The sequence below is a fragment of the Gigantopelta aegis genome, chromosome 10, assembly GCF_016097555.1.
Source record: "Gigantopelta aegis isolate Gae_Host chromosome 10, Gae_host_genome, whole genome shotgun sequence".
In the NCBI taxonomy this organism is placed as follows: domain Eukaryota; kingdom Metazoa; phylum Mollusca; class Gastropoda; order Neomphalida; family Peltospiridae; genus Gigantopelta; species Gigantopelta aegis.
The window spans coordinates 73116698-73260876 of record NC_054708.1 but is presented as its reverse complement, the minus strand read 5'-3'; the positions used below and the strand labels follow the sequence as shown (position 1 = coordinate 73260876).

The 144179-nt window shown below is 37.3% G+C and overlaps 6 protein-coding genes across 7 annotated transcripts; all 6 read left to right on the top strand.

Annotated features, from left to right (window-relative positions):
* Positions 1-10108: 10108 nt before the first annotated feature.
* LOC121382703 (CUB and sushi domain-containing protein 2-like) lies at positions 10109-18445 on the top strand. The gene is made up of 6 exons (XM_041512244.1): positions 10109-10238; positions 12997-13170; positions 14729-14842; positions 15233-15433; positions 15715-15912; positions 18062-18445. Exons 1-6 carry the CDS (start codon positions 10124-10126, stop codon positions 18253-18255), a joined length of 996 nt encoding a protein of 331 aa, XP_041368178.1. The 5' UTR covers positions 10109-10123; the 3' UTR covers positions 18256-18445.
* Positions 18446-34393: 15948 nt separating this feature from the next.
* On the top strand, positions 34394-45060 carry LOC121383797 (fibropellin-3-like). Its single transcript, XM_041513895.1, has 5 exons — positions 34394-34444; positions 36732-36957; positions 40151-40264; positions 44146-44375; positions 45028-45060. The coding sequence occupies exons 1-5, from the start codon at positions 34394-34396 to the stop codon at positions 45058-45060; spliced, it is 654 nt and encodes a 217-aa protein (XP_041369829.1).
* A 4267-nt stretch (positions 45061-49327) lies between these two features.
* LOC121383796 lies at positions 49328-51898 on the top strand. Its single transcript, XM_041513894.1, has 2 exons — positions 49328-49475; positions 51697-51898. Exons 1-2 carry the CDS (start codon positions 49328-49330, stop codon positions 51888-51890), a joined length of 342 nt encoding a protein of 113 aa, XP_041369828.1. The 3' UTR covers positions 51891-51898.
* Positions 51899-56737: 4839 nt separating this feature from the next.
* LOC121383795 (sushi, von Willebrand factor type A, EGF and pentraxin domain-containing protein 1-like) lies at positions 56738-76637 on the top strand. Its single transcript, XM_041513893.1, has 7 exons — positions 56738-56935; positions 61692-62034; positions 62806-62979; positions 63485-63598; positions 68454-68699; positions 73428-73625; positions 76441-76637. The coding sequence occupies exons 1-7, from the start codon at positions 56933-56935 to the stop codon at positions 76635-76637; spliced, it is 1275 nt and encodes a 424-aa protein (XP_041369827.1). The 5' UTR covers positions 56738-56932.
* A 5944-nt stretch (positions 76638-82581) lies between these two features.
* On the top strand, positions 82582-88266 carry LOC121382836. 2 transcript variants are annotated; one of them, XM_041512461.1, is made up of 2 exons: positions 82582-82729; positions 86128-88266. In XM_041512461.1, the coding sequence occupies exon 2, from the start codon at positions 86179-86181 to the stop codon at positions 87166-87168; it is 990 nt and encodes a 329-aa protein (XP_041368395.1). In that variant the 5' UTR covers positions 82582-82729; positions 86128-86178; the 3' UTR covers positions 87169-88266. The 2 variants fall into 2 exon arrangements, with proteins under 2 accessions (XP_041368395.1, XP_041368396.1); XM_041512462.1 differs by lacking the exon at positions 82582-82729 and adding an exon at positions 83712-83817.
* A 16082-nt stretch (positions 88267-104348) lies between these two features.
* On the top strand, positions 104349-142832 carry LOC121384709. Its single transcript, XM_041515209.1, has 10 exons — positions 104349-104572; positions 108085-108336; positions 109334-109501; positions 111468-111706; positions 121548-121721; positions 122647-122762; positions 128956-129010; positions 136151-136378; positions 137002-137131; positions 140776-142832. The coding sequence occupies exons 2-10, from the start codon at positions 108095-108097 to the stop codon at positions 140885-140887; spliced, it is 1464 nt and encodes a 487-aa protein (XP_041371143.1). The 5' UTR covers positions 104349-104572; positions 108085-108094; the 3' UTR covers positions 140888-142832.
* The last annotated feature ends 1347 nt before the right edge of the window (positions 142833-144179 follow it).

The window sequence follows — 144179 nt, the reverse complement described above, 5'->3', positions numbered from 1 at the left end:
AACCCTATGGACTTCTCAAAATGAGACTTACACTCATGGGGGCAAAATAACGTTGTAAGAAATAAAGAAGTATGTGTATATTTATACTGCAACAAAAGACTATGGGCTGTAAAAAAATATTGACCAATCAACCATCGTTATAGTACGTATAATAGATGACGAGTACATTTGTTTGGTATAGACTTTTTGTCGTCACGTTTTGTATGATTTTAAAAGTAAGCCATATTATATCAAAGTGAAACTTTTACCATTAATCCACAGAACGACAAACTAGTTTTCTGCAAAATATCACTGTTCTCCGTTGCATGATTTTCTTCCCGCTATTCAACGTCAAACGTTTCTATTGAATGAATGAATGAATGTTTAACAACTCGCCAACAAAAACGACAATACACATCGGCTATTGGGTGTCAAATACATGAATATGATTATTTTCATTAAAAATAAAAATATATATTAAATAATTATGTAAAACCGCAGTGCAAAGAGCTGTGGGGAAAGTAGAATACAATACAAAATTGAGGTAAGTATATTTTAAAACTGTGTATAGAAATCTAAATGTTTTTAAAACTTTAAAGTTGATTCTGGGTGGACTTTAAAAATTCCAAAACATCTCTGTTGCAAAATATATCGTTTCTCTTCGACTTCAGATTCCACTGAAATGTGGCGCACAGTCAATGTGCACTTACAATGTTCAGACTGAGGATGAAGGTCCTTATTTAAAATAAACGAATTCGTCAAATATGTGTGACTGATGTGAGCACGATACATTCTGTCTGTGTCGCCTGTAGGAGGACTGCCATTCTCACGGGAAACGCTTGATCGAAAAAATCTATTGATAGGGTACATTGAAGCAAAAATGACCACTCACAATACCCAAGTGATAATTTTCCTTTCTTTGGGACTAAGTAATTGGTCAGTTTTGTGATTTTTTTATGGGAAAGTCTACTTAATCAGCAGTTTTACAGAATTATTTACAGTAATAAAGTATGACGGCTGAAAATGTCTATTTCCATTTTAGGGGTGGCAGGTTATCCCACAATACCCCTTGATCTTACTAAAACCGGCACGTATTTGTCTTCGTGTCTAGACAGACATAATTAGTTACCTTCACTTGGTAACTTCCAAATATACACCTGCCAATCAGGAATCACAGGTACAGGCCACGGACAGAACCCCCCCCCCCCCCCCCACTCCCCCATTAAACTAAGAAAACACTCCGATTAACATTCGAGTGCGTGGGTTAATGTATGGACAAAAGATGATACAGTTATTTCGGCACGTCAGTTCTAAGACTAATTGCAGACGTCACACGTTAAGTATTACGTACCCACTGGGATTGTAAAAATGGTTGCGCCCATTATATACAATAGCCGTCACATTTAACCATTTTATTAATTAAATACAAGATTATACGTGTTGATAGTAAGCAATAATGTGGTTTATATATCGTTGAATATGCATACCAGTCCAAAAGCCTTGCGTGAACATTCCTTTAACACGATTTCAATTGTACTGCCACCTCGCCTATTTCAGCCAGGTACGGCCCTGCTGTTCAGGTGGGTGAGCATGCATGTATGCTGGGGGGGGGGGGGGGGTCTAGACTAGGCCGAGATAAGATTATAGGGAAGTCGAGTTACGCTCCCTTGTAAAATATATTGAACAAAACAAAACGTAACATGACCAGGGTGGGGGGGGATGGGGGTTCGACATCTGAAACTCCCTCCTTCCACCCCGGCACAAACAAATTAATGAACACATTGGATCGCTTTTAATGTTTCTTTTGGCTGGTTGTCTTTTTATAACAGCTTGGGTTGTGACATCTCACAACATTGTTTACTTCATGTCACTTTGTAGTTCATTTCGAACCATACAAAGTATGTTATTTAAGGTTTCCCGAAGATACTTGCATTGTACAAACGTGGCTTTTATTTATCCTTTTTTTCTTTTCTTTTTAATTTGCAGTTTGCTTTTCGTGGATATAATATTTTATTAGTTTTATGTACATTATAATACAAACATCATATATAAAGCATATAAATAAAAATATGTAATACAGATAATAGATAATGTTTATCAAGCAGATTAATAAATATTTATAATGTTCATTCCAACAATGTGTATCACTTGTATTGCATTTTGTATATTCCCACAAATTATCAAACACAATTTTTTTATAAAACTGTGACAAAATCAATGACAAAATGACCTTACATATAAATACATTTATATCATGGAATGGTTTGCATCAACTTAATTGTAATATATCATTTAAAAAAAAATCTCAATTTCTTGGTTGTATAGAAAATTTTTAATAACCCCCTTCATTCGTTGAAATAAAAAAAAATTGTATTACAGCCTACGTCCGGGAATACTTTTTTCCCATTCTAGATAGATGGAGACTGCTTTGAAAAAATAAAACAAAACAAAAAATATTATTAGTTTTGTCCATTATGTTTTTTTGTGTTTTTTCCATTATTTCATTTACTTACGCTTTGACGCCCAATGGCAGAAATATATTTCGTGTCGTCAAACATAAATACATTTATTGTGACGAACATTTTGAAACATGTATTAATAGACCGTAATACATGGTACAATTTATTTATACTGTTCATGTAATTTGTAAATCAACTGATTTGATTTGATTTGATTTGATTTGATTTGATAGTGACTGCATTTCGTTCGAGTTTTCCCTTACGATTTGCCGTGGACGACAAAACAGCCCATTGTTAATGGCAGACGTTTTGCCCGCCTCGGTGGTGTGGTGGTTAAGCCATCGAACTTAAGGCTGGTAAGTCTTGAGTTCGCATCCCGGTACCAGCTCCCACTCAGATGGAGCTTTAACGACTCAATGGGTAGGTGTAAGGCCATTACATCGAATTCTCTATCACTAACCACTAACAACTAACCACTAACCCACTGTCCTGAACAGATATCCCAGATAGCTGAGGTGTGTGCTTGAACTTTAACTGGATAAATGAAAGAACATATCTATAAATAAATACTTGAAGTCGAAATTTAGCATTTCTTAGTAGCAATTTAAGCTTGTCCAGCCTATTTCTTCATCTATGTATTAAAAGTGATTTTTAATCTATACATTTTCATGGAAACCTGTTAAGAAACTTTAAAAGAAATTATTTTTAAGGGAGTTGGTGTGGGCTTAAAATTTAATGATAATTATGATTTTATATAAACAACAGTGAGAAGTGTGCGAAAGTTGCGGTTGGGAATCCCCCATCTGTTTAGCTGTTTAACCTAAACCAATCGATGACTCTTTCTAACAAAAGGTAATATGTCATATAATATTACTAAGCCGAAGCCACTTTCAACAAGGAAGTAGTTTTGTGGGCACAGCGACCGATAAGATACTGAACATTTATTCATGGAATTAAAATACCCGGCTATTCATTTAAGTTGGCATCGAGTCAAAAACTGATCGATATAAAGAACCCACCATTGACGACTCTGTTGCATTTATATCGATTACGACATTGTCACAATATTCGGTTTTGGACGTGGGGTACTGTTCTGTTGTTTTAAGAAGCACGATATATAGATTAAGCTGTCGACGTAGGAATACTTACTTGTGATAGACTAGCGACAAGCACTGTGCTATAGAGTCACATCGTACGGAACAGTCACCGACTCACTATGGTAATACACGTATGTATCAGAATATATATATATACTAATATATACAATTGTAAACTTAACATGTAATCTTTTTGTCCGACTTTCTCTACATGTCTGCCCCACCTAGACCCAACCCCGTCCTGTCTTCTTGTCTGTTTCATTTTTCACTATCTGTCTTCAGACGTGAATAAAATAGATAGTTGGACGGATATATTTTGGGGTGTGTGGTGGTGGGGTGGGGGTATATATTAGATATCGTTCTTAAGACACAAATAAAATATCTTTAAATTTCTTCTTGGAAAACTCATTGTAAGCGTTCATATTTGTATGTATTATATCCAAGTAGTCTATTGATTGCACACTATAATAACATACACGCGGATATATGTTTAGAATACTATTTATGTTTACAACGGGTTTTTCAAGACGAATACAAAAGCTATTTTAACCATGCTGGTAAGAACGATAACTGAATAATTTGTGTTATTTCCAAAACAGTTTTCCTTTTCTTTTTAAATCATGCCCAACTGAAATTAGAGAAAAAACCCTTCTTTTTGCTGAAGCAAGTTGTTAGTTTTAATATACAGTAATTGTGAATCTGGGTGCCCAAAGTGAAAATCGCATCGTTGCATAATATGTACTTACAGATTATCACTTACTCACATGCACGAGGTCATACATGGCCACTTTTGATGTACCACTCAACATAATATTAGTTGGGACGGAAAAAAATGGGTTCATGGAAGAACATCGACCCCACAACCTCTGTCATAGGAGTCTATGACCCCCATCCCCTATTACATCTCTTTTATCCCAAACCTTTTGTTATCAGGATTGGGGGGGGGTGGGGGGGGGGGGGGGGTTGCGGGGGGTGGGGGGTATGCCTTCTACCACACTTTAAAAAGTCAGTTTAATTTTTAAAAATAAATTCAAGCAATATCGTCGAGTAATCGTGAACCGACCTATTAACGGGAAATGGTTTCTGCGCATGCGCATTGTAAAGTACGATCGATTTGATGAAATAATGTTTTATCTTGTTCAATTTATAATCAAAATCGACCAACAAATGTTAATATCCATGCCAGTTTTTGTTGTAAGAATTTCACTGCATGTCTTAGTCTAATGCTGACATTCTTGAGATACACCCGTAAACCGGGCTATTGTTTTTCAACAGTGACACGTGTCACGCGACGTCACCAAAACATTTCTGCAATGAATCTGCGAAGCAGGAGAGACTTTGACAAAGTCAACGGTGTAAAACTGTTGTTTATTTAGGTTTGTTTAATATTATACGCCATTTAATATAATGACCACATTGCAAAATGGCGGACCTGTTTTAGAATGTGTACTTGTCTATTCCTCATTTATGCACTTTGTGTGGGGAAGTTTTTCTTAATTCAACAAAACTATTTCGATGTCAGGGTTCACACCTATGCAGATTCCTTAAAAACAAGTCATATGTAAATAGACCGATTCATGGGATAGCCCGGTTCACGTTTTGTTTTCAATATATATTTATGTAGGCACTAACAAAAAAAAATCTTACTTTTAGAACAGTCTTTAGCTGTATCACTACATAGTTCTTCCAATCTAAGTAAATTATCTTGTAACATAATAATATAATATTCGTTTTGTCGTTCAGATAAAAATAATAAATGTTATTCTGGAACACCTTTTTAAGCAGTAGACAAGGTGCCAGTAGACAAGGTCTCACATCCGTACAACTTCTAAAAGTCAGTGTTGGAGACACTCATAGTTCAGAGTTTTCTCTGCAAAACAAGTCTCGTTCGTGGATTAAAATGTCCACCACCTCTTCATGTTGTTTACACACCTTCCGTCCTTTGAGCTTATATCCTATTACAGTTCAAACATATTATCCTGGGTCTTTTGTTCAGGATAGGTACAGGCTATGGAGAGAAAAGAAATATGTATTTAAAGACAAATAAGCATACTTTAAAACCACGGCTATTTGGTGTCTAACACATTTCGATACTTCGTCGATAGAAAGATAGAGAGAAAATTCGCTGTCACCAAACATGCTACTTCTAACAACAGACGGGCATCGGTGGCGTCGTGGTTAGGCCATAGGCTGGTAGGTACTGAGTTCGGATCCCAGTGGAGGCGTGGGATTTTTAATCCAGATACTGACTCTAAACCCTGAGTGAGTGCTCCGCAAGGCTCAATGGGTAGGTGTAAACCACTTGCACCGACTAGTGATCACAAAGAGTTCGTCAAATTAAAATTAAAATCCCATCCTATACATTACTGGCCATAGACCACACTCCAACAGTTTCAAGGAACAGCCTACGACTGAAGTAATTTTCGGTGGATTACACAGTGTTAAGTGTTTTAGTGGTGTCAGCGCATAGGCATAATCATTTAGCACGGAACATCAATTACAGCTGTACTCTAGACTGTTTCGTCGTTCATAACCAAGAAGTTGGGACGCCATGGTAAGATTGGTGGTAATACATATATAGAGATGGATAAAGATACACACACACACACACACACACACACACACACACATACAAATCACAGACAAACATATATACTCTTCAAAAAAAGTAGGGGAACCTAAAATATTAATGTTAATATTAACTATTAGAGCGAACATACGTTTTGACCACAGACATCCTAGTAAAGAACGTTCACGTCTGTTTATCAACACAATCGGTATAATGCTTATCATGATTTGTGTCTTGAGTGAGTGCTACAGACCTCTACATTCCAAGGTAGCTCGCCGATGATTATGTGTATCGGTACTATACGTGTGAATTAAAGCTGAATTGGGTGAATATCTTTCATTTATTAATTTGCCAAAAAGCTAATTGGAAAACCACGTGCCCTTTGGCTATGTTGGCTGTTCGGCACATTGAAACGAAATTCGTCAACTTGCTAATAATATTTTCGGATCCAGCTTCAATCATAGTTGTATATTATTATAGTGAGCAAACAACCCACAGTATGGATCTATTTTAGGGAACTGTTTATGTTGATGTTGTTTTCTAAGTATAGATTTCTCGTTCCAGCCAGTGCACCACGATTGGTAAATCAAAGGCCGTGGTATGTGCTATCCTGTCTATGGGATGGTGCCTATAAAAGAACCCTTGCTGCTAATCGAAAAGAGTAGTCCATGAAGTAGCGACAGCGGGTTTCCTCCCTCTATATCTGTGTGTTCCTTAACCTTATGTCCGACGCCATATAACCGTAAATAAAATGTGTTGAGTGCGTCGATAAATAAACCATTCCCTTCCTTCCAAGTATTGTTATAGGAAAAATAGAAAAATGTGTCGAACTTCATTTGTCCGAGAAATTACAGTTTTTTGGAAAGAAGAGTCAGTGATTTGGCTACTGCATTATGATCATTGATGTAGCCAGCATTTGATTCTGGTTTTCACTGTCATCCGCTTTGTGTATAAAGTGGTCCATATTGTGACAGTGGTTCCACATCAGGTATATTCTTGCCATTGTTTTGTTGTTGTTATTTTTTGTTTGTTTTGGGGCTTGTTTTTTTTGTGCAATCTCAAAATGCGATCTAGTTCATCTGTGTTACATTAATCACAAATAATGCAGCAGTAATCAATTGGTGGTAATATATAGTCATTATAAAATATGCTTCTATGATCCTGATTAAAATAGATTTTAATCTTTGTTAAAATACGCCTGCGAAGTCACAGTATTGTCTCAACGCTCCATTATTTTTCAGTAATGGAGAGATGAAACCCTACTTAATTAACCCACCAAAATCATTGGTGTTAAAATCTATACTAAAATATATTCGCATAAAATTATTATTTAGTGGTGTATTTTAAGTAGAGGAATATCGTCGTAACTCTCCATTCCTGAAAAATAATGGGATTCTGCCCTAGCGTGCCCCGTCTCCATTATTTTTTTCAGGAATGGAGAGTTACTCGGACATTCCCCTATACTTTGTACGTATACTGAGTCAAATTAAAAACTTCACAACTGTTTCATCTTGGCTAATTAGCAAATATGACAAAAGAACGTGTTAAATAAGTTTTTGATTTTTTTATTGTATGACGTCCAAAGAAAGAATAGGAATAAATGTTGAGTCAAAAAACAGTTCGCGAGAAAAGTGAGGGAAATGTGTAGTTGATCCGATTTGTCCATCTAAGGCTGTTATTGACTTTTATTCCAAAGGGTTTTTATATTCAGAGGTTTGTAGTATTTGTGAATTTATTTTAAGGTAAAGTCCAGTTTTTTAAGAAGAATATTTTTCCCTACTGTTATCCATTTTGTCTTTTTGTGTTAATAAACATCTTATTTTGGTAGTACCATGCTTCAACATTAGTCAAGTCAATTCGATGTCTGTTCTGAATTTCAGAGATATATTTTCCACATGTGTAAGGGAAGGTAATTGATATAAAGGATAAAAAGGAGGGGTTCCAGAATAGACCCTTGGGATAGCATAGATAGTAGTTGTATGTGTGAAAAAACCCTGTTACCTACACTAACTTGTGTGGTATTTTGTCCGTTGAGTATCGCTTTTAAATGGTCAAAGAATATTCATTACACTCATATATTTTAGGTTTTTGTGTCATAATGGTGTGATTGACATCATTAAAACTCCTATTTAGATCTAGGAATACAACTGCATTAACATTTTCTTCAGTCATTTCCTGTAACCATTTATCAGTGATGTTAACTAGCGCTGTTTGACACGAGTGGTCTAAAACCACACTAAGAAGGACGAAGGAGGCTGATCTCTGATCTCATAAAGTTGTTTTGAAACATGTTTGGTCCTATATTATCATATATATCATTTAGTATGAAGAAACCATGTTTCTGTAATTAGTGTTGGTACCTAAGGGTTTTAACAAAAAAGTGAAACACTTGCTAACTGTGTTGGCAATCTCAGTTTTGTTTGTATGTATACTTCCATTTTAAAGTTTCAGTTTTTTGGGTCCTGATTTTCGCAGTTTATTATATTGGTCCCTTAGGTGCATAGTTTCTGTTATTTCATTGTTATAGCACTCAGTTTGATAGTCTTTTCAACTCATGTTATATGAAGTATAACGACTTGCTTTTTCTTATTTTCCAGCAAAACTTGCAAACGTTTAAATCAAATTCTTAAATTGTGTAAATTTTATAAAAGTAAAAACAATAATGATTAATTGTGACATTAAGCATAATTCATGATGTGATTTAAAAGAAGAGCTTATTCCGTAGAGTATGTTTAAAACAAAACATAAATATATTACAACATTAAAATTTTAAATTTCATCTTCAATTTTCAATAATTAGTTAATGGGTCAGATTCTTCATAGAAACAGAGATGTGATATATTTAAAGTTAACAGTTATTTGTAAGCTCTTGATCCATACAACTGTACAAACGTTTGAGGTATATTTTGAGTATCCATTGCCAGGTGCTCCTTGTCAGGTTAGAGCTTGGGTGTTTAGTTATTTTATTGCCAGAGCTAGTATTGGTGATTATTGTATACATACAGTTAAAGTTTGTTTTATGTAACGACACCACTAGAGCACAGTGATTTATTAATCACCGGCTTTTGGCTGGCGAACTTTTGGTAATTCTGACACACAGTCTTAGTGAGGAAACCCGCTAAGTTTTTTCATTAGTAGCAATTGATCTTTTTATACACCATTCCACAGACAGAATACCACACATCACGGTCTTTGGTATACCAGTCGGGGTAAACTGGCTGGAACGAGATGTATACATATTTCATTTATATATATTTTTTTTTACTGTTTGAACAAATTTACTTAAATAAAAAAAAAGTTATTTGTAATTTTCAGGGGACAGGTGCACAACGCGGCTATGTTATAAAATTGTAAACAGTAATACTTAATAACAAACAGTATGATATTTCATTTATAAAATACATTTAGCTCAGTCGGTTGAGTGCTTGTCTGAGGTGCTTGCGTCGCAGGATCGAACCACCTCGGTGGATCCATTCAACTGATTGTGTTCCGCTCGTTCCATCCAATGCACCACAACTGGTGAAAGGCCGTGGTATGTGCTTTTCTATCTGTGGGAAAGTGTATATAACCGATCCCTTGCTACCAATGGAAAATGTAGGGTGTTTCCTCCGATTACTACGAGTCAAAATTACCAAATGTTTGACATCCAATAACCGATGATTAATAAATCAATGTGTTCTAGTGGTTTCGTTAAACAAAACAAACTTTAACTGTAAAATGCATGAGAAGTACAATTCAGTTTAAACAATACATTACTGAGTTAACATGAAATATGTTAAATACTTCAGAACGTCTACGTTGAATTCCTGCTGACGACCTGTGCTGTGATCTTCCTGTTCCCTCAGCCGTCCACTGCTCCTTTAGCCCCCACGTGGGACTACTGTGAGTGTTATTTCATGTCGTGGGAGGGCTGGTCTGAATGCACTAGCAAGTGCTATGGTAGCCAACAGCGCAGCAGAAAGGTCCATTTAACATATCACGAAGGTTGTGATGAATTTACAGACTGTGCCTCGAACGGCATGGGCTGGGATAGGCAGACGTGTAACGAAGTGTGTTACAATGGTGGTGTCCATAACTCTTGGCCATATCCGTGCGCATGCTCCCCTGGATGGAAAGGGCGGTGTTGCGATGCAGGTAATAGATATATATATATCTGAATAATGATGTATCTAATCGAATAATTTTGTTCAATGAATATTGCTAGGGTCAGATTGTCAACTGTTACGACGAAGTTGGCCAACTCGACTGTTGCGTTGTACTTTCCCTAACTCCTGACTTACAACGCAACGCATATGCCCAGATTAACAACTAATCGGTATTATAAGTCGTATACTACAAAAATCGAGTTGTAAGAGCGCTCAGACTAGCAACTGGACAGTCGTAGAAGTCGTGACAACAGAAAGTTGGCCAACTTTGTGCTTGTTGTTGGTAGTCTGACCTAGCATAACAGTACGATAAAATGAAATAGATTCGTTACAGTCATGTTTGTAAGACATTTAAGCATTAATACTATTACAATAGGGCAAACAGTCACTAATTACACTACCTCTGATAAGGTAATAAATTATTTTCGTTTTATTCCGTAAGAAATCTATTCCAACCAATGACCGCGTTTCTTGAAGGGACATTCCCGAGTTTGCTGCATTGTAAGATGTTTCCCACTAATAAAATATTTCTACGATTAAACTTACATATTAAATATATTTTCTGGTTTAGAATATCAGTGTCTGTATATTCAATGTGTTTCTGGTCGTCTTAATATTTGTAAGTAGTCCAAACTGGATTTTGTCTTCAAATAATTTCGTACGTACGAAAATATATATATTAGGAAATAAAATGAAATTTAACCTAGTACAAATATTGGAACAATCAGAAACACGTTTAATATACAGCCATTAATATTTTATGCAGAAAAATGTATTTGATATGTAATTACAATCGTCAAAAAGTCTTTGTTAGTCGATAACATCTTACAATTTGCAGCAAACTCAGGAATGTCCCTTTAAGGTTGCATTGTACCAAAGAAGAAAATTCTAAGATTTACGGATTAAAAACAGCTGCGGCTCTGATTGGTAGTAATATGTGGCATTGAATATTTGTTCATATACTATTATCCATTGTCATTAAATAAATATACTTTTAATTGTTATAGGTTTTTTTAACTTTAAGTATATGCAAGAGGTTGAAACCTGTACAAAGTACGACACAAATGGAACTGCGATTTTCAGCGAAAATGAGGGTTGCTAGTAAAAACATTAATTAAATCTTTTAAATGGTATGTGAACCCCACCCCCATTTTTTGGAAGGTAGATTATATGTGAGGTGCCACATGTTTTATTGGTGTACTGTCTGGGTGTGTGGATACGCTACTTGTATCAGTTTTATTAGTACACGGAAATACACGAATGTTTCATGACCAAGACTATGAGTTCTAATTTCATGTTGTATTTAAGCCGTAGGCCTTAATTTAAAAAACAAGAATTTACAATAATATAATTTTAAACTGTTATTCGCGGTTTAGGTGCGACCTTCTAAGTATGAAATATTACTACTCTTTACATCGAGAGGTTATAAAGGGAAGCAGCTCTCATTAAACTTAGTATACGAATAAAAAAAGGAATTAATGTTTAATGACACAACCCCAGCACAAAAATACAGATCGGCTATTGGGTGTCGCAAAAGGTAAAAACTTAGTATAGTATACACACAGCTCGAATCCTATCCTACCTTTTCTCTTTACCTCTTTTTGGACATATGATGTAAGTCAGAACATGTGCACATTGAAACACGATGTATGGTGGTTTCCAGATTAAATTATCGAACATTTGTAAAACACTAAAATTGTAACGATAAATACCAGCAGTATTTGAAATGTTTTAACTTTGCCAACGTAAGGAACATTAAAATATTATAGTATCATACACAATATCTAAGAGATAACATTTTAAACACGCGATGCAACTAGCCACACAACCTTTTTAACATGCGACACTCATTATCTTCCAAAAACAAGGAATGAGTGAATGAATGAATGTTTAACGACACCCCAGCACGAAAACAATGCATCGGCTATTGTGTGTCAAACTACGGAAATGCAAAAATGAAGTGATCAACATCAGTATAAAAATTCAACAGTTAAATCCATAAGCGTACGAGACAAGGGGCTGGAGTTGGAGCAAAACATCAAATTCGGGTAAAAACGACATTCGGGCAAAATGAGTTGGCCTGAATAATTTTCATCATATATGTTCATCATTCTGTTCACAAATTCAATATCACAAAGAAATTGCAACAAAATACACAAACAAAATCATTTTCTTTTTCGTGGCATGAGCTGCCGAAGAAAAGTGCTAAACGTCATTTTGTTAGTAGTGTGTATGTGTGCGTGCGAGCGTGGGTGTGAATAAATTATAAATCCGAACGACAAAATCATATTCCGAAATCAAAAATGTATCTCTGCACAAGGCAGTGTAGAAAGGAAGTTAGGCAAAGTCGTGATTGATGCCATGATCCACTACCAGGCGCACGTCTGTTATGGAATTTAGGGAATTAAGATCAGGCCTTTACTTTCCCGCAAATCTATCATATACATTTAAACAACGGAATTGCATGCACGTATCTATCTTGTATAAAACAGTGGACAATTTCTACAAGCAACTTTTCGCCTGTGAGTATTCCATTGCATCTTCATATATATTAATTATAGATGTATTTGTAATAATGAGTCTGCTCTACATATATAATTTGATTGTAACTAGGATTAATAGTAATTAAATTAATTAACAAAGATTTTTAGTAAGGGTTATTTACGAAGTCCAATATAGGTTCTAAAGTTCGTAGTATCTAGCCGACGATTGTTCTGACTGCGTATTTTTGTTATCGTTCTGTAAAGTGGTGATATGTGGATCACCTGGAACCATAACTAATGGTCAGGTTCACGGCAGCAGCTACAACTACGGCAACATCGTAAGGTATTCTTGTAACCAGTACTACAACATGAGCGGCAACAGTCAACAGACGTGTCAGAATAGTGGAATATGGAGTGGAGCAAAGCCAAGATGTATATGTAAGTATACCTCACACAAATTCACATATACACATGTATTCACAGACATTCACAAACACGCATATTGTATTACACATACGCAAACATACATACATACATACACACACACACACATACCGGTACATACACACATATATACTCATTCACACACATACACACACCAACAAACATACATACAAACACAAACACATATACACACATACAAAACACATCCACGTACAAATGCACACACATACACATGGACACACACAACAGGAATATACATACTCGCATACACACACACACACACACACACACACACACACACACACACACACACACACACACACACACATAAACACACACATGCATACATGTACATATACACACATACTTACATATTCATACAAGCACAAAATACACACACACACATAGAGACACAAACAGAGACGCACATGCACACACGTGGATTGTATTGTTTGCTTTTATTCACCATTTGGTAGAGCAGTTAATATTGCTAGTCCTGCCAATGGTGATAAATGTGAACAAATTATGCAATTTTATTTAATTCAGCACCACTGTGTCAAATAGTCATGTATTCGAAACAAGTATGGGACACATGTAAAACCAAGTATTAACTCTTTTGTTTTGCAAATCCAGAGTAGTTGCCAAACGTTCATGTTGCATGTATATGGAAGATGATCCACTAAACGTTCTACTTTCTTCAGTTCGTACTTAGGGGGATGAGTTTAAGTATTCATATTTATGATTCATAGTTTTGTTCATATCTTGTATATACATATATTAGCTTTAGCCAGACATGTTAACTTTGTCGATTGTGGGATTATGTTGGTATACTGCAACCTAGAGGTCTAGTTAGGTTTCATAACAAAACTGTCGATCGGTATTTGGCATATACGTCGACACTTCTACTCGAGCATCCGAACAATGAAGTTGTGTTCTGCCGCAGTGGAGATTTTTCTCTAAAGATGGTATTGCAAGGCGACTACCTTGGAATCATAGACAAGCGCCACTTTAATTTTTTTCGCTGCAGTTCAACATTCTTTCTTTCTGTTTTTTTGTTGTTGTAAATAGTCCAACGCATTTCACATGCATATATCCAATTCAGCTTGAAGCACACACTCTCAGAAATCTGTCAGTAGCCAGTGTCAGAACTCTGGCACGTGTGTGGATGTTCTGAGATTTAGTATTTATGTTTGTAATACCTTGATGCTCAGTTTTACAGTGTGTGGATGTTCTGAGATTTAGTATTTATGTTTGTAATACCTTGATGCACTGTTTTACAGTTGTCAACACGTGTGACAGTAACCCGTGTCAGAACTCTGGCACGTGTGTGGATGTTCAGAGATTTAGTATTTATGTTTGTAATACCTTGATGTACTGTTTTACAGTTGTCAACACGTGTGCCAGTAACCCGTGTAAGAACTCTGGCACGTGTGTGGATGTTCAGAGATTTAGTATTTATGTTTGAAATACCTTGATGCACTGTTTTACACGTGTGTGGATGTTCAGAGATTTAGTAGTCATGTTTGTAATACCTTGATGCACTGTTTTACAGTTGTGAACACGTGTGCCAGTAACCCATGTAAGAACTCTGGCACGTGTGTGGATGGACTTGACGAGTACACCTGTAGATGTCCGCCAGGGTACAGCGGAATACACTGTGAAAACGGTGAGAGGCTTAGTGAACACGTTCTTGATTTAAACATGCTATGTACTGATAGTGAAAATGTAAATACAAGATTAACTATATATAGAGTTAGTACTTGTAATCAACAATAACTCTATGCTTAGATAGACACATAGATTCATACATACTTACATACATACATCAAAACATTCAGCACCCCGATAGTAACAGCATTGATAGCTGTTATTTGTTAATTAAACATACATATGTACTACATCATTTTGTCTTTGTCAAATCGTGATAAGTAATAATTAGTACTGACAATGTCATTGGTGCCAACTCGTCCACTAATACGGTAACAAACCTTGTTTCGACTACTTCATGCAGATATTCAACCGCCGGTGTTTACAAACTGCTCACAAAATTTCACAGCCTATGCTACTGGTTCCACCCTGAATGTGACCTGGGTAGTTCCTCGAGCATCAGACCCACTGGGTCACGAGGTCACCGTCACCACTAACTACCCGGATGGCTGTGCTCAGCTTCCGTGGGATGATTTCACCGTGCAGTACGTGGCCACGAAAGCGTTCAATGGACTCCAGTCAGAATGCACGTTTGTCATTTCAGTCAGACGTAAGTCGATTTATTATTTTTCTTATAGTAGTAGTGGTAGTAGTAGTAGTAGTAGTAGTACTTAACAGTAGTAGTAGCAGCAGCTGCAGCAGCAACAGCAACAGCAGTAGCAGCAGCAGCGGTAGAAATAGCAGTAGCAGTGAATGTATTGATGGTCATAGCAGAGCAGCACTACAAATAGTATATGTAGTAGTGGTAGTGGTGGTGGCTTCCTTCAGAGATAACATTAAAAGAACCTCACAAAAAAACACCCTATTAATTAATATTTTAAATTACGACAGCCACCCCGTGTCCGGAGCTGAATATTCCAGAAAACGGTGCTAAAGTGTGCAATGGCTGGAAGACGGACATGGCCAATCTGTGTCTGGTGTTCTGTTCTGGAGAGACTTCTCTGCCGTTTGGTTTGGATCATCGTCAGTGGTGGGTGTGCGGGGCTCATGGCGCCTGGATTCCTGCTGCTCCCCTGCCGAACTGTTCAGGTACGTCAGTGTCTAGTGTAGTAGTACAGGGTCCATACAAACAGCTGGTGTTTTATGTCTAAATCAATGGATTATTCCACTTGTTAAAGTACCGGATGTCGAATAGATGATATATGAATAATACTTATACATCGCTGTATATTTTATTTCCCGTTTTTTAAGGAATGTTAGATGGTATGTACTTTGATGTTCTTGGTGCATAAAGAATGTAAGAGAAATTAGCTATGTCGGTTACATTAATGTCTACTTAACAACAATAACTCCAGTTAATGGAAATTACTATTTGTTTAACACATCATCACAATTTAAGCTACAACTATTTCGCGTCTAACACAATATTAATATATATTTTGATACTAGTCTTGAGTGAGAGAGGAAACCTGCCGCCGCTACATACATGTCTTTTATACGTATTACACTGCAATGCAGAACATTATTAGTTCCTTCTACTTCCCGGGACATTGATAATTCGGCAAACTGCTACTACACAAAATAGGATTTTCTACGTCCCTGGCCGACACCGTCGTGGTTCACAGTTTGATCCCTCTTGTTAATTGCCTGATAATAGTGTCAAGCTCTATGGTGCCTTCGTTCACCTAAATGCGATGTTATCGGTGAACTATATTTTCTGAAAGACTGGTTAACTAAAGGCTGAACAGAATGTCTGATATGGTTGTTGCCAAAATATTATTGTTTTATGCTCATTACTTCCGCGTCTGTCTATCTCTTTGTCTCTCTGTCTCTACATAAATTAGTATCTATCTATCTATCTATCTATCTATCTATATGTCTGCCTGCTGCCTGCCTGCCTGCCTGCCTGCCTGTCTGTCTGTCTATCTATCTATCTATCTATATACGAGAATCTCATTGGCTCAAACGCAGGAGGGTCAAACATACTGTTACGCTTGAAGCAAGATCGAAGTCCCAAATTTTTGTTTAAGTAAACTGTTATTTTGCACTGAAGTGTCGGATAACACTTGGGAGAACGCTAGCCTTCTCTCGCACACTTATGTCAGCCCCGTGAAAGGAAAATCAGTGTCATTAACAATATTTCGCTCGAACCGGGGTCGGCCCCTACTTCTCTATTCTAGACTTTACTTTGTTTTAATACTGATACCATCTTGTATTCACCGGAGCCGGGCCGTCCGCACCACTATACTAACCATGCCGACTGGACTATACCCTAGTCTGATACTCTCTCGTTCAGACGGATCCGGCTTCTCAAGATCTGTAGTTTAGCACAGCACTACACCTTCAACATTTAATGACTGTCAATCTAGGGGTTTTCTTGACGGGACACAACCCATCTCGTTCCTACAAGCTGTGCACCTTAACGGCCTTAACGAGGCCACTCACGTGGACATATAGATCTGACTTTAAACTTTTAGACCTTCGTTCAAAATTTTACGTTGAAATTACTTCCTTTTTAATATTATTAAATAGTCCGATCCTCTCTTCTTTCTTTTATTTATTTTTTATCTTTTCTTTTAAAATGCGGGGAGAGACGTAGCCCAGCGGTACAGCGCTCGTTCGATGCGCGGTCGGTGTGGGATCGATCCCCGTCGATGGGCCTATTGAGTTATTTCTCTTGGAGACAGCGGGTTTCCTCTAAAATAAACAGTGTCAGAATGACCATATGTTTGACGTCCAATAGCCGATGATAAGATAAAAAAAATCAATGTGCTCTAGTGGCGTCGTTAAATAAAACAAACTTTACTTTACATTACGTTATATCTATATCTTTCTGTATACATTACAGCTCATGCTGCAGTGGATAATGGCGGAGTAGGGTTGGATGTTGGAGAATATTGCTACACGAGTCTATATCTATATCTATATCTATCTGTATATATTACAGCTCATGCTGCAGTGGATAATGGCTAAGAAGGGTTGGATGTTGGAGAATATCGCTACACGAGTCTATATCTATATCTATATCTATCTGTATATATTACAGCTCATGATGCAGTGGATACTGGCGGAGAAGTGTTGGATGTTGGAGAATATCGCTACACGAGTCTATATCTATATCTATCGCTATCTATTACAGCTCACCCTGCAGTGGATAATGGCGCAGATGGGTTGGATGTTGGAGAATATCGCTACACGAGTCTATATCTATATCTATATCTATCTGTATCTATTACAGCCCAGCCTGCAGTGGATACTGGCGGAGAAGGGTTGGATGTTGGAGAATATCGCTACATGAGTTGTGCTAGCGATGGAAGCAGGATGAGGAGCACGTACGTGGAGAAGTTGAAGCAGTCAGAGTTCAGCTACTTGTGTGAGAAGAACGAGGAGAATTGCGTCCCCGACAAAGTGGCTCTTCAGTGTGGAGAGTGACGTCTGACCTCCACAGAGGAATGTTCTCTAAATAATGCCATTTTGAATGTAACCAGTGATGCTTGACTACTAATAGGAATAAGTTTAGTGGCGTATGAACTAATTAACACAGTGTCTTCAATATATTATCTCACATAAACTATGACGTTAGACCATAAATTCTTATTAGATTATTAAAAATGTCTGGATACGGGTCTGTTCCATATAGTCTTTGGATTTAGTTGTTGAACTCTTGCTAGACTGTGGAAAGTCATTGGACAGATTGTTCTGGATTTAGACATTGATAAAAGACTCGCCAAATAGAGCCTGTAGTTAGGTAATTGACGTTTAATAGTTTATGAACAACATCTAGACAGACAGTGTTCTATATATTTGATTACGTATTAAGTTATTAACTTCTGAACACAAGGCTGTTCCACAAAGGACTTGGGATTCATATTATAAAAATTAACAGACTCTGAACTCATGTTATTATACTTAATAGAATATGAACGGGTATTATTACAAGGAACAGCTTGTGAACTCATCTTATTATAATGAACAGATTCTGCACATGACAGTATTTCAAAGTTGGGAGTCATGACTGCCACAACGTCCATTTTACAGTGTACTGTAATCTATTGTTACAGTGCACAGTGAGCATTGCTATAAACTGCTTGCATTAAGAACGATATTATATTTCCTGTGCCCCGTTTTCTAGATCATATAAGAAGGAAACGTTTTATTTAATGACACACTCAACACATTTTATTTACGGTGATATGGCGTCGGACATATGGTTAAGGACCACACAGATATTGAGAGAGGAAAGCCGCTGTCGCCACTCAATAGGCTACGCTTTTCGATTAGCAGCAAGGGATCTTTTATATGCACCATCCCACAGACAGGATAACACATACCACGGCCTTTGATATACGAGTCGAGGTGCACTGGCTGGAACGAAAAATAGCCCAATGGGTCCACAGACGGGGATCAATCCTAGACCGACCGCGCATCAAGCGAGCGCTTTACCACTGGGCTACGGTTACTGAAATAAGTACATGTAAATAAATAGTAAAATTCGCCTCCAATGTCATGCCTAGCTAGTTAAGTGTATCGTCGACCATTTTTATCCATTTATAACTATACCCATTAACAGAAGAGTCGTGTAACATTAATTCATGCAGTAAAAACGATGATTTTGTTTGTTGACCAGATACGATACGGGCCCAAAAACTTATAATTCTTTGTTGAATAATTATTTTAAAGGGTCTTCTTCATAGTTCTCCATATAACATGAATAGTTGTGTGCCTTTTTTAACTGTTAGGATGTGTCTTTAAAATTGTATATGAATAATTTCAGTGACATCGATGTTTTCGTAACCCCATATGTCGCATCCGTATAAGAGAATCGGGAGTACAATGATGTCAAATAGTTTTAATTTGCATTTAGACAGAACAAAGTACATTGCTTTTGTTGCTTTTTGAGTTAGCTGTTTTTTGCTTGTATTAAATTATTTAGTTTGGTAAAAGCAAGACCTAGGTATTTATATTCTTTTAAGTTTTCAGGCACATGATTTCCAAGTGTAAAAACATTCTTATAGTCTTTAGTGGTGCCATTGGAAATTATTATTTTAGTTTTACTCGCATTTGCTTTGAGTTTACATTTATTGCAATATTGTGAAAAGACATTTAGGGATTGTTGTAAGTCATATATATATGTATCGTCAGCATATAATAAACATAAAAAGTAAAGAGCTGTTTCATAGAACGTTTGATCTGTATTCAGGGAATGGGCATTTTGCAAAATAGTGATTGATTCCAAGAATCTATATCTAGTGCCTTATCTATAGAACAGAGTCACTCACATGGAGATCTTCTACTGGACAATACATCATTCCTGCACCGCTCAAAAGTGGGCTGCCGCTCTGAAACAACATTATTAAATCAAAACTAGCACAGAACAGAGCTCTTTTTTATTGATAAGAATCTTTTAAAATTGTATATTTGCATTATAACATTTTTATTTATTTATTTATATTATGATGATGATGATGATGATGATTATTATGATTATGATTATTATTATTATTATTATTATTATTATTACCTTTATGTATATAACTAAATAATATATTACCATCAAAATCCTGTTAATATGTGTGTGATGTGTTATGCTTATTGTCATGTTACATTTTAATAATCAAATATCAATTAAACAAATTAATAATAGTGCATAATTATATATTGAAACTGAAGCAATTACGTTTGTTTTCTTTCACTCTGTACATAGAATTTTCTTAAACTTAATTTGTAAAATCCAAATTCTTGATCTTTAGCGTTGCAATCTTCGTTTTCTTACTATTATCCTGTTCAATTATTTAGACCCAAAGTTTTTTGCAAATGTTACGTTTATTTCCTATTCGATATTTGTTTTCTTTGCATTTACATGAAAACAAACCCAAACCCCGACAGGTTTTATATACAAATCATCATATAAAATGCACGAAGTTGACTTAATTCCACTTTTTAAAAATCTCTGTGTGTTCGGAATGCACGTTATTTCTCCTATAAATAACTAAGGTCATTTGCATATCAAAAGCATCATTCTATAGTGCGTTTCAAACTAATGTTCGGTTCTATCGTCCTATCCGCACAAATCGTAGTATGACCTATATTTAAGAAAATATCTGTAAACATGAAGCAGGCGCGGATTCAGGTGGGGAGTTCAAGTGACAAAACCTCAGTTTGAAAAAAAAATATGTATCAAATATTATAATTATATTGTGGAATACACAAGCGCGCGCGCTGAAGGGAGAGACATACATACAGAGAGAGAGAGAGAGAGAGAGAGAGAGAGAGAGAGAGAGAGAGAGAGAGAGAGAGAGAGAGAGATACGTCATTTATGTAACGACGCACTCAACATATTTTAATCTATGGTTATATGGTTATAGGGAGAGAGAGAGAAGAATATGGTATGCATGCGATTGGTGGAGGTGTGACCCTCTGCACAACCCCAACCCCACTTAAGCCTTCTTTTGTATATGGAGCGGGACGTAGCTCAGAGGTAAAGCGTTCGCTCATGGTAGGTCGACTGATCGATCCCACAAGGTGGACCCATTGGGTTGTGTCTAGTTCCAGCCTGTGCACCACAACTGATGTATAAAGGCTGTGGTATGTGCTATCCTGTCTATGGGATGGTGCATATAAAACGTCCCTTATTGCTTATCAAAATTGCTTATCGGAAACAGTGGCCCATGTGGTGGTAGCGAGTTTCTTTCTCACTGTCATAATGCTCCTTAACCGTTTTGTCTCACGCCACATAAACGTATATCAAATGCGTTGAGTGTGTCGTTAAATAAACATTTCTCTCGTATGTATGTGTAGTCTATATGCATTTCTAGTCGATTAGTTTATACGTTGTTAGGTTGTTTGAAAGTGAATGATATGGAAATAAATTGTTTTTGGTGTTAAAGAGTTCATGCATACATTAAAGTAATACTCCTGATGGGTATGGAGAAATAACTTAATCAGTCGACAAACTCATTTCTTCATCACTATCTTCGTTAAGGGGGACTATCACAGGGGGTATTTTATTTCTTATAAAACTATTTTGTTTTCTAAAATCTTCTTCGATCTTTATTACATGTTTAACTGCGTCAGAGACGTGTGTAGGTGTGACAGAGTTCAATGCATGTGCAAGTTCTCTCCGCACCGTGGTCATTTTACCATCATTATGACGAGCTATGTGCCCTTTGACTTGACTCCAGATCAGTTCTATCGGATTGAGTTCAGAATGTCTTGGCGGCAGTCTTAGACACAAGTGCCCATGGCGTTCAGCAATATCATCTATTCACAGCCATCTATCAATCCATATTTATCACAGCCAGCATGACAAATAATAAGTCTTTTTCCCTTCCCAGTCACCGAACAGAGTTTAGGAACTCTATCAGCAGCATCTGATTTCGGCAAGTGATTGGCGGTACTTGTGCCCGGGTGGATATCTGTCCAGTAGTGGGATGTTGTGTGGTTGACATTCACCCAGGTCTCATCTATACACTATTAAATACCCCTGTTCTCGTAAACTGGATATTTCATGGAGATAAGACAGTCTCCTGTCTGATATATTGGCGTCCTCAAAAATCACTTTTCCGGTTGTAGACATATGTTGGTATTTAAAATCGAGGTCATGGAGTGTTCTTCGTAAAGTTGATATGGATATGTTGATTCCACATTCCTCCCTTAAAGCCACGTTAATCTTATGTAATGTAGGTAATTCGCCCTCTCTATAAAATCTGTATACTCGTCGTCTAATAACATCTTTATCAAATAAATCGATGAGTTTTCGGTCGCGTTTTTTAACAGTGATTTCTGTGCTCGGATTCGTAGAGCTTAGATTTTTCACAGTTCTTTTTGCTGTTGAAACCGAAACTTTAAGTGCAGCGGCAACTCGATCGACAATTCGATAAGAAGCATACCTAGGTCTACCGCGCTGATATTCATCTTCACAATAATCGAAAACGTTCTTAATACACGATTTTACATCAACTGAAGTATTTTTCGATTTACCCATATTTTTCCTCAAATAACAATGACAAGAATGTCGACTAATACATTTTCAATGAATTTATATACCCTACCTAACTTGTATTTTACGTGGTTTACACATTGCTACAATAGCACGTGCAGTCATAGATAGAAATAATGATGTTATTGACCAAGCAATGCTATCGTATTTTGGACATTCAGGGCTGTGTCTGCGGGATGAAAAAGTGGTTGAACCCATACGAGTCCGAACAATAGCCCTTTGATTTTTCGCATTACAAATGTAACACCCCACCGACCAAACCCCAGCCCCTAGCACCACCATAAATACTATATATATATATATATATATATATATATATATATATATATATATATATATATATATATATATATATATATATATATATATATATATACGTATGAGTTCCCAATTTAGAGGGAAATTAAATAACATTTTTATTATTATTTGATGTTGGTGGCCTTTGACATTTTATTCCCCCCCCCCCCCCCCCCCCCCCCCGGTCTTCTGGGTCCGGCCCTGCATTAAATTTATTTATAAATTTGGAAAGCACATTCCTGCGGTGTGTGAGGTGATTTGTGTTTATTACTGTGCTACACCTCAGTTGTGTTAGGTTAGGTATGGTATGCTAATATGTAATTGATATAATAAAATAAAAATACATAATACATTAGGTAAATTGATTAAATATAATGCACCTACAAGAAAGGGTTACATGTTCTGTTTGTTTATATCTATGTTTAACGGAAAGATTAGACAATGCTGTTACACACTGCAAAACAATAATAACCTTGATTTAGTGAAACAAGCTATAATGGCCTTCACGTAGCCTCAGATCCCAATCTTTTGATATGCAAATGACCTTAGTTATTTATAGGAGAAATAACGTGCATTCCCAACACACAGAGATTTTTAAAAAGTGGAATTAAGTCAACTTCGTGCATTTTATATGATTATTTGTATATAAAACCTGTCGGGGTTTGGGTTTGTGTTTCATGTAAATGCAAAGAAAACAAATATCGAATAGGAAATAAATGTAACATTTGCAAAAAACTTTGGGTCTAAATAATTGAACAGGATAATAGTACATGCATTAGTAACACTAATTTAAAAAACAAATTACATTTTTTGTACCCTTTTCTGGTTTCAACCTCTAGAGTCCCTTGCTAAACAACAGTACACTAAAAGTTTGTTTTCTTTAACGACAACACTAGAGCACATTGATTTATTAATCATTGGCTATTGGATGTCATACATTTGGTAATTTTGACATATAGTCTTAGAGAGGAAACACGCTACATTTTTTTCCATTAATAGCAAGGGCTCTTTTGTATGCAGCATCCCACAGACTGGATAGCACATACCACGGAATTTGATATACCAGTCGTGGTGCACTGGCTAGAACGAGAAATTGCCTAATGGGCTCACCGTCGGGGATCGATCCTAGAATGACCGCACATCAAGCGGGCATTTTACCACTGGGTTACATCCCGCCCAACAGTACACTAAGTCAAAGTATATTATTTTATTAAGAATAGAAAGTATATATATGCGCAAGTAAATAGTCGCATGCTACTGTTAATTAGAATCGTAGTTGCTTTTTATTTCAGTTGAACCAAATCAATTCCCTTTGCAAAGAATGTTAACATGTTCTAACAACACTTTTATAAAGAAACTATAAACGCTAGAGCATCTCACCGGGTCAAGTTAACATTGCACCTACGTTTTAATAACATAACAACCGGCCTCGGTGGTGTCGTGGTTAAATCATCGGACATAAGACTGGTAGGTACTGGGTTCGCAGCCCGGTACCGGCTCCCATCCAGAGCGAGTTTTAAATACTCAATGGGTAGGCGTAAGACCACTATACCCTCTTCTCTCTCACTAACCATTAACCAGCTGTCCCAGACATACAGCCCAGATAGCGATGAGTGTCCAGGACAGCGTGTTTGAACCTTAATTGGATATAAGCATGAAAATAAGTTGAAACGAAATGCAATACTACCAGTCCTGCCATTAGTGGTAAATTTCACAGTGTTTGTTGTCATAGCATGTCGTTTCATCTGGCCAGTACATTCCTGCACTTTAATTTGAACTAGAATCAATGTGCCAGCTTGAGGCATGTGCTGGGTCCCGACTAAAACAGGATTTTAATGTTTCTTCCGAACTAGCGTAGTCAAGAACGCTTCCCGTTATATCGCAAACTGGCAGCTGAACCCCATTTTTGTCTTATTTACTTTAAGTGTGAGTGGTAATACTATTTAAATCCATGGTGCATATGTTGATTGAAATGTTGCATGTAGCAGCTTTAGCCACATATATTACTATTATCGACTTTGGAATTTAATTTGGTGGTATACATCCATAAGCAGCGTATCAACACACGCGGATTTTGTACAAATATAAAGTGTGACATCTTACATATAAATTAACAAATGTCATTTAAGAAATCTAATGCATGTTTTTGTTACTAACCCCTAATAAATCGCAGTCTCTTTCTTCTTTATTTATTTTATGACATTACATAATATAATTTTCATGAATAATCAATGCCACATTTTGCGACCAACCGGAACCGCAGCTGTTTTTACATACTTCAAAAATATTTTACAGTGCACCTTGAACTTTAAGATGGAACTCTCTGATTTGATACATCCAATCTTTACGCCTTGAGTATCTGACGGTGCACCTCAAAATAGGGCACGAAGGTCACTGATTTAGTGCAGGGAATGACCCAGATAAAGAAAACTCTGATAAAAGGCGAATCGGTAGCCTGCTATGGAATAGTATACGGCATCATTTCTGCACGAGGGATTACATGTTAGAGGTTTATAATGTTTAATCATATGTTTATCTTTACGTTGTTGTATATTACTTCACTGACGTGGGGATAATTGTTCATCAAAGTCTATTGAATGCAATTTTTATACGAAAAGTTATACCATACATAATCAAGAAGCTGGATCACTATGGTGAGATGTGTATATATAATTTAACTAATTTAATATGCCTAATGCACATGTATACAACCGTGTGCAATTAAGAAGTATGGTAAGATGTGTATATATAACTTTAGTATATACACGTATGCCTAATATATAAATATATACACTTTATGTAACTAAGAAGTATGGTAGGATGTGCATATATCATTTTAGTAAATATGCCTAATATACAGGTATATACACCTCACATAACTAAGTAGTATTGTAAGATGTGTATATATCATTTTACTAAATATGTCTAATATGCAGGTATACACACCTCACATAACTAAGTAGTATGGTAAGACGTGTATATATCATTTTACTAAATATGTCTAATATGCAGGTATACACACCTCACATAACTAAGTAGTATTGTAAGACGTGTATATATCATTTTACTAAATATGTCTAATATGCAGGTATACACACCTCACATAACTAAGTAGTATGGTAAGACGTGTATATATCATTTTACTAAATATGTCTAATATGCAGGTATACACACCTCACATAACTAAGTAGTATTGTAAGACGTGTATACATCATTTTACTAAATATGTCTAATATGCAGGTATACACACCTCACATAACTAAGTAGTATTGTAAGACGTGTATACATCATTTTACTAAATATGTCTAATATGCAGGTATACACCCCACATAACTAAGTAGTATGGTAAGACGTGTATATATCATTTTACTAAATATGTCTAATATGCAGGTATACACACCTCACATAACAAAGTAGTATGGTAAGACGTGTATATATCATTTTACTAAATATGTCTAATATGCAGGTATACACACCTCACATAACTAAGTGGTATGGTAAGATGTGCATATATCAGTTTAGTAAATATGCTTAATATACACCTTACGTAATGAAAAGTTTGCTGAGATGTATATACATCAGTTTACTAAATATGCCTAATATACAGGTATATGATCGTTTGGCACGTTCAGGAGTCATACTGCCCGCGAATTATTCGACTGGAACCATCGTCTTCTACCGTATCACATTCATCTAATATTCTTGGCAAAAACCAGTCTAGCCAGTAACTGCGAGCACTTACCATCCTGAACATGCCTCCTATGCCACTAAGAAGTTTAGTCAGATGTGTATATAACTAAATATACCTAATATACGCGTATATACACTGTGACGGTGTAGGGGGTACGAGGGAGGTTAAAAGGATATCTACACGTAGCGTTGTGGGTTTCTCTTCCCGTCAAACCACCCACCAGCACAGTTTACCAATAAATCTGAGTGGATAGGACAACATATTCGCTGTTTCTAATTAATTTACATTTAATGGTTATAATGAGTATTATAGATGTGTATTATAGATATTATTGTTCAAATAGATAGTGATATTAATTTTGCTGTAGTGTCGTTCTCTAGTTTAATGTGACGTTGTGGGAATTCCATGTTAGTAAAACAGAGGGTTAAGTGGACGCAACCAAGGTGGTTCGATACGGAATGTGAACAACTCAAGTCGATAACATGTAAACAGCTGAATAGATTTAGAGCCTCAAGTGGCCATGAACATTTGTGTGAATACCTGAAGTCCAAGAGAGATTTCAAAATATTGTGTGATTACAAACAGAAAGAATACAAAGGTGAACTAAAGGATAAACTGTGATATTATTACGGATCCAATAGCATTCTGAAAAATAATCAAATCCATTCTGATGAGTGGCAACCTTAAAGAGCCTGAGGTAACTCCAGACAGTCGACTTGACTACTTCAAAGACTTGCTCAATCCATTACAAGAGGACACATATTTAGAATTCTCAAATATTGTGAAGAATTCTGTTGATAACCACAACACATACTGTATATAGTGTGCTAATGACGACAATATCTTATTAAATGGCGAAATAACCCGTATCGAAACAACAAGAGTTCAGGGGAAGATGGTATTCCAAATGAATTCTATAAGGCATCGGTGAACAATATACTGGAAGTATTATATAAACGTTTTAATAATATTTTCAATAGTGTTTACTCCCAGATACATGGTCAAAAAGTGTAATAATACCCCTGTTAAAAAAGGAGATAGAAACAATCCAAATAATAACTGAGGAATATCCCTGTTAGATGTAATCAGCAAAATATTTTTGTCAACCCTACACAATAGGCTAGTAATGTGGTCCGAATCAGTCATGGCTATCTCGGAGGAACAGGCTGGCTTCCAACGAGGTATCCGACGATAGACAATATATTTACTCTACAGTCTCTAGTGCAAACGTATTTAACAATACATAAAGGGAAAATATATTGTGCCTTTATAAATTTTGCCGCATTTTAATAGTGTTGACCGTTCTAAGTTATTCTATGTCCTGATTAAGACGGGTGTGGATGGGAAAATTATTAGGATTCTCCAGAGCATATACACAATAATAATAAATCATGTGTAAAGCTGAACTCCAAGGTGACTGATATATTTTCTTGGCCATCCGGGGTAAAACAGGGGTGTATCCTCAGTCCATGGCTGTTGTCCGTGTTCATTGATGAGCTGGTGTCTGAACTACACGAAGAACGTGGTAGATGTATTCACGTTTTAAATAACATCTCGGAAATACTGTCACTCCTGTTTGCAGATGACCTCACTACTGCAGAAGAAACTGAAAGTGCATGATCAGTTCTGTGATACTTGGGGTTTAAAGGTGAACATTGAAAAATCAAATATAATAGTATTCCAGCAAATGAAAGATGGATGTTAAATGGAGTCCCCATAAAAGTGGCACCATATTATACTATAAATACCTTGGAATTATATTCTCATGCCGTCTGAACGTGTCACAATGCTGTAAACCCTATTCCAACAAGCTCGCAAAGCCATGGATATGCTAATTGGCAGCCTATCTAAAATAAGTACAAGAGATCCAGACATCTATTTTAAACTTTTTGACAGTATGATTGTCCCTATTCTGACATATGGTGCGGAAATTTGGGGAACAACAATCCGAAGTGAAATTGAATCAGTACACCATGATTTTTGTAATTATTTAATAGGGACAAGCAAGAAAACACAAAATTCTATGGCAAGGGGCGAATGTGCTAGAAGTGCTTCACATCACCTATATGACCATACCCATTCGTTACTAGTTAAAATTGTTAAACATTGATAGCAATAGATTCCCTATTAACTGTTATTATATGTTACAAATTACGTAGTAATTGGGTAACCATGATCAAACAAAACATTCTGTGCCGCTATGGTTTTGGTCAAGTGTGGTTATTTCAGGGACCTGGTGACGATGCAAAATTCATCTCTGAATTTAAACAAAGACTGGTTGACTGTGACTTTCAGGTTTGGGATTCTGAAATCAAAAGTGTCTTCTACTCCTTACTAAAACTAAGCCTGAAATGTGAGGATTATCAAAAACATCTTAGACAACCCTTTCGTTACACACTTGCCTCATTCCGTTGTTCAGTACACCAGTTGAGTATAGAACAAGGTAGACACCAAGGTGTACATGTGTCCCAAAGAGTCTGCAATATATGTAATCTAGGTATATGAAAGCCCGCTACATTTTTCCTAATGCAGCAAGGAATCTTTTATATGCACTTTCTCACAGACAGGAAAGCACATATCACGGTCTTTGACCAGTTGTGGTGCACTGGTTGGAACGAGAAAAACCACAATCAGTTGAATGGATCCACTGAGGTGGATTTATCATGCGACGCCAGCACCCCAGGCGAGCGCTCAACCGACTGAGCTAAATCCCGCCCCTACAGATAAGAAAGTCATAGCATGTTTAGCTCAGTGCATAAGAAAAGCTTTTGAACATAGAAAAGAAATCCTGTCTTTCTGAACAATCATATATTCTGAATATACATGTAGCTGTATTACATCGTTACACGGTATGTATACTTGAGAAAGTGCAATATATGTTATGTATACTTGAAAGAGCTAGATATGACAACAAAATGCTTAAAATATAATGTATGAGATTAGTGACCAAGCAAACCAGTACATTGTAAATGTTAATATTCTGGTCAGATATGGAGTTCACACATGCAGAACAAACAATATATAAGTATGTGTATGAGTTCATATATACGTACAAGTATATGCATGTATACATGCATGTATATATGGGTATGTTAAAGTTATGAAACTACCAATTGATTAAAGTATTAATGTTGAAAAGCTATATCGTAAGAATTACAAGAATAGATGTAGATAGGTACAATTATGAACTGTCACTCGAATGTTGCAGCTTATCACAAATTACACAAACAAATCTGAAACAATATAATACTCGTGTAAACGGAAACTAATTAATATTGATCAATATTATAGCCGACAGCACAATATATCTTGTTTACATTACAATGAGCTAGATGTAGAATTATATTCGTCTAAGTATACATACATGTCACGATGATGTCGTACATGCTTTTGGTACTATCCTGATCAACATTGAGTATCCATGTTAATAACTAAATAAAAGTATATCTATGTATATATTATATATGCACAACTATTTGTATGTTTAAATATTATTTGTTACCATCTGTGACATAAACATGTATTTTAAAAAAAGTAAAGTTTGTTTTATTTAACGACGCCACTTAAACATGTATAATGATATAAATAAACATATTGCAAAATGTACAGCGGGAAATGGCCAACTGAAGAACAGAATAAATATCTTATCTCTACAGCAGAATTATACAGTAACTCGTAGACTAGCATAAAAACGTAGTCTACGGAGAAGTAAAAATAAACTACTGTAGGCCTAAATTGTCAATATATTAATTTCCTCAGGTCTCGCCTGGACAATGTTTCGTTTTCTTAATAAATACAATGCTTACATTTATCTCAATTAATCTCCGCCGGTATGATCAGCTTTTATTGTTTACTTTTTAACCGTCAACCCAAGCTGACGTCATAACAAATATTCCCCGCCGTAAATAACATAGTTTGCCTGTACATTGCATACACCTTATGTAACTAAGAAAGAAAGAAAGAAATGTTTTATTTAACGACGCACTCAACACATTGTATTTACGGTTATATGGCGTCAGACATATCGTTACGGACCACAGATATTGAGAGAGGAAACCCGCTGTCGCCACTTCATGGGCTACTCTTTTCGATAAGCAGCAAGGGATCTTTTATATGCACCATCCCACAGACAGGGTAGTACAGACCACGGCCTTTGATATACCAGTCGTGGTGTACTGGCTGGAACGAGAATATGTAACTAAGAAGTATGATAGGATGAGTATATATCATTTTACTAAATATGCCTAATATATATACTTATATAAATATATATCTTTTACAACAAAGAAGTTAGTTTAACAGTTATTAGGAAGCTCTCACCAAACAACACTATTTAATAATAAACAATATAATACTCCAGTTACTAAGTACACTCTATGATATAGGGGAAGTAAAATACAATTTAAATGATTAATTTACATTACGTACTCAGCTAATATGGAAATAATATGTTTAATACTTCAGAACGTTCTCGTTGAATTCCTGCTGGCGGTCTGTGCTGTGATCTTCCTGTCCCCTCAACCGTCCACTGCCACTTTAGCCCCTACGTGGGACTACTGTAATTGTAGATTTCTGTCGTGGGAGGGCTGGTCTGAATGCACATCCAGGTGTTATGGTACTCGGGATCGCAGCAGAAAGGTCAATATAACATTGAACGAAGGTTGTGCAAAATTTACAGACTGTGCCTCGAACGACATGGGCTCGGATGAGCAGACGTGTTTTTTCCGTGCAATTGCGGAGGCTTCTGGTTGGAAAGGGACCTTGGTGTGTGCGATACAGGACTATATATATCCTATATATACTATCAATATAAATATATATATGGGTGGTTTGCGTGATTTTTGATATTTGGTATGTGTGTGTGTGTGTGTGTGTGTGTGTGTGTGTGTGTGTGTGTGTGTGTGTGTGTGTGTGTGTGTGTGTGTGTGTGATTTTTAAGCAGTAACATTTCAATAAATTATTGCAGATGCACATCTGACAGTTTGTTTTGTTTAATGACACCACTGGAGCACATTGATTAATTAATCATCGGCTATTGGATGTCAAACAGTTGGTAATTCTGACACGTCACAACTAACAGATGCATTTCTCTATGGCATTTTTATTATTTGACCTAATCCTATGTTTCGCGGGTTAAGATTGCTTTTATCTTGGTTCTATGGCATATTACATAAACGTAATTGTTACACAGCTGTTATAGAAATGGACCCGATGACCATAACCCTAACCAATAGATGCGACAAAATCACGGTATCAAAACGCAATGTAATAGACATCGGAGTCAGCAGAAGGTTTTAAAATATCGTCATTGTGTAGACATTTGCCTATATGCATAAAAAGGTAAATGCTTTTTACTTGAAAATAGAAGCATTTACTTCCATCTGTATGCATAAACTCCTAGTAAGTGCTTCTGCTAAAAAGTATTTGCTATTAGCAAAAGCAATAAGTAATTACTTGTTGAGCTTTTAGCAAATACTTCAATTCATATGCATAAAACCGAGCAATTGCTCCATCAGTGCAATCATTTGCTTTATAATTTCAAGGTAGCTCCAGACCTACCTTGACTGTTGACAAGATCCTAAACCAGGACTCCATAGGGATGAGTATATGTGCCTCAAGGGTGTGCCCACTTTGAATGTGCAGGCAGCATGTGATGATGACGAAAGATTTACCAGTGTGTCATCGGAATGGCCAGGACCCGTCCACGAGAGTCTGCTATAGAAAACTTCACCTGTTGGCATTTTCATGGCGAACTCTAGAACTGATGCTTTGTTGTTAGAAGATGAGGGTTATGGCATTGACCCCTTGTTGATGACCCCATATAAGAATCCTGCGTTACCAGAGGAAAGGTCTTTCAACAGGATTCATAAGAAGGAACGCTAAAGAGAAGATTTCCCATCATGCAACTGATTTTCTTTGTTTAATGCTCGGAATCTGAGATTTTCTCAAAAAGACAGGCACATCCTTCAGCAAATTAACAAACGTTTTCTGCTTGTTGCAGCTTGTGGTTTCCTGGTCCGACATTTTTTTTTTAGTGAAAGATCTGTGTAATATGCCAGGCATTTATAGTACATCACCACCTCAGACGAAATAGACAAGCAGGTCAATTACACATGAAATTGAACCATTCGCACAAAGAAGCGGACATTTGGTAACCAAGCAAATGCTTGTCAAGTACGAGCATTTGCTTTCAAGTAAAAGTAAAACGTTATGCATATGAAATCAACCTTATGCTTTTACTTTTTGCTTGGAGCAATAGCTTTAACTTTTTGCTTTTGCTAGAAGCATTTACTTTTCTTTTATGCATATGGACCATTGTCTCATAAATTGTACCTGAAGATCAGGTGATAAATGTATGTTTCTTGATATTCTAGTCACTGCTATAATCTTTAACGGGCAGTAAGCTACGACATCCCAGAAAATATCCCTCCTACAAAGAAACAGAAATTACCGCCTCCACCACCACGAAAGAAATCTTCCAAATTACCTGAAACTGATGAAACAAGAGACCTAATATACAAGAACTCCAACGGCTTGTGCTCCTCGAACAACTAACACTGATCAGGATGCAACAAAGTAAAATTAATGAAAACCACAGATATAAAATATAACATAAATGCTTCTTTGCACATGGTGAGAAATAAAGCATAGTTAAGACAGTCACATTGATTCCGTTTTTGAGTCTTTTTGTCCCTTCAATATTGTTCAGTTATCTTGCAATCCATGGAGAACATCTGCAATCTGCCGTCTTCTATCCTGTCCCCTTCGGCGAATCCTCTCATCATTATAAATCTGAGTATCGTCGTAGTCATCATTGGGGGGTATCTATGAAAGCTGGGAACTCATGTGTGTCCTTAAGGTATTTGGAAACGTGCATGATGAAGCAGACTATGATGACACTTGGAATTTTATGAAGATGAATCCGAACACGTCTCTGCATGATGGGAAATCTTCTCTTAAGCTGCCCAAAACAACGTTCTTATGAACCCTGTTGAAAGACCATTCCTCTGGTAACGCAGGATTCTTATATGGGGTCATCAACAAGGGGTCAATGCCATAACCCTCATCTCTTAACAACAAAGCATCAGTTCTAGAGTTCGCCATGAAAATGCCAACAGGAGAAGTTTTCCATATCCGACTGTCGTGGACGGATCCTGGCTATTCCGATGACACGCTGGTAGATCTTTTGTCAGCATCACATGTTCCCTGCACAATCAAAGTGGGCACACCCTTGCGGCAAATATACTCATCCCCATGGAGTCCTGGTTTTAGGATCTGGATATCCAGGGCACCAGGGCAATCCAGGGCACCAACTGCACATAGAAACTCGTATTTTTCTTGCCAAGAATCCTTTGCCCTTTGAAGGTCATCAGGTTTCGTTGGAAACTGTATCCAGATGCTGGCTTTCTCAACAATCTGCTCCACAACACTGGTAAATGTCCTCGAAACAGTACACTGATGTATACCTATGTCCTTTCCAACTCCAAGCTGAAAGCCTGGATCACCAATGTACCTTAGGAAAACTCCATTGTGTGCTTGTTGGAGAGTGCACCTCCCCATGTCTCATGGTTTTCGTTAAAGAAATGTTCAGCCATCCAGGTGCCAATTTCCTCATCAAATCTGAATTCATCATGGTATGTCGATGATGCCTCGTTCTGTCGATGCCTGTAGACTTTCCTCCTCCGACCCAACTGCACAAAAGCTGCCATTTTCCTTTAAGTGAAATACCACGTCTATTCTAGTCAACAGTCAAGGTAGGTCTGGAGCTATCTTGAAATTATAAAGCAAATGCTTGGAGTGTTGGGACAATTGCTCGGTTTTATGCATATGAATTGAAGTATTTGCTAAAAGCACAACAAGTAATTACTTGTTAGCAGAAGCACTTACTAGGTGTTTATGCATACAGATGGAAGTAAATGCTTCTATTTTCAAGTAAAAAGCATTGACTTTTCTATGCATTTGGCTCAATGGCACTGGATACAGTTAGTGCTTTAATATCCGTTGTAAGTCAAAACATTTAACAACACACTACAGAATTATTGTATCCATCTTCATGTGTGTATACTTTTTGGTAATCCTTAAATAGCCCATGGAGGTGATACTTGTTGTGAAATGTTTCCATAACATGTGGCATCAATTTTTGGAAATTATATTTTGTCATATCCGGTAGATTGTGAATATCACTCTGAGCGATGGACATTCATCTTAAAACAGCACAAAACTTTTAGTGGCAGTTTGTGTATATGCATCCCTTAAGCATTGACTGCCACTCAACACTTTGAAAATAGTGACCCAACCCGTATACTATTAATCATTGCATTATGCATCAATTTGTCCCAAGATCTCAATGTATTTCTCATGTTTGCATGTGTGTTAATTGTTAGGTAAATATATCAGTTAGAAATATTACCGAAGTTGTAAATATCATTTTCTTCATATACAAGACATAGCAATAGCCGCCACTAATATGAACGTGTCCCAATTAGAAGCTGACGTATTTCATGTTCTCTTTCAGTAGATTTATCGTGGCCATCTTGAATTTCTTTTATAATATTCTACAGAATAAAGGTAGCATTAGGCACAAGTATTTATTGAAAGTTTATAATGAGATGGCCTAAAACCCTTTTCACAAGATGTTTCCATGACTGAACTCCAGTATTAGCTGTAAATTAAAAATGCGTAGTGGTTCGTTTAGACCCTACTTAGCTGTTTAATAGTAATACAAATTTTAATAAACCTTGTTATCCATATTCGAGCATTTTCGTTTAATTTGGCGGAAATCATTCTGACAATATGCCTTTGATGTTTGAACTGGAATGAATAACACTCTCTTTGCAGCAAGAATCCTATTATATCCTACCATTACTCTTTTTTGTACCCCTTTTTGGACATATTGACTGATGAATGTCAGAACATGTGGCCACGACGATCTTGCTTCATAACAGCCTTCTCTGATTAGCAGACTAGCAGAGAGACAGACAGACAGACATACAGACAGACATGTATTTTATTAAAGTCTCACCCAATATTTATATATCATAAAATACATGAGAAGCATTCTTAATAAATTACATAAAGGCCACTTCTTGTGTGTGTGTGTGTGTGTGTGTGTGTGTGTGTGTGTGTGTGTGTGTGTGTAATAACAAAGGACCTATAAATACATTTCACGATCAATCTCTATCTTATTTTACCTTCATTGATTCACGGTGTATTGTCGATTGGAGATTAAGTTTTGTAAATCATGGCAGCTGTAACCGTAACCATAAATGTGTAATTCTCAATATCTACTTGATATCATTTCAAACATGTCATGTAAATAGCTACTAAAAAGTGTGAACTTTTTTTGCCTAGAACAATGTTTCCAGGCGCGCACTGCAAAAAAAATAGGAAGGTTAGGTCAGACGCACTGTAAAATTTTTTTTATGAAGGTTAGGTCAGACTTTTATTTTACTACATTCACCACTATTTTATGTGCGTACTCGTTTCACCAACATATTATTACAAAATATTTTTTCTAAGTATGGTCGGGTTCCCGGAATCACGCACTTTTTGTAGGCCAAGAAACATGAAAAATGTTTTTCGTCTAAATACTACTTTACAAACATAAACTCATTTTCTCCCTAATTAGTATTTCTTTTTAAATAAGTATTAACTTTCTCTGCCAAAGAAAATTCTTAAAAGTGTTTTTAGTGCTATGTGTGTGTATGTATGTGTGCGTGCGGGCACGTGTGCATGGATTATATAGGTAGAGGATTTAATTCATACGTTTACTTTCACCCATAATGTATTAAATATAATTTAATGCGTCTGCTCTATATATTTTCATTTGGTTTAGCTGTGATTATTAGTCATTAAAATACATAATAGATAGTTTTGATAAAGTTTATTTATGAAGTCAAAAATACGTTCTTATGTTTAAAGTATCTAACCGACAATTGTTCTGATTTGCCTTTATTCCTTATAAATCTGAAAGTGTTGACATGTGGATCACCTGGAACCATAGCTAATGGTCAGGTTCATGGCAACAGCTACAACTACGGCAACACCGTGAGGTATTCTTGTAACACGTACTACAACATGACAGGCTATTACAGACAGACGTGTCAGGATAACGGAAGTTGGAGTGGAGTAAAACCAAGATGTATATGTAAGTACATATCAACTACTGAGATAATTTGCATGTGTACATAATTTTATTATATAATAGGTAGCGTATTCAATGTAATAAATGTATTTGATATTTTTCAGATCACATACCATCAGAATTTGAAAATTAGATGTAATGTAATACGGTCACGGCATTAAATTTATTGACGAGTAACCGGCGACATAAATTTCAAATTCGCATGCACGTCAGCCACTGTAAATTGACCTTAGTCATATTGTATCTGAAATTGTCGACCGAATGAATGAATAAATGAACGAATAAATAAATAAACGAATGTTTAGCGACACTCCAGCACAACAAAATACATCGTCTATTAGGTGTCATGCAATGGTAAGTATATGAATTAATTTATTATCAAAACAAATAAAAAATTCAAAAGTTAAATTAAAACACAATGTACACAGCTGTGAAAACATTAAATATCATATGTAAATATGTTAAAATTTCTAATGAAACTAAGCATAACAGGAAAATACAGATATTTTCAAATCAGTTCAGAACTTTATTTTAAAACTTAATAGCTTCTCTGTCAATCTGTTTTCTTTCTCTATTACTTTAATTATTATTATTATTATTATTATTATTATTATTATTATTATTATTATCAGTTGTGTATATTATTAATGTTCGACATCGTGCTTTACATGAAAATACTAGTATATGTTTCAATTCGTGGGGAAAGGTCCTAATATAGGCTTACGTCTGTCGATCAATCCCACCGCCATAAAAAAGACGGGAAAATATTGTTTACAACAACAATGCATACCAATTCCAAAATGAATTCAGGGTGGAATCGACACAAGACCACTTCGTTCTTCCTGCACCGCCCAGCAAGAAAGGTTTGCCAGAAAGAAGCTTGTTTACAACCGTACCGTTCCAGTCATCTTGTCATGTTATCTTTATGATCAGTATGTGTCACACCAAGCCTGACACGAGCCAATACAAAGCAGATTGGCAGTTATATCTACATTTTCATTACCCCTGATTCCAGTATGGCTGGGCATCCCCAAAAATTCTTATTGGAAATGGATTAAACACAGACACACTTTCGTATCAACATCCTAGTTAAGGAATGTTCCAGCTTTATATTTTGTAAAGTTTGGAGACACGAAATTGAGTTCGTAAAAATAGTATATTTGGATGTTATAGAATCCTCAGTTTCTTCTAGGGATTTATTGATTGTCCAGGTTTCGGCAGAAAACAAAACTAGATGCTGAATCCGGCAAATTCATGGACATTATTGTGTGATAAAAAAAACAACTGTAACACAAGCAACAACATTCCCATCCCGTGATCATCTGCATAAACGGGAATGTAGTCACGGTATCTGATTTGAATTAACCATAACGTGTTATCGATAAATAACTGGATCTGTGCGATCTTATTTTTCAGGTCTCACTACACAGATGCCATCTGCCATTGAAATCCATTCTTAATTGCCCAACTTGAAATGAAGATTGCTAATATAATGGATTTCCATTGGCACCAACAACATATACCATTGCAAACATCTATTATATATGCTAAATGTTCTCACCAAAATGAAGAACATTTACGTCTCAGATGTTTTTCAATATAACCTCATCCGGTCGTAGTACTGGTCCGAAGAGGTGGTCAAAGAACCGATTCACACCAGCCGCCTGTTCCTATGTACATCCGTGTCTCACAACGTCAATGTACACTATTACAAAATAACATGGGCAAAATCCAACCAAAGTGCTTACCATTGCAAAATACAAATCGTTTCAATTCTTCCCCAATTACTAGAAGTAAATATTTGAAGCACAACATATGTCACAATCAGGTACTTTAGAGGACCGTGATGAATGAACTCTGACCGGGAAGTTAACTGTGTAGAGAGACCTCAGATGCTCTAGATCAAATGCAATTTGGGTGCTTGAATACACCAAGGTGGCAAAACAAAATACCAATTAATTTCCATTACATCGGTTGAAACTGATAAAACAGTCTTAATACGAAGATCAAATGTGAAAATGGCATTTGGCTTCGGACCAAACAACTTCATATATTTATTATCAAGCACTGCGTTATGTGCTGGATATTTTGGCAACGACCTGATCTTGATGGCACATACTGCAGATAAGCTTTGTGTGTCTAGTACCCAAACTAGGATCGTGTGTATCAACATACAAGCTCTCTACAGGTGGTGTTCTAAAGTCTATGTTTCTGGCTGTGTGTAGGATCTAGCATCTGCAAATGATACTTCCATGCTAACACATACACAGTGCACCTACACTCAAGTTTAGATCCAGACGGGAGCATAGCCTTTAGGTCTGCTCCCTGTTTTGTGTCAACAATAACCTTTAAAATGTAAAGGTATTTTAAACATATTTAAACATATTTTAGAAGGGGCACAAAGGATAACTTCCTATCAAATACTAGTACAGTCAAACTCCCCATAACCGGACACCCTCGGGACCAAGTAAAAAGTCCTGTTTTAAGAGGTATTCAGTTTAGAGAGGTTCCCTTCTATACTGATATTTAAAAAGGGGCGTGAAACAATGTCCAGTTTTGAGAGAATTCCGGTTTACAGAGGTTCCGGTTTTGAAATGTTTCACTCTATATAATTCCTAGAAATGTAGTCTCCTCCACCACTAGAATCGGATTAATGTTCAGATATTTAGTGTTTATGTTTATAATTATAGTACTTTGATGCAGTTTTATAGTTGTGAATGCGTGTGTCAGTAACCTGTGTCAGAACTCCGGCACGTGTATGGATGTTTATATATTTAGTATTTATGTTTGTAATACATTGATGTACTGCAATTATGAATACATAGAACTCTTACACGTATGTGGATGTTCATAGATTTAGTATTTATGTTTGTAATGCATTGATGCACTGTTTTATAGTTGTGAACACGCGTGCCAGTAACCCGTGTCAGAACTCTTACACGTGTGTGGATGTTCAGAGATTTAATATTTATGTTTGTATTACCCTGATGCACTGTTTTACACGTGTGTGCATGTTTAGAGATTGTTTAGTATTTATATTTGTAATACCTTGATGCACTGTTTTACACGTGTGTGCATGTTCAGAGATTTCTTAGTATTTATGTTTCTAATACCTTGATGCACTGTTTTACACGTGTATGCATGTTCAGAGATTTAGTATTTTATGTTTGTAATTCCTTGATGCACTGTTTTTCAGTTGTGAACACGTGTGCCAGTAACCCGTGTAAGAACTCTGGCACGTGTGTGGATGGACTTGACGAGTACATCTGTAGATGTCGAACAGGGTACAGCGGAGTACACTGTGAAAATGGTGAGATATACATTAACTACATATATTTTTACAAATACATTTTTATGTATATAGATATACATATACATATACATACATACATACATACATACATACATACATACATACATACATATACATATACATACATGTATATATATATATTCGTATACACACACACACACACACAGAGAGAGAGAGAGAGAGAGAGAGAGAGAGAGAGAGAGAGAGAGAGAGAGAGAGAGAGAGAGAGAGAGAGAGAGACGGGGGGCAAAATACAAAGTATTATGTTAGTTCATATGTTGCATCCCCATTCAATGGCGAATTCAGCTCAACAGAACCTCGCTGCATTCACTATTCTAACCTTCGCAAGATACGTTGTGTATCGATGGTAAACAAAATACTTTTGATGCTTGATGAACTTTTAAAATGGTACGTGATACAAAACCTAATCTATATTTGCTGTACTTACTAAACACGTTGGTCGATTGGCCCACAATGTTCTGTTCCTAAAGTCCACATTCTTTTTCTCTAGGATAAAATATACTTCTTTATTTCTTCAAGTGTTATTTTTGCCTCCAACATTTCGATAGTTTCCTTATACGTTCTTCTAGCGATTAAATTGTACGCCAGAGAGACAGTCCCATTTTGAATACTGGTAGATCATGTGGTTGTAGTCCCATATTGAATAGGTCATACGGTTACAGTCGGGGAACAAAAGAAAATCTCGAAAAGAGCACAATTCTCATTTGAAGAAATAATTACTATGGTCTGTAGGAATAAAAATGAGTGAGGCACTCGACCGTTGTTTTTATTTAGTACGTACAGCAAATATTGAGTACGTTCTTAATGGAAAAGCGTATTCTGACATTACATTTAGTACCATGAGTCTTTTTAAAAATGTCGTGTATCAAAATGAGAATTTTACACCTAGACAACATTATAATCTGGTTTTGTTCAAACATATCAATGTACCGTTTTTATTATTCAACCTCAAAAAGTATGATATTTTTAATCACACCTCGTCATAAATATCGCACCACACATTTTAAAGTAAAATTAGAAAATATAAGTTTCGGTTTTTTAAACTACAAGTATATATTTAATATACTACAACATCTGTGAACATAATATCACAAACACACCCTGTTCCGAGCTGCACGTGCATGCTCAGTCGAGCATGATTGATCCGGGGGTCGGTTTGCTAACAATGCAGTATGCACATAGCCTCTTTTGGTGTATGTTATGTTGGCAGACACAGCTAAAATTTGATTTTAGGCATAAATTAAGCTTTATTTTGACCAACCAGTGAAATGCCCAAGCGTCCAGTGCCTCTGAACCAAAGATGGCGAATTATTGGTATGCACCAGACTGGTATGTCATGTCGTGCTATTGGAACACAATTGAACATTAATCACACTGTCATCAGCAGGCTAATACGTAAACATACTGCTTCCGGTGAAGTGAAGGATGCACCGAGGTCTGGACGTCCCAGAAAAACCAATGACAGGGAAGACCGTGCTCTCGTACGACAAGCCAGATGAAGCCCAAAGTCTACTTGTACACAGCTGCGACATGGATGGCATCCATACAACAGAGTGTCCATCAGCACCATCAGACGACGCCTAAATTCTGCAGGATTGAGAGCAAGACGACCAATCAGACGTCCACTCCTCACAAATCAGCACCGCCATGCCCGTTTAGCCTGGTGCCAAGCACGTAATCGCTGGAACCTGAGGACATGGAGAAGGATCCACTGGTCTGATGAAAGCAGATTTTTGCTGCATCATACAGACGGGAGGGCACGAGTTTGGAGGCAGAGAGGCACAGCATATGATCAGAGGAACATTCAAGCTGAGGTTCCATTTGGGGGTGGATCCGTCATGGTGTGGGGGTGTTGTTCCTATGATTGTAAACTTGACCTCATCACAGTTCCCGGAACACTGAATGGACAGATGTACCAGAACTTGATCCTGGACGGTGCTGTTGTGCCTCATTTCGATAACCATGCTCTCGCCACACGTCCAGTCTTCATGGACGATAATGCCAGACCACATCGTGCTCGAGCTGTTGTTCAGCATCTCCAACACAACGCCATTGAGACACTACCATGGCCTGCCAGAAGTCCAGACCTAAATCCTATTGAGCATTTGTGGGACATTTTGGGACGTAGGGTGAGAGCAAGGGATCCTCCAGTTCAGAACCTTCAGGAATTGACCCATGCATTGCATGATGAGTGGCAGCAGATCCCTCAACAGAGCATCAGACGTCTGGTGACAAGCATGAGAAGGCGTGTAGAACATGTTATCCAAGTGCGAGGCGGTTACACCAGATACTGAGTTAGCCAGTCATTGTGGACCTTACTAGTGTGTTTGACATTAATCAAATGTGAACTGTGTTGTGTGTCTGTTGTAACGACCCCGGCAGCCATACTTATTTCACCGTATTTTACGGTGATTTTAGTGAACTTTACTTTGCTACAATTAAACCCTCATTTAGTGCTCAAATTCGGTCTTGTGTTGTAAATTTTCTGACTGAACGCTCACATGAGGCCATATAAACAGTTTAATGTGCTTTTCTAAGCACCATTTTTATGAGGCTGAAGATCCAGTTTTACTTAGTGAACAAAATTGGGTGGTGCGATATTTATGACGAGGTGTATATATATATATATGTGTGTGTGTGTGTGTGTGTGTGTGTGTGTGTGTGTGTGTGTGTGTGTGTGTGTGTGTGTGTGTGTTTATACCCCACTTCCGGTCTCGTTGTTATGGTTTCTTTTGTTAAAAGTGTAGGTGTATATTCCTCAAACGGTGTATGTGTATTATGATACACCTACACGTTTTATTTAACTATACACCTATAATTGATAATAAAAAAACACACATGAATAATGCAATTAAAATTTATTGTCATAAAATTAAAATCCGGAATGTGTGCATCCATTATTTCTCTTATATTTGATGATCACGTGTTGATTGAGAGAAGTGCACGACTGCACGACTGTCACTAACACTTTCTGTTTCGTTTAAACTTGCCATGTTCGGTTGCAACGCATTGTCTTTCGTATCCTTCAACAGTTTAGATATTCATATTGGGGAGCGGAAGAGACGACTTTTTCCCTTGTGACACACATGGTTACACATGTCCAGCTGTCATATACCAGTTTATCCGTTATTTATTATTGTGATGTGTATTGCTGTGCCTAACGGACGTCCACTAGATGTCATAAAAACAAAAACAAACGGACCGTAAATGTTTATCTTGACGATCTAGTCATATACCTGTATATTACACAACGTATTCGCAGGACGTATTCGCAGGAATCGGTAACCTAATGCTGGTCTTATACTACCAACTGAAACGACAAAGTTGGACAACTGTCTGCTCTCACGACTTTACGACAGTCCAGTTTCTAGTCTCAACGCTTTTAAGACACGATTTTCGTTGTACACGACTTCTGCATCCAATTAGTTGTAAATCTGAGCGCACTAGTAAGTCGGCAGTTGGGGAAATTGCAACGCAAATGTTTCAAAATGTGAACTGTGTTATATATGCAAATGATGTGTTACGAAGCAAACCATGTTTTGTAACGACAAACAAGTTTTGTAACTACGAACTGTGATAACTGTGTTAAACGTACTACTTTTTCTGAGCATTTTAAATTCGACGACTAAGAAGATTTTAAACCTAACAGCAGCCGAAAAAAGGTTTTGTAGAGACAGGAATACTAGGATCAGTATGTCAGCTGTCATGACGGAGTTGGTAAGATATTATCAACAAAAGGCTCGTCATTTTGTGTATTTGCGTGATGACTTGTAATTATACTGACAACGTCATTGGTTTATATGTGTCAACTATTTCATTAATATAGTAATAAATGTTCTTTCCACTAATTTATGCAGATATTCAGCCGCCGGTGTTTACAAACTGCCCACGAAGTTTCACTGCGCATGCTACTGGCCATAGCCTGAACATGACCTGGATAGTTCCTCGAGCATCAGACCCACTGGGTCACGAGGTCACCGTTATCACTAACTACCCGGATGGCTGTGCCCAACTTCCGTGGGATAATTTCACCGTGCAGTACGTGGCCACGAAAGCGTTTAATGGACTCCAGTCATTTCAGTCAGACGTAAGTCGATTTATTATTACATTATTATATTATCTGTAGTAGTAGTAGTAGTAGTAGTAGTAGTAGTAGTAGTAGTAGAAGCAGCAGCAGCAGCAACAGTAGTAGTAGTAGTAGTAGTAGTAGTAGTAGTAGTAGTAGTAGTAGTAGTAGTAGTAGTAGTAGTAGTAGTAGTAGTCGTAGTCGTAGTAGTAGTGAATGAATGAATGAATGTTTAACGACACCCAAGCACGAAAAATACATCGGCTATTGTGTGTCAAAATTTCAATTATATATGCTGTATTGGCCATTCTCAAAGAGAATGTTACACCCCTGCACCACGGTGAGGTTACAGCACGCGCAGGGGCTAGTAGTAGTGAGTCGATTTCTTGCTTGTTAGTATCCCACCGGTCCAAACGGAGGGAACTATAGATTTCATCTCCGTCCTTATGTCTATCTGTCTATTCGTTTGTCCGTCTGTCTGTCCGTCCGTCTGACCCACATATATTTTTGCGGATGGATCTTTTCGTATCGACATATTGACAGAGTTATGGCCCTTGAAATTAGGAGACATGAAAATATGTTTTCCGAACTTTTCCCCCTCAATGCTTCAATGGGACATATATTGCTTTAGAAATACTATCAGAATGCTTGTTACTACATGTTGTTGTTGTAGCAACTGGTGCGTATATGGACGATGGACAATTAAATACGTATAATGTATTTCAAACGGACATTCCTGAGTTTGTTGCAATTTTTAAGATGTTATCGACTAACAGAGACTTTTTAACGGTTGTAATTAATTATCAAATATATTTTTCTGCATAAAATGTTTGTGGCTATATATTAAGCGTGTTTCTGATCGTTCTAATATTTGTACTAGGTTAAATTTCATTTTATTTTCTAAAATATGTTTTTTTTCGTACGTACGAAATTATTTGAAGACAAAATCCAGTTTGGGCATCTTACGACGACCAGAAACAAATTGAATATGTAGACACTGATATTCCAAACCAGAAAATATATTTAATATGTAAGTTTTAATCGTAGAAATATTTTATTAGTCGGAAACATCTTACAATGCAGCAAACTCAGGAATGTCCCTTTAAAGATATAGTGTTCATGAACCTGTGCTTAAATACTTAATCTTGTTAAAATTATTCCATATTTCTCAACAGACACCCCATCTGAATATTTTTATAAAGAAACAGACCTGGTAAATATTTGTATATTAATGCTACTGTGGAGTTATCTAATCGAGCTCGTCATACATATCTTATAATCATTGTTTGATGCATAATAATACATGCCTTCTCATTCCCTAAACCTGGATTAAAAAGGGAGTGTCATTTACGAAATGGCGTGCATCAACAGTCCAGATTCGTTTATCAGGATACAAAAGGCCATCTCTCATCATATCATCTTATCATCAAATATTTTGTTTATAAATTTCGTATTACGTTTTATAATTTTAAACTAAAATTAAGATTTCCACATTATCTTTTTGTAAATAATTAACCTGAATGACAACACCGTATTCAGTTTTACACAGTCATGATTTCTTCCATGATCCTCTATTTGGTGCCCGTCTTTAGAAAGACTGCTACTCCCCTAGGTGATCCGTAACAGGATGTTTCATCCCTCCTGCACCGCCTGTAGGACTGCCACTCCCTAGGAGATCCGTAACAGGATGTTTCATCCCTCCTGCACCGCCTGTAGCAGGACTGCCACTCCTATAGGAGATCCTTAACAGGATGTTTCATCCCTCCTGCACCGCCTGTAGCAGGACTGCCACTCCCATAGGAGATCCGTAACAGGATGTTTCATCCCTCCTGCACCGCCTGTAGCAGGACTGCCACTCCCATAGGAGATCCGTAACAGGATGTTTCATCCCTCCTGCACCGCCTGTAGCAGGACTGCCACTCCCTAGGTGATCCGTAACAGGATGTTTCATCCCTCCTGCACCGCCTGTAGCAGGACTGCCACTCCCATAGGAGATCCGTAACAGGATGTTTCATCCCTCCTGCACCGCCTGTAGCAGGACTGCCACTCCCTAGGAGATCCGTAACAGGATGTTTCATCCCTCCTGCACCGCCTGTAGCAGGACTGCCACTCCCTAGGAGATCCGTAACAGGATGTTTCATCCCTCCTGCACCAGGACTGCCACTCCCTAGGTGATCCGTAACAGGATGTTTTATCCCTCCTGCACCGCTTGTAGCAGGACTGCCACTCCCACGGGTGGTGCAGGGGTAATTATATAGAATTCATCATATACGAAATAATTTTGAGAAGACTGATTTACTCTGACATATTTTTTTTTCAAAGCCAAATGCATCCTTTTAGTAATGGTACTTTAATAAAAACCCAAACTTGACAGGCATAATTCAAAATAAGAGATATAACAATTATATATACATTAGTAGTAGTAGTAGTACCGATAGTAGTAGTAGTGGTACTGATAGTTGTAGTAGCAGTAGTAGTGGTGGTGGTGGTAATAGTAGTAGTAGTAGTAGTAGTAGTAGTAGTAGTACTGATAGTTGTAGTAGTAGTATTGATAGTAGTAGTAGTAGTAGTAGTAGTAGTAGTAGTAGTAGTAGTAGTAGTAGTAGTAGTAGTAGTAGTAGTAGTAGTGGTGGTGGTGGTGGTGGTGGTGGTGGTGGTGGTGGTGGTGGTGGTGGTAGTAGTAGTACTGATAGTTGTAGTAGTAGTATCGATAGTAGTAGTAGTAGTAGTGGTGGTGGTGGTGGTAATAGTAGTAGTAGTAGTAGTAGTAGTAGTACTGATCGTTGTAGTAGTAGTATCGATAGTAGTAGTAGTAGTAGTAGTAGTAGTAGTAGTAGTAGTAGTAGTAGTAGTAGTAGTAGTAGTAGTAGTAGTAGTGGTGGTGGTGGTGGTGGTGGTGGTGGTAATAGTAGTAGTAGTACTGATAGTTGTAGTAGTAGTATCGATAGTAGTAGTAGTAGTAGTAGTAGTAGTAGTAGTAGTAGTGGTGGTGGTGGTGGTGGTGGTGGTGGTGGTGGTAGTAGTAGTACTGATAGTTGTAGTAGTAGTATCGATATAGTAGTAGTAGTAGTGGTGGTGGTGGTGGTGGTAATAGTAGTAGTAGTAGTAGTAGTAGTAGTACTGATCGTTGTAGTAGTAGTATATTGATAGTAGTAGTAGTAGTAGTAGTAGTAGTAGTAGTAGTAGTAGTAGTAGTAGTAGTAGTAGTAGTAGTAGTAGTAGTAGTAGTAGTAGTGGTGGTGGTGGTGGTGGTGGTGGTGGTAATAGTAGTAGTAGTACTGATAGTTGTAGTAGTAGTATCGATAGTAGTAGTAGTAGTAGTAGTAGTAGTAGTAGTAGTAGTGGTGGTGGTGGTGGTGGTGGTGGTGGTGGTGGTGGTGGTGGTAGTAGTAGTACTGATAGTTGTAGTAGTAGTATCGATAGTAGTAGTAGTAGTAGTGGTGGTGGTGGTGGTGGTAATAGTAGTAGTAGTAGTAGTAGTAGTAGTACTGATCGTTGTAGTAGTAATATTGATAGTAGTAGTAGTAGTAGTAGTAGTAGTAGTAGTAGTAGTAGTAGTAGTAGTAGTAGTAGTAGTAGTGGTGGTGGTGGTGGTGGTGGTGGTGGTGGTGGTGGTGGTGGTAATAGTAGTAGTAGTACTGATAGTTGTAGTAGTAGTATCGTAGTAGTAGTAGTAGTAGTGGTGGTGGTGGTGGTAATAGTAGTAGTAGTAGTAGTAGTAGTACTGATAGTTGTAGTAGTAGTATCGATAGTAGTAGTAGTAGTAGTAGTAGTAGTAGTAGTAGTAGTAGTAGTAGTAGTAGTAGTAGTAGTGGTGGTGGTGGTGGTGGTGGTGGTGGTGGTGGTGGTGGTAATAGTAGTAGTAGTACTGATAGTTGTAGTAGTAGTATCGATAGTAGTAGTAGTAGTAGTAGTAGTAGTAGTAGTGGTAGTAGTAGTAGTGGTGGTAGTAGTAGTAGTAGTGATAGTTGTAGTAGTAGTATCGATAGTAGTAGTAGTAGTTGTGGTAGTAGTAGTAGTAGTGATAGTTGTAGTAGTAGTATCGATAGTAGTAGTGGTGGTGGTGGTGGTGGTGGTGGTGGTGGTGGTAATAGTAGTAGTAGTAGTAGTAGTAGTAGTAGTAGTAGTAGTACTGATAGTGGTGTAGTGTAGTAGTAATATTGATAGTAGTAGTAGTAGTAGTGGTAGTAGTTGTAGTGGTAGTGGTAGTGGTGGTAGTGGTAGTATTAGTAGTAGTAGTAGTATTGATAGTAGTAGTAATAGTATTGATAGTAGTAGTAATAGTATTGATAGTAGTAGTAATAGTAGTAGTGGTGGTGGTGGTGGTGGTGGTAATAGTAGCAGCAGCAGCCATAGCCGTGGCAGTAGCAGTAGTATTAGTAGTAGCAGTAGTAATAATAATAGTAGTAGTAGTAGTAGCAGCAGCAGCAGCCATAGCCGTAGCAGTAGTAGTAGCAGCAGCAGCAGCAGTAGTAGTAGCAGTAGCAGCAGCAGTGGCAATAATAATAGTAGTAGTAGTAGTAGTAGTAGTAGTAGTAGTAGTAGTAGTAGTAGTAGTAGTAGTAGTAGATCGGATTTAAATAATGTGACTGATTTCCATTTCGCTATATGAAGCACAACCATATTTAATGAGGCCTGATTATTTTCTATGTTTCTTATATGAATTATTTTATTAGTATTTTAAAACACATTAAAATAACAAATGTGTTAAGTTTACTCTGGAGTTAAACATACACTTGTTATAAATTGTTTAATTCACGAATGATCTGGTTAAGTGTCAAATATGTAGTTATGGCAACCGCAAAACGTGGTCTAAGGTGTATGTCTATTAAAGACTTCTGATTCGACAATGGGTTTCTTCGAGAGATAAAACTAGGCAAACTACACACAGAACTATTTCTTGATATTTGTAATTACCACAGCCACCCCATGTCCGGAGCTGAATGTTCCAGTAAACGGCGCCAAAGTGTGCAATGGCTGGGAAGACGGACATGGCCAATCTGTGTCTGGTGTACTGTTCTGGAGAGACCTCTCTGCCGTTTGGTTTTGATCATCGTCAGTGGTGGGTGTGCGGGGCTCATGGTGCCTGGATTCCTGCTGCTCCCCTGCCGAACTGTTCAGGTACGTCAATATCTAGTATATTAGTAGTAGTAGAAAGTCCACACAGAAAGCTGATGTGTGATGTCTAAATTAGTGAACTATTCCACTTGTTATGGATGTTGAATATATAGAGATTATTATACCAGCTTGTGTGTCGTACTGATTTTACGAAACGAGTGTCAGGATTTTTGGATTGCCGGAGCGAGAGCGAGGGTAGTACATGAATCCTGACACGAGTTTCGCAAAATCAGTACGACTCTCACGTGAGTGTAATAAAAAAAAAATATTATCCATATTGTTATTGTTGTTTTCTTTATGAATATCAAGACCCAACTCAAAATGTTTTAGCCACGACTAGAAGGAGACGACGAAATGACGTCATATTTCAAATGCACAGTCTGAAGCTGGAGAATCAACGTCATGTTATTGTTATTACACGTGTGCTTCGTATGATTATTATTAACTCGGTTATGTTGAACCATATGGATAATAAAGACGATTATCACACTCTCTTCCTGCTTGGCATTTGGCTGCCTGTCCATCTGAGGGCAATGACTCAAAACGATTGCATCCTTTTGACTCTGTCTTGTACAGATATATGATTATGAAACTGCTAATGGATTCCTTCTGTTTTCCTGCATGGCTGACCAGGTACTTGAGTGCTAAGTGTCTCATTAACTGGATTACTTCTCAAGTTATAGTGCTGGGAGTTCACTACATAGATACATACTCCTTCAATAGTCATAGTTTGATACCAAATAGCCGATGTATTTTTCGTGCTGGGGTGTCGTCAAACATTCATTCATTCATTCATTCTTTCAATAGTGTTTAGAAATTGTTCCCTCAACACTGGGCCCTGACGTTTCTTAAAGTCAAGTTACGTTATCCAGTAATGTATTGTAAAGAGCAAACTTGAATGCACGTCCTGTTCTTTGTCAGCTTGCCTATTTAGGGTAATAAATCACATTGAAGGGCAAAGGAATTCGCACCATGAACCTGCAAAGCTCAATGTGATATTGTACAGTGGTTATGATATTATCTGCCGTGTGCCTAAAATGGATATGAAATAAGGAAGGAGGGATATATTAATATATAATTGTTATTTCAGTTTTAATTTGTATTGTACATCTCAGTTTTCTTGATAATATCTGCCTTATGTTTATAATACCGTATATCCAAATATATAATATTTCATTTCTCTTAAAAGACAAAATTAAATCTGGAGGGATACGTGAATAATACGTATACATGAATCCAAGGGATATCAAAAGATATACGCTTTTCTCTGCTCTACAGTGTTCTTAAGACATAAAGAATGTCAGGAAAAATAGCAGTGATGGTTACATTAATTACTAATTAACAACAACTCTAATGAAAAGTACTCTTTGTTTAACACGTCAGCACATTCTAAACCACGACTATTTGGTGTCACTGAGGTTTGAGTGAGAGAGACACCTGTTACTACCACATGAAGATGTTTTATAAACATAATACATTATACTATTATTATATAAACATGAGAGAGAGAGAGAGAGAGAGAGAGAGAGAGAGAGAGAGAGAGAGAGAGAGAGAGAGAGAGAGAGAGAGAGAGAGAGAGAGAGAGAGAGAGAGACGGCAGTGGAGAATGGCGGAGAAGGGTTGGATGTTGGAGAATATCGCTACACGAGTCTACATCTATATCCATCTGTATCTGTATCTACATCTATCTTTATCTATTACAGCCTACCCTGCAGTGGATAATGGCGGAGATGGGCTCGATGTTGGAGAATATCGCTACACGACTCTATATCTATATCTATCTGTATCTATTACAGCCCGTCCTGCAGTGGAGAATGGCGGAAAAGGGTTGGATGTTGGAGAATATCGCTACACGAGTCTATATCTATATCTATCTGTATCTATTACAGCCTATCCTGCATTGGAGAATGGCGGAAAAGGGTTGGATGTTGGAGAATATCGCTACACAAGTCTATATCTATCTGTATCTGTATCTGTATCTATATCTACATCTATCTGTCTCTATTACAGCCTACCCTGCAGTGGATAATGGCGGAGATGGGCTGGATGTTGGAGAATATCGCTACACGAGTCTATATTTATATCTATCTGTATCTATTACAGCCTACCAAGCAGTGGATAATGGCGGAGATGGGCTGGATGTTGGAGAATATCGCTACACGAGTCTATATCTATATCTATCTGTATCTGTATCTATAGCTACATATATCTGTATCTATTACAGCCTACCCTGCAGTGGATAATGGTGGAGAAGAGCTGGATGTTGGAGAATATCGCTACACGAGTTGTGCCAGCGATGGGAGCAGGATGAGGAGCACGTACCTGGAGAAGCTGAAGCAGTCGGAGTTCAGCTTCTTGTGTGAGAAGTACAAGGACGATTGTGTCCCCGACAATGTCGCTCTTCAGTGTGCACAGTGACGTGTGTCCTCCACAGAGGAAAGTCCTCTAAATGACACCTGGACGTATATTATTACAATGACCATCATCTGGATTCAGACTCTGTAGTTAAATAGTGGATTAATATTTAACGTATGTTGTCTGTTCAGGTTTACAATTGTCTTAGGAGTGGCAGTCATGCTGCATGCGAATTAGGAAGGAGCTATGGTCTGGGGAGTGGCAGTCGCCCTATAGACAAAGTACATGACAGTATTCCATGGCAGGAGTCACGACCTTTTCCAAACGTCCCTTTTCCTTTGTCTTGCTCAATGATTTAACGTCTGGTCTCGGCCACATCTCCAGAGTATTGATATAAACTGGTGGCATTAAGCACGATATTATATTTCCTTGTCTCAAAGTCAATATTTCATATACCTTTCGCTGTCCAGAAAAAAAGGTTATGGCTGTCGTGTTGTAGTTAAATGTAATAACGAAACTTCATAAAATTGAAGTCCTGCAGTTTGTAGGTTCTCGCTTATTGATTTGTCTTGCCCATGTCACTTAATTACAACCAATATTCTATTTTCAGCAGAACTTTACTAAAATTTTATACAGCATGTGTTGACGATGGAATGCCTTTCATTGTTTTTCTATTTATATGATTTTTTTATATATAATATTTATCGTTTCTTCGTATGAACCTTTTCATTGTCAAACATCTTTTACAGTACAACAAAATTTAATAACAAACAATAGTGTATACTTAAAACTAGTATGACAGTATTTTACGTTCACATTTATGATTTCTTTTTTTAATAGAATCTTTTAAATTTGCATATTTGCAAAATAACTAATAAAAGTTAATAATAATTATTATTATTAATAATTATTATTAGTATTATTATTAATGTAATGCCTGTATGTGCTAAAGCAAATTATTTATGTGCCGCGTAATAATGCATTTGCTTGTGTAAAATAGTCTGATCTGTTATGATTATTGTCATGTTATATTCTAATATACAAATATCAGTTAACGTAGTGAAGAATTATATATTGTCACGACCTGATAACTGAAAAGACCACCAACACGCAAACCGTTTTAAACCGTTTTATTACACTAAACACAGAACATAACCCCCTACATATATACCACAAACACACAAGCATACAGTTAGTCCATTCATTCGCGTTCATTCACACCTCTCAAAATACATATATACACCAATATTATATACAATAATACAAACAGTACATATATACATATAACAGTATATCATCTCAACCCAGAGTTCACAGTCTTATATTAACACAGTGTTAACTAAAACATCCACAACATCCAACACGATGTCAAGTTGTCATCCGCCACGACGACGTTAGGTTGTCATCCACCACGACGACGATAAAGTTGCCATCGACCGTCTATCACAATGTGGGCAGACTTCCTCCACACACACCATAGTTCGACACCCAATAGCCGATGTATTTTTCGTGCTGGGGTGTCGTCAAACCTTCATTCATGCATTCATTATTCCTCCACACACCTCTAAACATCCATTCGACGGTACCATTGATGGTCACTGCAATAATATATTCCTTATAATTTCATACAATCTCTATAAAGATATATGCTAACATTTCATTATATAAACTTTATCAACTGTACAAATAATTCCACCACCTAAATAACTTGCAATAACACTTTATATTAAAACCGTGTACACACACACAAATATATGTACTCACAGTTACGTATAACCCAGATAACTTTTTATGTAAGTCTCATTCTCCTGACTTCTGTACTGTCCTCTCAGGTCAGGTAAGATCATAGGGTTTTACGTGCACATTCAGAACAAGCTGTTGTAGCGCACACCTGTCATGGGCACATCCGTCCATGACAGGAAAGGTGTGGGGGGGGGGGGGAGAGGAGGGACCGCCTCCACTGGCAGGTGTAAAGGAGCACCAGCAGCCCGACCAAGTCGGTAGCAGGCCGGGGGGGGGGGGGGGGGGGGGTGCTATGGAATTTTGAATGGAGCAATTATATGCCAAAGAGAAAAGGTGCGCAATTTTGAACGGTCGGTGAAAAAGTAAATGACAGAGCTAGTATAGGTTTTGACATTAGTGAATCGAGAGTAGCTCGTTAATTAGACCTCTAAGATGTTGTGGTGTCTCCCTAGGTTGCCCATAGGGCCCTTAGAAAGGGCCTGACCTCTTCATGACAACCCATGGGAGACTCGTGCAAACTGTCCTGTCCTCTATTCTACATTTTTATACCTCATACTAAACCAACTCGTTTTTCTATGGCTAACTAATATCTGCAATGCAACAAGACTGCCTCAAACGATACGCACGTGCAACATACCCTTCCGGATCAGTACTCCCTTACTTTAGTGAAATGTACATACTACACACAGAATAAAATAAAGACAGACTTGCCTCTTGTCTAAACAAATACTTAACCACAAATTAAACTAAATATTATATAATTACCAACCTTGACTGGTGACATATATTAAAACTGAAAGAACTGATCTCGTTGTGTTCTCTGTACAAGACATTTTGTTTATTTCAGGTGTAACCTCAAATTCTTATGCTTTCTGTTCTTATAATCCAAATTCCCGACCTAAGGGCGGGACGTAGCCCAGTGGTAAAGCGCTCGCTCGATGCGCGGCCGGTCTGGGATCGATCCCCGTCGGTTGACCCATTGTTCTATTTCTCGTTCCAGCCAGTGCACCACAACTGGTATATCAAAGGCCGTGGTATGTTCTACCCTGTCTGTGGCATGGTACATATAAAAGATCCCTTGCTGCTAATCGAAAAGAATAGCCCATGAAGTGGCGACAGCGGGTTTCCTCTCTCAATATATGTGTGGTCCTTAACCATATGTCTGACGCCATATAACCGTAAATAAAATGTGTTGAGTGCGTCGTTAAATAAAACATTTCTTTCTTTCTTTTTTAAATCCCTGACCTTGAAAGTTTTGTTGGGTTTTTGTCTTACTTGTGCATGTATTAGCAACCCTAATATTGAAAACAAATCCGTTTCATTTTTATTTTACCCTGTTCTTGTTTCAATCTCTAGAGTGTCTTTCATAACAGCTGTACATTCACTTATTACGAAGAGAAACTAATTGCACAAGTAAACAGTCACACATAACGGTCAGTCAGGATTGCAGTTGCTTTTGGGTTCTTATAGACCAAATCAATTCCCATTGTCGATAATGTTAACATGTTCTAATAACATTGGAGCGAGACGTAGCTCAGTGGCACAGTGCTCGCTTGATGCGCGATCGATCTGGGATCGATTTCCGTCGGTGGGCCCATTGAGCTATTTCTCGTTCCAGCCAGTGCTCCACAACTGGTATAACAAAGGCCGTGGTATGTACTATCCTGTATGTGGGATGGTGCATATAAAAGATCCATTGCTGCTAATCGAAAAGAGTAGCCCATGAAGTGGCGACAGCGGGTTTCTTCTTTCATTATCTGTGTGGTCCTTAAACATATGTCTGACGCCATATAACCGTAAATAAAATGTGTTGAGTGCGTCGTTAAATAAAACATTTCCTTCCTTCTTGTTCTAATAACACAGATATCAACAGCGTATCAATATGCACAGTCAGTACACTAGCCCGAGTACTCTAACGGTAAGAGAGTTAGACAGACATTTACCCAGTTATCAACACTCTCCCACCGTCAGAGACCAATCTATATAAATCAGCGCAATCGTTACATACATATTTGCTGACGTGTTTTTTTTCCTGTAGAGTGTGTATTAGTGATTTATATGTGAATTTTGTGTGTATCACGGAGCTCGAAACTCATCGATGTAAAGATATTTAATATCTAGGATTGCTGTTGTAATAGAACGGAAATATTTGACTACCGTTTCGTAGGCACGTTTGCGCATAATTTATATACAGTGTTGATAACTGTCCAAATGTTCATCTAGCTCTCTTACCGTCGGAGTATTCGGGTTATCAGTACACCAATAAAAAAAAGTATGACACATTACATTTAATCTACTTGCAAGATAATAGAGGGCCACACATCATTTAAGAGATTTTATGAACGTTATTATTAGTAACACCCTTTTGACTCTGCATTGTGCAGTGATATGATTTTGACCATGCATGACGGTTTTGTCGTTCAGATTGCTAAAACAAATCGCAATTCCATTGTTTTAAAACATATTCGGGGGTGGGGTGTACCGTACAATAATATACAATATTACAACTGTATACTGAATAAAAGTATATTAATTGGCATTAAACCGGGCTCGGTGGTGTCGTGGTTAAGCCATCGGATATAAGGCTGGTACGTACTGGGTTCGCAGCTCGGTACCGGCTCCCACCCAGAGCAGGTTTTAACGACTCAATGCGTAGGTGTAAGACCACAAAAACCTCATTTCTCTCAGTAACCACTAACAACTAACCCAATGTCTTGGACAGACAGCCCAGATAGCTGAGGTGTGTGCCCAGGACAGCGTGCTTGAACTTTAATTGGATATAAGCCCGAAATTAAGTTGAAATGAAAATATTGGCATTAAATAATAGTATTTTCACAAATAATCAATGCCACATATTGCCACCAATCAGAACCGTAGCTGCTATTAATGTTTTGTTTTGGTATTTTTCGTTTTGTTCTGTTTTGGGGTTTTTGTTTGTTTTATTTTTTGTCTTTTTAATATATATATTTGACGGTGCACTTTGAACTTTTACACGGAAATCTCTATTGCAACTATTACGCCATGAATATCTGACGGTGCACTTTGAACTAGGATTCGCAGGTCCCTCAGTTAGTGCAAGGCAATAACAAGCTGGCCTCCATTCAAAGCATGACCTAGATAGATAAAGCTCTGATAAAAGACGAACCCGTAGCGTGCTATGGAATACAGCATCATTCGTTCACGAGGGATTATATGTTAGAGGTTTATAACAGTGTTTAAGAACATGCGTATCTTTACTTTGGTGTTTGGTAATTTATTGACGCCGCCATAATTATTCATCACATAATATCGAATACCACTTTTCTGGAAACAGTTGCATCGTGACAGTAGGTCAACGTACGTAACCAAGAAGCTGGGTCACTATGGTAAGATGTATATATTAGTTTACCAAAGATGACAAATATATACATGTATATTATACACCTTTTGTAATTATTGTGTGCGTGCGTGCGTGTGTGTGTGTGTGATTTTCTGGGGCGTAGCCAGAGAGGAAAAAACACCGAGGAAAACCCAGATCTGTAAAATAAATATCAGTGTTATGGGAAAAATAAAATAAATCTGGGGAAATTCCAGACGAGGCCAGCGCCTCGTCTGCCTCATGCTGGCTACACCATTGATTTTACTAAAAATGCCTAAAATATAGGTATATACACCTCGTGTAACTAACAAGAAATGTAAGAAGTGAATACTTTATTTTTCTAAATATGCCTAATATAGAGGTGTATTATGAGCCTTGTGTAACTAAGAAGTATGGTAAGATCTGTACAGGTATTTAAAATGTTACTAAATATGTCTAATATGCAGGTATACACACCTCACGTAACTAAGTAGTATGGAAAGACGTATATATAATTTTACTAAATTTGCCAAATATACAGGTATACACTCAGCGTTTCTTAGTTGTATTCAGACCCGTGATAACGCTGTATATACATTCAGAGGAACGCAAGTGTTTTATTATAAAAACAAATATATATATATATATATATATATATATATATATATATATATATATATATATATATATATATATAAACTAAATATGATAGTAAAATGTCAAACAGCGATTTTGACGATTGTACGTAGTATCGCGTTGACATCGTTAAAGCATTGTAGACGTCAAGGATTAATGACGTTTATATAGTAACGTTTTCGGCTGTTCTTAAAAAAAACCAAAAAAAAAACCCATTGGAATGTTTGTAGGTATCCTGGCATGTATCCTGGCAGGTATACTTGAAGTAATAGTTGGGTCTCTCTCTCTCTCTCTCTCTCTCTCTCTCTCTCTCTCTCTCTCTCTCTCTCTCTCTCTCTCTCTCTCTCTCTCTCTCTCTCTCTCTCTGTGTGTGTGTGTGTGTGTGTGTGTGTGTGTGTGTGTGTGTTTACAGTTTCTGGCTAGTACAATATGTCATCCATGCTACAAATATTGCTGGCATATCATACAATATAGTGGACGTCACTTATGTAATTTTGTAATTACGTTTCAATAATTTTAAAGAACATTTTAATCAAGTACTTAATTAATATTTTATCATTTTGAGATATTTTTCTTTTTAGAAACCAGTTCTTCATTAAATAATTTAATACAATATTTGTAATGAAATTTAAGCATATGATAACAATAATAACAACAAACTGAAAAGTGACCTTTACTAGCTTTACTTTCTATAAGAATGACCAACTTTTATAAATAAAAAAGATAATTATCCGTGAAACATAGTCATTTACATACAAATTTACACTGTTATTGTGGGAATGGGCGGGTTTCAGCCCAGTAGTAAAGCGCTCGCCTTGTTCTTCAGAAGAAAAAAAAAAGAAAAACTTGCGTACTGACTTTCAGTGGAATGGACATGAACTGCGCAGAGAAAGGGATGTAACCCGTTGCCGAAAACAAAGCAATGGATCTTTTATATGTAATTTCTCACAACGTTTAGTTTGTGTAACGAGACCACTAAAGCACATGGATTTTATAATCATCAGCTATTGGATGTCAAACATTGGTAATTTTGAAATATAGTCTTAGAGAGGAAACCCGTTACATTTGTTCATTAGCAGCGAGGAATCTTTTATATGCACTTCCCCACAGACAGGACTCCACATACCTTTCATATCCCAGTCGTTGGGACGGGATAAAACCCAGTCAGAGAATGGGTTCAATAAGGAGGTTCGATCCTACGACGCAGCGACTTCAGGCGAGCGCTCTACCGACTCAGCTGGATACCTTTTCTCATAAACATAACAGTGTGGTACGGGTTTTGAGTCATCGCTTAATGTTACATTGCATTGCTTTGTATTGTATAAATAAGGAAACATAAGCAGTACATGTACAATACGGTTGAGGTAAAGAATGTATACATGTACAATACTTTTGAGGTAAATAATTTATCAGAAGCATTATGATAGAGATCAAACACTTTTCTATGCCACGCTGTTTCTCAATGTGTACGATAACGACAGATCCACTGATGGCGCAGCGCGATCGATTGATAGCACATATCAGTCGATGGCGCGTGACATATATCCAGGTATAGGTGGATTTCCTTCTTTTTTCATTGTTTTGTATTGGTTACCTATACAATGTCATAGCAGGCCCATAGGAACGATATATTTCTGGAGCAGGGAGGGGCACAATCTCTAGTGGGTGGGGGATACAGTCTGTAATGGAAAGGCACCAGCCTTATTTTTATCTTTATTTATATGAAAGTACATTTTCGACCAAAACAATTACCACCACCACTACCACCACCACCATCCCCACCACGGTTCCTATGGGCTCGATAGCATAGTGAGTCCGCCTGGATATACGTTCTAAAGTATGTAATATCCAAGTAAATATCTAAATAAGGTAAGTTTGGAATGTTTTGTCTAGGCCTAATAACTAACACTAACCAAAATGTTTGAACCATTATTTCTGCTGCAATGACATTTTATCGCAGCCAAAATACTTTATGTCTAAAATATAATCATTGTTTTTATACAACACCAGTTGTTGTAGTGTCTTGACAACCTATGACATGAGTTTCGTAAAATCAGTACAATTAAGACGCGAGTGTATTATTTTCTTTATTATGATTAAGATTATTCTTATTAATATTATTATTATTATTGTTATTATTATTATTTATTTATTTATTTATTTATTTACATACATATATACATATATATATATATATATATATATATATATATATATATATATATATACATATATATATACATACATATATACATACATATATACATACATATATACATACATACATACATACATACATATATATATATATTGGGATAAAAAATGTTGACGTAATTGATAAAAAGTAGTTCTGGTAATAACATTCTGTTTTTATTTGTTTACCGAAAAAGTGCAGTTTTCACGTTCATGGAAGAATGAACGTTGTTTTCTTTTTAGATCACGTGATAGCATTTTAACCAATCCAGACTCCTATTTTATTACAAAACAGTATATATATATATATATATATATATAGAGAGAGAGAGAGAGAGAGAGAGAGAGAGAGAGAGAGAGAGAGAGAGAGAGAGGATTCGTCACGAGTATTTTTTAATATGGAAAATATCAACCGAGTCTATGTTAATCGGTATTTGTCGAGGCTCTGCCGAGACAAATACAGATTAACTAGACGAGGTTGATATTTTACATATTAAAAAAAACGAGTAGCGAATTCTATTTATCCTATAACACTTCTAAAATAATATTCGAATTAATTTTTTTACTAAATCACAGCATCGATAATATGACGTCATCACGATTAGCACAGATTAGTTTGACGTTACGCATTTTAAACAAATCTTTGAAAACGTTACGCTCAGGTACACGGGTCTTGTTGGCTTGTAAGCAAATGACCCATCCACAGCAACACCTTATCTAGAGACCTTGTAAATTTGCATACCATTATCAACCGGGTTAATAAAGTAAATTATCACATGGGTTTATGACATGGATATCATGGGTAAGTTATAGGATAAATATACATATATATATATATTGTATATAAAATTCGTTTCAAAACGAAAAAAAAACCGTGATGGTATAGCCACAAAATCTGTTTATACTACTATACAATCCAGAGTTTATTACTGCACTTTCCCCCGTTTTTTAATGTTGAAATAGACCAACAAGTTCGCCTATTGCATAAATAGTCTCGCCCGATATTTTTAGAATTTGTATGCTCCCGAATATATATATATATATATATATATATATATATATATATATATATATATATATACATATACATACATACACATACATATATATACATGTGTATATACGTGTGTGTGTGTGTATGTGCGTGTGTGTGTGTGTATATGTATATATATATATAATTAGTATTATAAATTATGAATAACAAGGACTGTATCAAAACATTTCAAACCTAAAATCTAGAAGGAGACGACTATATGGCGTCATTTTCAGAAATGGTGTCATTTCGGTCATATTATGACATTGCTTCCACAAATTATGTCATTGACTGGTCACATGATTACTGTCATTGCACGTGTGCTTCGTATGATTACTATTTGAACCATATGACCTTTCTCTGGATTATCACTTGGAAATGACTGTAAAAGCTGTAAATTTTAGTAATGAGCCTATGTTGTTATTTAACATAATATTTCGTAAAAAGAAATAAACTTGCAATGTTATAGTTTATAAAACCATATTAGAATACACAGCTATAAAATGTTACTGCACTGACACTGGCAAAGTTAGTTCCCACGTTGTTCTCATCTCAGATCTGATGCGAGCCTATTACAACCTCTTAAACAAGCATAATATACACGTACAACCCCGTTACGAACAAACGTAAATGAAATAACTGATGGCCAGAGACTATAATCATCACGTTATCCATTCCTCAAAAGAAACAGGACTTGGGGCCAGCTTGGGCCTGCTGAATAAATTTATTTATTTTTCAATTGAATAACTTATATTATTTACGTATGTGCATATCTAATATAAATGTTGCAGTAAATGGATGGAAATGTATGACTTTAACAAGTCATTTTCTACAGGTCCTATGGGTGGCTTTGATAAATAGCTTTAATTGTATTAAGATGCATATATTATGCTAATTCAAATACTCGTTTTTGGATCCTCAGCATTTCAACGTTGGGATTCTGCTGGCAAATGTTGTACTGGTCCTGTTGTGTTCAGAGCGTATTTGTGCCACTATTGCTTCAACGTGGGACTCCTGTGGTTGTTACTGGGGAGAATGGGATCCGTGGTCTAAATGCACAGCCAGGTGCTACGGTAGACAGTACAGAAAGAGAAGTGTCTGGCACCATAATACAGATGAATGCGACACATATCAAACCTGTGCCACCTTTGAGGCGGGTACGGAGCGGCGGACGTGCAATAAAGTGTGCTACAATGACGGTGTGTATTCCCCCGGTGTTCCATGTGGCTGCCGCCCAGGATGGAGAGGACGGTGCTGTGATAGAGGTTAGCTTTACACACACGAAATCACATTTCCTAATACCGACCGGAGTGAAGTATTTGGGCTTAAGGCTTGTTGGACATGTACTAGTATCAGTTCCCACCCATAGGGAAGATGTAGCATCACTGAACCGATTTTATTTTATCAATAATCACCGACTTTACTGACCGTGGCTTTGCCCAGGACACCTTCCTTGAATTATAACTGAAAGTAAGTACAGAAAGTGTAGTGTAGATATATTATGCTGATTAATTATATTTTAGCTTATCTTTGTATTTTAATTGCTTCGTTGCTGTAACTATTAGGCATATCCATTTAAAAAACAGAAAACATTTAATTAGCAAGCAAACATTGAGGACATCTGACGTGACATCATTTGTTTAGAGTTTTTGTTGTTGTTGTGTTTTATATTGTTACTTTGCCACTTGTTTTACTGCTATCGAATAGGCATCAAAATATTTTTATATGCACCTTACCATCTATAGATTTACAGGGCAGTACATATCACGGCCTTTGATATACCAGCCGTAGGCACTGGTTGGGACTTAATACTAAAATAGTCTAAGCCCTTAAACATCGATGAAAAACATGTCACAGCTGAATATGTACATTTATTTCTTTGCTTGGCTTGTTGGTTTCACTTCCTCTTTCTGAAATCCCCAGAAATATCACCTTTTCCAAACTATGCGTAATTGAGAATGCCTGGTTTAGTTCATTAAAAGTGTCAGCAAGAAGACTGCACAAGACTTAAAACATTTCGTTTTGTCTTTTCATAGTTGTGACCTGCGGATTTCCAGCGTCTATCACTCATGGCCAGGTTCACGGCAGCAGCTACAACTACGGCAACACCGTGACGTATTCTTGTAACACGTACTACAACATGACAGGCTATTACAAACAGATGTGTCAGGATAACGGAATTTGGAGTGGAACAAAACCAAGATGCATATGTTAATAGATAAGCATGCGTTTGCTGGTGTGTGGGTCAGCGTGCGTGCGTGTCACTGTAGGTGGGTGTGAGATTTGCATTTTGAAAACCACTAAAACGGTTCCTAAATGTGTGTGGATGTTCAGAGATTTAGTATTTATGTTTGTGATATCTTGATGCACTGTTTTTCAGTTGTGTGGATGTCCATAGATTTAGTATTTATGTCTGTAAAACCTTGATGCACTGTTTTTAAGTTGTGTGGATGTTCACATATTTAGTATTTTATGTTTGTCATACCTTGATGCACTGTTTTACAGTTGTGAACACGTGTGCCAGTAACCCCAGTCAGAACTCAGGCACATGTGTGGATGTTCACATATTTAGTATTTTATGTTTGTCATACCTTGATGCACTGTTTTACAGTTGTGAACACGTGTGCCAGTAACCCCAGTCAGAACTCAGGCACATGTGTGGATGTTCAGAGATTTAGTATTTATGTTTATAATACCTTGTGCACTGTTTTACAGTTGTGAACACGTGTGACAGTAACCCGTGTCAGAACTCTGGCACGTGTGTGGATGGACTTGACGAGTACACCTGTAGATGTCGACCAGGTTACAGCGGAGTACACTGTGAACATGGTGAGTCGCATCAAAGCATGTGTTAAAACATTAAAATTAAGTAGATATACGCCACACTGTTGCTCCAAGCTGTACTGAGTGCAAACTTCAGTAAACTGACTTATCTAATACTATATATCAATTGTGTTTGAACCGAATGCCTCGTAGGGCCGTGGTATGTGATGTCCTGCCTGATAAAGTGCGTAATCTGATTGTTTTTCCCCGTCCCAACCAGTGTTCCACAACTGATATATCAAAGGCTATCAGTGGGAAAGTGCAAATAAAAGATGACTTGTTGCTAATGGAAAAATGTAGCGGGATCCCTCTGAAGAATATTTCCATATACTTACCTTTTATGACGCCCAATAGCCGATGTTTACTTTTGTGCTGGGGTGTCGTTAAACATTCATTTTTTCATTCCTTCTGAAGACGATACGTTCCATCAAAGGGAAAATGTCCAACCATGCAGGTTGCCGTTTGTTCAATGGATTGGCAGACAATGTCTCTCATAACCTCTCTTCTGCTTTCAGTTCAGATGGGTTTGTTTTTTTACTTCTGTTAGAATTAAAGTTGAAAAACAACCCATTAACGTTTCATCTGAAAATGCTGAAGTATACAGCAGGCCATTCACTTTGGGTGAGTAGCCGGGTGCTCTTCATAGAGCCCATGATACCTCAGTAGGACCAGATGGAATATACTTTCAACTATTATAACATTTACCTGAATTACCCTTGATGGTTCTTTTAAATATCTTTAACAAAATATAGATTTTTGGTGACTTTCCTTCTGATAAAAGGAAAGCAGTTATTATTCCTATTCCTAAACCTGGTAAGGGTCCAACAAATCCTAACAGTTATCAACCTATCGCTTTAACAAGTTTCTTTCGGAAAAGGATTATCACCGTAGACTTGGGTCCCAGAAATTGCTTACTAACGTGCAGTGTTTGTTCAGACTAGACGTACATGTACCTCGGTTCATTATATTGTTATATTTGAAACGTTTTGTACGGAAGCTTTCATCCATAATCAGCATTTGGTATCGTTTTTTGTTTAATCTGGAGAAAGCTTATAATGCCACGTGGAAGTATGGGGTTTCCAAAGACCTTGGCATGGGACTACACTGTCAAATGCCTGATTTTCAATGCGTTTTGTTTTTGTTGTTGTTGTTTTTGTTGTTGGTTTTTGTTGGGGGTTTTGTGTGTGTGTGTGTGGGGGGGGGGGGGGGTGTTTGTGTTTTTTTTTGTGTGTGTTTTTTTTTTTTTTGGGGGGGGGGGTGGTATAATTAGGTATTTTATGGTATTAGTATGATCCACTTTCTTAGATACCCACCTGCAAACGATGGGTTACTTAGCAACCTACCAGATATTTTATTTTCTGTGAAAATTAACAGCATCATCCAATGCTTAAAACCTGGTGATGATTTTCATTGTATGTCGATGATTTTCAGATTTTCTACAGATCGTCAAATATACTGAAACAAAAAGGAAACTTGACTTGGAATACATATAGCACAGGGATAAATTAATAGAAGTTTAAGAACAAGGGTTGTCGATTATAGTATCCTTTGAGTATAAACGACACAACAACAAAACCGTGCGAGTTTCCATTACTTTATTTAAGCAGTAAGCATCATGACGTCATGTGGGTATTAATTTCCAAAATAACAAGTGACGGATTAGTAAGTCGATTATAGTCAGTAACGTGTGTGACCACCTCGAGCTTCCACTACAGCTCTGCAACGTCTTCTTATAGACCGTAGGAGTTGTGTAAACATCCGCACCTGAAGTTGACACCATTGCTGTACAAGCGCCACCCCAAGCTATCCTGGGTTCCTGATGTTTCGCAGTTGTCTGCCAAGTTCATCCCAAATGTGCTCGATAGGATTTAAGTCTAGTGAGCGGGACGGCCATTCCATGACATTCACACCGGCATTGTGTAAGAAGTTTCGTGTCACGGCTGCTGTGTGGGGCGTAGCATCGTCATGCTGAAACGTTAGTCCTTTTCCATGTGCGCGAAGAAATGCACCCCAAACCATAACGTTTCCACATCCAAATCTATCCACCTCTCGTACACAACATCGAGCAAATCGTTCTCGTTGCCTACGCCATACTCGTACCCTCCCGTCGGCAAATGTCAGCGAGAAACGAGACATGTCAGCGAGAAACGAGACTCGTCACTGAATACAACCCTATTCCACTGTCTTTGGGTGAATCTCACATGTCTCCGTGCTCAGTGTGAACGCTGAAGACGATGATTTGCCATCAAAATGGGTCCAACGTAAGGACGTCGGGCACGAAGTCGACCGGTTTCGAATGGTCTGTGGTGTCACCCTCCCCCTGAACAATTCCCTTGATGTTGAAACGGAAGTTATAAAGCGATTGCGTAGTTGACGTAACAGTATTTGTTGGTCTTCGAAACGTGACGTCACTCGAGGTGCTCCTGACCGTGGGCGATCTGCAGTTGACCCGGTTTGCTGAACACGTGTCCTTAGGTTGTGGATTGTCTGTTGGCTACAACCAAAGGCTCGCGCAACTTCTGGTACGGACTGTCCAGCTTGCAGCCTACCCATGGCGCGTTCTTTGTCGGTATTGGATAGTCTAGGCATTTCCAAATAATTGTTTCCCGAAGATTTTCGTGTGTTTTTCCGTGTACTACGAATAATTGGCATACATCCGTATCACTGTAGCAAAGGTGTGGTGGTCACGTGACATTATGTACGTGCATTTCATGCTTTTCACAAAATAGACCGTACACGTGCAACATCTCGCATGACTGAGTATTGTATATGTGAAATGTCATGTCAACAGGTGGATACAGCATAATATAACAATTAAGTTACCTCAAGTTGCAGTGTGTTGTTGTAGGGCATTTTATAATCAAATCAAGTTTCTTTTTTGTTTCCGTATATGAGTATTATCGAATGTCAGTTACAGCTTTGTTTGAATAAGCTTCAACAATGGGCGACTGACAATGGCTTTTGATTCTCAAAGTCAAAGACTCTATGTAAGCATATTTGCCAGGAAAGACCTTTAGACCCACGACTATATTTGGACAAACGTCCGGTTCCAGTGGTGGAGGTGTCTAAATTTCTGGGGTTATATTTGACAGGAAGCCATTATTTGTGCCCTATCTAAAATAAGTTTTAAAAGAAGGGTTTAAAGGTACCTGGTAATAGAGAATGGGAAGCAGAACTAAGGGTTATCTGTATAGATATTTTGTTAAATTTAAACTAGATTATGGGCGCATTGTATATGGGTCAGCACAAAAGACTTTCTTGCAGATGCTAGATCCTATACACAACCAGGAGCTTACACTTTATCTTGGTTGTTTTATATCTACTGTAGAGAGCTTGTACATTAAGGCAGTTTGGGTGCTAGACGTGCAAAGCTTTCGCTCCAGTATATCAACAAGATTGCGTCATTGCCAAAACATCCAACACATGACGCAGTGTTTGACAATAAATAAAAATATTATAATGTTTGGTGCCAAATGCCATTCACCTATTTGGTCTTAGCATTAAGCAGTTTTATCCGTTTTCAACATTGATTTAACCAAAATTATTGAAACTTCTTCATATTTTTTTAAATATTTTTTTTTGGCATTTTGTTGGGTGCCCAGTCATATTGGCATCATAAAAAGGCAGACACAGCTGCCAAGTCTGCTTTGAATTTGTCTCGCGTCAGAGTTGACGTGTCTTGCGTGATCGTAAACATGATATTAAACAATATAATTTTTTTAACTTGGCATGATGCTTGGACAGGTGGCTATCAAAAAGCTTGATGCTGTCAAGCCAGTCCTATGAGAGTGGCAGTCCTCTTATAGGCGGTGCTGGAAAAATTTAATGGTTTTGTGTCACGCTGGCATCGGCCACACATACTTGACACATTAATGTATTCTTAATAAGGTCCATCCATCTCAGCGTGAGCACTGTCAGTGTACACTGGTGGTTCGTCACATTTTGGTGGAGTGTAGTAAACTTGGGCCGACGAAGAAAAAAATATCCGGTGGACGAAAAGTGACAGAATCGTTTCAATTCCACCCAAAACTAGAATCCTTTCAGTACCACACAAAACCTATTGTGAAATGTTTACGAGATGTTCATTTGTATTCCAAATGTTTACATTTTTAACTGTGGTAGTTCTGTTTTTGTATAGCTCTTAGTGTTTTGCTTTAACTTAACTTTGAAGGTTTGTATTGATATTGATCATATATTTATTTAAAGATTTACTTTTTGGTGCTGGAATGTCGTTAAATGTTCATTCATTAATTCATTTCTCTGAAGACTTCCAAATTACCAATAGTCATTCAATAGCTGGCGATTAATAGATTAATATGCTCTAGTGGTGCAGTTACGCTTGACAAACTTTGATATCCGATACATGTTTATTGATTGATAGACAGTGAGAAGAGCCAAGATGTGCGTGCAAGATATAAGTACGAAAATACATCAACATGAATCCAATTAATTCACTTAAAGGCGCAGACCCTAGTTTCAACCCGTAAAATTGGACGCTAAGTTTGGTTAATTTACAAACCTGTAACACGTTTAGATAACGTTACAAGACAGTGAAACAAGAGTCTGTGACGATGAAACGGTGAAATGTCGTTAAAAATAGACTAAATCTCGGCTTCGTAACTGTTATTTCTCAGACGCACATGCGTTTTAAAAAAATATGAAAAATGCATTTTGTGGTATTAGAAACACCAGGATGACCAGAATCACTTCGGTTATACGGAAATGGATTATCTAAACAATAAAATATAAGTAGTGTTTGATTTCAGTGATCATAAACGGCTCTAATAGTGAAAACTATACATTAGTGTTTAAGAACTAGGGCATGTCCCTTTAAACATGCTTATTCCTCTATCTTGTGCAGATATTCAGCCGCCGGTGTTTACAAACTGCCCACGAAGTTTCACTGCGCATGCTACTGCACCCACCCTGAACGTGACCTGGGTAGTTCCTCGAGCATCAGACCCACTGGGTCACGAGGTCACCGTCATCACTAACTACCCGGATGGCTATGCTCAGCTTCCGTGGGATGATTTCACCGTACAGTACGTGGCCACGAAAGCGTTCAATGGACTCCAGTCAGAATGCAAGTTTGTCATTTCAATCAGACGTAAGTCGATTTATTATTATATTATATGTAGTAGTAGTAGCAGCAGCAGTAGTAGTAATAGTAGTAGTAGTAGTAGTGGTGGTGGTGGAGGTGGTAGTTGTGGTGATGGTAGTAGTGGTGGTGGTGGTGAAGAAGTAGTAGTAGTAGTAGTAGTAGTAGTAGTGGTGATGGTTTTGGTAATGGTTGTGGTGATGGTAGTAGTAGTAGTAGTAGTAGTAGTAGTGGTGGTGGTGGTGGTGGTGGTGGTGGTGGTGGTGGTGGTAGTAGTAGCAGCAGAAGAAGAAGAAGTAGTAGTAGTAGCAGTAGCAGAAGTAGCAGTAGTAGATAATGTATTAATAGTCATAGCCACGCAGCACTATAAATAGTATATGTGGTGGCGGTGGTTTCCTTGAGAGATAACAATAAAAATAAAAGAACCATACAAAAATCTATTATTGATCATTTTAATTACCACAGCCACCCCGTGTCCGGAGCTGAATGTTCCAAAAAATGGCGCCAATGCCAGTGCCGTAGGGAGGGGGATACGTGGGCCATACCCCCACCCAAGTCAAACCTTTTTAAAACTGCATTGAATCTTATAAAATCTTACATACATACATACACACACATGGGCGTACATGGGGGGGGGGTCGATGGGTTCGACCGAACCCCCTCTGAAATCGCTTTTTTTATAATTTAATATATCTGACATTGATATCTGACATTATTATATTTACTCAACATAGAAATATATGCCCAATATCTCTGCAATTTATTTTGGAACCCCCCTTTTCAAAACTCAACATAGAAATATATGCCCAATATCTCTGCAATCTATTTTGGAACCCCCCTTTTCAAAATCCTACGTACGCCCATGACACATACATACATACATACATACATACATGGTGTGGGTTGCCTCCTCCTCCATTTTCTTCCCTCCACCCCACCTCACCCCATCCCCTCCTCCCCAATATAAAATCCTGGCTATGCCAGTGTTCATTACCACACTGAATGAACCATATATCGCTTTATATACTGGGTACCACAAAGTATATGATTGTTTAACCAGCAGTTGTTTCGTGTTGAGTTCGTGTTACTGTCCTGTGCGGTAGTCAGACCCTCTACCCAACCTGCGCCTCGCCCAGCTTTCTCCGTGCAGTGGGTCGCGTGTGCGTGTGTCTTCCTCGAATGGGAATCCTGGTCGGGCTGCACGTCCCAGTGCCACGGAACCCAGAATCGATCCAGGGAGATAACTCGTGACAGCATGTGTCAGCCGTACTTCCAAGACGTGTAACGAATCGTGTTCCAATGGCGGGACGTTCTCCTTGGCTGGAACTCACACACCGTGTTGGTGTCCCCCTGGATGGTATGGGAGATGCTGTGACATGGGTAAGAATAATAAGAATAATATCAGAGGATAATAATAATAATAAACATTCTTTTAAAGTTGTTTGTCGAACACACTCACACGCACACACATACATACATGCACAAACAAATACAGGGAGAGAGAGAGAGAGAGAGAGAGAGAGAGAGAGAGAGAGAGAGAGAGAGAGAGAGAGGGGGGTGGAGGGAGGGGCGAGAGAGAGAGAGAGGGGGGGTAAGGAGAGGGAGGGAGGGGGAGAGAGATAATTACATAACACATATTGCTAATATTATGTCACTGTTGACGATGATGATGATTAGTGTAACATTTGCAGAATGACTGCTGCTGCTGATGTTGATGATGATGTTGATGTTGATGTTGATGATGATGATTAGTGAATCTTGTAACGTTGATTTGGAATAAAACATTTTTAAATGTTTTATTTCTGCTGTAATAGCCGTTACATGTGGCCCACCAGGAACTATAGACAGTGGTAGTGTCAGAGTCACCGACTACAACTACGACTCCACCGTCATTTACTCCTGTAACCAGCACTACAACATGAGCGGCAACAACCAACAGACGTGTCAGGAATCGGGTGTGTGGAGCGGGACGAAACCCACGTGTGTGTGTAAGTATTATAACATAGTCGTGTAATATCATAATCATTAATCAAATGGTTGTATCCAGTAAAATAATTTCTTACAAAGAATAATAATATCATCCAATAAGAAAAGGCTCGTTGAAGTTACAATCGCAAACATCATGGATATTAAACGGTTCAAATAGACATAGGCGTACGGGCTCCCATTTTTGTAGGGGGCTGGACGATTTTTGCCCGAATTAAACAAAAATGCCCGAATCTGAATTACAGCATTTTTTTATATATTAGCATTACTGTCAAACAGATATATAGGGTTGCAAACAAATCACTATGCATTTTTATATGGAATACAACTAATATTGTGGGTAGATTGATGGAAATACATGGCGAAAAGTGTCACATTTACCAAATGTTTCTATTGTTTTTGCCCGAATTTGAGGATTTTCTCCAGAATAGGAGGGCCCCTGCCATGTGATTAGTTTTAGTATCTCAAACTTGAAAAATATCCTTACTCGATTGATATTTTCTGTAAAGTATAACTATGTATAATTTAATATAACGTGCTAGTTGTTAAAACGTATGTTAGCAAATCATGTCAGACCCCTTGGACGTGTGTGGATGTTCCGTGATTTAGTATTATGTTTGCAATACGTTGATGCACTGTTTTACAGTGTGTGGATGTTCCGATATTTAGTATTTATGTTTGTAATACCTTAATGTACTGTTTTACAGGTGTGTCGATGCTCCCAGATTTAGTATTTATGTTTGTAATACCTTGATGCACTGTTTTACAGTTGTGAACATACAACTCTGGCACGTGTGTGGATGTTCAGAGATTTAGTATTTTTCTTTGTAATACCTTGATGCACTGTTTTACACGTGTGTGGATGTTAAGATATTAATATATATATGTGTGTAATACCTTGATGCACTGTTTTTCAGTTGTTAACACGTGTGCCAGTAACCCGTGTTAGAACTCTGGCACGTGTGTGGATGTTCAGAGATTTAGTATTTATGTTTGCAATACGTTGATGCACTGTTTTACAGTGTGTGGATGTTCCGATATTTAGTATTTATGTTTGTAATACCTTAATGTACTGTTTTACAGGTGTGTCGATGCTCCCAGATTTAGTATTTATGTTTGTAATACCTTGATGCACTGTTTTACAGTTGTGAACATACAACTCTGGCACGTGTGTGGATGTTCAGAGATTTAGTATTTTTCTTTGTAATACCTTGATGCACTGTTTTACACGTGTGTGGATGTTAAGATATTAATATATATATGTGTGTAATACCTTGATGCACTGTTTTTCAGTTGTTAACACGTGTGCCAGTAACCCGTGTTAGAACTCTGGCACGTGTGTGGATGTTCAGAGATTTAGTATTTATGTTTGTAATACTTTGATGCACTGTTTTACAGTTGTGAACACAGAACTCTGGCACGCGTGTGGATGTTCAGATATTTAGTATTTTTCTTTGTAATACCTTGATGCACTGTTTTACACGTGTGTGGATGTTCAGATATTAATATACGTGTGTGTAATTCCTTGATGCACTGTGTTACAGTTGTTAACACGTGTGCCAGTAGCCCCTGTCAGAACTCTGGCACGTGTGTGGATGTTCATAGATTTAGTCTTTATGTTTGTAATACCTTGATGCACTGTTTTACAGTTATGAACACGTGTCAGTAACCCGTGTCAGAACTCTGGCATGTGTGGATGTTCAGAGATTTAGTATTTATGTTTGTAATACCTTGATGCACTGTTTTACAGTTGTGAACACGTGTGCCAGTGTGTGGATGGACTTGACGAGTACACCTGTACATGTCCGCCAGGGTACAGCGGAGTACATTGTGGAAACGGTGAGCTAAGGCACTTGTCCCTCTTTGTAAAAATATTCTGACAGCTCAGAATTTGGAAGAACAAAATGAATTTAATTTGTAAACAAGAAGGATAACACATGGTAAAGCGGTTATTAATACTCTACACATCTGTAAATATAAATAAACATTGTAACCAGGGTCCAGAGTTTGGGGGTGGGAGTTTGGGGTGATTGTTTATTGTTGTTTTGTTTTTATTTATTCATTTGTGGTGTTGTTGCTGTTGGTGATGATGTTGTTGTTGTTGATGATGATGATGATGATGATGATAATGACGACGACGACGATGATGATGATGATGATGATGATGCTGTTGTTTCAGATTAGAACTATGTTGCTGAATGCATATGGCTATCGATTTGTACTTAGCTAGGGACTTTGACATTTCGTGATTTGAACTATTTTACATTAATATTGAGTGTATAATGTTTGCCGCTACAGTGAGACTGGCGTGGACAGCACATGCGTCAGATCCGTTGGGTCATGTCGTCACCATCAGGACAAACTACCCGGATGGAGAAGCCGAACTTCCTTGGGGTGACTTTACAGTACAGTTCCTCGCCACAAAGAATTTCAATGGACTGCAGGCGGAGTGTGTGTTTAACATCTATGTCAGGCGTAAGGAATTATTAATATGCTTCAGAACTAATGGGCACTATTTTAAGAACTTTTTCAGAATCCATCATATGTGGGGGTGGCTCGGGGGATGGGGCGGGAGACAAAAATTACTATGTTTATGCCTGGTCAAAAAGGAGTACTAGTCTGGGTCAGTTATGTTCTTCTCTTTCTCCTTCTGTCACTCTGTTTAAACCGTGTGGTATCTTCTGCGGCACATACTCAGTATTGAAGAATACGCTTGATCTTGTTAAACAACTATTAATTTCTGATCTACAGCAACCTCGTGTCCTGAGCTGAATGTTCCAGAAAACGGCGCTAAAGTGTGCAATGGGTGGAAGACGGACATGGCCAATCTGTGTCTGGTGTTCTGTTCTGGAGACAAGTCTCTGCCGTTTGGTTTTGATCATCGTCAGTGGTGGGTGTGTGGGGCTCGTGGTGCCTGGATTCCTGCCGCTCCCCTGCCGAACTGTTCAGGTGCGTGAGTGTTTAGCAATAGACCTGTAGAATTTCTTGGGGTTATATTTGACAGGAGGCTATAGCTTGTGTCCCATTTAAAATGTTAAAGAGACATTCCTGAGTTTGCCTCACTTTTTAAGACTTTTTAACGATTGTAATCACATATCTAATATATTTTTATGCATAAAATATTAGTGGTTGTAGGTTAAACGTGTTTCTGATCGTTCTAATATTTATACTAGGTTAAATTTCATCTTTATTTCCTAAAATATTGTTTTCTCGTACGTACGAAATTATTTGAAGACAAAATCCAGTTTGGGCTTTTTACAAATATTAAGACGACCAGAAACACATTGAATATACAGACACTGATATTCTAAATAAGAAAATATTTTATTAGTTGGAAACATCTTACAGTGCAGCAAATTCAAGAATGTCCCTTTAAAAAGAAGGGATTAAAAGTTATTGGCAAGACTGAATGGGGAGCAGAACGAAAGGTTCGTCTGTATCTTGATCTTTAGTGAGATCAAAACTCGACTATAGATGCATTTTGGTGCTGGGGTATTAACAGTGATTAATGCTTAGAGTTTTGTTTCATTTACCGACACCACTAGAGCCAATTGATTTATTAATCATCTGCTTATGCATATCAAACATTTCGTAAATCTGACATAGTCTTAGGCGAAATCCTTTACATTGTTCCAGATGCAGCAAGTGACCTTTTATATGCACTTTCCCAGAGACAAGATAGCACATGCCACAGTCTTTGATATAACAGTTGTGAGGCACTAGTTAGAGTATCATTGTTGGTTATCAAAACGGCATTGCCATTAAAGGTCGCGCCACTGCACAAGTCGAAGTGAAAACGATTCTATTTGTAATTGCTTTTCATATATACTGAAAAAAAAGAAGAAAAAAAAGTGTTTTATTTAACGACGCACTCAACACATTTTATTTACGGTTATATGGCGTCAGACATATGGTTAAGGACAACACAGATTTTTTTAGAGGAAACCCGCTGTCGCCACATAGGCTACTCTTTTACGACAGGCAGAAGGGATCTTTTATTTGCACTTCCCACAGGCATTATAGCACAAACCATGGCCTTTGTTGAACCAGTTATGGATCACTGGTCGGTGCAAGTGGTTTACACCTACCCATTGAGCCTTGCGGAGCACGCACTCAAGGTTTGGAGTCGGTATCTGGATTAAAAATGCCATGCCACGACTGGGATCCGAACCCAGTACCTACCAGCCTGTAGACCGATGGCCTGCCACGACGCCACCGAGGCTGGTATATATATACTGAACAAAATAAGAAACTTCCGCTAACTTTGCTTGAACATAACTTGATGAAAACAAACCGGGGGAATAATTGTTATATATGCGTTTAAAGAGTGTTCCATGATGCATTGTTTGGTGCAAAAATCATTGCCATAGGTTAATAGAAACTGGGAGAAATTTTGACCAAGTGTGGTAGGGGTTAAAAAAAAAAAAAACAACTTAATAACGGGTATGACCACCTCTTGAATTGACCACTGCAGTGCATCGCAGGTGTATAGAATTGATTAAAGTGTTGATTTCTGCCTGTGGAATATTATTCCGTTCCTGAATGAGCGCTTGACGAAGTTCGTTGACGTTAGCGGGTGGGTTGGGTCGACGCCTCAATCGTCTGTCCAGACTATCCCAGACATGCTCGATAGGGTTGAGATCAGGACTTTTAGCGGGCCAGTCATCAATGAAAGCAATGTTATTTGTCCTAAGAAAATTTACAGTGTCTCTAGCTGTATGAGAGGTGGCATTATCATGCTGAAAAATCGAGATGTTGGCGTTGTTATGGAACAGAGGAATGACGTGATGAGCGAGAATGTCATCGCGGTAACGTTGAGCATTTAAATTGCCATCAGTGACGACTAGTGGTGAACGATAACCATGGGCAATGGCTGCCCAGACCATGACACAACCCCCACCCCCGAAACGATCTCGTTCAAGAACACAACAGTCAGCACAGCGTTTATTTCTCACCCTGCCATCACCACGTTGTAAACAAATCTGGATTCATCCGAAAAAAGAACGGTATTCCAGTGTCGCCGTATCCAACGAGTGTGTACACGTGCCCAATTAAGACGATTTAGACGATGACGTTGCGTTAAAACGCATCCGACGTAAGGACGTCGTGCATGTAAACCGTTCTCCCGCAGACGATTACGAACAGTTTGCCCACTGAATCGGTTATTATGAAGCCCAGATGTGTTAGCAGCAGTAGCAGTGGCTGTTTGGAATCGATTGCGCAAATGCGTGTTCATGATATAGCGGTCTTGACCACGCGTTGTAACACGTGGACGTCCACGACGTGGCAAGTCGTTGGTGCTTCCTGTCATTCGAAATCTTACGCGAAGATTTCGTATCGCTCGACTAGAACTCCCAACATGCCTTGCAACGTCTTCTGTCGACATGCCAGCATCAAGCATGCCAATCGCCCGTTCGCGTAAATTATTGGGTATTCTTGGCATACTAAAAATGCTACAATGTAAAAAACGTTAATTTTTTTACAAAGTTTGAAGCGTTTTCGTTCACTTGACAACAATGTCAGTAAGACAAGTAAAACAAATTGACCGAATACTACACGGGACATGTCGAACCATGCATGCACGTGCAAATTGAATTTCACGTTGTCGACGATTAACAGTGCAAAAATAATCGATAAAATTTATATGAATCCTGATAATACAGCTCAAGGCTAATATTACCTATATAATTCTTTAAGACAACAAATACTATATGTACAAATCGGAAGTTTCTTTTTTTGTTCAGTGTATATATTTATATTCCAGTTCATCCGCAATATGAAGGAATTGTCGCGGCGACGTCATACAATACCGGCGAGTACCACTTCGTTGACTGCGCCGCCGACGACGTCCGCATGAAGACTATGTATGTGGAAGCGATGATGCGGTCCGAGTTTAGCTCATTTTGTGAGAACGTTTCTGACTGCCAGGTGGACAATGTCGCTGTTTTGTGCAGCAATTAAAGTAAAGTTTGTTTTATTTAACGACGCCACTAGAGCACATTGATTTTTAATCTTATCATCGGCTATTGGACGTCAAACATATGGTCATTCTGACACTGTTTTTAGAGGAAACCCGCTGTCGCCACATAGGCTACTCTTCTTTACGACAGGCAGCAAGGGATCTTTTATTTGCGCTTCCCACAGGCAGGATAGCACAAACCATGGCCTTTGTTGAACCAGTTATGGATCACTGGTCGGTGCAAGTGGTTTTACACCTACCCATTGAGCCTTGCGGAGCACTCACTCAGGGTTGTGCAGCAATTAGACCTGGGCCCGTGTTTATAAAAACCTTTAGGGTCGTATTTACGGGCCCGTGTTTATAAAAACCTTTAGGGTCGTATTTACAAAGTCAGTTTATTTCTTAACCGGCCTCGGTGGCGCAGTGGTTAAGCCATCGGACTACAGGCTGGTAGGTACAGGGTTCGCAGCCCGGTACCAGCTCCAACTCAGAGGGAGTTCTTAAGGGTAGGTGTAAGGCCACTACACCCTCTTCTCTCACACTAACCACTAACCAACTAACAACTAACCCACTGTCTTGGACAGACAGCCCAGATAGATGTGTGTGCCCAGGACAGTGTGCTTGAACCTTAATTGGATATAAGCACGAAAATAAGTTGAAATGAAATGAAATGTTTGTCTTACACGTATGTAACTACATAAATGTTTTGTTATTTTAAATTTTATAACGTTTTATCCACATTTGATTCAAAAAATTAAAATTTATAAAACCTTATGTAAATCAATATAATGAATCGGGAGATTTGACGGAAAAAAACGAATGTAACTTTCTAAGGGAATTCCCTTATTTGTGTATTGATACAGTTGTAAATCATTGTGGAATAGAGTTCGATTGGTATTTTTAATATAGTTTTGTATAATGGCATTCATACAGTGTATAAAACGGTTTTGGTGTTTATCATCGCATGAACGTCAAAAATATAACGTTCAATTGTTAAATAAACTATACTGACGGAGACCTAAGGTCAGTAAGACAGTTTAGTTTTTGTTTTAATTAGATGGTATGTAGACCTACCACTGCTATTTGTAGTTATCATTTGCTCAGTTATTCAACTGATCTGTTAAAAATATTTAACACAAAGAAATAAAAGTTAAAGCACATTGATTTATTAATTATCGGCTATTGGATATCAAATATTTGGTAATTCTAACACGTAGGCTTAGACGAAACCTGCTACATTTTCCCATTAGCAGCAAGGGATCTTTTTTCTGCACTTTTCAACAGACAGGTGAGCACATACCATGTCTTTTGATATACCAGTCATAGGTCACTGGTTGGGACGGGGAAAAGCCATTCGGAGAAAGGGTTCACTGAGGGGGTTCGATCCAACGACAAAAGCACCTCAGGCGAGCATTCACCACCCACCCCCACCCACCCTTTCACAAACACACGACGACGACCACCACCACCACCCTCACAAGAAGATAAATCGTTCAAAATTTCCATTCAAAATAAACACTTGACCTCCGAAAGGTCTTTCAAATATCATTATGTCAATGAAAAAACAATATGGTTATTAAATTTATGGATAAGCGTTTGAACGTACAAGTGTAATGGCGGACAAGAAATCTAAGTCCTTATTTATAAAGGTGTTTTAGCTAAAATGCATGTTACCAAAAACATGTTCAGGAATGTCCCTTTAAAACACGTTTTAAATCAATGTTATAAGAACTATTTTATAAATGACGCTGTTTTAAGGCTTCGTTTTAAATTTTAAGACATGGTTTATGTCATAGATAAGCATGCTGTGCAATTTCATAGGAAATATTTTTGGTGCGGTTCAGGTTATAAGCACTCATGGTCGCCCAGTGTGTCCACGAACGGTTAGGAATCGGTTGCGGGAGATCAACTTAAGGCTACGACGTCCTTACGTTGGTCCGCAACTTACACCCAGGCGACGTCAACGTCGATTGCAATGGCTGCAGGCACATGTGCCAAATCGATTTCACTTGGCTCACTGGAGACGTGTGAACACTATTCACTGACGAGTCTCGGTTCTCGATTTACAGGTCATATTCCTGAGTTTCCTGCATTGTAAGATGTTTCCTACTAATAAAATAGTTCTACGATTAAACTTACATATTAAATATATTTTCTTGTTTAGAATATCAGTGTATGTATATTCAAAGTGTTTCTGGTCGTCTTAATATTTCTAAGAAGTCCAAACTGGATTTTGTCTTCAAATAATTTCGTACGTAAGAAAAACAAAATGTAGGAACTAAAATGAAATTTAACCTATTACAAAATATTAGAACGATCAGAAACACGTTTAATATACAGCCACTAATATTGTATACAGAAAAAAATATTTTATATGTAATTACAATCGTTAAAAGGTCTCTTTTAGTCGATAACATCTTAAAAAGTGCAGCAAACTCAGGAATATCCCTTTAATGTATTCTGCGATAAGTTATACTAACATTTATAAAAGTTCACTGCACTGTCTGAACACTCCCTGTAAAATCTATGATAAACTATATAACTCAAGTGTTGGTGAGCGTGGAAATAATTCTTCGAGTTGTGTTAACGTTTAAACAAACTGGAGTTAGCTTGTTTTACCCGTGGCATCTTCATCATCAGAACTAGCACCCCAAAAGTTACAATTCATATTTTTATTGGCTTAAAATCAGTTTGTAATAGTCATTTTAATCTCGTTATTGTAGTCGATCGATCCTTATTGAGGCACGACATGATTATATTTAAGTTTTCTCAAATCAAGCAAAATGTTAGTTATTAGGTTTTGCCATTGGACGGCAAAGTTAGCATCTTAATCATATTAAAGATTTTATATCTATCGCAGAATTTCTATCTTTTAATGTCTAAAATTGCCAAACGTTAGATATAACCCTTCTCTCTCTCTTCTTTCTTAGCACACACCTCAGCTATTTGGGCTGTCTGTCCAGGACAGACGGTCAGCTATTGTTGATTAGTGGCTTAACCGCGACAACCGGCCTCGGTGGCGTAGTGTTTAAGCCATCGGACTACAGGCTGGTAGGTACCGGCTCCAAACCAAAGCGACGTCTTAAGGGTTCTATGGGTAGGTGTACGGCCACTTCTCTTTCACTAACCACTGACAATTAACAACTAACCCACTGTGCTGGGTAGGCAGCTCAGATAGCTGAGGTGTGTGCCCAGGACAGCGTACTTGAACCGTAATTGGATATAAGCACGAAAATAAATTGAAATGAAATAACCACGACACCACTGAGGCTGGTTCACGACCCTTCTTTAAAATCCCTGAATAAATATGGGTCCTAATGCTTAATTGTACAGCCTGTGTTCGTGCCCTACGTTCACATTTCAACTCGACTGGTTATGAAGTACGACTGAAGTGAAATGATAATCCACAATTCCGACAGATTGTATTCGCTTGAAAGGTGTTCGTTTCGTCGTTCTTTCTATTGAGATTTCAGATAATATAATGGTTAGTCTGTTAGTTTGTTTTGTTTAACGACAACACTGGAGCACATTGATTAATTAATCGTCGGCTATTGGCTGTCAAACATTTGGTAATTCGGACACGTAGTCATCAGAGGAAACCCTCTACACTTTTGCTAATGCAGCAAGGGATCTTTTATATGCACTTTTCCATAGCTGAGGAATACATGACATTCAGCTAAAATAGTCGGTGTATGTCTAGGATAGGGTGCTTGACAATTAAGCGCCAAAATAAGTCGAAACAACTTAACATGAATGTGACTCCTATATAGCGAAGAACCAGTCCAGTGCTACGTAAATCACGAACAATGTTCCTACAGTTCATCCGGTTGGTTTGCATTCAAACGATTGCAGAAAACGTTTATATGCACACGTAGTTGCTTTTGGGGTGAACTTGATCAGAAACATGAAATTTTATTGTACAATGCATTCAGGTTGTCAAACGACAGCATAATAAGGCAGTATTGCACAATGGATATTTACAATGGCAATGACGATCATCAGTAAAACATGCGACTGCATTCATAGGAGGGATTTGCTTTTTGTAGGTCATTACAAATAAATGTAGCAATATGGGCTTGTTATGTGACTTTGTAAAATGTTTTATTTAACGACGCACTCAACACATTTTATTTACGGTTATATGGCGTCAGACATATGGTTACAGACCACACAGATATTGATAGAGGAAACCCGCGGTCGCCACTTCACGGGATACTCTTTTTCGATTAGTAGCAAGGGATCTTTTATATGCATCATCCCAGTCAGGATAGTGCATATCACGGCCTTTGTTACACCAGTTGTGGAACACTGGCTGGACCGAGAAATAGCCCAATGGGTCCACCGACGGGGATCGATCGTAGACCGACCGCGCATCAAGCGAGCGCTTTACCACTGAGCTACGTCCCGTCCCTTTTTAGCTTGAGAAGCTTTGTTCTAATATGTTATAAAGTATAGAAGAATCATTTTGTTACCTTGACATTTGACTTTAATTTTCATTGCAAGTATATCAAATTCCTTTCTGTAACACCGTGTAAATGACATACATTAATGCTAGGCTCAGACTACCAACTGCCAGCATAAAGTTGGCCAACATTTTGCTGTCACTACTTCTAAAACTGTCCAGTTGCTAGTCTGGTCGCTCTTACAACTCGATTCTCGTCGTATAACCAATTAGTTGTTAATCTGAGCGCTCTTACAACTCGATTCTCGTCGTATAACTCATACGTTGTTAATATGAGCGCACTCATATGTAGTCACTCATATGTAGTCGGGAGTCGAGGAAACTACAACGCAACCGTAAAGTTGGCCAACATTTTGCTGGCAGCTGACAGTCAGACACTAGCATTAGATTAAAAACTTGCCCTTGTTCATTATTTTCATTTTCGATAATGTCACCTTTTCAACAGTGATCACCAATATCGACCAGTAGTCTACACTTTATGTAAATCAGACGAAGAAGTGGACAGACATACAGACCGATATGTTGCTTTAAAATAAAATGATTTTTTTTTTTAATATATTAAATTAAAAATGTGTTATTCTTGTTGACATTTATCTTACATTCCTATCGACTTGGGTTCTTGAAGATCTTCCGTATTTGGCAGGGGGCTATGGCACCAACAGGAACCTCTTATAGGTACTTACCATTGACACCAAATAGCAGAAAACATTTCTTGTGCTGGTGTTTCATTCATTACACAGGGTCCGTCCTATGCAGAAGAGGGAGGGTTGATCATCTTACGCTCAATTGGGCTATTTCTCGCTCCAGTCAGTGCACCACGACTGGTACATTAAAGGCCGTGGTATGTGCTATCCTGTCTATGGGATGGTACATATAAAAGATCCCTTGCTGCTAATCGAAAAGAGTAGCCCATGAAGTGGCGACAGCGCGGTTCCTCCCTCAAAATCTGTGTGGTCCTTAACCATATGTCCGACGCCATATAACCGTAAATAAAATGTGTTGAGTGCGTCGTTAAATAAACCATTCCCTTCCTTCCTTGATCATCTTACATGTTTAATCTTTGAGATTTATTTCGACTGGATTCTTACGTTGAGTAGCCTACCTTTAAACACTAGACGTCATCAACAGAACCAAATATGTCACCATTATGTTTAGACAATGCAACATTGTCGCAAATGAACATAACATTGTTCGGCACTTTAAATAGTATAACGAAGCGGTAACAGCCATAAAATGTATTCCTTTGAGAAACCAACGAACCGATCATAGATCCATTTATTTTAATAACCGGATCGGTCTGTGGGTAAATTGATATTCGCCGAAACAAAGTCAGATCCCAATCATGGTAACAATTGGCTTATCCGCATTATTTATACCCAGATGAACGAGTTAGTGGTCTAGGTCAGTGCAGTGATTAATATCTCCCAATGGCTGGGTATGCAGCTCTTTGCCGGTTTCGGTGACTGCACACTTTAATCACGAGTCGCGGGAATTCGTGTGTGGCACTCCATACGAAATAATCCCTGACAACACACTTGTAACGTCCAGAGTGCAACTTTTCACGCCACACGATAAGAGAACCTCCAGGATATGTGGTAAACGACGGAATGTTGGTACTGGCGTAACACAGCGGTGAGTATTGGTCATTTGTTAACTTTACATGTACAGGTATATAGTTTACACCTTCAATTTAAAGGCATACTGTCACGGATTTAAGGACCTTATTTCTGTAAAAATGTATAATAAATAAAAATTACATTAATTGTTGGAAACCAAATCTAGCTATCGCATCACATTAACTGAACCATGATGGAGTGAAATCCATGTCAACCCTCTCGGCAATTTTAGTTTTTGTATTATAGACCATTGCCATAATTCAATTATTTTTACAAAATATCATTAATAAATGCAGTATGGGGATTATGAAGATGGTTGAATAAAGTACATTTAGGCACAAATCAAATAATTTTTGTTTAGGTAATACTTTGTTAGACCATTAAATAGGTCAGTGGTCTGTGACAATAGGCCTTTAATAGCAAAGTTAACTTAATGGTAAACGCCCACGGGGGTTGGGGGGTGGGGGTGCCCCCTATCCTTGACCCCCGTCCCGTACACTTATGTAGGCCTACTTATAATCACGTTGTAAATCAAATAAATGGCACATCTTTTAAAAAAAACACAATCCTGGTGGCGCGCATGTACTCTGTGAATAACACGACCATTAAAAGCTTTATCTTGGTATTTTGATAAAGAGGTAAAGACACCAATCAAGCAGTCATTTGTCCTTCAGTCTGTCGTAACGTTTACAGGTACACTAATTATAACATCCGAAGATGACCGAACATCAACGGGTAAAACGTAACAATCGTCTGTTCTCGTAAAACTGCCTTTTGCCAGCCAACGTGCACGGGATTGATTAATTACAGGCCAAATAGTGAGACAGCCTCATTAAATATTGACTATATCCTTGAGTAAGAAGAATGTATCGATAGGCCTACTAGCAACTTGATAATCGATTGTTTGTGCGCCTGCTGGTCCAATTAGATTTATATATTTTATCCCAGGTGCACTTTGTTTTGGTTACAAACATGTACCAGCAACCAGCAGAGCTCTGTTTATATTAATATTAGGAAGCAACATAGACCAGACTATTAAATTTAGGAACAACATAGACATGTTGACGTCTGAAAGATCCAATTATTTTCATAAGATTAATGAAGGTAAGATGAAATTCTTATATACATGTAGTATTAATATGCTATGTTACACAACCACTACATTTCGGTTGCACATTTTCCTAATATTAAACTGATACACAATTATCGTATTAATTTTATTAATTACCTTCTTTCAAAGATAAAATTTATGTCACGAGTCGTCAACAAAACTGTAAAACAGTATAGTCCTACTTCACGTTGTGAATAAAATATAAAATATTTTTAAAGGACATTTTAAGCAACGCTTTCATAACCAAATTCCATTGTCAGTGATTTTCTTTTATAGGATCAGGGTTATGTAAATCTGATTCAATCCGTTACTTGGTCCTAACACATTGCCTTGCCCAATGCATGTCGCAGTATGAACTTATTGTCCTGTTGTTTGCTTTTCTTATTTCTTTCTTTCTTATATTTTAAGGGTGGTTGGGGTGTGTTTGTTTGTTTGATGTCTCGTTTCAGAGAATATATATTAATACGATTATAAACGAAGCTGATAAGGCATATTCCTGTCTTAGTTTAACGACACCACAAAATAATGTTGAGACATCGACCGCCATTAGATTACAAACGTATTGCAACTACTGATACGTGACTCATGAGTTTAAGAAAAACACAAATCATCAACAAATTTAAAGTCTGTTTTTCTTTAACGACACCACTAGAGCACATTGATTTATTAATCATCGGCTATCGGATGTACAATATATGGTAATTTTGAAATAGTCTTAGAGAGGAAACCTTCTATATTTGTCCAGTAGCAGCAAGATATCTTTTATATGCATCATCCCACAGTCAGGATAGCACATATCGCGGACTTTGATATAGTAGTTGTGGTGCCCTGGCTGGAATGACAAATAGCCCATTGGCCCACCGACAGGGATCGATCCCAGACCGACCGCGCATCAGGCGAATGCTTTACCACCGAACTACATCCCGCCCCCAATCATCCACAAAGGCATCTTTCTTGTTTGAGCAAGCGACAATAGTTATACATTCAATTGCCCAGTTCTGTTAAATAACTATAATAGCCAGTCCAAGATAATGTGCTTTGGACACACAATTAAATATGTTTAATCTGTATCAAGTAAAGGAGTAATTATTTTTGGTGAAGTTGCACTGTCATGGGGAATTTTTCATACCAGTACCGGCTCCAACCCAGAGTAAGTGCACTGTTTGGCTCAATGGGCAGGAGTAAAGCCACACACACTTGTCGCGTGCGATTAGATTATGGGCGTCTCCCGAGTGCATGACCCCAAATGGGGGATGAAAGTTAAAGGTTATTTTGTTTCAAGACACCACTAGAGTATATTTATTTACTGACCATCGGATGTCTTAGTAATATTGATATATTAGTCTTGGCAGAAGAAACCCTCTATATGTTCTATTAGTAGCATGTGCTCTTTTATATGCACCATCCCACAGACAAGATAGCACATACCACAACCATTGATATATCAACGGGTCCACCGAACGGGGGTCGACCCCAGACCGACCATGCATCAGGCGAGTGCTTTACCACTAGGCTACGTCCCATCCCAAATGACGGGTGATCACCCGGTGGGCACTGCAGGTTCCGTGTACCCCGTGATCGGGTAATATCGAGATAGTTCAACTGACAGGAAGCATGGGGCACAGTCCCGTCAAGGTTCTAATAGACCAAATCAATTCCTATTGTCGATAATGTTAACGTTTACTAATAAAACTGATATAAGCTGCGTATCAACACACCCAGGAAGAACAGCAATAGAAAGTGTGGCACCTCACATCTAATCTACCTGCAAGAAAATGGGGGGTCACGTATAATTTAAGAGATTTAATTAATGTTTTTAATAGCAACCGTCATTTTTGCTGGAAATTGCAGTTCCATTTTTGGGGTACCCGCATTAGTTTCAACCTCTGGTATATACTGCATAACAACTGTATAACAAATAAAAGTGTATTTATTTATTGTCAATGGATAATAGTATTTGCACAAATAATCAATGTCACATATTACTACCAATCACACCTACAGCTGCTTTTACTCCGTAAATATTTGAACTCGAACTTTGGCACGGAACTCTCTTCTTTGGTACTATGCAACCTATAAGTAGTCTCACATTGAAAGGGAAATACTGCATCTTCACCTTTTAATTCATTATCATCTGTATGTGTTTATAATGTTCTAACAAAAAATGTCTTTGACTGCGTTGTTTGTTGCGACTTTAATACAGATAGACAGACAGACAGACAGGCATATACTGTATAATACATACATACATACATACATACATTAATTTATAAAAAAAAGAAAATGTTTCACTGTGATTTCAGAAAACATCAAGAAGAAAGAGTGTAGGGTGATCGCTGCCAAATAATAGCATCATGTCTCTACTGCTTCTGAAAACGAAGGATCTATCATGGCAGGACCACACGATGAACGTGGAGGTGATGCTGAAACCAAACCAGTGTCAGCTGCTGCTCAACAAGCACAAGACGCTTCATACGAAATACATGCAAGCCAGAGACCTCTTTGAGAAACAGCTTCAGTCCTACATCAAGGACTACACCCTAGAACGGAGGTTGACGGATAGATACAGAGAGAAGCTGACGAGCAGGAAGAGAGAACTTACCCAGCAGAGGGTGCAGTCGGCTTTTGAGGCCAGACAGATGGCGGAGGTAGAGTTACAGAGAATAAAATCAGCACCAATAACTAAATCGAAAACTCCATCCCCGATCAGACATATCGGCAAAAGGTCGAGGGGTCTTTTCATAACAGAAATTGATGATGACAAAATCTACAGACTTCCATCCATTTCCCAGAAAAAGGACAAAAAACAGGCATTTTTCGAAGGTTTGTCAAGACCGAAATCAAAGCCTAAACAAGACGAAAAACAAAAGACAGAACCTGAAAGTTTGGGAGAGAAAAGGTATATTACTCTTCCAATAAAATCTGAGGCAACTTTAACAGCCGAGAAACAAGCGGAAGAAATGCAAGGTGCACTGCTTGAAAAAGTGAAATCTTTCGTTGAAGAAATCAGAGAATTCAATCGTAAACCTCCACCCCACGAAGAATCCACGAGCGAATCGTTAAGCTCTGCAAAAAGCAGAGGCATCACGCCTTTGGTTGCCAAACGATACAGTACGTTCACCGTCGATATGCAAAAGATTGAAACAGCCTTCGACGACTTTTGCAAGACAAACTCTAAAGAGGATTTACAGAAGATGATGAAGCTTGCGGCAAAGTTAAAATCAAATGTTGCCTTAGCAAGAAACCAATCCTTAGTTCCGACCATTGGGGCGTTTAAATCGTCACGTGCATTTAAACGACTTACTAAAAGGTACGACAGCTCACAACCATGCGAAGGTGAATGATTCCCTGTGATTCCTACTCAAGTTTATCGCTAATTGTGTGATTGTGGATTGGTCAAGTTTTCTAACTCCGTCTCTTTCTTTTTTTCTTTTTTAGAAATGCCTTAAAGGGATTCAAAACACTTTTTTTTCTTCTTTTTTTTGTTTGTTTCAAAAACAGTTGTGACTATAATACATGTCAACTAGAACATGATAATATGGTATCCTCATGATTTTCTGTTATTCATAAGCGTAAAACGCCAAGTTGTCATCACATCCACGTTTCATGAAGGATTTATATATTGAGCATAACTGTATGATAAAACCCAAACAAATTCATTTATTGTATATTTACAATATACATTTAAAGTACATCCAACATAAAAGTAATTTTTAAAACTTAAAATAAGCATAAAGGCCGTGAAAACAATGTCAGTATATATATATACCTTGCAAACTGTCCTGGTCAGTATAATCATAGATGACCCTTAAGGCCGCATGGAAACTATATGCAAAGTCATAGTTAAAAGAAAGTTTCCTTTGCTAATTCGAACTATCATTCTAGTTGTGAGCCGGTTGGGCCGAAATTTAAAACATTTCAGTATAATTTTGTTCATGTGTTATTTTTTAAAAAGCGATATGGGACAATTTTAATTAGCAGATAAGGTTTCAATGACCACTAACTCTTGTAACATAAAAGACGATTAATTGGAAGGATTTTAAACCTGTTGATGGTCAAAACCAACAAGCATTGCACAATGCATATCTTTATATTTCAATGACGCGTAAATAGCCATGTGTACATAGAACCGTGAATGAAACTATACTTTATGAACAATTAAAATTATTACATTACTGCATTTCCATGTTTTGTATTATTTTTTAATAACGTAAACGGAATTAATAAAATCCAGAAACTGTATTCATTCCTTCCTTGTTTCACCAACAATTGGGAGAAATGTTTTAATAAAACGACCTGTCTGGCTCCCTTAACTTAAGGGACATTCCCGAGTTTGCTGCATTGTAAGATGTTTCCGACTAATACAATATGTCTACGATTAAACTTACATATTAAATGTATTTTCTTGTTTAGAATATCAGTGTCTGTATATTCAAAGTGTTTCTGGTCGTCTTAATATTTATAAAAAGACCAAACTGGATTCTGTCTTCAAATAATTTCATACGTACGAAAAAAACATATTTTAAGAAATAAAATAAAATTTAACCTAGAACTATCAGAAACACGTTTAATATACAGCCACTAATATTTTATGCAGAAAAATATATTTGATATGTAATTACAATCGTTAAAAAGTCTCTGTTAGTAGATAACATCTTAAAAACTGCAGCAAACTCGGGAATGTCCCTTTAAACCATTTAAGACATTACCATAATTGGCACTGAAATTTAATCTTTCTGCGGTATCTTTATTGTTTGGGTTTTTGAAATTCAGATACTAAAGGGAGCTAAACATTACTCCAGTCCCATACAAACACTGCCATACTAAGAATAGTTCGAGGCAAAAGTACCTAATACAAAATCAAAACGAAGCACATGAATTCATTGGTCAGACGAAAAGGACAATTTATAACAAATCTAGTTACACATACATCTTATCAGGGCAGTATTAAACTTCAAGGACCGAATTTACGAAGCCTGTTTCCCATAAGCGAAGGTGTTTAAGCATTGTAAATGCATGTAGTTACCCGCGTATAAGTCAAAAACAGGCTTTGTAAGTTCGGCGCTACATATTTAAAGTTGGGGAGAACTTCAAAGTTGATGACCTAATTCACAAATCTCTTTTAAGCTTACTTAAGCAACACTTCATCGCCCCTTTATTTTTTGACAGACCGTTCAGAAAAACGCCCAAATTCTTTCAGACCTCGGTCGGGCTGCTGGTGATCTCTTGCACCTGCCAATGCGGGCGATCTTCTCTCCCACCCACCCCAACCCTTTTCCTGTGATGGACAGAGGAGCCAGCCGAGACCGGCACCTGTACACATCACAGGCGTGCGCTACATCTTGCTCCGAATATGCACGTAAAACCCTCTGACCTGACCATACACTGCACCGTCCTTGCATGTATTTTAGCACTGCACTGCGAGGTCGCAAAGTTGCGAGAGATTAGTGAATTATGATGCTATTCAGTATAGTCTTATTTTTTACGGCGGAATACACACTACACACCAATTGTTTTGTAACATTCGTCTTAGCAAACACCCACTTACAATAACAAATTACAAAGCGCTGAAAAATTAAATGTTAAATATTACAGGTGAAACATACACGGATATTTTGTATTTCCGGTCCAATTTGGTCATGATAGAGAACAGCAGTGTATAAAATGACAAACTTGCTCACTATGCAAATTAGACGAAATTAATAGATGATATGCCCCTTTTTAGTGTAGAAGTGATATGGTGTGTCGTTAAACGAACATGTGATTATAACCACATCTTAGCAACACTCGTTTTAAAAGAAAAAGAAACAACAGTAAATTACAGAATGAATAACGAATGTATATTTCACAAATACATAATTGCCAAAGAACTAGTTAATTCACCCACAGGTATCGGAAGAGTGGATGTAAATGGGATATAACCTAATACAAACAGTATTTCTTTTGATCACCATATCCATACTTGTAATTGCGAACAAATTTCAAGTGTCATTGTGATTAATATTTCTTAAAACTTTCTATCTAAAACTTATTTGTTAATTCACTTTCTACATGTAAATGTATTGCCATATAAAAAATAAACTATATACAAAGCAATAAACTACATGTTCTTTCACATAAATCGAGGATAAACCGAATAACAAGAGATGGGTTTTTTTTTGTATTTGCAGAAGGCAAATATTTATAAACAGATTTTCACGCCATAGAGACTAGTTTGTATCGGCGTTTATTTCAAAAACGATATGAAGACAAGTAGAAATGATAGACAGCCCAATTAATTAGAATGAATGTTAAGTGAGAAAATAGGCATAGAATGATGTATGTGCATGCCTACGTACAGGCACTGACCCGAGTTTGCTGCCATTGTATATTACTTACCAATAAGTCTTTTTAAATACAAAACAAATTACTTATTAAATACGTTTCCTTATAAACAATGTCATTTGTGATTTCAGTGATCCTAATATCTAATAGCTCAAACTTCTTTTACTTTCTAATTATTCATTTGTTCGTATGTATAAAATTATTGGGAGGTAAAATTCCGTTTGAGCTATTAGAAGCATTAGCACGACAAGAACACCGTATACAAAAGAACAGTGATAAACTAAACAAGAAAATGAATGCATTTTACTGTAATATTTTTAGTAATTACAAATGCTCTTACATGGAAACATGTTATAACAGCAGAAAACTCAGAGAGTCTGTTTAACAGAATACAGCACATTTTCTCCAACACAGCAGAATACACTCACTGTGTGTGTAATCACATTCATTGTACAGTCTCTCCAAATCGTCACTTTTTGTTTTTTAACAGGTGTCCACTGTAATCATGTGGTTTAAACATACGAGTATGGTGAGGATGTGTTATAAAATAACATTAATATCTTATCCCCATAATAATGAAACATGTTGGTGAAATTTATTATTGCTATTCTTTGAAGGTGAAATAGTTTGCAGTAGCCATGCAGAAATGGCATTAAACGGTCATCCGCATCATTTCACATGTGATACACAAGCCAAAGTTGCTTGACAAATGGTAAATTCCATAATGAGATGAACAAATGTTTATGTATTGCTGTGGATGTCACATCACTGATAATACAACTCCAAGTTCATTCCATCATGTATTTCATCTGAAAGCCAAGTTAAGGATTAACATGTATATTCAGGCAATATTTTGTTTTTGAAATCTTGACTAGCAACAGTTGTTAATCACGGTTCATACACTTGTTTACCAAGCAAATTCCACAATTTTTTCAAAGACTTTTTCATGACCTTTTTTTTAGTGCAATCCAGGACTTAATCTACAAACCATGTCATATGATGGTAAAAAAGGTTTATTAAACTGTATCAGCATAATACATACTTACCATTTTACTATTTTGTCTGAATTTTATTGAAAAAATGAAAGTTTGTTTTGTTTAACGACACCACTAGAGCACATTGATCATCGGCTATTGGATGTCAAATATTTGGTAATTTTGAGGAAACCTGTTACATTTGTCCATTAATAGCAAAGGATCTATTATATGCATTATCCCAGTCGTGGTGCTAGGGTTGGAAAGAAAAATAGCCTAATGGGCCCACCAATAGGGATCGATCCAAGACCGACTGCACATCAAGCATGCACTCTACGACTGACCTACACACACACAACAGAATTTTGACAATAATATACCTCATTAATGTGTATTAATAAAAAAAACAATAAACAAAAATTACGAGGAAATAACTGGTTAATAATTTATAAATACATAGAATTGCCATCACTTCTGCCGTAATCATTTGTCGGGATAAGTGACTTGTCCCGTTCTTGTCAGGCTAGCTTGAACTACTAGTACACGCATCAATGGTCTGCAGCCATTTTAAGATGTTTCCAACTAACAAGAGCCTTTTTGACAATTAAAATACATAATAAATATATTTTCATGTTTAGGATACCGGTGTGCTAATATCAGAAGCAGTCATTGTTGATTTTCTTCATGACCTATATTTTTTTATATGTACGAATTTACTGGAAGATAAAATCAGGTTTGTGCTAATACAAACAGTATAACAACAACAAATACAGTGTTTATACAGATAAAAATATTCTAAACAGGAAATTATTTTTAATAAGTAATTTTAGTCATCAAAAAGGATTCGTTAGTCGTAAACAAAAGTTAGTTTCTTTTGTTTTGCTTAATGACACCACTAGAGCACATTGATTAAGTAATCATCAGCCATTGGATGTCAAATATTTGGTAATTCTGACACGTAGTTAGCAGAGGAAACCCGCTACATTATTCCTAATGCAGCAAGGGGTGTTTTATATGCACTCTCCCACAGACAGAAAAGCACATACCACGGCTTTTTATCAGTTGTGGTGCACTGGTTGGAACAAGAAAACCCTAATTAGTTGAATAGATCCACCGAGGTGGTTCGATCCTGCAACGCAAGCACTCAACCAACTGAGCTAAATCCTGCCCCAACCTATTTACTATTTATTTAAATATTTTGGTTTCCAGATGGGAATTCCACAATAATTTTAATGACCACAGTTGGCTTCAAACCATGATTACAAAGGATACAATCACCAAGGGTCACGTGGTCTTTAAATATCGTGTACCTGAAAATACACAACACAAAATGTTTAAAAATACACTTCACAAATGTGGATGTACCTCCACTTCGAAACCACATCTTCTCTCTCAATAACATACTGTATTATGGTGAAACTTTCAACCATTTTGTCTTAGTTGAAATCTTCTCTCTTTCATACTCACCTATACACTGCTTTAGAACACCATAAAACTAAATAGTAATAGTAAATCTGTAATTTTGTTTGCTTATGCCAGTAAGGTAAAGAGTAAATGTCGGTGCCAGTAAGGTAAAGAGTAAATGTCGGTGCCAGTAAGGTAAAGAGTAAATGTCGGTGCCAGTAAGGTAAAGAGTAAATGTCGGTGCCAGTAAGGTAAAGAGTAAATGTCGGTGCACTGAATACTGTATGTTGCCTGTTAGCTGCTTTTCAAAGTGTTCAAATATTAATTTTCATATTATCTTTAGATTTTCACATATTACATGTAAGCTGATCTGACCTCATGGTTTGAGATACATGGTTACTTTGATGTTCAGAATATTCCCGAAGTACTGCTCATTTAACCCATTAAATAATACATGGTTGATGATTGAGTAAAGCCAAGTACATGTAAACAGATACACAGGCTTTCTGCCAGAAAGAAATGTTTGGGTATGGCGCTATGTAATGGAATATTTACATTGTCAACAGAGGGTAGGGTGGGGGGAGGCCCCCAGAAAGAAAATGGGCTACGGTTAAGAAAACCATGCAGTAATGATAATCATTAATTTTGTCAAAAGTTTAACTTTAAAAAAATAACATCTGCTAAACTTGTTGGTGTGATGCCATACCCGTTTTACCCTCTGGCAGAAATCCTGATACAAGTGTAGAATCTGTAGATAAATAGATAAATGTTTCTGTAATTTCTCAAAGTGACCTTCACAGGCCATAGGATTTAAAATTTCATGGAAAACATTTTTTTCATTCCGTGCCTTGTGATCATGGGAACTCATCAGACACTGTTTTATATAACAATCAACAATATAATAATCATGGGAAACAAAATTTCAGTTAAGTGATTTTACCGACACGGAACCAGAAATGATCATTTCCATGAAATCTGAAGGCATATCAAGTCAATTCTGCCACCAACAGTTTAATGAAAAAAATCTTTTAAAAACAATTCAACTCTTACCATTTTTTAAGAACTATTCTGTCATATCTTGTCCCTGTTTGGGCTGCAATCAACTTTTTCAAATCTCCAATGGTATCATCAAGACTAACTCAAGTTAAGGAATAACCATTATATAATTAAACAAGTGAAAGACAACAACACAGAAAATACAAGTTAAAACACACACACAACACTTCATCATGGTCCATTATGGTACTTCTAGAACTTCTCTCAGGTGTCATGAGATTCCTGGACATAAAAATTTCAAAAAGTAATATTCCACCTACAATTTAATTTCAATGAACCCAAAAGACTGGGTCCCAATTATTTGTTCCATATGAACGTTATCTATTTACTTTTAGGGTTAGTTTTAAACTTAGAATAAAAAAATTGGCGTGTCTTAGTGCCCAATTATAAGAATGAATGAATGAATGAATGAATGAATGAATGAATGAATGGTTTAACAACACACCAGATGCACAATTTTAGCGGTAAAAAATTAATGTGCCATAAGAATGCTGTTTATGGATATAGTGAGAATAACACTAATCTATCATGTGTCACTGATAAAATACCAGTATACAAATTTCTATTACAGCCATCGATTTACAAAGTACGAGCCATTTTACCATGAATCTTGCATTTGTTGTTGTACGTGAACTGACAGGTCATAGGACACTTGACCACAAAGGATACTTGCACTTAACACGCACCTTCTTTCCAAGTCGATCATTGCATGTAATTTCAATCATTTTAAATTGAATCTGAAAAAGTAAAATATCACACTGAAAAAAAATATTTCAATTACTGCATATATATACTAGTTGAATCTACTGAAATACGGTAATGTAGGTGAATATATAAATATACTGATGACAAAGGTGCACCAAAATAAAACAAAAAGACAACATACATACACACACAAATGTACATGCACGTGTAAGAGAAGCATACATGTAGCAGGGTTTCTTCATTATGGTAGCCCCACTCCCATGGCTAGTCATATTCAATATTGGGCTAGTCAATAACTAATACTGTCATGCCTGATAGCTAGTGTAAAAAAGGTCAAATGTTGCAGTAGCCCGAGTACTCTGACTGTAAGAGAGCTAGACAGACATTTGGACATAAATACACTCTCATTACAGTCAGAGACCAAGCTATGTATTTTTTTGGCAATTCCCGACAACCAAAAAGTTGGCAAAGATTTCCGCTCTAATACCACAACAATCCTATGTTTGACGTCAAATACCTTTACATCGATCATTTTCGAGTTGATTGATTAAAAGAAATTCAGATATTAATCACTAATACACACACCACAGAAAGAAACCTGACAGCACCCACATTCAGCTAAGCTTCGGCAAACTCCGGATAGCAGAATTCTAAGTTAGTCGACCTATATCATGACGATGCATCACATGATCACCCACTCAGCCATTCCATCTTCCAGGGGCCGTCTCAAAACGACAAGTGCCCGACAATCACCAAAAAAAGTTTGTTTTGTGTAACAACACCACTACAGGGTGTATACTACCAAATCAAATCCACTAGATGACAATAGTAACATATGTGGCTAAAACTCCTACCTGCAACGTATCAATCGACATAAATGCCACGGATATAAATACTACTACCCCTCACCCTTAAAGTGAATAAGAAAAAAATGGGTGTCAAGCTGCTCATTTCTGAGATAACAGGTAGCGTCTATGACTACCCTAGTTCCACACAAAATTTGAGTACTGTTTTTTTACATGTACCCCATACATGTTCCAAGCACAAGGCTACTTGACACAGTGGTACTAGATGAAATAAAATTGCATACATTTTTAGCCCAGATGAAACTAATCTTTTTTACAACCAACACACTCACATTTATAACCAATCACAGGACTTGTGGTGTTCACTTCTCTATCAAAAGTTGGGTGCAGCTCCAACTTTGACCCAGCTGGAAGTTATTTGGTTTAGTACTACCTACAGCACATTGATTCATTAATCATCGGCTATTGGATGTCAAATATTTGGTAATTTTATCACTGTGTTAGAGAGGAAACCATTAGCCAACTCTTCCATGTTGTAACGTCGCTTGGTATGAGACGGCCCCTGTAACTGTTGCACAAGGCAGAATCTCCCAGTGGGCGATCACATGATCTACGTCACTGAGCTTTGTAATTCTTGCGATGGAGTGTCACGAAGTGTAGCTGAATGTGGGTGCAGTCGGATTTCTTTCTGTAGTATGTGTATTAGTGATTAATATGTGGAATTTTTTTTAATCAGTTAACTCGAAAATGATCGATGTAAAGGTATTTGACGTCAAACATAGGATTGTTGTGGTATTAGAGCGGAAATCTTTGCCAACTTTTTGGTTGTCGGGAATTGCCAAAAAAATACATAGCTTGGTCTCTGACTGTAATGAGAGCGTATTTATGTCCAAATGTCCGTCTAGCTCTCTTACAGTCAGAGTACTCGGGCTAATGTGTTATATATACGATTAGCAAAATTGTATTAACTTAAAGTAAAGTAGGGCTAGTGAATTTTTAATCGTGGCTAGTACATTTTTAAAATCACTGATCCTATGGCTAGTGGATTTTATAAAAATTCTTGAAGCCCTGCATGTAGAATAGAACACATAACTGTACAACCAAAAACATTGTTGGGATTTTCAAAATTGATAATAACTAAGTGTAAGCAAGACGTAAGCAATATGCATGGGATTAAAAAACAAAAACAGCTGTAACAGTTGAAAATATATTAGACTGCCTGATAATTAAGATCACTGTGGATTTAATATGACCTCACCATGAAAAACAAAATTAGGGAGTGATTAATTGCTCCCTTAACTTTATCATATTGAGTCATGTGCTATCAACGTCCCAAACTGCGTTCGGCTAACGACAAAAACACGAATACAATAGTACTTATGAAAAGAATATTCTATATTTTCACTTGCAGTACATGAAATAAAATATATTCCAATTAGTTAATGAAAAAAATCAACAACGGAATCTATTTTTTAAACTAAAGTATAACACTATCCAGTATTTTTAGTTTGTAACTAGTTCAGGCACATATACGATTTGAAAAAATAACCTTTTTGCGCAAGCACAGTTCATCATTTTCAATTTTTAAAGCCTCTATGTGAAAAAATATATGTTTCTAAAATATATGCTGTGGACTAACACTTTGATTAATGTTTTATTTTAAGGAAAAATTCAGTTTGTTAAATGAAGTCAGTTCACTTCTTTTTCCCAGAATTCAACAAATCTGCTAACCCGAAACCCAGGGATAAGTGCTTTTTAACATCGGATTAGTGACCAATGCAAATCCAGTAGCTCTATGGGATAGTACATGTTAAAAACAAACCCCACACACACATTGCTCGCTCACAGTAAATGTTTTCCTCCAATTACTGTAGTTTGTTCAAATGATACATTTTATCATCATCGTTAACAACACTTGATGTCAATTCAGGGCTAGGTCTGGCATTCACCAAATTCGTCAATTTCAAATTTTAAAAGCATTTAGCAAATTATATTTTTACTTGGCAAAATATATTTCATGCAATAATTGAAATTTTATTACAAAATAACTGGTCTTATGTCATTTTTTAAGTTTAATAGTTAATTTGGCGAAATTTTCTTCTTACCCAGAGTTGGCCTAGTGACAATACAATGAATGAATGAATGTTTAACGACACCCCAGCATGAAAAATACATCGGCTATTGGGTGTCAAACTATGGTAATGCAAACAAATAAGGTGATGATCAACATCAATACAAAAATTCTAAATTTAAATAAAAACAGTGTAAAGAACTGTGCAAAAATACAAATGCATGTATCACAGATAGATATTGACTTTTACTCAAAATTTCAATTTGTGCTGTATTGGCCATTGTCAAAGAGAATGTTACACCCCTGCACCACGGTGAGGTTACAGCATGTGCAGGGGTAGTGACAATACAGACAGACAATACAATGTATTCATTACAGAGAATAGTTTGAAATAATGCAATCATAATATTAATGCGAAAAATGTGAGTTCATGTTATTCGCATTAATAATATTACCCATTTAATTCTGTTTTGTATGTTTCCCACATTATTAAAACACAACCCTCAAAAAACTATAAGTATATAAATCAAAATATTTGTAATACTGATTCCATCATAGACCTACATTGTAAATGATTATATAAACCACAACATTTATTAGCATACTTTTCTTCTTGGTCATTTTTATTTTTTAACACTACTAGTCTACTAGTACTAGAAAACCGGTGTGATGGTGTCAAAACAATTCATAAATTGTCACATTCAGAAATCCTTACTATCAGGCTTTTTTGTTGATGCGTGCATGACACGAAAATGTACATATTGAGTCGCCTCACAATGTTTCGGCAGATCGACCGAACCAGAGGTTATTGGCCGAGGTGTTTTGAACGATCGGCCGAAGTATTCCGAATTCATGAAAAAACAGCGAAGTGCAATTCTCACTTGTTGGTTTATTTCTTTGAAGATGATAGCCATAGCTACATTCCAACGTAAATGAACAATGAATAATAATGTGTAAGTAACAAAACATTTATTTGTAATTATCGTTAACTGGTTATTTTTATTGGGACTTTTAACACATTTTGTTTAGAAGTTAAAACCAAATATAACCGAGCTATCACTTCTTATGCCAACAAGTAAGCCAACTATGCTTGACGTGATTGTTATATTTCCTGTCATCACCAATTAATAAAATGATGGGTTTTTTGTTTGTTTGTTTGCCTATTTCAAGTCAAATAAGATACAAGGAAAAAATAGTGTGTAAAAATCGCGATACGCAAAAGTTGCAAAACTGTACCACGGGCCGTATCGAGCTGATCAATTACCGTGGTATACTGGTTTATCGTTGCAGCACTACAGACTAACTGTCCAATAGTCCAGGAAACTGCCAGCCACATGTGACGATTGCAGGGTCTTTGGTCACACTGTCAAAAGTCGACACGATGGTACATGAATCCTGATGTTTAGCTAGATTTAGGTAACTATACACACTACGTAAATGATTGCCGCAAACATATGCTTTGAGTTGATATCATCAAAAACAATAGGGACTAAACAGGTTAATTGATGTGTACACAGACATGTTTGAGAGTTTATCTCATTGAAGACACTTGTAACTTGGATTTAACTGAAAAGTACACAGACATGTGGTGTTACTGTTAAGAAAGTTAATATTTCAAAGAGAGGCTACTCGCATTAATTTCATGTCGCATTTTAGTCTGCCTACTGTCACTCGCATTAATTTAGGGATACATTAATTTCAGGATCTACAGTATTAATTAAAACAATTTATACACTCAAAAAAAAAAAAAATTGTTCTGAATGGATGGTCTGCTATTCACTACAGTTGGGGCATAAAACTGCAGCATACCTCTTGCAAATCAAAACAAATGAACACAAATTCTAACAGAGGCATGAAAATCATAAAATTAAATGACTTAGCCTTGTTGATCTGGGCCCAATTTCACAAAACATTGTAAACCTAGTTTTGCACATGAACATAAATCTACGACAAAAAGAAAAAGAAAGAAATGTTTTATTTAACGACGCACTCAATACATTTTATTTACGGTTATATGGCATCAGACATATGGTTAAGGACCACACAGATATTGAGAGAGGAAACCCGCTGTCTCCACTTCATGGGCTACTCTTTTCAATTAGCAGCAAGGATCTTTTATATGCACCATCCCACAGACAGGGTGGTACATACCACGGCCTTTGATATACCAGTCGTGGTGCACTTAGGCAAGTGAAAAATTGCACTTGTGAAAATGCTAAGGCGAGTGAAAATCAAGCATTTATTAATTTAGTAATTGGTACATGTAAATGTAGAGACATATGTTGCAAAAATGAACTAATAAACCAATAATGTTTTCTTCTAATTTTATGTTGTTTGGTTCATTAGTGTAGTCTGACTTCTTTTCCTTTTCAGGAATGGTTTATAGTTTATTAATAAGTTTCAGGAGTAGTACTATAGAAATATAATTATTTCATGTATACACTGATGCAGACCATTTGATTTTTTAATTACAATATGTACTATTCAGATAATTTGATGCACACAATTATATATATACCTTTTCAGTGTTAGATAGTTTGATGAACATGTAGTTAAACATATATAGGAATCAACTTGTCTTGAATTTGATTATTATGTACAACGAACATGATTAGGATAGTTGGGATAGGAAAAAAAACACTGGTTCCGAGGAGATGGTTCATGAACTACAACCCAAGCATCTCAGGTGTGTACTACTGACTTATTAAAACATTAAAAAAAAATAATGACTTAGTTGATAGTGTTAGTTGGGACATTGACATTCACGTGACATTTTTAATTCAATAATTACGCAACCAATCTTCCTCCTCAACATTTTGTAACACGTCATTTAACCTACCGCTACAAGTTATGAACAGGTCTGACGGCATTATTTCATTGATCTAGAACGGCCCCAATGTTGTTAATAACAAAATACACAAACTCTAAAAAAAAATCTGTCATTGCAAAGGATTTATTCCAAAGGTGGGATGCCACAATAAAGATAATTTAAAAAAAAAAACATAATTTTAGACACCATCATCAATGCGTAATAAGTTGTCAAGTAGACCAACGTGTGTGTGCAGAATTCCAAGAGTAAAAAATAATCTGACCCCGATAGCTCTGATTGGTCAATATGCCACAGACTACTGCGCATCAAATCATGTTCCAGTCACATGCTTTGTGACTTTCTAACAAACGAAAAAAAAATTAAATAGTCGGAAATGATCATTGATTACTGTTACTATAGTGTGTACATATATACATATCTAAATAATATATGCACATTTATTAACCTCTGGCTGAAATACAAATATTTAAATGAAGTTTTATTTGATTTTTTTTTTAAAGATAAAAAAGAAAAATAATAGACATAAAAAAAATACCTAGGCTTATTCCTACATACCTATTATCATTTCTTTTCCTTCTTTTTAGTATTCCGTCTAATTTTGTAAAAAAAAATTAAAGAAAGTATAAAATTACACGATTGCTTTTTTCGGGACCTTACGTAAGCTTTGTAGGCTAACAGTTATGAACTAATCGAGACAATTTTACCGACTTCACTGATTTCCGTAACGAGTTCATTTGTGTAGGCTACAGAAGCCACTATTTAATTCAATCCCATAACTATATGAACAGTATAAATGAGTTATCCTTATCAGACGTTGTGATCTATTACCTTACAAAAGTGGACTGTTTCTAATTAATAATAAATTAAACAGGCAAAGAATTTTGATCGGATTGGTACGTCTTCGAAGATGTCTATTAAACCTGTGTTTTCCGATTTGTATAGCAAAGATAAGTACCAGTCATATATTAAAACCCTGCATGGACGCTACTGTTCTCGTAAAAGAAAATTCTGGTATCATTAGGTTATACATTTTTTTCTGGTATCAGTAGGTTATACATTTTTGGTTTGTGTGTCCATTTGTTGCATTATTTCGGTTGAGAAACGTTTGAAACATGGTGCCACAAGTTTTGAATACCAGCTACATATATAGGGTATGTAACATACTAACAACTTAAACAAGGTTTGCACGTACTACCGGTTACTAGTCATTTTGTACCATAGTTTATGGTCATTTCGAACCATAGTCATTTCATACCATAGAGCTTTGGTCATTTCGTACCATAATGTTTGGTCATTTTGTACCATAGTGATTTCGTACTCGGTATCTTATTTTTGTCATTGTATGCCACTTCTGAATAAAGGTTTAAATGAATAAGAGAAGTAAATTAACGATGAAATGTGTTTCAGTGACCATTTACCCTATTGAATTCACTTTTCTGAACATATGTATATTGCCACATGAAGGTGGTAGTTTATTTTTAAGACGAACTGACAAGTAACCCATGGCACTGATGATCATTTCATATGTCATATGATACGAGACACACACACACCCCCCCCCCCCACCCCATCTTATATATCAGAGGGTAAAACGGGTATGGCGCCATAGCCAAATGTTTTGGCAGATATTATTTTTTTAAGTTAACCTTTTTACAAAATAAATTACTCTTATCATTACTGTATGATTTTCTTAACCCTAACCCTAAACTTAACCTATTTTCTTTCTGGGGAAGGTCCCCCATACCCCCAGTTGACTCTTGTTGCATTCAATTCCATAGCACAATACGATACCCAAAATTTTCTTTCTGGCAGAAACACTGTATAGGCCTACGTCCTTAGCCCACTGTCAACAGATTCTCTGCCTAAGCTGCACAATAAATGATTGAGGTACGAAATGACCAAACAGATATGGTACGAAATAACCATGGTACCAAATGACTTGGTACCAAATGACTAAATAACGAAAAAATATCCGCCCGGTCCCCCCCTCCCCTAACCCTAACCTTAAACCCAACCCCAACCCTAACCCCTAACCCTAACTAAAAATAATAACGGAGGGGACCGGGCGGATATTAACCCTAACCCCTAACCCTAACTAAAAATAATAACGGAGGGGACCGGGCGGATATTATACCTAAATAACTATGGTACGAAATGACCAGGGTACGAACTGTTAAAATTGTGTACAAAATGACTATGCGGCCCGGGCCTATGGTACGAAATGACTGGTTACTGATTCTACTAGTACAGTTCTACGTCCCAGCTAATTTTAACTCGTTAATATAACAATGTTTTGACAAACCGATTATAAAAGCCGATCTACAGTGAGAATAAGGATGTTTAAAGTACACCACAGTGTTAGTTATTTAAAACAAATGAGATTTCTACTTCTAAGATGAACGTATGATTATTTTATCCGTCTCTGGTTATCTCCCCGGAAACTACCGTTCTTCTTTTTTACAGGTTCCTCCACTACCTCGAGACCCACACTTTTGCAAGAACGTCTACAAGTCAAAGTTTGTTTTAATTAAGGACACCACAGGCGCACATGTTGGGTAGCAAACCGTTTGTAATTCTGACACGTAGTCATCAGAGGAAACCCGCAACATTGTACCTTTATAGCAAGGCAGTTTTATGCACTTTCCCACAGACAGGAAAGCACAGACCACGACCTTTGACCAGTTGTGGTGCACTGGTTGTAACGAGTAAAAGCCTACTGATCAGTTGAATGGATCCACCGAGGTGGTTCGATCCTGCGACGCAAGTAACTCAGGCGAGCACTCAACCGACTAAGCTAATTTCCGCCCTGCCACAAGTACTGGAAAACTGTATTATCATGAAATAAATATTATTAAACTTATGATACTAATATTTGACTATATGTCACAGCGCCGTTTCATTTACGCTTCCCTCAAAAACTATTGTCTGTTTGCATGGGGACGGGACGTAGCCCAGTGGTAAATCCTGATGCGCGGTCGGTCTAGGATCGATCCTAGTCGGTGGACCTAACAGGCTATTTCTCGTTCACTAGTACAGCTGGTGTAACAACGACTGTGGTATATACTATAATGTATTTGGGATGCTGAATACAAAAGATCTTTTGCTGCTTATCGGAAGGAGTAGGCTGCAGAGGGTTTCCTAACCATAATATGTCTGTCGCCATATAACAGTTATTAAAATGTGTTGAGTGCGTCGTTAAATACGCATTCCTACATTTCTCCCTGCGCGTATGCGCCACACTGTTTTTTATATTTATTTTCGTGCTTGAATCGAATTACTGTTCAATCTCATTTTCCTTGATGCACACACACACACACACACACACACACACACACACACACACACACACACACACACACACACTGACATACACACACACACACACACACAAACACACACACATAACATAATATATAATATATACACACATACAAACACACACGCATAACAACATAACATAATATAATATAATATATACACACATACAAACACACACGCACACACACGCGCGCGCGCACACACACACACACACACACACACTTACTACATTGTGTATAATAAATTGCATTATTATAATTAGTATAGTTTAAAGTGTATTAAGGCTTAATCCTTGCCCTGGTCCAACCGTTATTGGTGGTCAAGCTCTCTATGACGTGCGGTAGGGTCTAGGAACGAATCCCGTCGACTGGGCTATTTCTCGCCTGCCTGTGCTCCACGACTGGCATACCAAAGGCTGTGGTATGTGCTATTCTTTCTGTGGAATGAGCATATATAGAGTCCTTGCTACCAATGGGAAATGTATCGGCTTTATGCCAAACTTAGCAAATGTTTGACATACAATAGCCGATGATTAATAAATCAATATGCTCTAGTGGTGTCGTTAAACAAAACCAACTTTAACTATTGGTGAATATGAGGCTATTTTTAGAAGGAAGGAAGGAAATGTTTTATTGAACGACGCACTCAATACATTTTATTTACGGTTATATGGCGTCACATATTTTATTTACGGTTATGTTGTCAAGGACCACACAGATACTGAGAGAGGAAACCCGCTGTCGTCACTTCATGGGCTACTCTTTTCGATTAGCAGTAAAGGATCTTTTATATGCACCATCCCACAGACAAGGTAGTACCTACCACGGCATTTCATATGCCAGTCGTGGTACACTGGTTGGAACAAGAAATAGCCCAATGGGCCCATCGACGGGAATCGATCCCAGACTGATCGCGTATCGAGCGAGCGCTTTACCACTGGGCTACGTCCCGCCCCTCTATTTTTAGAATACACAGTCTAATTTGTGTATGACGATCAATGTGTATTTTGTTTGTTGTTGTCAGTAACAACGAGTCTGGAACGTCACTTTTAAAATGGAGTCCATTGGCTTAGCACAGTTCCATACAGTTAATCACCGTCACGAGTTACGGTTCAGTGCGAAGCAGTGTTTACCAGCTGGACTGAAGAGTTTCGCAATGGCGTGCTAATGTGCCTAGATATAGCCGCGTTAATAAAGGGACAGGTATAGCCTACTAACGTGCCCACGATTTATCTTGTAAATACACAAACTTGTGACAAAGGTGAGAATATAATGAAGTAATATAAACAGACACGAGTTTCGAAATATATATACTGTATTCGTATGTTTACATGTGTGTTTGTGTGTAAAGTTGTAAACAGGCCTATATCTTTATAATTGTGTATCTCCCCCCCCCCCCTCTCTCTCTCTCTCTCGCTCCTCTCCTCCGTGTTTGTCTCTCTCTCTCTCTCTCTCTCTCTCTCTCTCTCTCTCTCTCTCTCTCTCTCTCTCTCTCTCTCTCTCTCTCTTCTCTCTCTCTCTGTGCTGTCTGTTTGTCTTTTCCGCCCCAGTAAAATCTCTTTTCTCACACCATACCCACCCTTCAAACACTGGTGACACAGGTGGACATGTGCCCCCTCACTTTTAGATATTTGCTCTAAACAGTGTAAAAGTTGTAGAACGGCTCCCCACCTGCCCCCCCCCCCCCCCCCCCCCTGGCACCTTCCTAAGTCTCGTACAAACACACATTCGAATGTGCACGAAAACCCTATGACATGACATGACTGGGGGTTTTCCGTCCTAACCAGTGATCCACGACGGATATATCGAAGGCCGTGGTGTCTGCTGTTACAGCTCCAGCCAAAAGAGATGGATCCAGTAATAAGATGCGAACGTACAAATTATATAAACACAATATTCAACTAGAGCCATATTTATTACACTGTATACACCCAGAACACCGTAAAGTTTTTACTAAATTACGTCTCAGTGACCACAAATTAAAAATAGAGACTGGCGCCATACAAAACCCTTCACTTCAGTGGAAGAACGTTTATGTGACCACTGCAATGTAATTGAAGATGAATACCATCATATCACAATATGTAAGAAATATAATAGTCAACGTGTCAAATTATATGCATATCTAACTTTCCATAATTACCTATTTATGCAAGAAAAATTTATATATATTGTACAAAACCAAAATCTAGCCTGTGCTGGTGCGGTATGAAAATTTATTCACGATTATACATGTATTGCCCATAATTAGTCCTTATTTAGTCATTTTGTTTGTTTCTTGTTTATGCATATGTTTTGCATCCAGTTTCGTATGTGGAATGTTTATATGCAATAAAGTTTTTATCTTTTATCTTTTTTTTATCTGTGGAAAATGCATATAAAATATATTTCTGCTAGTGAAAATCTTTTTTGCTGGTTTCATATGAACACAACATGTCAGATTCGAATTACCAACTTAATCCATGTGCTTTAGGGGTGTCGTAAACACAAAATACACAACTCTTTGGTTTCTTCAAAACTCAAGTAGGTGACGTCAATTACCCTACATGGCTGGGGATCGCCTGCTAAAAATTTGATATTTCGGGCTGACTGGTGCTCCCTTACATACCTGTCAGCAGTGCACGTTTTTTGCGCATCCACGACTGCCTCTCCCTGATTCCCATTTACCAGCATTCCTGTCACCGCCGTAACGCATAGTTTCAGGCATGAATAATCATCAAAGCTGCAGTACTCTAGACGTGGTGCGGACCATACGAAATTGGTGAATTTTCTAACATATTAGAGATATGTTTTCTACCAAGAATGTGCACCTAAAAACCACAATCTATGACATGTGACAGGTTGACATGGCTGGGGAATTTTTACCGTCAACATTTATACAGTGATCCAACGACGGAAATATATCGAATGGCCGTCGGAGTCTGCACTTTACAGGATTTCAGCCAAAAGAGATGGATTCCAGTAATAAGATGCGAACGTACGGTATTGAACATTATCCTGTCCTTATGAAACACAATGATTCGAAGGACTATCGATGCCGACACCTCGGACAATTAATAATATTTAGACTCCGGGACTCAGCTGAGTTGCGCACGATCTGGAGGCATAGTTAGCTTCAAAACAGTCAGTGACCACAGATAAAAAGACAGTTCTAAGCGCCATACAATACATGTATACACATTCATTACGGAAAATGCAAGACTAGCATGTAGCCTACATAGTCTGTATATGATATGGATTTGAACTATTTTATGACCTTTTATCTACTGAAGATCACGCAAGTTCCATGTTTCTATCAGAAATCTTTGACAATACCAGTATCTAAGAGCTATGGTTATCATGGTTAGGCATAGAACGTGGAAATCAGTGTGCGGCATGAAGCCGAATCCTCAGTAGGTAATACAGAATAAAGACTTTGAATGTATAAAACTCGAACATGAAAAGAAATCATTTAACACTAAATCGATGAACTGAACAATAACGAACATCAACCAGAATAAAATTTCTGCCACGATCAAAGGAAACCATATCATAACCCACCGGCGGCAAAAAAGCTATCCGCGAAGTCAACCCATGTGAACACTGGGTCAACTATACACTTAGTAGGCTATACTTATACCACTTTCGCATTCGAAACTACACTGAAGTTATGCCTCATAAGATGTCGCACGCGTGCATGCATGTCAGTCCAGATTAGCCTATCTGACCCATTCATCTAATGCCTTGGTCACTGCTTCCCATACGACCCCGTCAACCTTGAAATGTTCTTCCGATCCTTCATTCGTGTTGGTTCAGGAATTACAGTTACTATGTCAGACTCCTCGTACCACACATAGTCATTTTTATTTTCGGCCAAAAAAATCGATTTGTTCCGTGCCTTCCAACGTGGCTCATGGCATCTATCCTCAAGAATCGTCATCAACGTCTTCTATGACGCCTGGATAGGGTTTTCCATCATACTGTATGACGCAGAATTTACCAACTAAGTCATTGGAAAATTCATGAATTGCTTGTAAGGAGGAAACAACTTTTGCATCAGCTGCATGTTTCGAGGTAATGACCAACCTGAGCTGGTGTGGGCTCCTGGTTGATTCGTTCAGTCGACGGAATGGACTCACCACCAGTAGTAGGCCTAGTTTGCAGATTTCTGTTTTCACCTTGCAAAAATACATGCTTCACTAGCTTAAAACACCCACAGTGTAGCCCCTGACAAAAACAACTCAATCGACGGGAAAGAAGCTGCCCTCTCTGCAAAGAAATCAGCTGATGAAAGGTCATTGTTCCAGGCAGTGTGCGGAGCGGCAGTGCGGCATTAAGGAAGTCATCCACTTTGATGACGTCGTCGTCAGTTATGTGATGTATGTAAATACTTGTATTCTCAGACATCAGCACTTCCACGAGGGTGATAACGTCGGGAATGTCCTTCCCCTGTGCTACTATGCGATCGGCCTTTCGTTTAATGGCACCCCCAATCCCGTCCGCGGCCCCCTTCCCGTGTCCCGCCTCCAAGAAAGACCAATTGACACCCCCAGTCATCCCCCAGTCGTGTGGTAATGTACTCAACAGGTAGAAATTTGCTTTGCAACGGTATTGGGTTGTGGGGCCATCTGAGAGGAAGTATGCAGTATCAACATGTGGGTGTTCCTGCAACACTTTGTTCAGTATTGGTTTCAAATGAGCCCATATGGCGGCTGGGTCGTGCCTCCTACAACCCGATACCGTTGCAAAGCCGAATTCTTCATGTATGCAATGTATGTGATCTGTTGATTTCAGTAAAGACAGTATGACGTCAAAAGCTGCAGAAGCTGCAGTAATTGGTCCAGTTGTCGTCCACCCAGAAGACGTGCAGGCTGGTAAGGCGGGAACTTCGCCACCTTCCTACGAGGAAGTGATGGGATACTTCAAGACGTCGGTCAACAATAGCGAGCCGGAGTTACCTCCCTTGGTTTATATCGACATCATGCCCAGATGTCTTTCTGTGGGGAACATGGTGGGCGGAACGGCTCCGACCTTTCAAAACTTTAGGTAAGTTTAAATATTACATCATCATCGTCGTCGTCGTCGTCGTCGTCATCATCATCATCATCATCACCACCACCATTAACATCATCATCACCATCACCATCATCACCAACAGTCATTATAAGCTGTTAAGCTATATATGTATGTGTGTGGGGGGGGGGGGGGGGTTATTTTGTGTATGTGTGGGGGTTGTGTGTGTATGTGTTTGTGTACGTGTGTGTGTACAACCAATCGGCTCATTCCTTTTTGGAAGTTAATTTATTTTTTTTAATATTATATATTTATTAGTACACACCCGTTGGTGAGAACATTCATTATTTTTGATAACACATACGTGTTAACACATGTACGTTTGTTAACAATCTCAGGACATACGACTGACTCCTGCTAAATGATGACCAGGTCACCAATGCCATACATCCAATGAAAAAACATGCACTGTCGAAATCGATTACACTGTGACGTATAGTTAACATGAGTGAGCTACAAGCGAAAGGGCTGTAAATAAGTTTTAGTCGAAAAAGATGTTAAAATTTGCATAAAACCTGATTTTTGAGGATATGTAAGAAATAGAATAATACATTCGTGTCCGTAAATCTGTAGTATCTAAACTTAGTTTTTGTGTTGACATTGTTTGCGTGTGTCAAGAGGGTGTAGGGGTGACCTGTCTTACCATCTATAAACATATTAAAAGTACACATGTATATGGTGCTCTTACAATTGATGAGAAAGTGTTTTGCAAAAGCAAATTGTTATTGAATTTTGGCGCGCGCCAATTGATTTTGAGTTTTTGAACAGCTAAAACACATCGGGTGTACTGAAAATATATTCTTTTCCAAAGAAAGAAATTTCAACCAGTCATGCAGTACTGTACTGAAAGTGAACCATGGACGTTTGTTATTTTACATTCAACGCAAAGCTTATTACTTTAAGTCAAGGACATCGTATATGTTGGGGTTTTAACTGTTCATATTTATAAATATAGACACTTGTGTTTCAGCGACATCTTGGCTGGAGCTAACCTGTGGTTGGGCTCGAACCCTGGTCTGTCTGTGTGGAAGTGTGAGACGGTGGAGAGAAAGGTGGACAAGGGGCCATGTATCGACCTAGAGAGCATGCTCCAACACGAGTCCGCGTACGGCTTCAACGTCCACGTTCTCGGACTGAGGTAAGACAAAGAGACACCATCATGGATATCTGTCACAAAGACATTCCAATACAAGTGTTTATATAGTGTTCTTGCTATTCCAGGTACATGTGCATATTTATGTTACAGCGTGTCAGTGTATCAAATAAAAGGACTGTTAAATAAATATAGAGGAATAGAAAGGATTACTGTTGGATACTAATTTGAACGAAAAAACCGTTAACGCATTTTAAAAATCGTACCACTGCTATTGGCAGTCAAAGGAGTGTTTTGCCAAGTTTGACTTAGGTTGCCATTTAAATCAAACCTGCATTCTTCACCACCACTTTTAGAGTGCACTCATTATTTAATGATCAGCTATTGGATGTCAAACATGTGATCATTCGGACACATAGTACTTGAGGAAACGTTCTACGTTTTCCCATTAGCAGCTAGGAACCTTTTATTTGAACTTTTCAAAAGGCAGGGCAGCACATACCACGGTCTTTGATGTACGAGTCGAGAGGCACTGCTTAATCACCAACAAGCACAATATCTAGATAATTAAAACCAGCTCGTTTTTCCTCACCGGACACCCCTTTTTCTTTTCTCCCTTTTTCCCCATTCTAAATTTAGTTCCTATTCAAACCTGTCTTCACTGTAAACTGAGCCATATAATTTCCATGTGTATGCATAGAGAAACACAATATATTTATATTAATAGCTTATTTCATCTCCATCTTTTGTGACGTACATGATTATGATAATATTGTAACTATAGCCATGCTCTGTGGGCATTACGACCTAGACTAGGTTTCGTGCTTATAAACCTTTAGGGTCTTGACTCAAATATCTAATAACATCACACGCATATAATGTGTATGGCGTTGCCATGGCGTTAAAGTGTTAGACTTTATTAGCGGGAGCGATAATAATTTGTACGTGTCCACATCCAATGAAGGTTCAGGCACGCCCATCTCAGGCTTAACCTCTCACTTCGCCAGTGACTAAGTCAGGGACAGGAGTTGGGGGTATGTTTGACGTGGGAGGAATTTGGAATGCATTTAGTAAGTGTTGAGAATAGCATATCAGGGCCCGTGCTTATAAACCTTAAAGTCTAGACTTTAATAAAGTCCAGACTTTAACGTCATGGCAACGCCATTCAAATAGCATTACGATAAAGTCTGGACTTTATTAAAGTCTAGACTTTAAGTTTTATAAGCACGGGCCCTTGACTAAAACTAAAGACCATACAAAAAACTTGTGACTTTGTGAATCAGGCCACTGTTGGTCATACAGATCTGGGCTTCGTTCCACAAAGCGATCGTAGCGCTATTATCACCTTAAAGAGACTCTTGCTGCCATTGTAAGATGTTGCCGATTAATAAAATATTTTCATGACTAAAATTACATACTAAGTATAGCTTCTTGCTTAGTATATCAGCGTCTGTATATATTCAATGTGTTTCTGGTCGTCATATTGTTTGTAAGTAGTCCAAACTGGATTTGGTCTCACAATAATTTCGTATGAACGAAAAAAAATATATTGGGAAATAACATGAGGTTTGATTAAAACAATCACTAGAGCGATCAGATCCAGATTTAATGTTCAGCCACTGACATTTCACAGGAAAACTTTATAGTGATTAAAACGTCTCTTGTTAGTTGGCAACATCTTAACATGGCAACAAACTTGTTTTTTCGTACGTATGAAATTATTTGAAGACAAAATCCAGTTTGGGCTTCTTACAAATATTAAGACGACCAGAAACACACTGAATATACAGACTGATATTCTAAACAAGAAAATATATTTAATATGTAAGTTTAATCGTAGAAATAGTTTATTAGTCGGAAACATCTTACAATGCAGCAAACTCAGGAATGTCCCTTTAAGGTGATCTTAGCACTACGGTCGCTTCGTGGAACGGGGATTTCGGAATTATTTTCTTTTTAAATTTAAGGTATTATTAAAACATGATGTTTGTTTTTGTTTTGCCGTGGACAGGATGTGGCTAACAAAGAAGCTGGACCCGTCTGCGCCTGTGCAGCAGCTAAGGATGATGAACGTGGTCCCTGAGGAGTACAAGGTCCCTGTCAACCTCTATTCTCACTGGCGCTATCAGTCTTTCTTTGTCCCCGGTGTCGGCAAATATCCCATGGGTCTGGGCAATTTCATATCATACGTCGGCATTAAAGAGACTTTAGCCAAACTTAACGAGACTCTGAAGAATGACCCACTACCGGGTAAGTGATTTTTGTTGCATTCTACTAATACTCGAATAAAGAGACATAAACTCTTTGTGAAGTGGATCCTTTTTCTTAAAGTGCTCGCCTGATGCGCGGTCGTTCTAGGATTGGGCTATTTCTCGTTCCAGCCAGTGCGCCACGACGGGTATATCAATTGTAAAATAGCAATCTTTATTTTGGTTTGAACTGCTTTTAATTGTATTTTAAAATAACCCATCTATTCCACACCCCAACAATTTCATAATTTGCGCCATTTTGTTGATTTCCGCGTCGTGTTAAATGCTTGTTGTTGATTTCAGCTTGTAAAATACGTCGCCTTAAGAATGTTGACTTCATGTTATGACAACTATCCATTTACGTCAAAAGGTTTTGATTAAAAAGATAATGAATTCAGATTTTATGGTCTTTTTAAAATCTAACAAATTTATATAATATTTTATCTAACAAATATCATGATTATTGTAAACTAATTGTATTCAGTGTACGTTTAACCACAATTTGTATAAATACTGCATGTTCCTTTCCCGCGATTGCGAAATGCATGAGTGAGAAATTAACAAAGACAACGGAAATAAACAAACGAAACAGCAATTAAGTATTCATTAATGCGAACAACTATTTCGTGGTGGAGGTTTTTCTCACAAATTTACATCAAGATTTACTTGCGTGTAATCGTATTGTTTAAGGTTTGCAACAATGTCTTTTGACACGTACAAGTCTCGGCTGACTGTCAAGCGTGACCTATATGCACACTGAGAACACAGGTGCTTGATTAGCGGATATCAAAATAAATTCTTCTTATTTTTTAAATTACAAAATATTTGCAAAATAAGCTAATAAAAACAATACAAAACATCATCTAACCAAAATTTTACCTTTCTGTCACGTATTTGAAAGTGTCTTAATATCGACCCCCGTCTACTATAATATTAAGTTCCTACCTACCTACATGTACCCTATTTTTTCCAGAGATGAAACCTGAAACACACATTGTTTAAATTTTTTTGGCCTTAGCCAAATTTTTAGCTCAGAACTGGATGCTTGTTGGTGTAGTTTGTGGCCTTTCACATGTCTTGTGCCCTTTGCTAATAGCCACCATTCTGAAACGTATCTGTCTGCATTGAACTCGTCAAAATCATGCACAGTGGACGCTGAGTGGATGGCAGCGTTAGGGTGGATATTTATATTGCCTGTCAGTCTAGTTATCAGTTTCGATACTTTTGAATTGCCCGTGACTGTCCGAGTGTCGGGAAGTTTTGTTTTTCATTTTACTTGTTTTATGATTTTCTTGGTTGCCCGTCGAGGCAACTGTTTGACAAAGAATGGTTGCCCGCAACATATTGTGGTTGTCCCGCGAGTACCCCTGCGTACTACGGCACTTTTTGTCACAAATTAAAGTTACAAATTTGGTTACAATGTTGTTATCCTGATTGGCATGACTGGTCATGTGCACGACTCGGCTACAACTTAATCCGTATTCCATCTATCCTGATTGGCATGACTGGTCATGTGCATGACTCGGCTACAAATTAATCCGTATTCCATCTATCCTGATTGGCATGACTGGTCATGTGCACGACTCGGCTACAAATTAATCCGTATTCCATCTATCCTGATTGGCATGACTGGTCACGTGCACAACTCGGCTACAAATGAAAACTGGTGAGTTAAGGGATAAATTCTAATATACAATTATTTGCCGATGATACTTCACTGTACATTACTGTAGAAAATCCTGACGAATGAAGTAAGATTATGAACTCAGACTTTACTGTGAAAGAAACTGACCATGACAAACATTTAGGATTGGTATTTCAAAACTGGCGAATGGTATCTTCATATCCAGATCATTATAGAGGAAAAAAAACCAAGCAAAAATGACAACTTTTCTTCGCTCGCTAAAATACCAGCTCTCTAGAAAGTCGCTAGAAAAAAATGTATTGTTCTTGTATTTTTCCAGTCTTTGATTAAGCTGACATAATTTGGGATAACTGTGCCCTTTATCTATCAGAGCAATTAGAAAACATCCAGCTTGTTCCTCCGTCCAGGACAGAAAAGGGGTGGGGTGGGGTGGGTTGGAGGGGGGACCGCCTGCACTGGCAGGTGAGAGCACCAGCAGTCCGACCGGAGCCGGTAACAGGCGGAGGGTGGTATGGTGCTATGGAATTTGGAATGTCCCGTAGGATTAAGCCAAAGAGAATGGGTGCGCATTTTTGATGATGGAAGTTAGGCGCATTTTTGAACGGTCAGCCGAAAGATAAAGATAGGGAGCTACGTATAGTTTTAGAAAGTAGTAAGCCGAGAGTAGCACGTTAATTGAACCTAGCTGGTGTTGATGTGTCCCCCTAGGTTGCCTATAGGGACCCTTAAAAGGGCCTGATATGTTCAGATCGTGGCATGACACCCCGGGGAGACTCGATGCAATTTTGCATGTGCGGTAAGACCGGAAGTTTCTGATGTTATCCTTTTATGTCTCCACTCCTTCCATCTGTTCATCCTCTCGTCCCAGTCCTCTTGTCATGTTCCTCTTCCATCTCTGCCATCCGTAATGATCGTCATGCCTACCAGCAACAAGGAGTTTTGGGGATTGGGTAGAGGGGGCCGATATTGTTTTGTCCGACCCCCTCTGGGTACATATCAATTGTGCACTTGGAGCAGATTCGATTAGGAATAACTGATCCAAACAGCCACACATTTACACGCTTCGTTGGTCATCACGTTGAAGATTCGGTTTGGATTTTTTGAGGCACTGAAAACAAAATGTAATATGAATATACCTTATAAGAACCGATACTCTTTTGTTCGGCATTTTTATTAATTTTCCAAAATCTGACATTATTAACTTGTGTTTATTGTTAATAAACAATATATATATATATATATATATATATATATATATATATATATATATATATATATGTATGTGTGTGTGTGTGTGTGTGTGTGTGTGTGTGTGTGTGTGTGTGTGTGTGTGTGTGTGTGTGTGTGTGTTTATAAATGAACGAAAAACGTATTACCAAATCTGAAAACATGTTTAGAACATATTAAGTTTTATAAACAAATATAATTATATTCATTATATTTATACCCTCCGGCAAAGGCTTCTAAAACAAGTAAAAGGTGGTAAAATATTGAGCAGGCTTTATTTTCATAAATGTATCAAGCAATATCTGTAAGTTTGTATAATATTCATGGATATATATTTTGTTTTAATGTGACAATCATAGTTTTGTGTAGATGTACTGTATGTATTTAAATATGTGAATGCAAGATCGAATAAAAATGAAAATGAAAAAAAAAATTCGGAACATTTCCTGTTGTGGTGCAATGGCTGGCCTGTTGATCAATCCCATCTGTTAATATAAACGGAAATAAATATTGTTTAATCCAAAACTAATGAGTCGATCACCTACTGGCTTACAAATTATTTTGAAACTGACTACCGGCAAAGAATCAAAGTCGGCAGAATTTGAGATCATAGGCATCAAACGTTTAACTACATCAAACGAATAGAGTCGACATTAAAAACAATATTTTTTCTAATCTCATTTGTGTTAATTTCACGTTGTTATATTTCTGTTTAATAGTTTGTTAATAAAGTTACAGTGTTTTTCGTTTAGGAGGTTTGAATTTTATTAAGTTTTAGCACTTTCATTGTTATTTATTGTGATACGGTACAAGGAAACAATAATGTGCAAATATCGAGATATGCAAAAGTGTACAGCGATTCGTATCGAGTTGATGACGTATCCCGATATATCGGTAGATCGTTGTAGCCCTACGCTTACGTGTGCGTGCGTTCGTGAAAAAAGCGCCTTCTCTTTCTCTACATACCTCGGCTGATTTGCCGATACACCTGTTACAAATAATTTAATTGTATGGGTCTGGGTCTCAAATCTGAAGGACAAAACCGTAATACATGACCAGGGTCATATCTCTGCACAGTGCAGAGTCCAATGGGCATTTGACAAAACAGTGTCCGAGTGCATGGATCTGTATCTAGTGTCTCGTCTATAGAAGGACAGTCACTCCCACTTAGCCCAGGGAGTGCATTGTTTCGCCTCCAACTACAAGGTGGCAATTCCTATCTAATGTTTCGTCTTATTTTCTGGGGATTTATTTTAGATGGTGGCGGCTATCTTGGTTAAAAATTTGTCGCATTTATAAATTAACGAATTACGCAAGCAACTAGTGAGGTTCCAAAGATCGATTATAAACGAAAATTGATCGGTTTGGCTCTACCTATTTTATGATTGATTATAAAAATCTGTAATCGATTGTGTGGGGAAATGTTAACTGCAATTGTACACCCAATTTAGATGCTAGAATTGATTTAATTATGTTGGGGTTAGTGTTTATTTTCATGTCTACATAAATAAAAAGATATATTAAATAGTTATTAAAGGTAAAATGTACCATTTGGTGGGTCCAGATCTCGGTGAACACGACAATATGTACATGACCCTTATTATTCAAATCATTCTTATGTTCATATAATTCTAACCGAGTGTGTAATCGAACGTTGATCGGTTGGTGCCAACCAATTATAACCTATGATCGATGTTGGAATTACAATCGATTCCCAACACTACAAGCAACCGACCAATCATTAATTCAGTCAAGCAATAAAAAGAATTAAGCAAACAAGCAGGCGATCAGCGGTCAAATGATCGATATATCAATCAATAGAAACGGATGAATGGATGAAAGAATGCATGGACGAAAGAATGAATGAATGAATGAATGAATATCAAAGGCCGTGGTATATGTGTTATCCTTTCTGTGGAATGATGCATATAAAGGATCACTTGCTACTACTGGAAAAAAATGTAGCTGGTTTCCTGTCTAAGACTATATGTCAAAATTACCAAATGTTTGATATCCAATAACAAATGTTTAATAAATCAACGTGTTTTAGTTGTGTCGTTAAACAAAATAAACTTCTTCTATTTTCTTTTTTCGGATGCGTTGTATACAAAGAGTTCAATTTTCTTCAATAACCAACAACGAAACTTTATAATGTAAACAAAAATATTTAAGGTTTGTTTTAGGTCTAAGCGTATGATGATGCCCTTAGTTGTAACGACAGTGGTGCCACGGACACAAACAGAATCTGAAATCTGATGAATTATTTACCATTAAAACATTAACACTTGACCAATTTTTAAATGGAGACGTAGAACTGACATAGTGATATTGGAGGCGTAGTGATATGTGCGTTTTGTAGGTGTTTCATTATACGAAAAATATAAAAACGTCGATAGTTGAACTATCTTAGTTGTTTGATTTTTGAGACTTCATCCGGTAGATGTACAGAACACTGAACCGGCATTTAGGTCATCAGTTCAGATCGAAGCAGTCAGTGACACAGATTTAGTCAACCTCGTTCTACATACTCTACCCAGGATGTGCATCCGGATTACAGACTATGAAAGTCAGATACGCTCTTGGACATCATCTCATTCGGACCAAGGTGAGTGAGAAGAAGGAGCATCCCTTATTTTAAAACTTGAAGTCACATATTCAAACGGAAAACATAATAACTGCCATATGAACGGGTGAAGATCAGCATTTGAAGTCGAGTCGAATCTACTACTACCTCACTACTGTCATCTACACTGGTCGTGCATAGACGAGAAATCCTTTAGACTAACAGAGGAACAGACTGAAGATCGTTAAATACGAATTGAGATTGAAACGTAACTATATCCACCATCATGTCGATTGTTCTGCCATCAGCGGTATCTTGGAACAAGCAGTGGGAAGAAGGAAGATACATAACTGCAGCACGTGATACAGTAAATGTGTTAATGGAAGAGTATTGCCATTTTCGCGATAGGCAGGCTTGCCTTGATCTTAGAAAAGGTACAGGGCTTATTTCTTTCAAACAAGTCTTTCTGAAAGGAGGCCTGCTGGGGTAAGAAGGACAGTTATTATATATAATCCGATGTATATATATACAGGGTATATGAGTGTATATAAGGAAAATATGTTAGTAATGATTTTGGATCGAAATATCATTTGTGAAAATAGCATGCGTTGTTAACATACTGTGGGACATTATTAACAGGTCTTCATTGAGAAAATAAACTATGGAATGACATTCTTCTGTTGCTGTAGAGAGTCCTTGCTGTTATTTGGAAGAATGCACACTTAAAACAGACGAAAGACAATAATAAAGATCTACAAGAACAGCTGTTTTTAATGTACTAGTACATGCATATAAAGTGTTCAATAAATTCCTCTTGAAATAATTATCATTTTTTGTTTTTCTTTGTTTTTGTTTTTTTCTTGTTGTTGCTGCTGCTACTACTACTACTACTGTTGTTGTTGTTGTTGTTGTTGTTGCTGCTGCTGCTGCTGCTGTTTCTATTATTGTTTTCTATTATTGTTTTACACTTGCACAGTGTTTCAGGGGTCAGGGGCGGGATCTATGTCAGTCAGTAGAAAGCTCCACTGAAGTACTCGGGTCTCCTCGGCAAACCAGTTTGTTTTCCGCAATTTTTCCAGCGGTCTCTGTTTTATTACATAAGTCAAGAACACTTGTAGCAGCCCAAAAGGTGTTGTTTGTGATACCTTAATTGTTATATACATTCGGCCAGTATCGGCACAATATGTCACAATTGGGTCATTGTGAGTTGTTGCTGTAGACTACACATTGTATCATCTCAACCTCATCGGAAATTCACAAAACTTTCCTGGATCATCATCAAAATATCTACAGAAATCTTCAAATCAACTTTTTTTCTTCACGTCATTTCTTCGATGCCATACGTCTTGACTGGAATGAACAACTATGGGACGGGTGGGATGGGGAGAGAACGCTGGTATTAGGGAGCGGTAGGGCGTAGGCGGTTTCGGCCGATAGAGGGATAGGATTGACTAGTCCTCCCCCCGCCCACCACCACTGCCACCACCGGCACTCCACGCCCCGTGGAACTCTGGATCTGACGAGCACGTGTGTGATCGTCTGGATGTTGGAGCGCTGAGCTAATAGTAGTAAGGAATATTTGGTAGTAGTTCACTCAATCTATAAAACATCCGGACAAAATTGCAACATAATTTTCTTTAGTATTTTTATACAAAGGGACTAATTCTATATAACATACTAAAAGTCTACTCAAATCTGAGCATGGGAAATATACTAATAATGTATGTTTTCGAATTTTAGTTAAAATTTGACCAAATGTTTTGTTTTGGAGGTTGTTGTTTTAATGTGCATGAGTATTACATGCTAAAATCAGGTCTTTATTCATATATAATACATTTTGAACACTTGCATGTGATACAAAATGTACACAGAATGATACTTTATAAGTTTGATTTTTAACAAAACCGCCTCCTCATTGTTATAATTTATGCAAAATACGCGTTCAGTCAGTTATAGCAATTACAAATACAAGGTTTTGAAAGCATAAACGTTATCTCAGTGGATGTGCATTGTACCAACGTATAAATAATAGGGAGTTTCAGAAAGCCTTTTAGTGTTATGTAGAACCCACTCAAAGGCTAAGTTTTATCATTCATGATGATGATACACCCAATAGCCGATGTATTTTTCGTGCTTGGGTGTCGTTAAACATTCATTCATTCATCATGATGATATGACTCACTAACGGGTATTATAATATATATGCTACGGTTGTTGGGGGTTTTTTTTCTTCAAATATTACATAGGTACTTATACAAATACCATTGGTACTTAATATATACTAGTACATGATTTATTGAAATAACTCTGAATCACAAAACTAGTATCTGTGCACAAGGCCGATTCCAGATGAATCTTTAACACGGTCATGGCAGTACACCTGCTCCCATAAATCACTATCATACGTTTTGTCTGTAGAAGACATCCACTCATCAGGCCTTAGTTTTGTAAAGCTATACACTAATTATTATCAAACCCACCCTGATATTGGATAAAACCCAAACAGAAAATAGTTATCAGGTCACGTCAATAACCGGGATCATTATTGTAATGTATATTTGGTTTTCTTATAATACCTGGTACTTTAAAAAGAATATGTTTGGAAAATATATCAGGATATTCATGCAGTATGTTGGTGCGGCAAAATATTATGACAGGGCATAAATAATAAGAGTAATGATGGCAACAAACAGCAGGGCGACAGAAAGCTGGGTCAGGGCGCAGCGAACGGCCTTCTGTTTATTGCCAACTAGATAATAAATAATAGACTATAAATATATGAATATATACAAAGATTAGAAAGTACAGTATCTGGTCAAATAGCCGACAAGACACTCCAAACATTTAAAACTTATACAATATTCGCCAGTGCCAGACACATTGTTTTAGACATCAATCATCAACCAGTTATCTTCGACTGGCATCATTATGTACATCGAATGCTGTGGAATGTGATATCATGATATCATTTTGTTGTATGTAAAAGATCTTGTGATGCTAATGGGTAGTAAACTTAGCAATGTGGTGTTAGAGAATTTCCACTCAAAGCCACCCATTGACAGCGTTTAAGCTATTAATTGGCATATTAGTTATAAAATTTAAGATCGCGAATATATCTAAAAATTAAACTTTGCCAAATACCTACACTTTGTTTAGCTAATTTAATTGAATTTGTTATCGATTTTCAGCTTAAATTCGCCATATGCCCAACTCCGAGTTGGTATCCATTGCAACCGACATAAATTTTAACACGAAGACGCAAATAGCTATATTCCTGTATTCCATGTCAGTAACCTGTAACGTTTAAAAACTACATCTTATGTCACTAAAGCCCCGTTTACACGACAATACATTTGTCTAACTTTGTTGCAAAAGCACGATGATACATTGGTGTGCAACAAGTGGGAACAAGGCTTCTTCATGAATGTTTTTGGATAAATGTTTGTTCATGCAGACAGGCCTTTATACACACAGCGGTGGAAAAGATACCCGTATTGTAATAGATCATGCCCTTGAGCGACTGTTTATGTTACAACTCGTGTATTCGATCGTTTATAGTAGTAATCCATTTTTACGGACGCTTGCACTTAACTTGCGGCGGTTAAAGAGGGGGATCATAGGGGTCCCGTAACCCTACCCACCCCCGCCCGTTAGAAGGAAGGAAATGGTTTATTTAACGACGCACTCAACACATTTTATTTACGGTTATATGGCGTCGGATATATGGTTACGGACAGCACAGATACTGAGAGACGGGGATCGATCCCAGACCGACCGCGCATCGAGTGAGCGCTTTACCACTGGGCTACGTTCCGCACCTGCCCGTTTGAAGTGCCATTTTTAATTACTTTTGGGTTGTCTTTCTTTTCTTAATACATCGTCCACAATCTATAACACTAAACTGTCCTAAAAATGCATCTCTTGGCCTCTTTATTTCGTTAGTTTCCGGAGAGCATGCTACCTTACAGCACCCTTTGGGAGATCGGCTCGCTTTCTTCGACAAAATCAAATTGTCCTTTTTAAAATTTTACTAACCCACCTCCTATTACAAAATCTTGGATCCGCCCCTCGTTTAGTATTTTATACTTAATTATCTTAGACTTTATAGCTACCATACCGTAAGTGACATTTACACCCTACAAATAGCAATCACTAAAAGAAAGCAATGGCTCTTTTGTATGCACTACCTATAGACATGACACTAGGCTACATATCTTGGCAATATTATAGATATAGATAGATAGATAGATATATAGATATATATATATATATATATATATATATATATATATATATATATATATATATTAATTAATTAATTAATTAATTAATTAACCGATTGTCTATCAATAATTAATATAGCTTTCAGCTAAAATAGTAAAAACCTTCTCTTCTCTCTTTTTTCAGGCAGTGTTTTAAATGTTGATTCAACGACCATCAAGTTTGCGGAGAATTTCCAGACCGGCCCTATTGACCCGGAGGTCACGTGCTGGCACGAAAAAGGAGGCAGCGCCGCCAAACGGTACACGCAGATACTACGAATCTTTTACATATGTGGACCACCAAAACAAGAACTAATACGTATGTTACTATTAACAACTTTGTTTTGTTTAACGACACCACTAGAACACATTCATTTATTCGTCATCAGCTATATGATGCTAAATATTTGGTAATTCATATAGTCTTAGAGAAAACCCGCTATATTTTTCCATTAGCAGCAAGGGCTTTTTTATATGTACTTTACCATAGACATGATAGCACACACCACAGCTTTTGATATACTAGTCGTGGTACACTGGTTGGGGCGGGGTAAGGAAGCAATCAGAGAATGGTGTCCACTGAGGTGGTTCGATCCTACAACAAAAACACCTCAGACGAGGCTTTTACTGACTAAGCTAGATCGCGCCTCTAAGTACTATTAACAGTGCAAAAAAAAAACCATGAGTGTTATTGTCAGCACAATCGTGTGTAGTTAAGACATTACCGTGAGGGTTATTAATGCAAAATACGAACACATCTTAAATCGATCCGTGACGTCACAAAAATCCATGTTCGTCCCATAGGCCGTGGTATGTGCTGTCATGTCTGTGGGGAATTACGTTTTGCTTTTGTCTAATTCCAATTAGGCGACATATTTTTTGGGGGGTATACTGGCCCGGGGTGTTGCTAAACAGCAATTTATTCATAGCCCAGTGGTAAAGTGTTCGCTTCATGCACGGTCGGTCTGGGATAGATCCACGTCGCGGGGCCTATTGGGCTATTTCTCTACTGGTATAACAAAGGTCATGGTAAGTCTGTGGACTCCCTTGCTACTAATGGCGAAATGTTGCGGGTTTCCACTCTAATACTATATTATGTTAAAATTACCAAATGTTTGATATCCAATAACCGATGATTAATAAATCAATATCCTCTAGTGGTCTCGTTAAACAAAACAAACTTTAATTTTTCAACTTTCATCGTTGCAAACATTACAAAATAGTCGATCATGTTGTGTTTACAGAAATGCACGAGGTAGAACCTGACGTACTGGTCATGCCAGAGTGGAACAAGCCGGCGAGATTCGCAAACTTCGACAATGTGCTCACCAAGGCTCGCTTATGGCTGCAGTGTCAGCAAGTAAGGAAAACGAGTTTGAACATTTCGAGTCCTGGGCCCGTGCTTATAAAACGTTTAGAGTCCAGACTCAATCTCTAATGACGTCACACCCATACAATTTGTATGGCGTTGTAATGGCATTACTGTCTCAGACTCTATTACAGTCTCGAGTCTAGACTCTAAAAGTTTTATAAGCACCAGACCAGGGCCCCGTTTTACGAAGCGATCTTAGAGATAATATTATCTTAAGTTCATAAGGTAGCTATGCACTTAAGATGATCGCTGTACATAAAGTCGGGCAGAACACAGACTGAATAGTCTAATTAAAAGTAAATTGAAGTAAATATGTAAAAGAAATGTGACGATGTTTTGACACCATGATCAGTCAGTAAGACAAATAATAGTTAATTATGGTTGTTGTTGTTTGTTTTTGGGGGAGGGGGGGGGGGGGGGTTGTTGTTGTTTTTTTGCTCTGCTAGTTTGGGTTGTTTACTCTTTTTTTGGCCGGTTTTGTGGCGGAAGTGTTTTGTTTCAAAGGGTTTGTTTTCGGGGTTTTTTTTATTGTTTTTTTTTCAATAAGTGAAAAACATTAATGCTTATGGTCAAGAATAATAATACCAATAAAACTTGTGAACCTATGGACAATAATTGATTAAATATTTGAGCTTATGCTTAAAAATAGTTAAACGATATAATGGAATATTTGGGCGTGTAATTACAATAATTAAAATGTCATATTGAGATGATGATCAGTAAGTGTAAAAATATAATTGAATTCTTAAGCGATAATTGAATATCTGAAGTACAGTTTGTCTTGTTTAACGACAATACTAGAGAGTATTGATTATAATGACACAGTCTTCAAAGAAATTGACTACAGTTTTCCATTAGCAACGAATCTTTTATATGGATTTGCCGACAAACATGACAGGACATACCACGGCCTTTGGTATACCCCTCATGGGGCACTGATGCCCTTGTAGTACTATATAGGGTGTCCGTTTACAGGACTCGAGTACCCGTGTAAGGCACTCTCAATTAATTATGTTTTGTACGACATTTTGCCATATGCTAGCCACCGGTTACATGATAGGGCTATGAGACATGGAGGGAAAACAAAAGTAGAATGTGTGGAATGCAATACAATGGCATGATTTGGCATCCATGTTCAGCTGTGGAATTAATGCATTTTACAATGTTAGTCTCACTGTGATTTGGTCAGGTATCCATGTTCAGCATATTTGGAATTGTTTCAGATGCATAATGCTATTTCACTTTATTCGTTAGTCTCACTATCATCATAAATATTTCCACTAAACTGTCATTAAAATAACCCCTTTTTTAAGGCAAAACAAAGAGAGGACCATTTACTTGCCGTAAGCATATGGTATGAATAGTGTAAGTGTCGCCAACGAACATGAGGTCGTCAACCAAGGACACACAGCAATGGCCTAGTGGCAGTCTGTGGTGCTACCGGTCTTCTTTCTGTGCGGTCTCTACCACACGTGAGTGCTCTGTCCACTGAACTAAACCACAGTCGTCCACTCCGTACAGCCTAGAGATAGAATGCATATGTGTAATGTGTTATAATTAATTTTGTTATTTGCAGGGTATTAGACTGGTGAAAATTGAAATGCGAAAACCTCGCGTACACTCGGTGCAAAGTAATGTTTCCAAAGAATGCGTATTTGCCTTTAATATAAAATCCATTCAGATTTTAAAAGAATTGTTTTCCAAATGATATCCACTACTACACGGGGTCAGTAAAATAGGTCTTGTCATGTTTATTACACCGCACATCAATGTTTTAACAGATCTCTCAGAGATACAAACTGGTAAAAACTGCAGGTGGACAAAGTTACGCATAACAACGAACAAAACACACATGGTATGTCATATGTTCGTGATCATGATTCTCAGTCTTCTTGAAGACTGTATATTATTACCCAGGGTGCAAAATGGAAAAATGGATCTGGCGTGCTACTGGTTTGCCACCTAAAATCATATCTACGTGTATCCAGAATCACAACCTAGGTGGACAACCTTGTCAACATATGAAGCCCCTCTGCGAAATTTGCGCAGTGTTTTGCACTTGCCCAGTAGTCGGTCTCGGGTGTGGTCTCTTTCTGGAAAGTGTTCACTTTATGTTTCAAGTTTTCAAGGAATCTGATGGTGCTAACCGACTTTTTTATAAATGTGTCCAGTATGACCCCTTGGATCCCCAAATTATTTGCTGTGCGGGGGTGGTAACATGAAAACTTACTTATATGGTCGATTTTTAAAATCTTTCTATCGGCTTATATCAATTTAAGGATGACCAATTCAATGAAATAATTTTCAAAATCCAAGATAGCCGCCATCTCAACATTTAAATGGCATCGAAAATGATGAAATTTTCTGATGGTTTTACCAAATCCATTTCAAATCTCGTTAATATATTTATCTTATATGTATATTGTAACTGAAAACACATAATAAAGCTAAAAATTACTAAGAATGGTCACTACAAAAATTAAAATTACGACTTACAATAACAATATAAACCAAAATATAGTAAAATATTACCTAAATCTCACCGACAAAATTGATATCATGATTCAAAAAGTATTTCAACACAATGCAGAGTCGAAGGTGCAATTTTGGCAGTTGTGAATCAGTCTCTGATGGTTGATGGATAACAGAATACATTAGAATAATGTGATATTATGGAACGGTGAAAATCTGAAACTTGATAAGCCCAAATAATAGATGGGTATAAACGCTTCTATAGTCCATTTGTCTTAAAAAGGAACCGATTAATTGCAATTCAACTCTATAATGAATAAAGTTAAAATTTGTAATAACAACATATATTATTAACTTTTAAATCCATACCATATCAAATATATATGTTTTTTGAAATTCTATGTAAATTTTGAAAAAAAACATCCTTAAGAAATTACTATCAAATTATATTGATTAAATGTCATTTTTAATAAAGAGGTGAAAACAAAATGCTAGAACAGCCAATGTATGCAGTTTCAATTGCATTCTCTCTGAAGTAATCGATAATTCAGTTCATGGAGACTAGAGATAGAATTACGTGTGCTTCAGTTGTTTTCATACCTGTATAAAAAGCAAATATTTGAAGCAAAGTAATTTGATGGTAATTTGTAAAGAAACCAAGTGGTTACTGTATCATTCATTCGTTGAAAATGTTTAATCAAATATTTTTATTTTTTTAAATTTTAACTCCTCTCGTCTCCAGCAACAAATTTAATATACAGAACATCTACTTCCCACAGTATCACAGAGCATTAATAAATTGCAATACAGCTGATAGGTAACTGCTCGCATGTATACAATTGTTATCAAACTACGTCGCATGCTTGTGTATGTGTGTATGTGCGTGTATGTGTATGTTCATTTGCTTTTTAATGTCATTGCCGTCTTGCTGTCCTGTTTTACTTCATCTCTGTGTGTGTGTGTGTGTGTGTGTGTGTGTGTGTGTCTGTCTCTCTCTCTCTCTCTCTCTCTCTCTCTCTCTCTCTCTCTCTCTCTCTCTCTCTCTCTCTCTCTCCGGCCTCGGTGGCGTCGTGGTTAGGCCATCGGTCTATAGGCTGGTAGGTAATGGGTTCGGATCCCAGTCGAGGTATGGGATTTTTAATCCAGATACCGACTCCAAACCCTGAGTGAGTGCTCCGCAAGGCTCAATGGGTAGGTGTAAACCACTTGTACCGACCAGTGATCCATAACTGGTTCAACAAAGGCCATTGTTTGTGGTATCCTGCCTGTGGAAAGCGCAAATAAAAGATCCCTTGCTGCCAATCGGAAAGAGTAGCCCATGTAGTGGCGACAGCGGGTTTCCTCTCAAAATCTGTATGGTCCTTGACCATATGTCTGACGCCATATAACCGTAAATAAAATGTGTTGAGTGCGTCGTTAAATAAAACATCTCTCTCTCTCTCTCTCTCTCTCTCTCTCTCTCTCTCTCTCTCTCTCTCTCTCTCTCTCTCTCTCTCCCTCTCCCTCCCTCTGAACACATCTACTGTAACAATCCTCTTTATGTATTATGTTTAATATTATTTATATTCAACATTATCCGTAAGATAGTGATTCAGGGCCCAATCCCTGACATTATCAACATTTCTGGGCCAATAATTGTTTGATTTTGTTTTAATCCCACAAAAAGTATTCATTATTATAATTTAAGAAAGAACTATTAGATCATCAATAAACTTCCACTTGGATTGTGTTCATCAACACATATTTTCTGATAAAATGCTCAATATACAGGCATAACTGTAACACACTCAGTCTAGGTATCGTGTTTCTTTGTAAACTTTCATGTTGACTTCCAGCAAATAATTGGGGGGGGGGGGGGGGGGGGGGGGGGTCGGGGGGGGGGGGGGGTCTGAGGAGGTATATTGAAAACATTTAAAACAAAATCCGTTAGCACCATCGGTTTCCTTGGAAAGAAACACATGCAGTGAACACTTTTCAAAAAGAGACCAAATCTGAGACTGACCACTAGGCAAGTGAAAAACACTGCGTGGTTATCGCAGAAGGGGCATCATTATTCAACAGCGAATAACACATTTCCGGTAGCGTGTTGGCAAGGTTGCCTACCTAGGTTGTGATCCTAGATATATGTAGATATGATTTTAGGTGGCAAACATTTTACAGCACGCCAGTGTAAAAGTGTGTGTTCCAACTAATGGAAACAAATCCAGTGAAATACTGTATTTTTAGTGTATAAATGCACAAAGAGCCTCTGTATGAAGTCTAAGCTATTTATAAGTGCAATATTCATGTTCTACAAGCCTCAAAACCTGTATATTGATCAGTGGTTTTACAGTGGTTTTACAGTGGTTTTACTTTAATCGAAAAGTGATCGGATTGGCACTTTCAATGTGATGATCGATTATAAAAATCCATAATAGATTATGTGGGGAAATGATAACTGTAACTGTTCCTCCAGTTTAGATGACACATTGATGGGAATATACTGTGGTTTGGGTTTGTTTTCATGTTTAACCATTTGCAGGGTGTACGTGACAATAGGTGCATGGTCCTTATAATTCAAAGCCTTCTTATGGTTATGGAATTCAAAGCGATTGTGTAATCGAAAGGTGATCGGTTGGTGTCAACCGATTATAACCGATGATCGATGATGAAATTCCAACCGATTCCCATCACTAATATTGATATATTTCATGGATTATATGCTCTAAAAACTTTAAAATACATGACAAATGATGAATTTGGCCGTCATTTTGAATAAATTACAGTTCCGGATATAAAACATGGCCGTAGACCCAAAATTCAGTGGCCCAAATGGCCATAGAAAATGCAAGGCATAAAAATTCGATCTGGATTTGCCCAAGCCTATTAATAGTTCTGAAAACGTTCTTTCCGATCCATCTAAAGTAAAGTTTGTTACCGTCTGCCTATTGAAATATGGTGTGCATTAAATTATTTTTTAATATGTTCATTTCGTTTTACCGCAAGAGACAATAATTCGACACATACAAGGAACAAATAATGAGAAATAAGATTTGTATTTATGTTCGTTGTCTTATACCGTTATTAGGCGCTCAATAGCCGATGTGTTCTTCGTGCTGGGGTGTCGTTAAATATTAATCCATCATTCCATGCATTCCTTCATTCATTCGTTCCTTCGATCACTCACTCACTCAATCAATCACCCAATTACTCATTCGTTTGTTTCCTATAGACGTTAAATAATTGAGGGGGTGTTTGTAGGGTTTTTTTTTGGGGGGGTTGGGGGTGAGGGGGAATGAACGGGTGAAAAAGGTATTTATTGCTATAACAAAATTATTTCCATAAGTAATATACATTAGTAGTATTACAGTGTCGTCTTCTGTGAGGATGCCTTCTTTGGCATTTTGTTTTGCACAGTGTAATTATTGCCAACGAACATGAGGTCGTCAACCAAGAACACACAGCAATGGCCTAGTGACCATCTCTGGTGCTACCAGTCTTCTTTCTGTGCGGTCTCTACCACACGTGGGTGCTCTGTCCACTGAACTAAACCATAGTCGTCCACCCCGTACAGGCTAGAGACAGAATTTGTTATAATTAATTTTGTTACAGGCTAGATATAGAATATGTTGTAATTAATTTTGTTACAGGCTAGATATAGAATATGTTGTAATTAATTTTGTTACAGGCTAGATATAGAATGTGTTGTAATTAATTTTGTTATTTGCAGGGTATTAGACTGGTGAACATTGAAACACGAAAAGCTCGAGTACACTCGGTGCAGAGTAAGTGTTTGTACACAATTATTAATCGACAGGGAATTCAATGGGGATACAGTCTCACCTTTCCATTATTTACCGTAGTTTACTATAAAAACAACGAGCTCAGTTAGTAGGCTGTAGGAACGAACCTCTGCGGCGAACACGTTGGAATTCCCCCCTTATCAGCCAGTGTCTCAAATGCCGTGGTATGTATCTAATGCCGTGGTATGTGCTGTCCTGCCTAGGGGAAAGTGTATATAAAATATCCTTTGCTGCTAATTATGACATAATGTTGTAGCTTTTCTCTGAAGACTATAGGTATCAGAATGACCAAATGGTTGACACCCTATAGCTGATGATTAATTAAAGGGACATTCGTGAGTTTTTTGCATTGTAAGTTGTTTTAGACTAATAAAATATTTCTCGATTAAACTTATATATTAAATGTATTTTCTTGTTTAGAATATCAGTGTCTGTACATTCAACGTGTTTCTGGTCGTCTTAATATTTGTAAGAAACACAAACTGGATTTTGTCTTCAAATAATTTCGTACGTACAAAAACGAAATGTGCTCTATCGGGGCACACTTATAATAATAATAATAGTAGTAGTAGTAGTAGTAGTAGTAGTAGTAGTAGTAGTAGTAGTAGTAGTAGTAGTAATGTTTTAGTGTTAGTAAATATCAAGAGTATGGGGTCAATATTGCTTGTAACATATTTTATAGTTTTTTAAATAAATGGATTAGGCACCAGTTATATATCTTACTAGGCTTTTTCTATATTATATCTATGTCACGACATTAATATATTTATGCAATTTAAATATGAACAGGAATAAATATTGAAAGAGAGAAAAACAGAAAGAATGAAGGAAACGAATAAAAAGAAACAAAGTTCTCTATATATGTGTTCGATAATCAGATAGCAGGTTTGCTACAAAAACAAAATAGAATAAAAAAAAACACACAAGGCATCGCATTGATTACGTACTGCAATGGCTACACACAAAACAAAAACAAAACAAAAAAGTCGTAAATGTAATATTTTATATTGACAGTTATCCAGTTTACTACGTATATTAGATCACTATCTGTCGTCCCAAACATAACTACATTTTTGCTTAGTGGGATGCAAAGACCAACATGAAAATACTTAAACAAAGTTTGCACAAAAAGGCCATTGAAAATATCCTGAAAACTAAATTCCAAATAGAAAGATGTATTTATTTTAAAAATTGCCAGTATGACAAATTTAATGAACATTGCGAGAAATGGTTGAATCTTTTTGCTTGAAAATCGGAGAATTAATTGATACTACTTTCTTCAATTTCATAACTGCACATTTTGTTAACCTAAAGGAAAATCTGGGCTTGCTTGGATATACAAAAACTTCAGTAGAACCAGAAAACCAATCTTAATCTACAATACGAGTAAATAATACATGCTTCTTTCTCTCTTTTTTAGTTTCTGTTTATCTTTCCTCTTTTTCCCCCCATTCATTTCATCTGTCCATTCTGTCTCCCCTGTCCCCCACAGATCAAAACCATTATTGTTTTCATATTTATGTATTGTTTTTAACAAATTCAAATGTATGTAACTAGAAGGTATGAATATATACATGTATTTTTGTAAGGCAATGATTCAAGGCTCCCCAACCGTGACACTGTCAACTGATCTGGGGGCAATAAACTCATTAAAAAAAAAAAAAATTAAAAAAAAAAAAAAAGTGCATTTGATAACTGAGGGAAACGTCTTGTTTCATTTATATACTTATACATTTCTTTGTTGTCGTCTTAGAACTCTTTTAACATTTGTAAAGTTATTGGCTGCAATCGTTGCAATGAAATCCGCGGAATGCGTCTTTGCCTTTCATATAAAATGCATTCAGATAAAATAATTAATTGTTTTCGAAATGATATCCACAACTATACGGGGTCAATAAAATAGGTCTTGTCGTCATTTTTATTACAACGCACACCAATGTTTTAACAGATCGGGCGATTTTCCCATTCAGATATTATATTTGGTAAAAAGTGTAGATGGACAAAGTTAAGCATAATAACGAACAAAACACACCCGGTATGTTATATGTTCGTGTTTATCATAGCTCCATACACTGTTTTGTTTCCATGGTTCTACCATTGCCTTCGTTTTCAGTCTCCTTGGAGATTGTATGTTGGATATTCTGCGTTAATACGAGTCACTGTGTCTTTCATGTATGAAACCTTTTATCAGTTGTTTATAATACAGGAACATTAAAATATTTGTATTTATGTTCATCGTCTTATACCGTTGGTTGGCACCCAGTAGCCCATGTGTTCTTCGTACTGGAGTGTCGTTAAATATTCATCCATCCATCCATCCATCCATCCATCCATTCATTCATTCATTCACATACTCACTCAGTCAGTCACTCACTCACTCATTCATTCATTCACTCATTCATTCGTTTGTTTCTTATATACCTTGAATAATTTAGGGGTTTTTGTTGTTGTTGTGGTGGGGTTTGTTTGGGGTTTTTTTTTTTGTTTTTTTTTTTTTTTTTTTTTTTTTTTTTTTTTGGGGGGGGGGGGGGGGGGGGGGGGTGTGTGTAAATAACCGAGAGAACGGGGTATTTATTATTATAACAAAAGTATGTCGGTAAGTAATATACATGAGCAGTACATGCATTTCAGTGTCGTCTTGTGTTGGGATTTCTTCTTTGTTACTCTGGAACATGTTTTGTTAAGGACCTGTTAATTAAAGGAGTGTTTTGCGACGTGTTCTGCCGAACACCACACACTGAGATCACTTGTCAAAAGATACGGTTACTATGAGCATGATTAAACTGTATACCACGCCTGATACGCGGTCGGTCTAGGATCGACACCCGTCAGTGGGCCCATTGGGCTATTTCTGGTTCCAACCAGTGCACCACGACTGCTATATCAATGGTCGTGGTATTTGCTATCCAGCCTCGTTACAACAACCGTCGTTACTACGATATTTACAACATCCGACCACACACTGTCGGAAACAAACGTACATCAGTGTTATTCTGTTCATTACCCCGGAATTCACAACTTCCGACACCGACAGAGCAAGTTAGGAACAAATGTGCATACGACGTCTTAACAACGACATTACATAATCATGACACAATATGCAGATGACACCAAATTCATTCTGGATGGAGTAAAACATCATTCGAAACAACAGTTATGGTACTCAATGACTTTGCAAATAGGTCTGGCCTGAATATTAACCAAGTTATGTGGATAGGTTCCAAAACAAATTGTAAAGATGTATATTTACCAAACCTAAAACTTGAATGGAATCCAAAAATATTTAAGATTCTTGGAATAAAATTCACAACAAATATTTTTTAAATTACCAATATTTTGAAAATAAAATATTTGAAATTAAACAAATTATTAATAGATGGATGAAACGTTTTATTATCATCCTGGGTAGAATTGCTATAATTAAATCATTGCTTATTTCTAAATTCAATAATCTTTTTTCGATTCTTCCAACCCCCCCCCCCCCCCCCCCCCCCCCGCCCCGGCCATTTTCTTAAAGGAAGGGACAGTTAAGGCATTTAGCCTGGTATGCATATTCAACGATATATAATGCATATTATTGCTTAATATCAACAAGTATAATCGTATAGTTAATTAATAAAACGGTTAAATGTGACGGCTATTATATATAACGGGCGCAGCCATTTTGTACCATCTCAGTGAGTACGCCCTCTGGCGAGCTGGTGGTTACGTAATACTTAACGCGTAACGTCAGGAATGAGCCTTAGAACTAGAGAAACACAATCCACCTGGATTTGCGGGATGATAAATAGTCATACATTGCAATGTTCTGTAATAATACACATCCCAGTAAGCCAGCAATAAGTATATCCAGCACTATATATATTATTTTTTAATACAAAATCCACCTGGATTTGCGGGATGATAAATAGTCATACATTGCAATGTTCTGTAATAATACACATCCCAGTAAGCCAGCAATAAGTATATCCAGCACTATATATATTATTTTTTAATACAAAATAAAATACAATTGTCAAAGTGGCTACACAACAAGTCGAAATAATTAACAATGTTTTGTCCATGCATTAACCTACGTACTGAAATGATACACTATGCTGTTAGTTGCTTCTACCTGTGATTCCTGATTGGCAAGTGTGTATTTGATTGGTAACCAGACGAGCCAATTAATTGACGCTGTCTAGACATAAAAATACATAACGGCGTTGTGGAATATTACCTATCGCCCCTAAAATGGTAATGGACATGGTTTATTACTGTAAATAGTTCTGTAAAACTATTGATTAAGTAGACTTTTCCATCTAAAACCACAGAACTGACCAATTACGTAGTCCCAAAGAAAAGAAAATTATCACTTGGGTATCGTGGGTTGTCGTTTTTGCTCCAACGTAGTATATCAATAGGCCTAATAGTGTACATTTTTCCTTTGGATTATTTAACAGAGAAAAATACTATAACTCCATTTTGTTCCGTTAATGCAACTTGAAATATATTTAATTAAATAGTTTATTATATTATTACGTCATTTATGCTGTTTTACAAGTCAGGTTGATCAAAGAGAGGCGCCTTGTTGAAAATTACTGCTTTTGTTTACACTGTACATATAGGAGATGGTCAGGAGCTGACGTCACTTCACAAGACGTCACAAAAACGAAACAAAATGGCTGCCCCCAGTTAGCAGGAATAATCATGTTTTTTTATTAACTCTAAAATTACGCGTTTTTCATTTGCTAAAGTGTCAGTATGTGTTGGTGGTTCGGGTATGCATCTTTCCAATACATAAGGCTCTTGTTTGAGTTGACCCTACCTTTAAAGAACTAAACCATATGCTATTTAAATTTGTCTGGAATAATAAACCTGATAGAATGAAAAGAACAGTAGCTTGCCGTCCTGTTAGTGAAGGAGGACTTGCTATGGTAAATATAGATTCCTATGTAAAAGAACAGTAGCTTGCCGTCCTGTTAGTGACGGAGGACTTGGTATGGTAAATATAGATTCATATGTAAAAGAACAGTAGCTTGCCGTCCTGTTAGTGACGGAGGACTTGGTATGGTAAATATAGATTCATATGTAAAAGAACAGTAGCTTGCCGTCCTGTTAGTGACGGAGAACTTGCTATGGTAAATATAGATTCCTATGTAAAAGAACAGTAGTTTGCCGTCCTGTTAGTGACGGAGGACTTGGTATGGTAAATATAGATTCATACGTAAAAGCACCGAAACGCATATGGACTAGAAAGATTCTCAATGTTGGGCGGGATGTAGCCCAGTGGTAAAGCGTTTGCTTGATGCGCGGTCGGTCTAGGATCGATCCCCGTCGGTAGACCCATTTGGCTATTTCTCGTTCTAGCCAGTGCTCCACAACTGGTGTAACAAAGGCCGTGGTATGTACTATCCTGTCTGTGGAATGGTGCATACAAAATATCCAATGCTGCTAATCAAAAAGAGTAGCCCATGAAGTGGCGACAGCGGGTTTCCTCTCAATATCTGCGTGGTCCTTAACCATATGTCCGACGCCATATAACCGTAAATAAAATGTGTTGAGTGTGTCGTTAAATAAAATATTTCTTTCCTTCCTCCTTCTCGATGTTACACAAAGTTTAAAACTGAAGGATGTTATCTTATCGGTATATCCCGATTTTATCAAAATTGCTAATTTTGGAAATTCATACCCTGCTAACTTAATGGAGAAAATAAATAACTTATTTTGCAAAGACTGTTTCAATGCCTTCAAATGTTTTGCTGATAACATTTCGTGTTCATCCTTTGAAGAATTTTTAACAGAACCAGTATTTTACAATCCTAATATTTGCATTGACAAAAAGCCTTTTTATAACTCGAAATGGTATCAACTAGGTATTTCACAAATTACAGACTTTTTTAATAGAAAGTGTAAAATTTGTACTTTAATGGAATTTCAAGACAATTGCGACACGGAAATGTAGTTTTTGACTTATTATGGTGTTGTTCAAGCAATTAGAAAATATTTACAAATTGTACAACCAGACACCTTCTCTTTACTGGATGACACTAATGTTATGAGGAAACTCTTCTCAATTAAAAAGGGCTCTAAACAATACTATTATATATTAACAAATAAAACTAACATTATAAAGGCTGAATCAAAATGGGAAGAATTATTTCATTCCGATATCGACTGGACAAAAATATATTCCAAGCCGTTTAAGACAAGCCCAGATATAAAGTTACGATGGTTTCAGTGCAGGTTACTACGTAGAATTATCACAACTAATCTGTTTTTATTAAAAATCAACGAATCTGATAATAATCTTTGTACATTTTGTAAAGTCACTCCAGAAACTATAGTTCATCTCTTTTAGGAGTGTATTCGAGTGAAATCATTTTGGAATGCTTTTGTCCAGCTGATACACGATAACTGTCCACACATTTATAACTTGTGTCTTGATGCCGAATGCTTTTGTCCAGCTGATACACGATAACTGTCCGCACATTTATAACTTGTCTCTTGATGCCGAATGCTTTTGTCCAGCAGATACACGATAACTGTCCACACATTTATAACTTGTCTCTTGATGCCGAATGCTTTTGTCCAGCTGATACACGATAACTGCCCACACATTTATAACTTGTCTCTTGATGCCGAATGCTTTTGTCCAGCTGATACACGATAACTGTCCACACATTTATAACTTGTCTCTTGATGCCGAATGCTTTTGTCCAGCTGATACACGATAACTGTCCACACATTTATAACTTGTCTCTTGATGCCGAATTGATTCTTCTTGGTAAAAATAATAAAACAATAACAGATGATTTTGTATCTCTTTTTATTACTTTCAAAGTTCTTTATTTACAAATGTAAAGTAACGGATGCATTACCAAATATTAAACATTTGAAATATGTTCTAAAATCAAGATATATAATTGAACGAAGCATCCATCATAGTAAAGGTTTACACCATAAATTCCAAACAAAGTGGGCTATGTATCATAATTTATCATAGTGGTGTCGTTAAACAAACACAAACTGTTAACTTTATGAAGAGGTTAGCAGTAGCTGTTAATCGGGCGGACCCAGAGACTTGCGCGGGGGGAGGGGGGTGCACAACATCAGTTCGGAATTGATTTTCTTAAATTGCAGATAGTCTTAAGATTGATTCCGATTCCACGGACCAGTTCTACTCGGCTTACATGGACGCTCGTTTTGTGCACGTCTTGCGACTATTCTACGTCAGTGCCCCAGAAATCGGCACGTACTCCGGAACCGTTCTGACGTCACGACTCTTCGTTCCTGTCCGGCTGACAATGAAAACGTTCGAAACCATGTCACAGACAATGTCACGAATAGTCGCCTGGCTGCAACTTACCGGTAAAAGACTTAATTTGGGTATCTCACTTCAAATCAGTTATAAAAAAAACTTTAAAAAACATCATAATTATACATTTAATAAAATAATTTACATAACATATCCAATGTTTATGTAGAGAATACTACATGAGCGGCCGTTAGATACCGTTTATCTTACAAGAAGTTGTTTACAAACATCATGATCCACTGAGCGAAAGATAAATGGTATCTAACGGACACGAATGTAGTATTCTATTTCTTACGTATCTTCAGAAAACAGTTCTAAAATATATTTAAACGCCTTCTCCAAATAAAACCCATGTACGGCCTTAGCGCTTATAGTTAACTTGTGCGTCACTATCAAGCCAATTTCACGTTAACTTGTACATCTCTGTAATGATAATATGACTAAATTTTGTTATTCATAACATAATTCTCTCAACAGTCTATACCATCTTCACTTAGGAAAGCCGATTAATATAATAACATTTTATCGTTGGGTAGAAGTTTCAAATAAAATAATGAAATAATCAACTTCAAAATGATTGTAAATACAGTTTTGAACATCTAAACGTCAAATCTTCTGTTAGGTTGGAACATATTGCAATCGTAACTGTGGGCTTTTTGTTGTTCACTTTTTTCAGGACTTAACATCTTTGGCGTGGAGACGGTTCCATATTTATTCGTTGACAATGACGGTAACGGTGTCAACTCTGACAGAGCTGATTTCAAAGTGAACAGACAGTCCGGCAAATACTGGGTGACGACGATAAGGTACGTTTTACATGTAGTCGAGTATAAGTCGAGTTGTAGCGTGTGTGATGGGGATATTCAGAAGAAATACTATAACATTTTGAATTCAAGGACCCCGGCCGTACCTAACTTAAATTAACGGGGGAGTGGGAGGAGGAGAGTGAGGGGGGCTCAGAGGGGAGGGTCAAGTAAGAAGAATCAGGGCACATTGAAACATCCTTTTCCAGTTTGACAAACGGAACACATCTGACGTATATTTGTTGTTTCTTTAAAGACACCACTAGACCATATTGGTTTATTGATCATCGGCAATTGGACTAATTTCATTAGGAGCTGGTTTAGGATTTAGAAAAGGAATTTGCAGATACACATGTCATAGAGCGGTGTGTTTGCAGGGTTGAAAATTAGCGGTCGCCCGTGGCGACCTTTGTTGGCTAACGGCGACTAAGAATTTTACAAAGGTAGTCCGTTGGGCGACACTCAGTTTTAGAGTCTGGCGAGTATGGCACTAACAGTTAAAAACGAAACGCACTTAAACTGAATCGAATGACCAATGTGACAAAAGACACCGCGTCTCTGCTAGCACAAACTACAGATCTGGCAGAAGACGATATTATAGAACATGTTCTATATTTTGACAGCGCCGAACTGACCAGACTCAGTCTCAGCTTCTACGATTTTGGTCTGGGGCTGTAAACGCATATAGCTCAAAACGTATTGCAGACACTTGAATTGTTTTTTTAAAGTCGTCGGCTTATTGTAATAGACTGGATACGCCATAATTATCTAGTAGACCTACTATTTGACATTATTAAATGTTATGGTACAAATTAATCCTATTTAATGAGCTTACTAGTATTTTATTCTGGGACAAAATCAAAATTTATCTTGTAGTGTAAATCACACTAATCATGAAATTTTATTTTACTACAGGGACTATTCCAAAAGTCAATTAATTGGCATGTAAATATAATCTTCATATAAAAACATATTCATTTATTAAATTGTAAACCCATACCATCTGAAATAAAACAAAATTGTCAGTGTAAATAATAGAAAAAATATTTATAAACCTGCATAGGTGAAATCTTTTCTGATACAGGTTTTAAGGCAAATGATGGAACATCCAAGGTAATCTGAATGACAAAACCGTAATACGAGATCAGGGCAGTATTTCTGCACAATGCAGAGTCGAATGGGTATTTAGCAAAATAGTGGATGATTCCATCAATCTTTATCTAGTGTCTTGTCTATAGGAGGACAGTCACTCCCGAGGAAATCCTTTACTGGAGAATTCATCCCTCTTGCATCGCCATAAAGAGGACTGCCACTCCCAGACCAATTTACTAAAGCACGCACAGGTTTACCTTTTAAGGCTTTAGTCTCTTTGTACTGCATTATCGATTACTTCAGAGACAATGCAAGTGAAGCTGCATAAATTGGCTGTTCTAGCATTTTTCTTTACACCTGTATTAAAAATTATATTTAATCTGTACCATTTAATGGTAATTTGTTAAGAAACATTTTTATTTATAATGGATTTCTTTTTTCAAAAATGTTATTTGGGTTGGTATGGGTTTAAAACTTAATAATATGTTTTATAATATGAATTTTAACTTTATTCATTATGAAATTACATGTCAATTCATATTTTTCCTTTTGACGCAAACGGACTATATACATGGTTATTATTATACATGGTTGTTATTCAACAAAGAAAATTCTAGTTTTGATTTTCGCTCTGCAGTTAAATTGGAGGGCTAGTTGAATTTGAGAAGGGCCAGTAAGATTTTTCTTCAACTGGCCCTGTTGGCGACCATGGTTTTCATGTTACTTTTTAACCCAGTGTTTGTGTGGTTCCTGTGGGGGGAAAAGCAGACAAATAAAGGTGCGTTTTTCTGCAGTTAGACTGTCAAACTGTAGCAGGTGTAAAACCTATAAAGACAGAATACCAAGCACACTTGAGAATGTTATATTGTATTAGGTGCATCCAGCAAAACCAACAAAGATGGAGTTGAGCGCTCGGCTGAAGTGCTTGCGTCACAGGAACAAACCACCTTGGTGAATCCATTCAACTAACTGGGTTTTTGCTCGTTATAACCAATGCACCACAACTGTTCAAATGCCGTGGTATGTGTTCTCCTGTCTGTGGGAAAGTGCATATAAAAGATCCCTTTCTGCATTAGGAAACATGTAGCGGGTTTCCTCTCTAAGACCAGACGTCAAAATGACCAAATGTATTGACATCCAATAGCCGATGTCGAATAATCAATGTGTTCTAGTGGTGTCGTTAAACAAAACAAACTTCTTCTTTTCTTAACCTTGAGAATCAAAATCATTGAACTGCTTAACAAAATCTTTATCAAACAATTAAATGTCACAAACGTTTTGTACCTTTTATTAATTTCGTATGTACGAAAAAAAAGAAAAAAGATTAAGAAGTGAAATGAAGATTGAGCTGTTGCAGACTTAGGATGACATATACGCGTACAAGACTTGGTTAGGGATCCTTCAACTCGTAAAAAAACCCATAGAGATATTTTATTAGCTGGCCTGCAACCTTTTCTCGACGATTTCCATCATTCTACCCACAATATTATACGTAGTGATTTGTTTGCAACCCTATTCAGCTGCTTGGCAGTAATGCTTATATGTTGCTATTCAGATTCGGGCATTTTCGTTTTAATTCGAGCAAAATTCAGTCTCCCCCACACCCAGCCCACACACACACACACAAATGGGATCCCGAGCGCCTATGGGAACACACTGGGTAAACAGACACTGATATTTTAAAGAAGAAAATGTATTTTAATGTGTAATGTTAGTCGTTACAAAGACTTTATTAGTCGAAAACATTTTGCAATGGCAAACTCAGTCCAGTCCCTCAAACATACATGATCAGGATGTGTCAGCCATCTTTTTGGGCTTTAGGTCCTTGACCTAACTTCTAAATTTTTATTCCAAATTCCACCCACCTCAAACTCACCCCTGCCCTCCTGTTCCGGACTTAGTCACTGGCTATAGCAGAGGCTAGGCCCGTGATGGGCATGCTTAAAATCTTCGTGGAATATGAGCATGTAAAACCAGTTCATTCATTCATTCAAACATACAGAGTGAAAACAACTATTGTATTGTGTACGTGTAACCGCACCATGTGTACACGTATGGGAGATAATCTGTTCGTTTTATAACCGTTTGGCTGAAGAGTTCTGGAACTTCGATATCTTGTATTAAACTATTTCGTTTGAATGTAAATGACCGTGGATCTGCGTATACATGGGTGGCCTTTTTCTTGTTCTTTTGCTTTTGCGAGTTTTGTTTGTTCTTGTTGTTGTTGTTTTTGTTTGTTGCTTTTTTGTTTGCTTTTTCGTTGTTGGGTTACGGTTTAGAAGATGTTTGGGGGATATTGTTTTTTGTTTTGTGGAGGTTTTGTAGATGTTGGTTGCTGTTGGGGGTTTTTTGGTTGGGAGGTTGTTTGGGGTTTGTTTTATTTGGGATTTGGGGGTTTTCTTGTTGTTTGTTTTAGGTGGGGGTAAAATTATTATTATATTATAATTATTTTAAGTGTGTATATTATACTATATACGTTTCTGTTGTAGTGAAGTATATTTTTATTCCTTGAATTATTTTCAATGTCTTTTAAATGTATTTATTTTTGTTTAAAGATTGTATTTTTCGACCTCCTTCCAAGAACCATCCCCTCTTCTGTTGCCACGGACAACTGACTGGATGACGCAAGGTGGGGGCAGAGCTTCCGGCATGTGTACAATAACCTGACGAGTTGAATGTGTCATAACCTACATTGGTACTACGGGTCAAATAAACTGTTGGAAAGAAAATATTTTTAAAATAATACTAATAACATTTTAGAGACTTAGCGACAAGTGGATGCAGAAGATTTAAACAACATCGACAGAACAAGACAGAAGATAAAAACAACACATCGACAGACTAATAGAGAAGATATCAAGAACACATGACAGAGTAATACAAAAAAATATAAACAACACATCGACAGAGACTAATACAGAAGATATAAACAACACATCGGCAGAATAAGACAGAAGATATAAACAACACATCGACAGAGACTAATACAGAAGGTATAAACAACACATCGGGTAACTGACCGGATGACACAAGGCGGAGGCAGAGCTTCCGGCACGTGTACGATAACGTGAAGAGTCGAAGGGGCCATAACATACATCGGTACTACGGGTCACGTAAACTGTTGCAAAAGAAAAGATTAAAACAATAATAATAAAAAGAATTAGAGACGTAACCACAAAACGATGCAGAAGGTATAAACGACACATCGACAGAGACTAATAGAGAAGGTATAAACAACACATCGACAGAGACTAATACAGAAGGTATAAACAACACATCGACAGAGACTAATACAGAAGATATAAACAATACATCGACAGAGACTAATACAGAAGATATAAACAACACATCGACAGAGACTAATAGAGAAGGTATAAACAAGACATCGACAGAGACTAATACAGAAGGTATAAACAACACATCGACAGAGACTAATAGAGAAGGTATAAACAACACATCGACAGAGACTAATACATAAGATATAAACAACACATCGACAGAGACTAATACAGAAGATATAAACAACATATCGACAGACAAATACAATTTTTTTTTTTCTTAAACCACATCGATAGAATACAGAAAATATAAACAACACATCGACAGACAAATGCAAAATATATAAACAACACATCGACAGAGACTAATACAGAAGATATAAACAACACATCGACAGACAAATACAGAAGATATAAACAACACATCGACAGAGACTAATACAGAAATTATAAACAACAAATCGACAGACAAATACAGAAGATATAAACAACATATCGACAGAGACTAATACAGAAATTATAAACAACACATCGACAGACTAATACAGAAGTTATAAACAACACACCGATATGGAGTAACACATAACATAATATAAACATAGTTTAGGGACCTGTGCTAACTTTAGCAGTCCGTGGAGAATGAATGGGAAGTATTCCCAATAACAATCTACTGCTTTAGCAATATACAACGGAATATATAGACATAGTGCTGTTGTTGTTGTTGTTGTTGTTGTTGTTGTTGTTGTTGTTCTTATTGTTATTGCTGCTGTTGCTGTTGCTTGCTGCTGTTGCTGTTGCTGTTGCTGGTGATGTTCCTGTGCTACAAGCTGCATTCTGTGATATACATTTTATATTACACAAGTTCAGTATAATATAAACGGTCATCCCGAGTAAAAGTGCTAACGGGTAAACATCATGATAACGTTTATTGTTTCGTCTTTACGAAGTCTCGCTATTAGATCAGTTTCTAACAAACTACAAGTCCTGGGTTAACGAAACTTGGTTTATAGTCGCACCTAAGAATGTTCATCACAGTGCATCGAATAATTATGGAATTGCAAGACATTTATCGTCACAGAATTTTTGTTTTATTTTAAAATAGTTGTTTGTTTGTTTTTTATTTTGTTATATGTTGACATAATTATGTTTACTTATCGAACTGTCACTGAAATTTTGGCATTTAATGCTTCAGTTTTTAAATATTTATCTGGTTTTTGGGGGGTTGTTGGTTTGTTTGGGTGCGGGGGTTGAAGGGGGTTTGGTTTTTTGTCTGTTTTATATATCGGTAGACATATTTGTGTATACGTAAAGTTTATACAAAAACTGCTGGTGAATCGTGGTGATAAATAAATGTTCTAAAAAAATGTGTTTGTTGTTGCTGTGACTTTTTCTTTATGCGATGTAAATACTAATTATATACACCTGAACATAAGTTACGCACCATGTACATAGAAAGGCAAATCTAAAAATATTAAAAATACAGACTAGTATAAGATGGTTTTATGTGACAAAGATGAATTGTACATGTAATGCTAAGGAAATGTGGAACACAAAACCGACTTTTTAAATTTGTAACACTGGTATTTAGTATAGAGGGACATCTTGATAAAATTGATGCACATACATGTATACTCAACCAAATTAATTAAGACTTAGTAACTTTTCTGATAATTCTTTGTTAGCTTGTTTTGGTCATAAACCTGACTTCTAAACATTGTTTTAGTAAACATTTGATCAGTGATATACATAACAATATTGAACACAACTTGGGTTTTTTGGACATTTATGAAAAATATTGAAATATGCATTCGGGTAGGATTGGTTACACATTGGTTCATATCATCATAACGATACTTGTCATTTTGTTCCCTCCATATTGTTGTTTAAATCCATTCAATTTAAGAACATGACACAATGCTGACAACTTACAATGGAACAAACTGTATTTCTCCCATATTTAAAGAAACTGCTAAAATATCTATTGACCCTTAACTAATTTCGTTGAGTATAGTATAAGCACACAATATACTGAACCATATCTGCTAACTCCATGTGTTATATACAGTGCAATGTTTAATAATAAAAGGTTCAGGTAGTCCACAGTATGTATAAAAATAGAAAATAATGCATTTCAGGCATTGCTTAATTTTTGTCGATGAGTATATCCTTACCCATCCCATATATTGCATTGTTATTTAGTTTGTTAATATTAACACCTAGTATAAGTTGAATATCGTCCAGTTTGGCCTCATATCTGTTAAACATTTATATGGATGTCAACTTTATCACTACATTTCATTTCTCCATGTAGCATTTTTCTAAAGTGCGATATTTTTGTTGCAGACAAGCAGATATTAAACTGATATATAATGAGGTATCTGAAATGCTCGTCTCCAAAAATCCCTAGAGGGTCTTGATAGGGGTTTGGCATCTGGCGCATGGACTATATAGTCTTAGAGATGAAACCCGCCACATTTAGCAAATGATCTTTTATATGCACCATTCCACAAACAGGATAGCACATTCGGTACACTTTACAGATTTCTGGAATAATAATAATAAAATACTTTAAAAAAAAAAAAATCGGCGTTGATTAATTAATTATACACACATATACCATGTCATACACTTAGCATTCACGTAAAATAATTACCTTAGCAAATACACATTGTGAGTCACGT

Excerpts from the sequence above, each read along its gene's own strand:
- LOC121382703 (XM_041512244.1), top strand. The coding sequence starts at position 10,124 with ATGGGCTGGGATAGGCAGACGTGTAACGAAGTGTGTTACAATGGTGGT. Across the intron at positions 14,843-15,232 it reads CGGAATACACTGTGAAAACG|CCTATGCTACTGGTTCCACC; the intron begins GTGAGAGGCTTA and ends AAAATTTCACAG. Across the intron at positions 15,434-15,714 it reads GTTTGTCATTTCAGTCAGAC|CCACCCCGTGTCCGGAGCTG; the intron begins GTAAGTCGATTT and ends AAATTACGACAG.
- LOC121383797 (XM_041513895.1), top strand. The coding sequence starts at position 34,394 with ATGTTCAGCCATCCAGGTGCCAATTTCCTCATCAAATCTGAATTCATC. Across the intron at positions 34,445-36,731 it reads TCAAATCTGAATTCATCATG|TATCTAACCGACAATTGTTC; the intron begins GTATGTCGATGA and ends TTATGTTTAAAG. Across the intron at positions 36,958-40,150 it reads AGTAAAACCAAGATGTATAT|TTGTGAACACGTGTGCCAGT; the intron begins GTAAGTACATAT and ends ACTGTTTTTCAG.
- LOC121383796 (XM_041513894.1), top strand. The coding sequence starts at position 49,328 with ATGGCTGGGAAGACGGACATGGCCAATCTGTGTCTGGTGTACTGTTCT. Across the intron at positions 49,476-51,696 it reads TCCCCTGCCGAACTGTTCAG|CCTACCCTGCAGTGGATAAT; the intron begins GTACGTCAATAT and ends TATCTATTACAG.
- LOC121383795 (XM_041513893.1), top strand. Across the intron at positions 62,980-63,484 it reads AACAAAACCAAGATGCATAT|TTGTGAACACGTGTGACAGT; the intron begins GTTAATAGATAA and ends ACTGTTTTACAG. Across the intron at positions 68,700-73,427 it reads GTTTGTCATTTCAATCAGAC|CAACCTCGTGTCCTGAGCTG; the intron begins GTAAGTCGATTT and ends TCTGATCTACAG.
- LOC121382836 (XM_041512461.1), top strand. The coding sequence starts at position 86,179 with ATGTCTCTACTGCTTCTGAAAACGAAGGATCTATCATGGCAGGACCAC.
- LOC121384709 (XM_041515209.1), top strand. The coding sequence starts at position 108,095 with ATGACGTCAAAAGCTGCAGAAGCTGCAGTAATTGGTCCAGTTGTCGTC. Across the intron at positions 122,763-128,955 it reads TATGGCTGCAGTGTCAGCAA|GGTATTAGACTGGTGAACAT; the intron begins GTAAGGAAAACG and ends TGTTATTTGCAG. Across the intron at positions 137,132-140,775 it reads TACTGGGTGACGACGATAAG|ATTGTATTTTTCGACCTCCT; the intron begins GTACGTTTTACA and ends TTTTGTTTAAAG.